General features: G+C 50.7%; 9 protein-coding genes across 14 annotated transcripts; 6 read left to right on the forward strand and 3 right to left on the reverse strand.

The window, feature by feature from the left end:
- Positions 1-1874: 1874 nt before the first annotated feature.
- UPK1A (uroplakin 1A) lies at positions 1875-11550 on the forward strand. Its single transcript, XM_049901379.1, has 7 exons — positions 1875-1955; positions 3517-3717; positions 6266-6340; positions 6454-6561; positions 8315-8494; positions 11318-11401; positions 11484-11550. The coding sequence occupies exons 1-7, from the start codon at positions 1875-1877 to the stop codon at positions 11526-11528; spliced, it is 774 nt and encodes a 257-aa protein (XP_049757336.1). The 3' UTR covers positions 11529-11550.
- Positions 11551-42602: 31052 nt separating this feature from the next.
- Positions 42603-44731, forward strand: ZBTB32 (zinc finger and BTB domain containing 32). The gene is made up of 4 exons (XM_049900586.1): positions 42603-43504; positions 43755-43828; positions 44144-44308; positions 44454-44731. Exons 1-4 carry the CDS (start codon positions 42603-42605, stop codon positions 44729-44731), a joined length of 1419 nt encoding a protein of 472 aa, XP_049756543.1.
- A 1241-nt stretch (positions 44732-45972) lies between these two features.
- KMT2B (lysine methyltransferase 2B) lies at positions 45973-66955 on the forward strand. 2 transcript variants are annotated; one of them, XM_049900583.1, is made up of 37 exons: positions 45973-46350; positions 47450-47522; positions 47767-49799; positions 50037-50150; positions 50260-50410; positions 50670-50949; positions 51123-51178; positions 51403-51681; positions 51997-52091; positions 52325-52423; positions 52546-52659; positions 52796-52942; positions 53047-53142; positions 53611-53728; positions 54235-54348; positions 54621-54805; positions 54882-54971; positions 55060-55164; positions 55280-55353; positions 55963-56078; positions 56175-56266; positions 56348-56485; positions 57195-57353; positions 57626-57746; positions 57824-57902; positions 58009-58169; positions 59200-59427; positions 59515-60817; positions 60903-60992; positions 61078-61187; positions 64813-64950; positions 65038-65112; positions 65193-65370; positions 65654-65761; positions 65884-65967; positions 66084-66213; positions 66300-66955. In XM_049900583.1, the coding sequence occupies exons 1-37, from the start codon at positions 45988-45990 to the stop codon at positions 66573-66575; spliced, it is 8172 nt and encodes a 2723-aa protein (XP_049756540.1). In that variant the 5' UTR covers positions 45973-45987; the 3' UTR covers positions 66576-66955. The 2 variants fall into 2 exon arrangements, with proteins under 2 accessions (XP_049756540.1, XP_049756542.1); XM_049900585.1 differs by lacking the exon at positions 60903-60992.
- Positions 66956-67216: 261 nt separating this feature from the next.
- IGFLR1 (IGF like family receptor 1) lies at positions 67217-69380 on the reverse strand. Its single transcript, XM_049900587.1, has 4 exons — positions 69035-69380; positions 68412-68596; positions 67685-68072; positions 67217-67597 (listed from the first exon to the last, which is right to left on the reverse strand). The coding sequence occupies exons 1-4, from the start codon at positions 69360-69362 to the stop codon at positions 67272-67274; spliced, it is 1227 nt and encodes a 408-aa protein (XP_049756544.1). The 5' UTR covers positions 69363-69380; the 3' UTR covers positions 67217-67271.
- Positions 69381-70128: 748 nt separating this feature from the next.
- Positions 70129-72601, reverse strand: U2AF1L4 (U2 small nuclear RNA auxiliary factor 1 like 4). Of its 2 annotated transcripts, none has more exons than XM_049900589.1 (8): positions 72528-72601; positions 72294-72381; positions 71377-71443; positions 71248-71297; positions 71076-71174; positions 70777-70898; positions 70564-70659; positions 70129-70213 (listed from the first exon to the last, which is right to left on the reverse strand). In XM_049900589.1, exons 1-8 carry the CDS (start codon positions 72569-72571, stop codon positions 70129-70131), a joined length of 651 nt encoding a protein of 216 aa, XP_049756546.1. In that variant the 5' UTR covers positions 72572-72601. The 2 variants fall into 2 exon arrangements, with proteins under 2 accessions (XP_049756546.1, XP_049756545.1); XM_049900588.1 differs by having other exon boundaries at positions 70765-70898.
- Positions 72602-72702: 101 nt separating this feature from the next.
- PSENEN (presenilin enhancer, gamma-secretase subunit) lies at positions 72703-74302 on the forward strand. Its single transcript, XM_049900590.1, has 4 exons — positions 72703-72883; positions 73005-73162; positions 73727-73831; positions 74013-74302. The coding sequence occupies exons 2-4, from the start codon at positions 73102-73104 to the stop codon at positions 74150-74152; spliced, it is 306 nt and encodes a 101-aa protein (XP_049756547.1). The 5' UTR covers positions 72703-72883; positions 73005-73101; the 3' UTR covers positions 74153-74302.
- A 1646-nt stretch (positions 74303-75948) lies between these two features.
- Positions 75949-104944, forward strand: LIN37 (lin-37 DREAM MuvB core complex component). 2 transcript variants are annotated; one of them, XM_049900768.1, is made up of 9 exons: positions 75952-76176; positions 101916-101991; positions 102162-102212; positions 103031-103060; positions 103149-103234; positions 103320-103486; positions 104407-104547; positions 104639-104712; positions 104798-104944. In XM_049900768.1, the coding sequence occupies exons 1-9, from the start codon at positions 76143-76145 to the stop codon at positions 104877-104879; spliced, it is 741 nt and encodes a 246-aa protein (XP_049756725.1). In that variant the 5' UTR covers positions 75952-76142; the 3' UTR covers positions 104880-104944. The 2 variants fall into 2 exon arrangements, with proteins under 2 accessions (XP_049756726.1, XP_049756725.1); XM_049900769.1 differs by lacking the exon at positions 103031-103060 and having other exon boundaries at positions 75949-76176.
- Positions 104945-104971: 27 nt separating this feature from the next.
- On the reverse strand, positions 104972-108114 carry HSPB6 (heat shock protein family B (small) member 6). Its single transcript, XM_049900771.1, has 3 exons — positions 107095-108114; positions 106008-106130; positions 104972-105905 (listed from the first exon to the last, which is right to left on the reverse strand). Exons 1-3 carry the CDS (start codon positions 107290-107292, stop codon positions 105738-105740), a joined length of 489 nt encoding a protein of 162 aa, XP_049756728.1. The 5' UTR covers positions 107293-108114; the 3' UTR covers positions 104972-105737.
- Positions 108115-108437: 323 nt separating this feature from the next.
- Positions 108438-117698, forward strand: PROSER3 (proline and serine rich 3). 3 transcript variants are annotated; one of them, XM_049901612.1, is made up of 11 exons: positions 108438-108525; positions 109926-110022; positions 110332-110548; positions 111319-111446; positions 111551-111654; positions 112312-112394; positions 112493-112629; positions 115918-116093; positions 116366-117194; positions 117277-117358; positions 117533-117698. In XM_049901612.1, the coding sequence occupies exons 3-11, from the start codon at positions 110493-110495 to the stop codon at positions 117660-117662; spliced, it is 1725 nt and encodes a 574-aa protein (XP_049757569.1). In that variant the 5' UTR covers positions 108438-108525; positions 109926-110022; positions 110332-110492; the 3' UTR covers positions 117663-117698. The 3 variants fall into 3 exon arrangements, with proteins under 3 accessions (XP_049757569.1, XP_049757567.1, XP_049757568.1); XM_049901610.1 differs by lacking the exon at positions 108438-108525 and adding an exon at positions 108535-108696; XM_049901611.1 differs by lacking the exon at positions 108438-108525 and adding an exon at positions 108535-108696 and having other exon boundaries at positions 111554-111654.
- The last annotated feature ends 19623 nt before the right edge of the window (positions 117699-137321 follow it).

Below are 137321 nucleotides of genomic sequence, written 5' to 3' on the forward strand. Positions count from 1 at the left end.
CAGGTTTCAGAGGCGCTTCTAGACTAATACTAGAAAGAAAGGTCTGGCAATCTATTTGCAAAAAATCAGCCAGTGTAAACCCTATGGACCCCAATGATCCAACCCTGTTGTGCATGGGGCCGCCACGAGTCAGGGGCCGACTGGATGGCAGCTAACAACAAGGACAGTTACCAGCTATTTGACAAAAATATTTCATATTATTAGCTTGACCCTCACGTTTTGCAAGTTATTTCAGCTGGGACTTATAAAATGTGGAGTCTTCTCGGTCAACATAAATGTGAATCAACAGAGAAAAACTATTTTAAATCTAAAATGCACTGACTAGAAGCCAAATCGACCGTTTTGACGGGAAAACATCCTTTTTGTCTCATCACGGCGCCACTGGCATCTGAAGTGCCTCTGCTTGTCCGTCTCACATACGCTGGGGGAGTCAGAGCTCAGACAGAAAACGCAATAAACGCCCTGGCCCTGGGAATTGAGACGTTCTGGGGAGGGACTGGGGGCCCCTAGCCACCTTTTCCGCCTGCGGAATCAGCCCGCGCCACCAGGAGCCACTGGAGGGGACTTAGGGCTCTCGGGGCGCAGCTGCGGAGCCGAGGCCACGGCCCACGCCGGGGGCTTTGCAGACACCCCCTCACTCAGTTCCCTCCGCTGCCCAGGAAGGCGGTCTGTGATGCCCATTCCGATGATGGGCAAAGACACATGTCAAGTCACGGCACAGAAGAGGCAGAGCTGGGATTTGAACCTACGTCTCTTCTCTGACTGCAGCCTGAAGACGTTTCCACCCATGGCTCCTCACTGTGCCTCTGCCTTGTCCGCGTACTTGCGCGTGCGTTTGTGGGTGGAAGGAGTGCTGTTTCTCCCACCAGGCCCATCCAGTACCCCCCTCCCTTTTTCTGGCACACCCCAGTCCCCACGTTGTACGCGTGTTGCCTTTAACTCCTCCAGGCACACATCTTAGGTGCAATTCTCCACCTTCTTCGCTTCAGAGTCCCCGTTGAAACCCCCCTGCTCACCCACCCCCCACAGTTCTGACCCAGCCCTACCCTCGCCTCCCTGCTTTGCCGTCTCCCTGGACTCCTGGCCTCAGAGAGGTGGCGCCACCCACCCAAGGTCACACAGCCAGAGGAGACAAAGATGGAATTCACACACGGGTCCAACTTGTATCTCTCTTGCTCTCTTCCTTGCTCCTTGGAAGGCCTTGTGTCCTAGGGAGAGAGGCAGTGGGAGGCTCCAGCAGGGCACTCACCAGTTCCCCCTCCACCATCACCACCGAAGCCTGGGAACAAGGGCCATGGGCAGGGAACACACTCATCACCCTGCCCAAGTGGCCAGACCGGAGCACAATCTGGAATTTCAGGCTCATAAATCACTTTGGAGGGGGGCTCATAAAAGCCACACCCCTACCCTGGTCTGCCTGCCTGGCCTTTTGCCCCCTCCTCTGGATACCTTCTCCTCCTTCCCCATTCCTGGTAGACTGGCCCAAGGGCCTGGGCATATATAGCTAGCCACTGTGGCCAGAGGGGCTTCAGGCAGAGAAGGTGAGGAGGGGGTCCGAAGGGCTGGATGCAGCAGGGGTGTGGAGGGCTGGTGAGGGAGGACCTGGGGCTCAGGGAGGGCACCTTTGCATTCCAGCCAGTGACTGCCCTGCTTGTGCCCTGGTTTCCTCTTCTGTACAATGGGTCTCCGCTCAGTGCTCACCACCAGGGTTGTGGGAGGCTGGGCACATTCAGTACCAGACTGGGTCCAGCAGAGAGTCGTGGGCCACCCTTGGCAGCTAGGGTGTGAGGTGAGGGAGGTGGGTTGGCTGGGTCCTCCCTCCCCTCCTGGCCTCTGCCCAGCCTCACCCCTGCTCACTTGTCCCAGGCAGGACCATGGCTTCTGCGGCGGCAGAGGTGAAGAAAGGATCTCCGGTTGTGGTGGGGCTGCTGGTCGTGGGCAACATCATTATTTTGGTGAGACACCCCCCAGTATTGGGGTACTTAAGTGGGTGTGTGGCAGGAAAGGGGGAATCTGGAGCCTGCAGTGGGGGCTGAGGGCTCAGGACCCCCTGGCAAGCTGACGCTGCAGACTGTCAGTCAAAGCAGCCTGGATTCGAACCCCAGCTCCACCTGTCCCTGTGTCTGGCCTTCAGCAAGTGACTTGACTTCTCTGTGTCCTTCTTCCCCGACTGTGTCCTCATTGTGTGGGTTGTTGTTTGTGTGGCTTAAATGCACTGATCCACATACGACCTGAGCGCTGAAAAAAGTGCACAACAAATGCTAGCTATCATCACCAACGTCATTATGGACGTAAAGTCACTGCTTAGCACATGGGAGGCCCAGAGTAACGGATAATCACAATCTATTTTACTTCATGTGGGTTTTTTTTTTTTTCAATGTGTGTGCCTGGGTTCAAATCCTGGCTCTGCCACTTTCTAGTTGTGAGACCTGGAGCCAACCATGTAACCTCCCTGGGCCTGTTTCCTCATCCATAAGATGCAGATAAGATAGAAATGCTGTGAGGATGAAATGAATTACTGGATTAATGAGTGTAGAACAGCGTTTGGCACCTGGTTACTATTCTCACTGGCCCCGCTGCCAATAGTAACTCTGCAGGTTATAACAGCAACGATTATCACACTGCAAGCACTTACTTGGACCCATGCCTGGCTCACAATAAGTGGTCTGCAAGCATTTTGTTTTATTGTTGCCAAAAGGTGTCCACTGAGACAGCCCCCTGCCTCCTTGCTCCCCATCCCTCACCCCTGTAGGTAACCGGATGTTTAATTTCTCCAATATTGCGGTAAGCAAATAGAAGCAATTATGCCCATTTCCTCCAGAATGTAGCTCATTTCACATCCCTTTCCACATGTGCCTTTTTCTCCTGGTAGTATAGCCTGTGGAGCCCCCGGTGGCACAGTGGTTAAGAGCTCGGTTGCTAACCAAAAGGTTGGCAACTGGAATCCACCAGCCACTCCTTGGAAACCCTATGAGGGCAGTTCTACTCTGTCCTTATAGGGTCGCTATGAGTCGGAATCGACTCGACAGCAGTGGGTTTGGGTTTTTTTTTTGGTATAGCCTGTGGCTCACCAATCCTCGTCAGTCCTTAGCCTCCTTGCCCTTTTTCACGACTGCACAGTACCCATTGCTTGCTGTCCTGGTCCCATTAGCCACAGTGCTGCAGGGAAGAACCTTATAGGTTTGTGATTTTCCTAGGTGAGCGGGTGTATCTATAGGATTGATTTCTTGGATGTAGAATTGCTGAGCCAAAGGGTCAATGTGTTTGTAATTTATAAATTTCCCCTCTTCAGGGAATAACAACATGATTCAGGGCAGGCAGGCTGACCCAGCATCTCTGTGCAGGCATGTGCTCCAGGTTTTGCCGTGGCATCTCCTTTGAGCTTCCAGCAACGTGGGAGGGCAATGTCTCTGCCCCTGTTCTTAGCTCAGAGTGAGGAAGGGAATTCCGCACAGCAACTCACAGGGTCGGGGCCCCTGGCCCTAGAAGGCCTTTCTAATGGGCTGCCCCATCCAGCTGTCAGGCCTGGCCCTGTTCGCGGAGACAGTGTGGGTGACAGCGGACCAGTATCGTGTGTACCCACTCATGGGCGTCTCGGGTAAGGACGATGTCTTCGCGGGCGCCTGGATTGCCATCTTCTGCGGCTTCTCCTTCTTCATGGTGGCCAGCTTTGGTGTGGGCGCCGCACTGTGCCGCCGCCGGTCCATGATCCTCACGGTGAGACCCCAAAAGCGGGGTGGGGATGGGTTGGCACAACAACTATCGTCACAGGGTTATAACAACAACCACTGCAGCACCAGTGTGTGTTCAGTGAGGCACCTCACTTGGGGCCTAACAGGCATCCCTTCCTTTCATTTTCCCATAGCCCTATAACCCAGGCTCTACTGCCACCCTTATTTTACAAAGAAGAAAACGGGGGGCCCAGGGAAGGAGGGAGGGTGCACGGGAGAACAGCTCTTCCTTTGGGCAGGGTGGCTAGGATATGAACTTCAGCCGAGATCCGTCTCCAGAGTCTGTGCTCGTGAATTCTCCCAGTAACAACGACAATGGTAATAACAGCTCAGCTACAGGGTCGCTGTAAATCCATGTCGACTCGACGGCAGCGGGTTTCAGTCTAACCAATTACTGAGTGCTCACTACCTGCTTTTCTAAATGCTTTCCGGGGTCAGCTCACTTATTCCTCACAGTCTGCCATGACGTAAGTGTTACTATTACTATTAATCGTGAGCCCATTTGGCAGAGATTGAAACTGAGGCTCCAGGAAGTCACTTATCCAGGGTCACACAGCCAACAAGTGGCGCAGCCAGCCTTTGAACCTGAGCAATTCAGGTCCTGAGCCTGTGCTCTTAACCTCTGCCAACAACGATGATAGTAGCATGACGACAGCCCACCCCCCCCCCCAAAGCTCTCCTGTGTCCCATACCAGGCTGAGTGATTTAGAGACACCAGCTCCCTCAGTCCTCTGAGGTGAGTGCTTTTCTACCCACTTACCAGATGAGGAAACTGCGACCCAATGAGGTCAACAGCCTAGGTGGTTGGGAGGGCAGGAACTTCGGTCCTAGCCTGTCTGACACTGTCCTTCCTCTACAGCTGAGAGTCTTCTAGACTCCCAGGACTAGCTACTTATTGAGTGAACAAACGCCTGCTGAGTAAGAACCATGGGCTAACCTTGTGCTGAGCACTACAGATCAAAGCTCTGGCCCTGGGCACCAGTGGCCTGTGGGGGAGCCAATGAACAGGGAAGGGAGATCCCGAGCTGGCTGGCGAAGGGGAAGGGAAAGCCTAACAGCCGGAGAGCAAAGACCTGAAGGAGGTGCAGGAGTTAGTCAAGGCCGTATCTGGGGAAGATTGCTCCAGGCAGAAAACAGGGGTAAAGGCTCTGAGGTCAGAGGGGCTCAGGAGGCAGTGTGGCAAGAGCTGAGGGGCGGGAGGGTAAGAGGAGAGGAGGGCATGGAGGTGGGGGAGAGAAGGGAGGGGCTGAGGAAGGGGTGGGTGGGCTGATCAGGTGGGCCTTGGGGAAGACTTTGGCTTTGCCCTGGGTGAGATGGAGCCTGGGGTGGGGGGTTTGTTCTTTCTTTAAAACAAATCCCTTATTTTATCCTCTGGCATAACAATTTAACCAAAATGCTAAAAGTTCACCCAACTACTTAAAAAAAAAAAAAAGTCTGAGTCCGTATCTGTCTCCCCTGTCAGTTTGCCATTACCTCAGACATTGGATTTTTTAAAAGCTTTTGCCATGGGAAATTTCAAGCAGACTGGAGTGACAGCACGGTGAACCCTGTGAGCCCAAGACCTGGTTCCAACAATATCCACGGTGGACGAGGTTGACTTGGCCTCCTCCACTTTGCCCTCTGCTTGCCCATATCCCCCCACTCCACCCCTACCCAGGGTATTTTGAAGCAGATCCCAGATACCGAGTCCTTTCACCTGTCAATACTTGGGTGTACATTTCTCTGGGTGATAAGGACATTGTTTTAAGGCAGTCAGGCTTGTTACACAATATCATCCTCTCTCCCAGTGTGGGGTTGGCACTTCCACACCCAAATCCCCCTCCTCCCAACCCTGTCGCTTTAAGGGTGAGGGCGAGGGCGAGGGTGAGGACAGCTAAGGATTTGGGTGAGGGGTGAAAACAGGAAAATAATTTGCACTAAGCACCGACTATAGAGCTTTTTTTTTTAGCACAACCACCATGACTTTGGCACACCCTGCAAAATTTCACCCTAGTTTTTTGATATCTTCCATTACCTAGTTTCTGCTCTAATCGAATCGTCTGGAGAATATTTTTTTCTTTTTTTTTTACAGTAGACATTTATTCTACTGATTCCAAGTCAATAGTTAACTTTGGAGATTATTTTATATATTTAAAGTACTTTGTTGTTGATTTCATTTTATGCAACATTTTAGTATAAAAAGGAGCCCTGGTGGTGCGGTGGTTAGGAGCTACAACGGTTAACCAAAAGGTCGGCATTTGGGATCCACCAGCCTCTCCCTGGAATCCCTGTGGGGCAGTTGCACTCTGTCCTATAGGGTCGCTATGAGTCGGAATTGACTCAACGGCAATGGATTTTTTTAGTATAGAGAAAGCTCAAGCATACAGAAAAGTTGAAACGATTGTACAGCAAACACCTGTGTACCCACTGTGTAGATGCTATCATTCACATTGCCCTACACTGTCCAGAAAACCACCTTTCTACCCGCTGATCCATGCTTCGGGGGGGCTGTGACTTCATGGCTTCTCCCTGACTGACGCCCCCCTGTCCCCCAGTACCTGGTGCTCATGCTGACCGTCTACGTCTTTGAGTGCGCTTCCTGCATCACGTCCTATACCCATCGAGACTTCGTGAGCCACAAACCGGGCAGAGGCGGGGCGGGGTGTGATGAGGCTCCCGGGGATGGGGACCACCTCCCTTCCACCCAGTCCTGCTGGACCCTATTCCTCCCGGCCCTCCGCAGATGGTGTCCACCCCCTCCCTGATTACCAAGCAGATGCTGACCTTCTACGGTGCAGACACGGACCAGGGCCAGGAGCTGACCCGCCTCTGGGACCGCATCATGATTGAGGTGGGCCAGCGTGGGCAGTGGGTGTCCAATGGCAGCTTTCTCACCTTCCACGTGGGAGCCCCAGGCTCGATTCCCAGCTAGTGCACCTCATACGAAGCCACTACCCATCTATCAGTGGAGGCTTGCGTGTTGCCGTGATGTGGAACAGGTTTCGGCAGAGCTCCAGGTTAAGGCAGATAGGAAGAAAGGTTTGGCTATCTTCTTCTAAAAACCAGCCAGTGAGAAGCCGGCGGGCCACAACGGTCTGATCCACAGCAGATCGCAAGGGTGTGGCAGCACCAGGCAGTGTGTAGTTGTGTTGTGCGTGGGGCCGCCCTGAGTTGGGCTGACTCCACGCAGGGCAGGTGACAACGATAGGGAGGGCACACAGGGAGGGCCTGGGGCTCAGTCCACAGAGGTAGATAAGTGCGGGCTTCACAGGTGTCCACTCAGTGATCTCTGTGAGAAAGGGGGTCTGTTTGTCACCATCTTCCAGATGAGAAACAGGCTCAGAAAGGGAAGTCACTTGCCCAGGGTCACACGAGTGGCAGAGTTGGGATTCGAACCTGGCATTACACTATGTTGTTGTTGTTGTTGTTAGGTGCTGTTGAGTCGGTTCCGACTCAAAGCAATCCTGTGCACAACAGAACATAACACTGCCCGGTCCTGCACCATCCCCACAATCGCTGTTATGCTTGAGTCCCTTGTTGCAGCCACTGCGTCAATCCGTCTCATTGGGGGTCTTCCTCTTTTTCACTGACCCTCTGCTTTACTAGGCGTGATGTCCTTCTCCAGGGACTGAGCCCTCTGACAACACGTCTAAAGTATATGAGACGCAGTCTCGCCATCCTTGCTTCTAAGGAGATTCTGGCTGTACTTCTTCCAAGACAGATTTGTTCGTTCCTTTGGCAGTCCATGGTACATTCAATATTCTTTGCCAACACCACAATATTACACTTTACTGCCTCAATCATCATAATAATAGTAACAATAATAGTGATAGCAGACAGTTTATCAAGTACTAATTTTATTTGGAAACCCAGGTGGTGTAGTGGTTAAGTGCTACGGCTGCTAACCAAAAGTTTGGCAGTTTGAATCCACCAGGTGCTCCTTGGAAACTCTATGAGGCAGTTCTACTCTGTCCTGCAGGGCCGCTATGAGTTGGAATCAACTCGACGGCACTGGGTTTTAACATTTATTTAGCACTGTTCCAAGCACATTGAAAGCTTACTTAGTCCTCACAACCACCACGTGAGGGAGGTGTCATAAGCAGCTTTTTACAGATGAGGAAGCCAGGGCCAGGAGAAGGAAGTGAGTTGCCCGACAGCACAGAGCCAGAAGGATTCAAACCTAGGCCACCAAGTCCCAGAAGCCATATTCTTCATTAAAGTCAAGAAGGGGAAATTGAGGTCCTTTTTGGTCCAACTGACACAGCTGTCCAGGATTTGAACTCATGTTTGGAGGATGCCTGAGCCCATTTTCGTCATTCAGGGGCCAAATTCAAACACCCACAGGGGCCAGGAAAAGTCAGGCATCTGCCTCTTCATGTCGTTTACTGCAGTTTTTATCAACATTTTTTTTTTTTAAGTGAAACACAAGAACGGGCGGCATCTAAATCCCTCCATCAGCCTTACACACAGACCCCCCACTTTGAGGCCCAGGGCATGCGGGAGCTGTGGCACAGGTCCAGTTTGTCTGTCCTCACTGTGTGGCCTCAGGTGAGCAGCTGCCCTTTCTGAGCCCAAGCCCGCCTGACCCGCATCTCTCTCTCCAGCAAGAGTGCTGCGGTAACTCTGGGCCCATGGACTGGGTGAACTTCACATCCACCTTCCGGAAGGCCACTCCGGAGGTGGTGTTCCCCTGGCCCCCACTGCGCTGCCGCCGGAATGGCAACTTCATCCCCCTTAGTGAGGAAGGCTGCCGCGTGGGCCACGTGGACTACCTGTTCACCAAGGTGTGCTGTCTCCCGCCCCTCCTGGCCTCCTGTCCGCCTGCCTGTCCCTTTCTGGTCCTTGCTCTCTCTTGCTTCCTCTCTGGCTTTCCTGTCTCTCTCCCTCCCACTGTCTGCCCATCTCCCTCCCTCCGTTCCTCCCCTCTCTGGCTTTCTCTCCCTCTCCCTTCTCTGTGGCTCTCCCAGCTCTCTCCACCTGGCCTTCCCTTCTTCTGTCTGTCTCTTTCTGAGTCCTTGTCTCCCCTTTGTCTCTGAGTCTCTCTCCCTCTTTGTCTCTCTCTTTCTTGACCTTTCTTTTTCTTTCCACTTCCTCCCTCTATCTATCTCCTTCTATCTTCTCCCCCTCCCATCACTCTGCTCCCCATTCAGTCTGATTTTCTCCCTCCCCCTTCCTTCTCTCTCATTCCTGTCCCTTCCCCATCTGTTTCCCTCTCTCTCACCCTCCCTCACTTGGCCTGTCCCTTCTCTGTCCCCCACTCCTTCTGTTTCTTTCTAAGGTGATACAGTCTCCCCCTCTCCTGTTTCCCCACATGTCGGCTCTGATGTCAGCCCACACCAGACCCTTCCACCTTGCTCTCCTGATTCTCCCTACCAGCCCAGGTAGGAGGTCCTGAGCTGCTAGTCCACAGGTAAGGTGACTGACATCTTGTAGACAGGAGGTTCTCAGATGGTGCTGTGCATCACAGTCACCTGGAGGACTTGTGAAAGCACCTCCGATTTCAGTGGTTGAGAGCTACAGCTGCAAACCAAAAGGTCGACAGTTCGAATCCACCAACCGCTCCTTGGAAACCCTATGGGGCAGGTCTACTCTGTCCTATAGGGTTGCTGTGAGTCATAATCAACTGGACAGCAATGGTTTGGTGCGTTTGGGGTGGGGCCCAAGAATTTGCATTTCTAACTGTCCCTGGCAGCACAGTGGCTAAAGAGTTCGGCTGCTAACCAAAAGGTCAGTAGTTCGAATCCACCAGCTGCTCCTTGGAAACCCTGTAGGGTAGTTCTACTCTGTCCTACAGGGTCGCTATGAGTCGGAATCAACTAGATGGCAATGAATATTTTTTTTTTTAACAAGTCCTCAGATGATGCCGACCCTGCTGGCCATTCTGTAAGCACCACCGCCTTAGGGGAGGGGGCTTGCCTGAGGCCACAAGCAAGTCAGCAGGATACATGCAGGGGCTGTTCCATCCAGAACTGGCATCTTCAGCTTTTCCGAGGTTGTCGGGGCCAAGACAGAGAATAGGAGCAACAACAAGAGCAACACAAAGCCAGTAATGACTAACGTCTATTGTACCAGGCCGTCTTCTAAAAGTTTTACGTTTTTATCATATTCGATCCTTATCACGACCTTACAGGGTAACGATTATAAACCAGTGCCTGTCCAGTTCGTTCTGAGTCTTGGTGACCCCAGGTGTGTCAGAGTAGAACTGGGCTCCAGAGGGTTTTCGGTGGCTGATTTTTTAGAAGTAGATCCCTGGGCCTTTCTTCTGAGGTGTTCCTGGGTGGACTCCAATATCCAACCTTTCAGTTAGCAGCCAAGCACGCAACACCCGGGGACTCCAAAGATTATAATAAAACCCCTTGCCGTGGAGTTGATTCCGACTCATAGCAACCCTATAGGACAGAGTAGAACAGCCCCATAGGGTTTCCAAGGAGCGATCGGTGGATTCAAGCTGCCAACTTTTTTGTTAGCAGCCAAATGCTTAGCCACTGTGCCGCCAGGGCTCCAGTATTACACCCAATTTATAGTTAATGGAACTGAGAGGTCACCTTAGTGGAGGATGTGGCCGGGATTCCGTTTGAGGCAGTCAGTCCTCCAGCAGGGGCTTTAAGCACAGCAAAGCCAGCGTAGAGCCAGGGAGAGAAACCAGGAGGTTAGACTAAAAGGAGAACCGACCCCAGTGGTCCTTCTGCTGCTTTTGGCTGCTTGGGGGCCCTTCAGCCTCACGTCTTAGATCAGGCATCATGGAGAGGGCCAAACCAAAAAACCAAACCCATTGCTGTTGAGTCGATTCCCACTCATAGCGACCCTATAGGACAGAGTAGAACTACCTCATAGTGTTTCCAAGGAGTGGCTGGTGGATTTGAACTGCTGACATTTTGGTTAACAACAATAGCTCACTGTAGCTCTTAACCACTGCACCACCAGGACTCCATGGAAAGGGCAGCCTGTGTGAAAACTGTAAGCACGATAAGACAGCACAGCCATCTCTTGAGCCTGACTCTGCCAAGGCTTTCACACATCATCCCCTGGAATCCCTGCAGCTGCCCTCAGAATGCAGTGCTATCAAGATGGCCACCTCAAAGATGGGAAGACTGAGGCTTAGAGGCTCAGAGTCATATCTAGGACCCACAGCCAACAAATAGCAGAGCTGGTCCCCAGTTTGGACTCCAGGGCATGCATCCTGAACCTCTGTTCTCAGCTGTCCCCGAGCCGGGGCAGAAGTCTGCATGAGGGTGACTCTGGCCTCATTCAATCTCATCTCTGAATAAAGAGGTATCAGAACTGGGCTGATCCTACAGGTATATTTCAAGCCCTTAGAACTTGTGGAGAGCATGAAACCAGCTCTAAAAATAACTGTCCTTGGACCATCATAGCCATGGCCATCATCAGCATGGCGCCTACTTGTGCAGGGCCTGAATGCAATGTCACCACTCTGGCTCCCCGAAACCACCCCGAGAGGTAGATATTTCCACCATCCTAACTGCACAGCAAGGGGAATCAGGGCTTGGAGAAGGAAGTGGCTTTCCCAACGGGGCACGGCGACTCTTGCCCACAGCTGCCAGCCTCCCTGGACATCTTCTCAGACCCTCATTTGCCCCCATATGCAGGGCTGCTTCGAGCACATTGGCCACGCCATCAACAGCTACACGTGGGGCATCTCATGGTTCGGGTTTGCCATCCTGATGTGGACGGTGAGAGGCAGGGAGCTTATGGGTCAGGTGGGATGTGGGCATGGGGCTGGGGTGTCCCTCAGCTGACTGCCTTCTTGTCCAGCTCCCTGTGATGCTGATAGCCATGTATTTCTACACCACATTGTGAGGAACAAGAAGGGCAGACCAAGTGCACACCTCAGCATCCTCCTCCTCCTGCTTCTACTTCCTCGGGCTGGAGCCTGGATGGTTGCTCCACCTTCTCACCTCCCTCACACTTCTCGCCTTCTGCTCCCAAGGTCTCTGTCATGGATCTAATTGTGTCCCCTAAAAATGTGTGTCATCTTGGCTGGGCCATGGTTCCCAGTATTGTGTGGTTGTCCGCCATTTTGTGATCTGATGTGATTTTCTTATGTGTTGTAAATCCTACCTCTATGATGTTAATTAGGCAGGATTAAGGGCAGTTCTGTTAATGAGGGAGGACTCAATCTACAAGATTAGGTTGTATTTTGAGATATAAAAGAGAGAAACAAGCAGAGAGGTGGGGGACCTCACACCACTAAGAAAACATGATGGGAGCAGATCATGTCCTTTGGATGCACAGAGAAGCTCCTAGACCAGGGGAAGATTGATGACAAGGACCTTCCACCAGAGCTGACAGAGAAAGAAAGCCTTCCCCTGGAGCTGGGGCCCTGAATTTGGACTTCTAGCCTCCTAGACTGTGAGAGAGTAAATTTCTGTTTGCTAAAGCCATGCGCTTGTCGTGTTTCTGTTATAGCAGCACTAGATGACTAAGATACTCTCTTTCAAGGTTTCTGAGCCCTGATGGGCCTTGGCGGGGGGCCTGACACCCCTGGACATGTGTGCATGGAACTTTTGCCCTTGACCTCATTTCACTTGGCTGATGCCTGCCCATCCTTTGGGTCTCGACTTGAAAGCCTCATCCTCAGGGGGTCCCTGATCCCACCACCCCATTCACAGATGCCTGTCTCATAGCTCCCTGAGCTTTTCCTTCAGTGTCTCAGGTGTCAACACTGGTACAGAATAGTTTGCATGTGATTGTCTGCTTAAGCTCTAGTAGACTGGGTTCAACACGAGGGGAGAGACCAGTTCTGTCTGCCATGATCACATTATTGACCCCAGCATCACCCATCACAGGGCTGAACGTGGACTAAATAAATACTAGTTGAATGAATGAAGTTGCTGTTTTCTGGGGCAAGGGTCAATGAAGGGGAACTCTTTCCGTGGAAGTAGCAGAAACCACACCCATTGGCTCTGGCTGAAGCATAAAATGGAATTTACTGGCTCATGTAACTGAGTCAGTAGGGCTCGTTTCAGGCACATCTGGATCCAGGTGTTCAATCTAGGTTTCCAGAAAACCTGCTTAATTCTCAGACAGGATTTCCTTGGCAACCCCAGACTTGCATCTTTATAACTAAGCAACACAGCTGCGAGAAAAGTCCTCTCTCCCAATAGCTTTAGCCAATGTCCACGAATTGAATCACACTGTCTTGGTTTGGAGCCCTGGTGGTGCAGAGATTAAGAGCTACAACTGCTAACCAAAAGGTCAGCAGTTCAAATCCACCAGCTGCTCCTTGGGAACTCTATGGGGCAGTTCTACTCTGTCCTATAGGGTTGCTATGAGTCGGAATCAACTCAAGGGCAACAGGTTTGGTTTTCCGTTTGGTCTTGGCTTGGGTTTTAGGCCCATTCTTTGGCTGGGGAGGACAGGACACCTTAATTAGTTATGCCAAGGATGTATTCAGACGTGGTGTTGGGGAAGGTGGTGGTTTATCAAAGAAAAAGCAGAGTGCAGTGTTGTTGGGCAGGTACAGGTGCCGACACCCTCCTCCGAAAAGCTATAGCTTCTAGAAAGTTCTCTACGGGGTCCATGACAGCAAACAGTTTAGGAATCTCATTACCCCTCTTTTGTCCTCCCTGAAGCAACCCCATCGTATGGCCGTTATGCAGTGACTGGACCTTGCCGGGAGGGCCGAGCTTCCTTCCCCATCGAAAGAGGTTTCTCTGGGTCCTTATTCATTCCGCTGGTGTGCAGATGGTCTTCAAATGTTGAATCCAGCTTTCAGTTTTTAAAAATATACTTTAAAAAAATCTGTAATGTCGAAGAGGTCATTATTTGCGAGGGCGAAAAATGGGGAAGAACCTAGCATAGGTCAGCAGCGGATGGGCTGTGTGACTCGTGGAATGTCCTTGGACTGGATTCTCTGTGGCGGTTAGGAAGATAGATCTAGGTGAGCTGATTTAAAAAGATGTCTTAGATGGAGCCCTGGTGGCGCAGTGGTTAAGAGCTGGGCTGCTAACCAAAAATGTCAGCAGTTTGAATCCACCAGCTGCTCCTAGGAAACGCTATGGGGCAGTTCTACTCTGTCCTATAGGGTCTCTGTGAGTCAGAATCAAATCGAAGGTGGTGGGTTTGGTTTGGCTTTTTTGGTATGGTATAAATAATTGGACATTATATGTAGGGATATTCTCTATAGTAACCTAAATGGCCATCAGTAGGGGACTGGCTAAATTAGCTGCGTATGTCTATTTTCTAGAATAGCACCCGGTAGTAAAAAAAATAATGATGTAGAGCTCTAGGCTCTAACATGGAAAAAGCTCCAAGAAATACAAAGTAGGCAAAATTGCAGAGCACGTAACAGTATTTTGTCCCCACAGATACATACACATCGGAAGTAACGGTGAACGCACCTGGAGGGATTTTAGCCTTCTCGTCAATGGGTTAATGTTTTTAAATAAGGTTTAAAAGAATGCCAAAAATACTTTATAAGAAGGCAAAAAGCATTTGTAATCTTTCCATTTAAAAGATTATAAAAATGTTTTTGGCTTTTTTAAATTTTATATCAAAAACAAACAAACCAACCAACCCGTTGTTGTGGAGTTGATTCTGACTCATAGCGACCTTAGAGGACAGAGTAGAGCTGCCCCATAGGGTTTCCAAGGAGCAGCTGGTGGATTCCAACTGCCAACCTTTTGGTTAGCAGCCAAATGCTTAACCCTGCGCCACCAGGGCTCCAAAAGCTAGTACAGATACATCTATGCATTCTTATACAGGCACACACACGTGTAATGGAATCACGCTTTAACTACGGCTTTGCTACTTGCTTTCTTCGTTTAACCACATATCGCGGTCATCTTGCCATGTCAGCATATATAAATTCATCTCAGTTTTTTTGTCTTGTTTTGTTTTCTTACAGTTATGATATATTCCAGAATATAGATGCATCATACATCATCATGATCTGTTGTTAAGTGAAAAAGACAAGGAGCGGAACTTTATGCATAAATTATTCCATTTTTATAAAAACTGTATTTCACACAGAGGACTCCGCAGAGGAAGGAAGTGAATTTTATAAAGATTATACATTACTTTTCAGAAACAAAATGCTAATAAAGGGGTTCCTTAAATACTGAACAATATACAGCTTTACTTTTCAAACTGGAATTTTAAAAGCACTGTTTAGATGTGATACACACCATATTTTAACTCACAGGAGCCTCTCCAGGTTAACCAGCTGAACTGGCTTTTCTGCAGGCCCTAGAATGAGACATGCCCCCCGTCCCTCAGCACATACGTGACCTGCTTGTAAATGTGTCAAGGAAAGGGGGCATTCCATCTTAATCTGCTTTTACCTTCAGGCACGTCCTCCCGAGCTAGTTCATGGTAACTTAGCCTGTGACTGGCAATCTCTGAGACAGGCCAAGAGCCAGCACTGGGTTCTCCCCAGCTCCATCACACTCAGGCAGATGACTTCCGGCTCTGAGCCTTGATGTGCCCCTCTGTATAATGGGGGTTGTGAGAGTCCCTACTTCATGGGATGCATTCAAAGAGCTCAGGAAAAGGCAGGCCTTTTTATTATGGGTAAACCCTGGTGGCATAGTGGTTAAGAGTTACAGCTGTTAACTGAAAGGTCGGCAGTTCGAATCCACCAGGAGCTCCTTAGAAACCGTATGGGGCAGTTCTGCTCTGTCCTTTAGGGTTGCTATGAGTTGGAATCGATTCGACGGCAATGGGTTTGGTTTGGTTTTTTGGTTTTATTATGGATCAGGGATTTCCCCAACGCTGTGTAATCAGCACCAAATGCAGGAACAAGCTGCCTGCTGAGGCTGCAGTTGTCTCTTGTGAGCCCCAATTTCAAGTGTTTGGAACTCCAGCCTTCCTTGATGTACAGACACTAATTCGCTCAGGTGACTCACATATTTGTACTTAAAAGAGTAAAGTGATGCTTGAAAACTCTTGGTGCCTTCACTAAGAGATGGCCAACCTACGGCTCAGCACATATTAGAGTTAATGTCTAAGTTTTTGGGGAGCCTTTAAAGATCGTTTGTGGATTCAGAGGAGATTGCTACATGTAAAATCGGCTTTTTCCCCTAAAAATCACACTGCAAAAGAATCTTTAAGGGCACAGGAAGTAATCAGGAAGTTGTTAAGCAGGTTACAGCATAATGGGCCCGATATGATCCCCTTTCTGATGAAAACATAGACGTGTGTGTTTACGTTAATGTTTTATTAAAGCCCTCCCAAATGTTAACATCGGTTATTGAAGAAAAGGAGGCACTTACAGGGGAATTTTATTTTGTTCCTTTGGCATTTAGGTATTTTCCAAATTTTTAGGGTGGTTATTACTTTTGTTCTTCAAAAAATCAGGAAATAAATGTTAATAAAAATGCCACTGACGAACATGAGATGTGCATCGATAGACTCATTCTGCCTTCAAACATTTTCAGACTTTACCTAAGCAGCTGAGACTGGTCAGGCCTTGAGCTCTCAAAGCTGGCCTCTGGGCCATCAGGCAGGCAGGCCCACACTCTGTCCCACAGCCCCCATTACCGTCTCTGGCTCCTGCCCAACCACATACCTGCGAGTGCAGCTCAGCCAACCTGGCAGCAGTGTGGCCTGGCCAAGGTCAAGGCCAGCTTCTGCCAGCAGGACAGGTCTGGACCCTCCACTCAGAGGCCTGCTCCTGTGGGTGAGAGGCAAGCAAAGAGGTGAGGGCCAGGTCAGGGCTGGGAACCCCGAGGTAAAGGAAGCCACTTGATGGCTGTTCCTACCACACTCCTACAACATCCCCCCTTGGCCTCTTCCCTCCATGGTTCCCCAGTATCTTTAGCCCAAAGTCCAGCTCCTCAGCCTGGTGCTGAGAGCCTGGTGCAGCCTGGACCCTTGCCACCTCCCTAAGCTTCTCTCTTTCTCTCCTGCTCCTCTGAGCAAACTCTTCTCTCACTGTCTGCGGTTATAGATATGGAATGAATAAACCATAACGTTATACAGCAGCCGAGTAGGGCACACATCTCTAACTACATCCACTGCGGCTCACAACGCTTCCATGAGAGCAAGTTGGCTTATCCACTCAAATGCAAAACTCACAGCCAGCGGATTCCTCCCCTGAATCTACCCTCCCTGTGAATTCACACACGCGTCAGAAGACCTATGTACGAGAGTAACGGAGGAGCAGCCTAAATCACGCCAGAAGAGAACTAGTTAAATAATTCATTTCTCTCACACCAAACGATGCTATGCAGCTAAGTTCAAGGGGAGCCCCAATGCAAACTGGCTTCCTAGATTGGGTCCTGGAAGAGAGAAAGACATCAGTGACAAGGTGCCGACAATCTGAATAAAGTCTGGAGTTTAGTTAATTGTACTTGCTGGACTGGTGTTACTTTCTTAGTTTTGACAAACATACCATGGTCATGTGAGATGTTTTTCTTTGGGAGAAACTGGGTGAAGGGTAAGCTGTCAGTCTTCTGACACCAAGTGCAAATCCAGTTCTTCTGGCCTTGACCACCTGGAGTTAGGTCAGATCTTACTCTAGGGAGCACAGTCCTCCAGACTTCTAAGTCTGCACAAGACTTCAGACACCAGCCACAACTTGAGAGGCCCCAAAGACACCTGCACTTCTGACCAACTGGCTGCAAATTTGGAGGTTCCCACTTCCCATTCAGAACACCAACCACAAGCTCAGGGGTCCCCAGGACACCTGAGCTTCTAACCTAAAAAAAAAAAAAAAGAAAAAAAAAAACCTACTGGCTACAAATTCAGGGATTCCCACTACCCCTCAGTTTAATAATTCACAGAACTCAGCAAAGCACTATACTTCTGATTAGTTTTTTTTTAATTGTGCTTTAAGCGAAAGTTTACAAACCAAGTCAGTCTCTCATACAAAAACTTACATACACCTTGCTATATACTCCCAGCTGCTCTCCCCCTAATGAGACAGCACACTCCTTCCCTCCAATCTCTATTTTCGTGTCCATTCAGCCAGCTTCTGGCCCCCTCTGCCCTCTCATCTCCCCTCCAAACAGGAGCTACCCACATAGTCTCCTGTGTCTACTCGGTCCAAGAAGCTCACTTCTCACCAGTATCATTTTCTATCTCATGGTCCAGTCCAATCCTGGTCTGAAGGGTTGGGTTTGGGAATGGTTCCTGTCTTGGGCTAACAGAAGGTCTGGGGACCATGACCTCCGGGGTCCTTCTAGTCTCAGTCAGACCATTAAGTCTGGTCTTTTTATGAGAATTTGAGGTCTGCATCCCACTGCTCTCCTGTTCCCTCAGAGGTTCTCTGTTCTGTTTCCTGTCAGGGCAGTCATTGGTTGTAGCTGGGCACCATCTAGTTCTTCTGGTCTTAGGCTGATGGAGTCTCTGATTTATGTGGCCCTTTCTGTCTCTTGGGCTCATAATTACCTTCTGTCTTTGGCATTCTTCATTCTCCTTTGCTCCAGGTGGGTTGAGACCAATTGATGCATCTTAGCTGGCCACTTTGATTACAGTATTATAAAGAACACAAATCAGGACCAGCATAAAGGAGAGATGCATAGGGAAAGGTTTGGGAGGTCTCTGTGTTCCAAAGGATGTACAATCATGCGCCATATAACATCCATTTGGGCAACGTCCTCGACCGCATATACGTTCGTAGTCCCATAATTTTAGAAATAGTGATTAGAGAATAGGATCTAGCAGATGTAATTGAACAGCCCACAGCATATGTGTCTTTGTCCCTTGCATACAAAGCGATTGTGTTGCCGGGCATATAATGGTACAGCACATTTAAAAAAATTAAAGAAACACCTATTTAAAGAAACATAGATACACTAAAATATCTTTAATATAATAATGTTGGTAGGTGCAGTTGAGTTGCTTCCAACCCGTAGCAGCCCTATGTACCACAAAACAAAACATTACCCAGTCCTGCACCATCCTCACAACTGTTATGCTTGAGCCCTTTGCTGCAGCCACGATGTCATTGAGGGTCTTCTCTTCCATGACCCTCTACTTTGCCAAGCATGCTGTTCTTCTCCAGAGACTGGTCCCTCCTGATAACATGTTCAAAGTATGTGAGACGAAGTCTTGCCATCCTTGCTTCTAAGGAATATTCTGGCTGTATTAACATAATCAACCCAGTGCTGTTGAGTCGATTCCGATAACATAATAATACAGTAATAATAATAATATTTTGATGTACCTCTCAATGTAGTGCCCGTTTGTTATTATGAACCATTGTATGTACTTTGAATTTTTAATAGAATCTATGGGGATTTGTTCATAACTATGGGTTGTAAATAAGTCAGACTTTTGTTACCCAGGACTGCCTGCATACAGTTTCGTGTTTGCATATCGTTCAAATCTCGTAACATCCTATTTCACAGAAACCATATGGACGTAAGCAACTGTCTTAGTCATCTAGTGCTGCTGTAACAAATACCACAAGAGGACGACTTTAACAAACAGAAGTTTATTCTCTCACAGTCCAGTAGGCTACAAGTCCAAATTCAGGGCTTCAACTCCAGGGGAAGGCTTTCTCTATCGGCTCTGGAGGAAGGTCCTTGTCATCAATCTTCCCCTGGACTAGGAGCTTCTCCATACAGGAACTCTGGGTCCAAAGTACGTGCTGTGCTCCTGGCCCTGCTTTCTTGGTGGTATGAGGTCCCCAACTCTCTGCTTGCTTCTCTCTTTTATGTCTCAAAGAGATTGACTCAAGACACAACCCAATCTTGTAGATTGAGTCCTGCCTCATTAACTAAAGTAACTGACAGCTATCCCACCTCATTAACGTCATAGAGGTAGGCTTTACAGCACATGGGACAATCACATCAGATCACAAAATGGTGAACAATCACACAATACTGGGAATCATGGCCTAGCCAAATTGATACACGTATTTTGGGGGACACAATTCAATCCATGACAGCAATGCATGACTGTGTTACCCTTTCGTGTATCAATGTCTACCACCAACCAGGAAGCTCACCCAAGCTTCAGTATCCAGATTTTTTATTTGGTTTTCATTAGGTAGCATGATTGATTGAATCATTGGTCACATGGTTGAACTCAATCTCCAGCCCTGCTCCTCTTGCTGGAGGTCAGGCTGATATCATGTGGTGGATCTTTCTGGCATAGCCCCCACCCAAGAGTCATCTCATTAGCATAACCTGTCAGGTGTAGTCTGGAGTCTTCATGAATAACAAAGACACTCTAATCACTCAGGAAATTCCAAAAGTTTAGAGGTTATCTCCCAGGGACTAAGAACAAAGACCAAATACTTGGGTAAATTCATTCTTCACTCCACAAAGGTATGCAGGAACTCTCTATACTATCTTTGCAAATGAAATTCATCCAAAATAAAAAGTTTATTTGAAAAAACTGAATATATGGTTCTATTTTTGTAAAACTCTAGAAAAGAGAAAAATACATAAAAGTATATGTATGCACGTATGTCTTTTCTCATAAATTTGCTTCATTTTCGTAATTATTGTTGTCAGCTTCTGGCAAGTCAGCCCTTGACTCATGACAACCCCGTGCACAACAGGATTGGACCGTTGTGATCCACAGGGTTTTGATTGGCTGATTTTCAGAAGTAAAACACCAGGCCTTTCTTTCTAGTCTGTCTTAGTCGGGAAGTTCTACTAAAACGTGTTCAGCATCATAAAACCTGCTGGTGTCGAGTTGGTTCTGACTTATGGTCACCCCGTATGTTACAGAGTAGAGCTGCTCTGTTAAAGAAAATGCCCTCCCCTGCTCTCTGCCCCTCTGTTTAAACTTAACTCGACCCTTCACAGAAACTAAAAACTTGTGATAAAGAGAGTTCTGGGAAAAGTTTAAATAATTACCTGTTACCCGTTGCCGTCAAGTTGATTCTGACTCAGAGTGACACTATAGGACACAGTAGAACTGCCCCATAGGCTTTCTAAAGAGCGCCTGGTGGATTCGAACTGCCAGCCTTTTGGTTGGCAGCTGTAGCTTTTAACCACTATGCCATCAGTATGCCAGAATCAACCTATGAATCCCCTACTGGTTAGCAGTCATAGCTCTTAGCCACTACACCACCAAGGTTTCCTTTAAATAATTACATAAGCCGTAACTAGCATATAGAATGCAGACACGAAAACTTAATAAACCAATCCAAACCGCCTCCTGTTGATTAAGTGAATGACAACCAATCATTTTATATTTTCATTTTGGGAAATTCCTAATAGTTTGTAATGTATATAAGCTAATCAAAATTATAATGTGATCAGCTCATGTCTTCAGAGGGGTGCTCCCTATCTGAGAACAGTTTTTTCCACTCAGTAAAACCTTATTAACTCTAGTTGACTTATTGATCAGATTTTTTTCTTTCAACAGTTTTGGTGTCAGAAGTGAGATCCAAAGAAGACCTCTTCCCCTCCCTACCAACCCCGTGACTGTTGGGTGAACAAGTACCAGCCCACACAAGGACTCTTTGTGTCCACTGTTTCCTTCACCAATCTGACGGAGTCCCTACCAGATTTGAGCTCCACTTTGTGTTTCGAGCTCCCAGTTTTATTGGGGACTCAGGCTACGCCTGACTCAAGTTTGAAGTCCTGACTTCATCCTGGTAAGTAACCCTTTTATTCTATCTATTTGGAATGAGAAGCATAAATCTCTGTGCCTTTAGACAGATGTTTGATGGCAACCTCAGTTTAGATGTAGTCATTTTAGGGATTTAGGCACTCTAAGCATGGGCTCCTTCTGTTCTCACTCTGGAGCTGCATGGTTCTTGGAAGTGAGTCGACGATACCAAAGGTGACTTGAATTTTGAATGACCGCTTTGGAGAACTGGGTTCTCGTTTGCTTTGTTTTGTGTTGTGCTGTCTAAAATTGTTGTCAAAAAAAGGAAAACCATAAGGTAAAACAAAAACAGGCATGTATGCCATATAAAGAAGAAACCCTGGTGAGGTAGTGGTTAAGTGCTATAAGCCTTTTGTTTGAGCTGTCCCCAGAGACTGATGAGTTTGTGGCTCTTCTGTCCCAAGAGCTTTGGCTTTCATCTATAGAAAGCATTCTGAGTTTTTTTCACCTGTGTCAGGTACCGTGGTCGAGACTGACTTTCCAAGTTTCGTGGGTTAGTTTTAATCACAGTTTTTTGTTTGTTTTGTTTTTTCTCTTCCAAGAAAAACTGCTTCTTTCTCTTACGATTTGGGCCTTCAGTAGCTACTTCGAAAAACTCTTTGACATAAATTGGTTCATTTGAAAAATGCACCAATTGTTTATTTTTATTGGTTTAATGAGGCCTCTAAAAAACAAAAATTGTTCTAAATTGCTGTTTTAAAAGATTCTTTACACCACTCAGAAGGTTGTTGTTGTTCAGTGTCAAGTCAGTTCTGACTCAGCAATCCTACATACAACAGAACAAAACACTGCCCCAGTCCTGCACCATCCTCATAATCGTTGTTATGTTTGAGCCCATTGTTGCAGCTACTGTGTCAATCCATCTCATTGAGGGTCTTCCTCTTTTTTGCTGATCCTCTACTTTATCAAGCATGTTGGGACTGGTCCCATCAGAGACTGGTCCCTCCTGATAACATGTCCAATGTAGGTAAGAACAAGTCTCTTCATCCTTGCTTCTAAGGAGCACTCTGGCTGTACTTCTTCCAAGACAGATTTGTTCATTCTTCTGGCAGTCCGTGATATATTCAATATTCCTCTCTAACACCATAATTCAAAGGCATCAATTCTTCTTTGGTCTTCATTGTTCATTGTCAAGTTTTCACACAAGTATGAGGCAACTGAACATGGCTTGGATCAGGCACACCTTAGTCCTCAAAGTGACATCTTTGCTTTTGAACACTTTTAAGAGCTCTTTTGCAGCAGATTTGTCCAATGCAATATGTCATTTGATTTCTTGACTGCTGCTTCCATGGGCAGAAGATAGGGTTATGAAAACGGAATATTCTCCTATCTCCAGATGGCATTATCAATTTGGATTATAATATTTTTTCAAAGAGCTTTATTCCGATTGATTTAGAGATATGTAAATTATTACGTATTTATATAATTTATATTATGTATTTATAAACACATATATAAATTGAATAATCCTAATATTCCCAGGAATTAATGAAAGTGAATTTGTTCTTACAAAGTTTTTTATGTTTTCTTGTATGTTGACTTTTAAAGACAGTATCCAGAATCTTTCAAAGTAACTTAGGGTAGATTGAGTATGTGGGCTGTGTTTTGTTAATGGAAAAAGGGGTAATTTTGTCCTAATATAAAGGGATAGGTTGTTCCAGAATGAGAAAAAGGGAACCATAAGTCAAAACCTAGATGGAAAAAAAAAAAATCATAAGGTTAAAAAGGTTAGGTAGGCTAGCTAAGATTTGGTGGGTTTATCTACAAGATGTTAAAGAAAAGGTTATGTTAAAGAAGGAAGGCTAAACTGATTACCAAGAGAATTAAAAAAAAAAAAAGAGTCAAAAGACTCCTTTCCACAGTGTAGATGTTTTGAACATGGACCTCTAATGATATCACTGGACTGAATCAAGATTTCCAGAACTCTTGGGGTTCACAAACTGCTGATCCGGGATTGACTGGTACAGAAATTAATGACATAGAACTGAGTGGATTAAAAGATTATTATGAGTTTTATGTGTGGCATATTGCTGATGTTTTGTTCTATTTTCTGGAAATAAGAAGCATCTCTCATTTCTCCTAAACTATAGAGTTTGTTTTGTCAACAAAAAAAGTGAAACATTTATCTTTTCTCTATCCCCGATGCCTCCAAAATTAGAAAATTCTTAGTGAGTATTCTTATTTTATAGCAATATACTTATTTGCAGTTGTTTGGACAGAACAAAGGGATACTGATTGGTTTAAATTCAGGAAAGAGGTGTGTCAAAATTGTATCCTTTCACCATACCTATTCAATCTATGTGCTAAGCAAATAATCCAAGAAGCTGGGCTATATGAAGAAGAACGGGGCATCAAGATTGGAGGAAGACTCATTAACAACCTGCATTATGCAGATGACACAACCTTGCTTGCTGAAAGGGAAGAGGACTTGAAGCACTTACTAAGATCAAAGACCACAGCCTTCAGTATGGGTTACACCTCAACATAAAGAAAGCAAAAATCCTCACAACTGGACCAATGAGCAACATCATGATAAATGGAGAAAAGATTGAAGTTGTGAAGGATTTCATTTTACTTGGATCCATAATCAACACCCATGGAAGCAGTAGTCAAGAAATCAAAAGATGCATTGCAGTGGGTAAATCTGCTGCAAAGGACCTCTTTAAAGTGTTAAGAGCAAAGATGTCACCTTGAAGACTAAGGTGCGCCTGACCCAAGCCATGGTATTTTCAATTGCATCATATGCATGTGAAAGCTGGACAATGAATAAGGAAGACTGAAGAAGAATTGATGCCTTTGAATTGTGGTGTTGGCAAAGAATATTGAATATACCATGGACTGCCAAAAGAAAGAAAAATCTGTCTTGGAAGAAGTACAACCATAATGCTCCTTAGAAGCAAGGATGGTGAGACTGCGTCTTACATACTTTGGACATGTTTTGAGGAAGGATCATTCCCTGGAGAAGGAATCGTGCTTGGTAAAGTACAGGGTCAGTAGAAAAGAGGAAGACCCTCAACAACATGCACTCACACAGTGGCTGCAACAATGGGCTCAAGCATAACAACGACTGTGAGCATGGCACAGGACTGGGCAGTGTTTCGTTCTGTGGTACATAGGGGTCGCTATGAGTTGGAATCGACTCGACGGCACCTAAAGATAATAGAAACATATGGAAATTAGCAGGCGAGTTTCAGCGTCTGCATCCTGAATGGATGTGTGAGCTTCCTTCTAGTACTGGCTGTGGTGCTCTCCCCTGATTGTTTCCTGTTGTCCTGGTTAGATGTTGTGCTGCCTGTCAACATGTGTGGGGGGCTGGATGCTCTGATTGATCATTCCTGGGGCACTGTTATGGATTGAATTGTGTCCCCAAAAAATATGTGTCAACTTGGCTTTGCCTTGATTCTCAGTAATGTGTGATTGTCCACCATTTTGTCACCTGCTGTGATTTTCCCGTGTGTTGTAAATACTACCTCTATGATGTTAATGAGGCAGGATTAGAGGCAGTTATGCTAATGAGCCAGGACCAATCTACATAATTAGGTCCTATCTTGAGTCAATCTTTTTCGAAATGTAAAAGAGAGAAGACCTCCTACCACCAAGAAAGCAGAGTGGGGAGTGGAACAGGTCCTTTGGACCTGGGATCCCTGGGCTAAGAAGCTCCTAGACCAGGGGAAGATTGATGACAAGAACCTTCTCCCAGAAGCAACAGAGAGAAAAAGCCTTCCCCTGGAGCTGGCACCCTGAATTTGGACTTCTAGCCTCTTAGACTATGAGAGAATAAATTTCTGTTTGTTAAAGCCATCCCCTTGAGGTATTTGTTATAGCAGCACTAAATGTTTAAGACAGGCTTTTTTTTTCATAACTGCCCTTGGAGCAGGGATGAAATCAGCTCCATCCCAAGGGCGCAGCCTAGGAGCAGGGAGTGATTTGTTATCCCGAAGTGGCGTAGGGCCTGATCCAAGTGAAGGATGAACAGACCCTGGGGGCAGAAATGGCCACTGTCCTCCTCCCCATCAACCTTCCTCCCAACGACTAGATGATAAATGACACAAAAGCACTCAGAATTCAATGTTATCCATTACCATCACTGTCATTTTTATTAACATCAGAGGTCCCTATAACTCACCTTGTGCCAGTTACCAGCTTATTACCTCGCAGTTCCAACGTTTATCAGCTGGCACAAGGTTAGACCTTGTCAATAGAGGGCACTGGAGGGACACTGCAGGGGGAGGGGTCTTCATGATTCCAGGGCTTTCTTCTTGTTGCTACCAGGCTATGATCAGCAGGTGGCTATTATTCTTCACTACATTGTAGTCCCCCCCCCCAAAAAAAAACCAAACCCACTGCCGTTGAGTTGATTCCAACTCATAGCGACCCTACAGGACAGAGTAGAACTGCCCTGTAGCTTTTCCAAGGAGCGCGTGGCGGATTTGAACTGCAGACTTTATGGTTAGCAGTCGTAGCGCTTAACCCAGCAGCCTCTAATGTCTTCTCGAGCCCAGCTAGGTTTACGCTGCTTAATCCAAGTAGAAATAAAATCACTATTTCTCACTGAATTGACTGTCTTCTCGGATGCTCTGCAAATGGAAATACCCATTGCAGTCGAGCGGGTTCCAACCCATAACGACCCTATAGGACAGAGTAGAACTACCCCATAGGGTTTCCAAGGAGTGGTTGGTGGATTCAAACTGCCGGCCTTTTGGTTAGCAGCCATATCACTTAACCACTGAGCACCAGGGCTCCTTGCAAATGGAAATAGAAAGATACAAACCAGAAATGTCAAAAAAAATTTTTAAAAAGGGACAAGAAAATGTCTTTTGGAGAGCCACTTCCAGTGCTGCTGGAAAAATGATTAAAGGAAGACTCCTGGTATTCAAGTTCCTTTCATAAAAATTCATTCAGAAGATTAAGCAAGACCAGTAACAGGAAAATTTTCAGCTTTCAACATTGACACCCAGAATAAAGGCAGGTAATAAAGCATAGAAACTACCCTGGTCCAGGGTATATCCATGAGTTTTTGTTAACCACCTCAAAACACAGTAGCTTAAAATAATGTTAATTTTTTAAGCTCCTTATTCTGTGGGACCATTTGGGCTTAGCCCAGCTGGGTAGTTCTTCTGTTGGTCTCACCTGGGTCACTCATGCTGCAGTCAGCTAGTACGGGGACTGGGGGCTGACTGGTCTGGGGAAGCCTCACATATATGGCAGTTGGTGCTGGCTGACAGTTGATGTAGGGGGCTGGGAGGATGGCTCTGACTGGGCCATATGCCTACAGCAGACTGTTTTGTTGTTAGGTGCCATCGAGTCGGTTGTGACTCAAAGCAACCCTATGTACAAAAGAATGAAACATTGCCCGGTCCTGCGCTATCCTCACAACGTTGCTGCGCTTGAGCCCACTGTTGCAGCCACTGCGTCGGTGCATGTTGTTGAGGGTCTTCCTCTTTTTGCTGACCCTCTACTTCACCACCAGTAGGCTAGTCCAGGCTTACTCACATGGCCGTGCTCGCAGGGTCCCAAGAACAATAAGAGGAGACACATCTCCAAAGTGCACAAGCACTTTTAAAGTCTACTTTTGTCACATGTGTACTGTCCCATCGGTCAAGCCAAGTCACCTGGCTAAGTCCAGAGTTAGTGTGGAAGGTGACAGACTACCCAGGAAAGTGCAGACAGGAGAGAATTATGGAGGCCAGTTTTTACAATCTATCACACAGGGGGCCCAGGATGCTGAAGAGATGCCACCAGTTCCCAGCAAAAGCAGCCAAATGCCTCCATTGGAGAGGGTTCCACAGCTGTGATTTCCTCAGATGGAGTGCAGTTCACTGGAAGAAGCCAGATAAGAAAAAGTGCCAACAGCAGCCTGGACCTCAAGCCATTCCTCCAGCAACCAGAGAGCTGTCCTAGGAATTGGTGTCTTTTTCAGCATTTCGGGTATCACACAAGATTAAGGAGACGATGTTTCCACTAAATTCATGTTTTAAACCCAAGTAAGATGCTCAGCTAGCAAGACAGATGAAGTCTTGATACATACCACGATATGGGTGGAGCTGAAGTCAATCACAAAATGACAAATATCATACGACCTCACTTGTATAAACAGACAAGGCCAGGCAAATGTATAGAGACCGAAGTTTATTGGTGGTGACCAGGGGCTAAAGGGCAGGGGCGGGGGGGAAGAGAGGGTTATTGCTTATGGGGTACTGAGTTTCGGTTTATGGTGATGGAAAAATTGCATCGATTAAGGGTAGAGTTGCATAGCTGATTAATGTAATTGTCAGTAAGTTGTATACCTGTAAAAAGTTGAATTGGCAAAAGTTATGTGATAGATATATTACCAAAAGATCAAAAAAAAAAAAGAGTAGTTGCTGAGGCTGCTTATGTATAGCCAAAAACCTCATGAGATTTGGTTCCTTGGTTTGCAGGTTTAGGGTCATAGTTTCCTGGGACATCCCAGTTCATTGGCCTAATAACGTGTTTAATGCTTCTGTTCTACTTCCTAGTTCATTGCATAGTGCCTGGGGACATAAAAGCTTGCAAATGGCCGTCCAAGGCATAACTGGTCTCTATTTGCCTGGAGGAACAGAGGACAAAGGAGAGTCAGGGATAAATAACAGTAGGAAATGAAATGTGTGGTTAATTGCCTTCATGAAAAACTGCCTCCTTTGCCATGAGACTAGAGAACTGGATGGTGCCCAGTTACCATTACTGAACATTTTGACCAAGGATTCTATAGAGGAATCCTGATCAAAAGAGAAATGCAGAACAGAATTTCAAATTCTCATGGAATCCAGACTTTCTGGAGCTATGAAGGCTGGATGAACCCCTGAAACTATTGCCCTGAAATAATCTTTAAACTTTACAACAAAAATATCCCCTGAAGTCTTCTTAAAACCCAACAATAGATTAGCTTAACTAGTGAAAAATGTCTGCCTTGAGCAGTTTGCTCTTTTAAGAGCTACCTTTACGGGATCCAATCGACAACGGAAACTTGAAAGATTAGACAGGAAACTTAGGGGGCAGAGAGTTTATGTTGAGGGCGAAAGGAACTCAGAAAAGGAGGATGAGAATGGTTGCACAATTGAAAGAAAGCAATCAATGTCACTGAATTGTACATGCAGAAATTGTTGGATCGGTGTATGTTCTCTTGTATGTATTCTCAATAACAACAACAGACATAAAATAAACTATATTTTTTAAAACAGATAACACACACAAAAGAGATTTTTTGAACACATGGTGACTCTCTTAAATGCCTTCTCATGACCTGGGCAATAAAAAGTAAAAGGTTGGGAAAATGGTATTTTTAGAGAGCCACTTCTAGTCCTGTTGGAAAAATGGTGGTCAAGTTCCTCTTGCCATACAAAAAGAACACCTAAAATCAAATTGAAAGGACAGGTGTCGCATCTGTTGATCACATCGCTGCCTGATGCCAAGTGGGATACCACCAAGAGTTGCAGATGATGGGTCTAGAAATAATCTGTACAGTCATTGACACCTTTTGGAAGTTGACAATCATGAGGCACAAATGCTGCTCCCTGCTAGGCTTCCCTGACCTTCCTCAAGACAGTGATGACCAACCAAAACCAAAGCCAGAATGAATTTCTGGTACATTTTCCTGCCATGACACCAAATCTTTTCCTCAGTAATGGCAAATTTTCTGATCAGGAAGGAATGCTGTTAATGGCCACTGTGACTCATGTCATACACCTTTTGCTTAAATAGCAAAGTATTTTGTGAACAAGCATCTTTGTTATATAAGCCTGTCTCATTAACATAACAGAGACAGCTCACTCCCAAATGGGGTTATAACCACAAGCACTGAGGTTAGGATTTACAACACATATTTGGGGGGCACAAAGTTCAACCCATAACATTCCACCCTTTGGCCTTCCAAAATTCATGTCCTTGCCACGTGCAAAACACATTTACTCCACCACATCACCCCGAAAGTCTTAAATCAAATCCAAGTCCAAAATCTCATCTTCTGAATCATCTCAAGTATGAGTGAGACTTAGGTGTATTCCATTCTGGGGCAAAATTCCTCTTCCTCTATTAACCTGTTGTCTTAGGCTGGGTTTTCTATTGTTGTTAGGTGCCGTTGAATCGGTTCTGACTCATAGTGACCCTGTGTACAACAGAACAAAACACTTCCAGGTCCTGCGCCATCCTCACAATCATTGTTATGCTTGAGCCCGTTGTTGCAGCCACTGTGTCAATCCACCTCATTGAGGGTCTTCCTCTTTGTCACTGACCCTCTACTTTACCACGTATGATGTTCTTCTCCAAGGACTGGTCCCTCCTGATAACACGTTCAAAGTTTGTGAAACAAAGTCTCACTGTTCTTGCTTCTAAGGAGCATTCTGGCTGAATTTCTTCCAAGGCAGATTTGTTCATTCTTTTGGCAGTCCATGGCATATTCATTGTTCTTTGCCAACACCATAATTCAAAGGTATCAATTCTTCTTTGGTCTTCCTTAATCATTGTCCAGCTTTCGAATGCATATGAGGTGACTGAAAACACCACGGCTTGAGTCAGGCACACCATAGTCCTCACAGTGACATCTTTGCTTTTCAACACTTTAAAGAGGTCTTTTGCAGCAGGTTTGCCCAATGCAATGCGTTGTTTGATTTCTTGACTGCTGCTTCCACGTGTGTGCACCATGGATCCAAGTAAAATGAAATTCTTTACAACTTCAATCTTTTCTCCATTTATCATGATATTGCTTATTGGTCCAGTTGTGAGGATTTTTGTTTTCTTTATGTTGAGGTGCAGTCCATACTGAATGCTGTAGTCTTTGATCTTCATCAGTAAGCACTTCAAGTCCTCTCACTTTTGCTAACCAGGTTGTGACATCTGCATATCTTCAGTTGTTATTGAGTCTCCCTCCAATCCTGATGGCGAGTTCTCCTTCATACAGTCCAGCTTCTAGGATTATTTGCTCAGCATACAGATTGAATAAGTATGGTGAAAGGATACAACCCTGATGCACACCTTTCCTGACTTTAATCCATGCAGTATCCCCCTGTTCTGTTCAAACAGCTGCCTCTTGATCTATGTAAAGGTTCCTCATGAGCACAATTAAGTGTTCTAGAATTCCCATTCTTTGCAATATTATCCATAATTTGTTATGATCCACACAGTTGAATGCTTTTGCATAGTCAAAAAAAACACAGGTAAACATCTTTCTGGTAGTCTCTGCTTTCAGCCAGGTTCCATCTGACATCAGCAATGATAACCCTGGTTCCACGTCCTCTTCTGAATCTGACTGTTCCCTCTAGATATACTGCTGCAGCCACTTTTGAATGATCTTCAGCAAAATCTTACTTTGTGTGATATTAATGATAAAAAAAATATTGTTCAATAATTTCCACATTCTGTTGGATCACCTTTCTTTGGAATAGGCATAAATATGGATCTCTTCCAGTCGGTTGGCCAGGTAGCTCCTAATTTCTTGACTGGGATGAGTGAGCACTTCCAGTACTACATCCATTCGTTGAAACGTATCAGCTGGTATTCCATGAATTCCTGGGAGCTTGTTTCTCACCAATGTCTTCACTGCAGCTTGGACTTCTTCCTTCCGTATCATTGGTTCTTAATCATAGCCTTTCTAGAGAAGCAAAACCAGTGAAGCATCTACATATATATATACACAGAGAGAGAGAGATTTATAGCAAGGAAACGGCTCATATGATTGTAGAGGCTGGAAAGTCCCAAGTCAGTGGGTCAGGCTTTTCCTGACTCGTGTAGCTCCAAGGCCTGGCTAACCCAAGATCAGCAGGTCAGACAACAGACCTCTGGCTCGTAGGCTGCAGAGGTGGATAAATCCCAAGATCAGTAAGTAAGCTAGTAGGCTGCTGTCTTACAGACTCAGAGGCTGATAAATTCCAAGATCAGCAGGTTAGCAGTTAGCTCAAATCCCAAGAACCAGAGGTCAGACAAAAAAGAAACAGCTGTAGGAGCAAAAGCCTGTAAGCTTATACATATAGGTAAGTACATCTATATTGATGCAGGCCACACCCCCAAGGAAATTCCCTTTCAGCTGATTGGCTACTCACAGCAGATCCCATCAGGGAGGTGATCACATTATATCAGATCTCCTCAGAAGTGATGACATCATTATACAACTGCCAAGCTACATCATAAGCGCCAAACCACTGAGAATCATGACCCAGCTAAATTGACACACAGCCTTAACAATCACAGTCTACCCCTTGTCAACCTGGCATCTGTACACATCTCCTTAAACCATACATAATCTCTGAATAAAGACAATTATAAAGTCATACTTGTGCCTAACATTATACAATTAAACATGTGTACAACTGAAAACACACTAGCCCTGCTGACATATATTGAAAGTGAAGAAAATAAAAGTATTTGATCCACACATAAAAGGAAGAAATACTCATAATAATTATAGTCCTTGTTTCTTCAACAGGTCACGTGGTCATAACTGGTATTTAGAACTACCTTCTTCCACCACCCATTCCATATTCCCTTTACCTCAGCAAGCACCGCAGCTGGTCATGGTTCTTTGCCTGGTGGGGTGACCCAAACCTTCATTCCTGAAGGGTCTGGATCATTAGTAGTCATGTTGGCATTGGGTTGCTGTAGTTTTCCATTTACCTTAACCACACAGTGTGGTTTTACTAACAGATGCCCTAAGGGATCTCCTGCATTCCAGACATCCTCTTCTTTACCTCCATTATGTAATATCAATCTGATTTCCTCTTGGTGATCAGGTAATCATGCCAGCCAATATGGTAACTCCCTTCTTTGTTGATCCAGAGGCATAAGGAGCCCAAAGTGGCCGGGTGGGATTCTTAGCTTTCAGTTCAATGTAATCAGTAATGTGTCTCCAAGTGGGAGCATCGTTCCTCCCTTTGGAACTAAGACCTCTAGACCTGCAGAGCATAGAGTGGTGGGAACAGGAAGCAAAAATCTTGCAAGTGGGTCACTAGGGGTAATAGTGCATGATGCCACTCTCATTTCCACCCCTTAATTCCTGAAACCATGAATCCTGGCTATGGGAGGAATAGCACCATATACTGGACGCTGATTTAGAGCCCCAACCCTGCAAGGTATTGCCACCTAGCTGGCACTGTATTGTGTCTTTAGAAGGCCATTCCATCGTTCTATCAAGCCAGCTGCTTCTTACCATGGTGAACATGATGTTGTTTGTTAGGTGCCGTTGAGTCGGTTCCGACTCATAGCGACCCTATGCACAACAGAACGAAACACTGCCCGGTCCTGCGCCATCCTTACAATCGTTGTTATGCTTGAGCTCATTGTTGCAGCCACTGTGTCAGTCCATCTTGTGGAGGGTCTTCCTCCTTTTCGATGATCCTCTACCTTACTAAGCATGTCCTTCTTCAGGGAATGGTCCCTCCTGATAACATATCCAAAGTGCGTGGGACAAGTTTCACCAACCTTGCTTCTAAGGAGCACTCTGGCTGTACTTCTTCCAAGACAGGCTTGTTTATTCTTCTCGTAGCCCGTGGTATATTCAATATTCTTCACCAACACCATAATTCAAAGACATCAATTCCTTATCGGTTTTCCTTATTCATTGTCCAGCTTTCACATGCATATGAGGTGATTGAAAATACCGTGGCTTGGGTCAGGCGCACCTTAGTCCTTAAAGTGACATCTTCGCTTTTAAACACTGTAAAGGGGCCTTTGGCAGCAGATTTGCCCAATGCAATGCGTTTGATTACACCCTTGGAAACCCTACGGGCCAGTTCTCTCCTGCCCTGTAAGGTCGATGTGAGTCGGAATCGACTCCATGGCAAGGGGTGTTTTTGGTTTTAGTTGTTGTCGTTCCCGTGCTTTTTGAGAGCTTTGCTCCCGCTAGGCCGGAGCCCGCCCCAGGCTGTCTCGGTAAGGCCGTCCCAGGCCCCTGCGCGTCGTGTCCTCCGCAGAAGGACCCCGCGCCCCTTCTCCCACCCCAGCTCCTCAGCCGGTGGCAGGAAGGAGGCTCCAGACAACTCGTGGCGGAGCCGGGAGCCGAGCTCAAGCAGAGGCCGGGAACCCTAACGCCCTCCTGAAACCGTCGGGCGGCGCTCCGGTCCCCACCCTGCCGTCAATCAAGGGCGAAGGCGCAGGCCTCGGGACCAATCAGAAGCGGCAGCGGCGGAGCACGCGCGCCTCCCGGGAACGCCCTCGCACCTTATTGGCTGTGTCCCAGCGCGCACTATTTAAGCACAGGGGTGCCAGCCAATCAACGGCGCTTCCGCAGCGGGGCTGGTGGGGAGAAGGCGTGCGTGCGCGAGCCCCAGGGCTAGCGGCGGAGGCGTCTCCCACCGTCTGTGCACCCACCCAGCGCGTGCCTAGGTGGGGCTTGGTGCGAGCTCGCAGCCTGTCAGCGCCCAACCCCTCCAGGCGGAAAGCCGGCTGGCCGGGCTCCGGCCTGCGGGCCAATGAAAGGCGGGGTCAGCGGAACGGGTCATTCTCTAAAGTGTGGTGGAGAGCCCGTGGGTCAGATCCGCAGTTAATGCTGGCCCCGCACAGTCAGGGTGTCAGTAAGAATTTGCAGCGCGAGCCTCCAGGCCAATCTCATAATTTCTGCGTTGGAGTGAGCTCTGCAGCCAATCAGCGGTGGGGCAGGGCAAGAGGCGGGAAAGGGAGCTGTCCACAGGCACCTGAAAGCCTGGCTGGCCCTTGAGAGCCTCCCAGCCAAAATCAGGTGACCCAGGGCCGAAATACCCAATAAGCAGGTGCGCAGGGCTCAGTAGTGCCTTCCCACCAGTCTGCAGTGTGCAATTTCACCTGTTCCCCTACCCTATCAAAAATGTGGTGAAACCCGTGTAAAATTGCTCACCACAAATTAGCAAGTAAATACAATTAAGCCTATGTGCACCTTGCTCAGTGCAAACCGGTGCATACCTTGCTTACTGGTTAATCCACCCCTGGGTGTGGCGGCAGAGTCCTGGTGGTGCAGTGGTTAAGTGTTTGGCTGCCAAACGAATCCACAGCCGCCCCTTGGAAACCCTATGGGGCGGTTCTACTCTTTCCTATAGGGTAGCTATGAGTCGGAATCGACTGATGGCAATGAGTTTGGCGGTTTGGTTTGGGTGTGGCAGCAGTCTGTCGTTTTGTGTACCATTCAGTGGATTCTGAATTTCTCTACAGATTGTGAAGGGTTGAGAGGAAGGTGAAAGGATTTGCAGCTCCAGTTATTCAGGGTGGTGAGACAGAGGTAAGAAAGGTGATGGACTCAGGAGTGGGTTAACCGGTAAGCACGGTATGCACCAGTTTACATTGAGAAGGTACACACAGGCTTAATTGTATTTACTTGCTAATCTGTGGTGAGCAGCTTCACACCGGTTTCCCCACATCTTTGATGTGGTGGGGGACAGGTGAAATTGTGAACTGCAGATTGGTGGGAAAGCACAATTCGGCCCGTGTGTACCTTGCTTATTGAATAATGAGGCCCTGGCCATGGTACCCCTGAGGATTTGCAAAGGAAGTCTCCAGGGCTAATCAGGCGGAAAAAAAAAAAAAAAAAAAAAGCAAAGATGTCACCTTGAAGACTAAGGTGCGCCTCATCCAAGCCATGGTGTTTTCAGTCACCTCACATGCATGTGAAAGCTGGACGATGAATAAGGAAGACCAGAGAAGAATTGATGCCTTTGAATTATGGTGTTGGCAAAGAATATTGACTATACTATGGACCGCCAAAAGAATGAACAAATTTGTTCATTTTGGGAGAAGCACAACCAGAGTGCTTCTTAGAAGCAAGGATGGCGAGATTACATCTCACATACTTCGAACATGTTATCAGGATGGACCAGTCTCTGGAGAAAGACATCATGCTTGGTAGAGGGCCAGCCGTTGAGAGGAAGGCCCTCAACAAGATGGACTGACACAGTGGCTGCAACAATGGGCTCACACATGACAACTGTGAGGATGGCACAGGATCGGGCAGTGTTTCCTTCTGTTGTACATGGGGTCGCTATGAGTCAGAACCTACTGCACGGGCACCTGACAACAACAATCAGGCAAAGGAGATTCAGAACCCAGTCTTTTCACAGAAAGGTCAGGAAACGGCAAATTTCACAGCCAGTCAGCTTTGGGGGCCGACTGGAAGAGGGATGAGATCTCAGTGTTAGAGGCCTGAAGCCTAAGCCTGCCAGGCAAGCCGACTTAAGGCCCTGCCTGTCCACAGCGCCAGCGCAGCGGGAGGCAAAGGGGCGGCCCTGGCGCTGTCCTAGGTGCAGAGGCTCCTGAGCGTGCTCAGTGGGCCTGGCCCTGGAGAGGGTAGGCGGTGCCAGAGCCAATCAGCGTCCTCCTCGTGGTCCGCGCGCTGTGCACGCGCTGGGCCTCGAGCCCCGGCCTCCCCACCCGCCCCACTTAGTAACGGCCACTCGCCACTCGGGGTTGCCTTGCGGTGAGTGTATGAGTCCGAGAGGGGAGGAGAAACAGGGGCTGAGCCGGTGAGTGCTGTGGTTTTTCTCACTCTTCTTTGGACTTGGCTCAGCCAGAGCTGATGTATGGGGGCTTGAGTGGCCGCCGTGGGGCTCAGGAAGTGAGGGCTGAAGGCTTCCCTCTGCCCTGGAGACGCTGAAAGTGGGGGCCCTGGGAACCCTGGGCCCAGGCTGTGTGGCCACCAGATCAGCGTGTTCTCTGAGTTGGCTCATGGTCTCTGGGGCCAGCCTGCATTGGCAGTATGTGCTCTTAGAGCACTGTGCTGGGTCACTGGCCAAGAGGCATGGCTTCTGGACTATAAGAGGTTGTCTGGGACCTCCGGACGGACTGGATGCGGCGACTAGGAGGGCAGGACTGTGGCTGTCAGGAGGTTATAAGGAGTTACTGGCCAACAGATGATACTAATGCTCACTTTGGACCCAGCCTGGGCTGGGAGTGAGTGTTCGTGAGGTCAAATGGGACATTGTCAAGGGTCATTGCATCTAGGCTGTGCTGGAAACATGTAGCTGCAAGGTCTCGGGTGTCTCTGAACTCCAGGTTGAAATGGTCTTTGCAGATTTTCCAGTATTGGGTCCAGGTTGGATGGTGTGGCCAAGAGGTTACATCAGCAGTGCTCCAGAGGCTCTGGGGAAGGAATCTCTGAGGAGAGGATCTCTGAGGAGGGGACCTCTGAAGGCTGTAATTGTTCCCCCCTCCCCCCGACCCCCAGGAAGTCTGCTGAGCATGGAGTATTGCCTCCTGGTGGCTCAAGACAGAAGTGGGATTGGGTTGCGTCTGAGACTTTTCAGTCCCTGTGGCCACCTCTTCCCCAGGTCCCCTCTGGTTATTCCCAGAAGATACCAGGCTGTAAGCAGGGGCAGGTGCGTGGAGCAGATGGATGTTGTGCTGGGGTACAAGAGACATGTGAGATGTCCCAGGTTGTCTTTACTGGAGACCTTTTTGTACTCATGGGGTAGGGTGTGGATAGCTAACTCCACTTAGTTGTTCAAGCTCTATGTGGTATTAAAGCTTACAGAGTGTTCTCATGTACACCCAGAGTTCTTAAACTGTTGGTGTGGGGATGGGTTAGGGGGAGGTGGTGGTCTGTGAATAGACTTCAAGGATCTGTGAGCTCACAAGAAAAATTGTATACATGTGTGCATTTTAGGGACACAAAAGGGGCCACAAGGATAAGAGAGGAGTATTTAACCTGAAGATAGACTTCATACCAGTCTGTGACTACCTTGTCATTCGAACACAAAATGGAATGGGCAGCAACAATTTTCTGAGGTAAACATTGGTTCCATGGCTTTCATTCGCAAAGATTTGATGACCCCCAAAGAGGTTAAGAACCACTGGAATACAGCAGACTCCTGTCTTATTTATGGAGCCTGGGCAAGACTACAAATGGAGATTTTTTTTTTTTTGAGACATCTCACGTACTAGCCTGCATGTCCAAGCTCAGTCTACACCCTCCCCTCCCACATGCAGGCCCTAAGGTGGCACGGCAGTTGCATGGTCTACTCTCAGGAGTATAGACCTGGGTTTGAGGCCTGTGCAGGCCCTAGAAGTGTGGCTTGGAGCCATTTGGGCTGGCTGGTCCAGGGTTGTGGATTCCCAGAGCATGTTCTAGAAGTGGGGAGCACAGGCTCCAGGTGGGCACTTCTTAGAGGCCTTTGGACTCCTCAGTCAGCAGGCAGAGACACAGCCAGAGGCAGCCAGGTTGGGGTCCTCTGCCCAAGTTTAAGGCAATATAGCCCTTCCGAGGAAACTGGGGGTCTCATAGCAACCATATAGAGAAGAGTAGAATTGCCCCAGTTTCCAGGGAGTGCCTGGTGAATTCAAACTGCTGACCTTTTGGTTAGCAGCTGTAGCTCTTAACCACTGCACCACTAGGATTTCCAGACCCGTATTAAAGCTGGAGAAAAAGGCCATCTACTGTGCGGATGCAGTGGAGCCTAAGTTTTCTGACTTTTAGTCTAGTTCATTTTCCATTTGTTCCACAAAAGGTGTGCTAGTCCACAAATATCGCTCACCTGGCTATGACTATATCTGGTTGGGGGCCACGTACAGCATAGATTCAAGGGTATGTGTTAGATGTACTTAACTAGGAAGAATGAACATCTTTAAAGTTCGTGTAAGATTTGGATAATTGGTCTTTGTATATTAGATACTGGAAACCCTGGAGGCGTAGTGGTTAAGTGCTATGGCTGCTAACCAAGAGGTGGGCAGTTCGAATCCACCAGGTGCTCTTTGGAAATTCTATGGTGCAGTCCTACTCTGTCCTATAGGGTCGCTATGAGTTGGAATTGACTCAAGGGCAGTGGGTTTATATTAGATACTCTATACTATATAAAATGCTGGGAAGAGTTTAACCACCTTAATTTGCCTAAAAAGATTTTTTTTGGGGGGGGGGCAGTGGCAAGCTATCAATTTTTCTCAATTGAATCTAGATTAGCTTAGCTTAGGGGCTCAATATTTAAAATAAGTGAGATAAACAGAGGACACTTTTTGTAAAATAATCATCCCTCTAATTGACCTCATGGTTTGATTTCAGTTACAGTGTTGTGAAGAGAATCCATACTTGTGTTGTTATGTTGACATTTTTACATCATGCTGCATTGTGCCTGAAGGGTGTCTTGGTTTCCTAGTGCTACTGTAACAGAAATACCATAAAGGGGTGGCTTCAAACAACAGAAATTTATTTTCTCACAGTTCTGGAGGCTAAAAGTCCAAATTAGGGTCTCTCCTGTGTCGATTCCTTCCTTCGTGGTAGCCCTGGACATTCCTTGGTTCCTTGGCTTGTAGACAGACCTCACATGGCATCTGTCTTCCCTGGTGTGTGTTCCTGTCCAATCAGCTTTTCATAACTCAGGAGTGATTAGGTTTAGGGCACACACTTAAACTGGTATGGCTTCACTAACGTAACAGAGAAAACCCTATTTTCAAACAGGATTAAATTCAAAGGTATAGAGGTTAGGATTCCAACGCATATTTTTGGGTGGGTGGGAGGAGGACACAATTCAACCCATAACAGACTTATGACGCAAGGATCTCTAGAAAGCTCTATTTTTGTAGCTGAGGTGTGCACTGAACCCCTGATGATTTCCCCCTGACTGTCCCCTTGGTCAAGCCTACCAGTAAAAATGAAAAATATCAGATTTTAAACTTAGTAGTATGAGTATGAATCTAGGCGACAATGGGCTCAAGCATAACAACGATTGTGAACATGGCGCAGGACTGGGCAGTATTTCGTCCTGTGGTACATAGGGTCGCTGTGAGTCGGAATCGACTCAACAGTACCTAACAACAACATGAGTATTAGGAAGGACCGAGAGGCAGAAATCAGACCTCCTTTTCCCACATAATCTTCTTCCTACCTAATCCTTCCTACCCCCTCCCTCTCCCAGGGTGCAGGCTTGTGTCTTTATAACCTGTGGTTTCCTGGCTCCATCCCAGGAGGACGTCTACAGGTGATTCCCTACTGAGTCTGTCTGGGAATTGGGAGGTGGGGAGGTGTCTGAGGCTGGAGAGGAAAGACTTTCAAGAGCAGCAAACCATCAGCAGTGTTCCTGTCCTTCCAAGTCAAGGTGGCATTTGCTTCTGCTGTCACTGCTCGGTGCAGGATGCTTTGGGTTGCTCTGTGGGAATGTGGTGAGAGGGCGGAGAAAGGCCTAGAGCGTCACTTGCATAAGGGTTGAGGTGCAGAGGGCCTTGGGGATACCTCTGAGGAGGCTGTCTCTAAGGAGATACCCTTAGGTGGGTTAGACACCAAGTGGGAGGCAAGATGGGGTTTCCCATTCTTGGGGGCTTTTGTTCACTGAAGGGGAAGTCCCCTTGCCCCTTCTCCTCCCTTTTAGACTTCCCTAAAGCCCCCTGACACTCCGTGTCATCTACATTTGGCTGACAGAGGATGGTGCCCTTTGAGCAGAATCTCCAAGTCTCTCGATCATCATTGGGCAGACCACACTGGTGATGGGAGCTGAGTCATGGGCTGGTGACGTATGGCTGGGTGATGAGGGAACCATACTCCACTGGGACCACCTTCCTTACCTCTGCTTTGTTACCCCTCCTAGGCTCGGGGCTTCTCCCTGATGGCCTTCTCCACTTAGTCTGTATCTTTGAGGACTGTGAGTTTCTATTTGGGAGGGAGGCTACATGTCAGGGACTGATGCTTTATGTGTCCAGACTAAGTGTCTTTTATGTGGGTATCTGATGTGCCCCTGGGTGTGGTGGTGTGAGGAGTCAGAAAGCTCAGAAGTGGAAAATATTTAATGTTCAGAGGGGTAGCAGGTGAATTAGCTTGCCCATTTGCATTTTCCTTTTCACTCTGACTCATCTTCCCCTCTCCCCACCCCATTGCCCCTCCGGCAGCCCCACCCATTGGCACACCCTGTCTTATCTAGGAAGGGTTAACACCTGCTCACACCCAAACTAGAATGAGAGGTACAGAGAAGACATGTTAGGCATAGAGGGAGACAGTGAAGTTTGGTCTGAACATTTTGGTGTCTTGGAGCCAAAGGGAGAAAGAGGCGCTTAGAGACCTAGAATTTGAGTCTAGGAGGGACGCATAAAGCATCACTCCCTGACATGTAGCTGGAGGGTAAACCAGGGGGGCACCAGGCTATCTTTTTTGTTACCAGAACAGCTCCCAGTGCCTGATATCTTATTTATCTTCCAGTTACTTATTGGGCATATATGATATGCCAGACACGTATCGTAACTGTTGTATCATATCAGCATTTATTGAATGAATGTAGAATGTGGTACAGGAGCAGGGATAATAGAATAATAAGAAACAGAAAAAGAAACTTGAGTCTCTCAGACCTCCTCCCTTCCCCAGATTAAACAGTGCTAGAACTAAGAGGGGAAATCTCCAGGGGCTTTGACCTTCTGGGCAGGAAGTGAAAGAAACCTAAGTCCTGATTTCAGAGAAATGTCATTTGTCATCAACCCAAGAAAAGGAGTTTCTCTCTTTGAAGACCACCGCAGGCCCTTCCTGGGGTTGCCCCCTCCAGAGTTTGATGGGAGGATCCGAGTTACTCACATTCAATACCCCACTGCGACCCAGATGTCAGGGGTCATTCCTACAGAGCAAGCAAGGCTTCCCAGCTCCAACAGTCAGGGAGAAGGAGGAATGCCTGTGGCCCTCCCTCCTGCTCTCTTTGGAATCCAGTTGTTTCCATCCTTTTTACTTCTGAGGTAGGAGTAGAAACAGCTTTCAGCTACCGCAGCTCTATTGTCACCTCTAAGAACCAGAACTAATACTATTTGGATGATGCTATGCACTTACAAACCACTTTCGCATTCATCATGTCATATCATCTTCACCCCCACCGCCAAGTGGCATAAGCAGAAATTATCCCCATTTCATGGATGAGGTAACTGAGGCTCAGGGAGGTAACTTGTCCAAGATGACTCAGCTAGTAAATGGCAGAGATGAGACTGAAATGCGAGTCTGACTGCTCCAAAGTCCTTGTCGCCTCAGGTACACTTCTTGGACTCTAGTTCACTAATGAGGTCAGGAGACAGGAGGTAAGGAGGCAGAACGTCTGGAAGTAGAGGCCGGCCTCTCCTGGAGGGGTGAAGCAGAGCTAGAGGTATAAAACCACACCCCCCGGGGGACTGTAGCAGACTGAAACTTGGGACATCCAATGGAGGACGGTGAGGTCAGGGGTGGGGCTAGCTTCAGGGGAGGGGGTGGGGGGCAGGAGCCCGACCAGCAGTTCAGAGCATGCGGTGTCCAGTGAGGATGCTACAACTGGTGAGTGCTTGCGTCTCTCCAGCTGAGGCTTTTCTCCCCACACTCCACCCTTTCTGTTCACTCCCTGCCAACGTGCTGCCCTCTCCCGGAGGTGTCCAAGTAGTAACCTTCCCTCCCACAAGGGTCCTTGCTCATGGTGAGCCTGCCCCCAGGAATATGGCTGTTGGGTGTGGAGACACTTTGGTTCTGTTTCTCTGTGTGTCTGGGCTCCGAGTTCTCTTCTTGAAAGCCAGTGTGGTAGTTTTCACTTGTGAGAAACTCCTGCCTTGCTGGGTTCTGTCTTTCTATTCGCTTTTTGGCTTATGAAAACAGAATTAAACCATCTTCCTATCCTAATCTTGAGAGCAAAGAGTCTTCCCCTATACAGTTCCCATTTCCCTTTCTCTCACTTCCTCAGGGGTCAAAGCCTTCTCCAAAGCCTCTCTCCATCCTTGGATCAGCTTTCTCTCCTGTGGCTTCTGAGCCTGCTTTCTCAACTCACTGGATGGGAGTTTTTGTTCTTATCCAGTTCCTGCTCTGAGGATGCATTCTAGAAGCTTCAGCCTAAGGGGGATGATTGATTGATGGATGGCTTATAGCCTGCTCTCCTGCAGCCATGACCCTTATCTTGGCTTCTCAGAAGCCTCAGCAACCACTTGCTGGGCCCGTGGAGGGCGGACACACCAGCTTTCCAAGCTCTGCCTGTGAAGCTCAGTCCTGCTCCTCCCTAAATGCCTGGGCTGACTGGCTGGGTTTTGTGGTGATCCCTTTGTCTGGAATGAGGAAAGCCTGGCCTGCTTAGAAGTCTTTCCTTGCAGAGGGACCTGAAGCAGCAGAAATATCAATGTCTGCTATCCATTAAGCCAGATTGTCAATTGGCAGACCCCACATACACTCGAGCCTTAAATCAGCTACTTGGTATTTTTGTTGACTGCCTGATCCTTGCTCTTTAAGTCTAAATTTGGCCTAATTTCCATTTCTTCACTCCCCACCCCTGTTACGATTCTGGATAAGTTCAGCTTTTCTCTAGGGCTGGTTTATTTGCTCCATTTGAGGACAAAGAGCTCTGATCCAGGACCAGCAACTCATTCTTTCTCCCCTCACCTCCACAGGCTTGAGAATATGCCGTTCCTCCCTCCCTTTTCCACCATGGAGCCCATACTGTGGCCTTCCTCTCAGAACCACTGAGATCGGTACCCAGACAAGGCACAATGTCCCTACCCCCCATGAGACTGCCCAGCCCCTACGCCTCTGATCGGCTGGTACGGCTGGCAGCCAGGCTCCGGCCGGCACTATGTGATACCCTGATCACTGTGGGAAGCCAAGAGTTTCCAGCCCACAGCCTGGTGCTAGCAGGTGTGAGCCAGCAGCTGGGTCACAGGGGCTGGTGGGCTTTGGCAGAAGGCATCAGCCCTTCCACTTTTGCCCAGCTTCTGCAGTTTGTTTACGGGGAGAGTGTGGAGCTGCACCCTGGGGAGCTGGGAGCCCTTGAGGAGGCGGCCAGAGCCCTGGGGGTCCAGGCCCTGGAAGAAGCATGCAGAAGGGCTCGAAGGGACAGGACTAATGAGGAGCAGGAACCAGGGCCGAAGAAACATCAGGAGGAGCCAGAAAAACCCCTAAGGGATTCTGAGAGGGAACTGGGGGGCCCTGGAGAGAAGCAGAGGCCAGAGTTTTTCAGAGCTGGTGGGAGAGAACAGGAACCACGGCACAAGCACTGGCCACCAGGAGAGAGCCATGAGGTGACAGGGGCAAAGCGAGAGGGTCATGGGAAACAAATGAGATCAAAGGAGAAACTCAGCCAATCCTCTGTTGGCCACGGGGAAGAAGATGGGAAGCCAGGAGCTGTCGTGTGGTTGAGGGAGAGTCCAGGGAGCTCTGAGGAAAGTCTGTGGGAGTCCCCTAGCCCCCTTCCCCAACCAGGTTCCCTCCAAGCCAGCATCGTCCCCAGGCCCTGGTGGGCTGAGGCCCCCTGGTTGGGGGAGGGCCAGCCTGCCCTGCAGAGCATCCTGCTGTTGCCGCCCAGATATGGCACTCCCTTCTCCCCCAGCACCCCCATCACCCCCATCACCCCCATCACTGGATCCCGGCAGGAGGTCTGGCCTCAGGACCAGAGGTGAGTGAAGGGCTTAGTGGAGGTCTCAGGAGCCGGGAGGGAGTGGCTTAGGAGAGGCAGAGGTGATGGGTGGAAGGGCACCACACCTCTTATATCTTCTATACATTTCCTGAGCAGGGGATGAGACAGGAAGCTCAGAGCTCCGCCCCTGAGAAAGTCCTAGGACACCTCTCTCCCCAGGAAGAGACCAGGGATGGCGAGGCTCTCGGGTTTTGCCAGGGCTGTAACTCTTCCCCCACACCCCTCCTAGGATCCCACTGCCCCTGAACCTCCAGAAAGGGCTCTGGAGCCAGAACCTATTGGCCTCCTCCAGCCCCACTCCAGGTAAGCCCCTCACTGCACTGCACACATGCTATAACGTGGTTTCTCCTCGGGCAGGGCAGAGGCTCTAAGAGTCCAGTCTCAGCAGGGCCCCCACCTCACTCTGCTCCTTCCAGATTCCCTCCCCCAGGACCCCCCCCCCCCACACACACGGCTAAGCCCTGGGGAGATGGAAGCATCTGATCAGGACCACACTGGTGAACAGGGTGGGGATGCTTTGGCTTAAGCTCCGCTGTAGCCCCTGATGTTTTACCTGGGTGTTCCTGTGACCCAGCCTGGGTGCCCTGCCTCACCCTCCTTTGACTCCTGTCCCCGCAGGCTCGACTGCAACCTCTGTGGGTCATAATGGCAAAGCGGGCCGCATATCTCACCAACATCCTCCCCCGCCCCCTCCTGCTCGCGTTCGGCCCTATTCTTGCTCTGTCTGTGGAAAGAGGTTTTCACTCAAGCATCAGATGGAGACACACTACCGAGTCCACACAGGTAGGGGCATCCAGCCCTGCATGAGTTGCCTGCTTCCTTCCCAACTTCAGTTTGCTGGCTCCCTCATCCGCTTCTGCATGGCGTAGCTTGACCAGCCTTCATCCGTCTTCCCTTCTCCACTGGGCTCCCCCTCTGTCCGTCCTAGGTGAGAAACCATTCTCCTGTAGCCTCTGCCCTCAGCGCTCCCGGGACTTCTCTGCCATGACCAAGCATCTTCGGACCCATGGGGCTGCGCCCTACCGCTGCCCTCTGTGTCTGGCCGGCTGCCCCAGCCTGGCCTCCATGCAGGCTCACATGCGCGGCCACTCGCCCAGCCAGCTCCCACCAGGATGGACCATTCGCTCCACCTTCCTCTATTCCTCCTCTTCCAGGCCATCCCGGGCCTCGCCCTCTCCCTGCAGTCCCCCTTCCTCCACTACCTGATGGGGTGTCTGCAGCTCTTGGGCCTCAGTCTAGAATCTAATGAAAGAACGATAGGTGGGCCAGCAGACCAGCCTGGCTCCTGACTGGGCACCGCGGCGGCGGTCTAGCGAATTTGGCTGCAGAAGCGCTGCAGGAAGGGCGCCTAGAGCCCTCTCCTGGACGACCGCGGGCCGCAGGAGCCTGGGCCAGAAAGCCGGAGTTGGGTGAGGGCCGGAAAGTCTGCACGAGTAAAGGCCAACTCTGCTGGGTCCACAATAAAGACTTTCCTGTGCCCTCCTCTCAGGACAAGAAAACCGAGTCCAGACTCAAGTGTGTGCGCGCCGGGTGGGGTGGCGGGCGACTTTGCCCCCTGTCCTGTAGCGGCCCCTGGTGGCCGTGCGTCCGCTGTCCAACGCGACGGCCACCTTCTCCATCTCCCGGGGCGTCCCAGTCCCGTTCTCTCCCGGAGGCAGTGGGCTGCGAGGGCTCAGCGTCCAGGCAGACTTCGCAGCAGGCCCTGGGCGGCTGTGACAGCCCCTTTCACAGCAAGCAACGGCCCACGGGCACGTCTGGCCCAAGGCTCCAGAGGGACGCGTGCTCCGCCCTGCTTTCGGCCACCGCCTCCTCTTCCTGCGCACAAGGCCCCCCAGGCGCTGTCTCTCCCGGAATCTCCCTACATGTCGTGCCGACCGGCCGCCAGGCAGCGTCTGGAGCTGAGTCCATCCCTTGGCCGCCGCCTCTTCCCCGGCCCACGCCTCCTGCAGTCGCGAACTCCATTTCCCAGCGTCTCCAGGGCTCCCAGCACGAGGCCTGCTGCACTCTGGGAGTGGTAGTCCGTGCGGGCCACTTGCCTCGGCAAGAGCAGTAGGAGGAGTCCGGGCGATGACCACAGCTTCCGGCGGCCCCGGCTCTGGCTTTCCAGGCCCTGCTCGGGACTCCATGGTCCTGGCTTTCGCCCCCTCGTCCCGGCGGAAGGAGCGAGGCCGCTGGACTACATTTCCCGGAGGCCCCTGCGCCTCGCTCCTCGCCCCAGCTGGCCGCGACGCGCGGTCTGCACTTCTCTGCGCGGGCTGAGTGACGGTCGGCCGGCCGGCCGCGGACTCCCGCTCCCGTGGTGCCCCGCGCGTGGCCCGCCCAGCCTCCGGCTCCGCGGCCCCGGGGCGGCGCTGGTTGTTGTAGTAGCCGCGGCCGCCCCGCCCTCCGCTCCCTCCCCTCCCCCCGGCCTGCGCACGGGCCGCCCCTCCCCCCGCCTCCCCGGCCCCTCTCACGGTGCCAAGATGGCGGCGGCGGCGGGCGGCGGCGGTTGCCCCGGGCCTGGCTCCGCGCGGGGCCGCTTCCCAGGCCGGCCGCGGGGCTGCGGCGGGGGCGGGGGCCGCGGCGGACGGGGCAGCGGGGCGGAGAGAGTGCGGGTAGCCCTGCGGCGCGGCGGCGGCACGGCGGGGCCGGGCGGAGCCGAGCCCGGGGAGGACACGGCCCTGCTCCGTTTGCTGGGGCTCCGCCGGGGCCTGCGCCGGCTCCGCCGCCTGTGGGCCGGCCCGCGCCTTCAGCGGGGCCGGGGCCGGGGCCGGGGCCGGGGCTGGGGCCCGAGCCGGGGCTGGGTGCCGGAGGAGGAGAGCAGTGACGGGGAGTCCGACGTTGAGGTGAGGCGGTCGGAGGTGTCCCCGGCGCCGGGCGGGGCGGAGGCCAGGGGCTCCGGGGCTCGGGGTGGTCCCGTGCGGCGTTGTGGGAGGTGGGGTGCTCAGGGCCCCTGCGGGGAGACGCGGTCCTTGGAACGGGCAGGGCAGGAGGTCGGCTGCACGGAGCTCTTGGTGGCAGGGGCCTGTGGAAGTGGAGAGAAGCCCTGGCTGCAGCCGGTCACTTGGGCCGGAGGCGGGTCCTGCGGAAGGGTCCTGGGCTGGTCCTTCTGGCGGGTCGGCAGAGCTAGGGCAGCGAAGGCTTGGGCCGGGAGGCAGGGGGGTTGCACGCCTGAGCTCTGGGGGTTGACAGCAGCAGCGTGGACCCAGCCCAGGGTCGCCTGCGCCCTGACCTGGAGGCTGCCAGCCCGGCCTCGTCGCCTCTGACATAACTCTGGTTTTACCAGCGTCGCAATTCCCCTCCTGACTGGGTGGAGAGACAGTAGAGTGGCGGGGGGCTTCCTCCCGGCGTGTGGGTTAAAGGGGCACTCACAGCCGTGGGCTGGCGTGAAGGCTGAGACGGACGCCCTGGTTCAGCTCAGGACCGAACCCCCAGCCTCTTAGTTAAAGCAGGAAGGTGTGGATTGTGGTACTTAGGGCCAACTGTTAGGAACCACCTGAAGGCTCTGAGGAGCACCTGATCCAGTAAATCATTTGATGCTTCTCATCTCGCCCCCACCCCCTCCCACTCTGATTACTAGCCATTTCCATCTTTGCTCCAGAAGAAACTCTGACCTGAGACTGCATAAACAGGGGTCCCAGCTTTCTCTGAGTTAGAATATGAGTGTGGTGCCCACTGCCTGGCCCGAGGAGACTGTTGTCCCCATCCTGGGCCAGTGAACCGCTGACAGCTGTGCTGCGGTGGTCTGGCACCGTGGTGGGGGGTTTCGCAGTACCCTGTGCCTCTACTCCCTCTGATTTTTCAGTCTTTTAACTCCTTTGTAAATAGGCAAAGGTTTGTTGAGGGGGAAACTGGAAATATTCCTTGATACCTGAGTCCCAGCTGGAACGAGGGCTTTGGCACTGACTGCTGTTTCTCCCCTCCACCCCTGGTCCCCTAAATCAGGAGTTTCAGGGTTTTCATTCAGATGAAGATGTGGCCCCCAGTTCCCTGCGCTCTGCGCTCCGATCCCAGCGAGGTGAGTGATGGGGAAACTCTACCTCTATAGCTTTACAGGAACGTCATTCTTGCTCTTAGTGTCAGCTCTCCCCTGTGGCACTAGAGCCTCCATCGGTCCCCCACTGCATTCTGTGTTCAGAGCCCGAGCTAGGTTGGGCTGTGGGGAAAACAGACAAGTAAGACTTAGTCCCTGCCATCCTGGAGCACCTTCCTCAGTCGCAGGGCCAGCTTGACCCATCTCCCCACACCTATTCTCCTTTTAGGTCGAGCCCCCCGAGGCCGGGGCCGCAAGCATAAGACGACCCCCGTTCTGCCTGCTCGCCTAGCAGATGTGGCTCCCACCCCCCCAAAGACCCCTGCCCGGAAGCGGGGTGAGGAGGGCACGGAACGAATGGTGCAGGCACTGACTGAACTTCTCCGGCGGGCACAGGCACCTCCAGTCCCCCGGAACCGGGCATGCGAGCCCTCCACCCCCCGTCGTTCTCGGGGACGGCCCCCAGGAAGGCCAGCAGGCCCCTGCAGGAAGAAGCCACCAGCAGTAGTGGTGGCAGAAGCAGCTGTGACAATCCCCAAACCTGAGCCCCCACCTCCTGTGGTTCCAGTAAAATACCGGACTGGCAGCTGGAAGTGCAAGGAGGGACCAGGCCCAGGTCCTGGGACCCCCAAGCGTGGAGGACAGTCTGGGCGAGGAGGCCGTGGAGGCAGGGGCCGGGGCCGAGGTGGGCTCCCCCTTGTGATCAAGTTTGTTTCAAAAGCCAAAAAAGTGAAGATGGGACAGTTATCCTTGGGCTCTGAATCAGGTCAGGATCAAGATCAACAGAGAGAAAGCTGGCAGGAACCCCCTGAAGGAGGAGTTGGATCTGGACAGGAAGGGGACCCCTGCTGGAAAAAGGAGCAGAGACTGAAGGAAGAAGAGGAGGAGGAAGAGAAAGGAGAGAAAGACAAGGAGGAGGAGGAGGAGAAGGAAGACAGAGCTGTGGTTGAGGAAGAGATGGTCCTAGCCCAGGAAAAGGAGGAGGCAAAGCTGCTGTCACCACCGCTGACCCCACCAGCCCCTCCACCCCTCCCGCCCCCCTCAGCATCTCCTCCACCCCCACTTTGCCCACCGCCATCCCCACTGTCCCCCCCATCCCTACTACTCCCTCCTCCGTCTCCTGCCCTTGAGGAACGGGAAGAATCCCCATCTCCTGTGGTCCCAGCTACCTGCTCCAGGAAGAGGGGCCGTCCTCCCCTGACTCCCAGTCAGCGGGCAGAGCGGGAAGCTGCTCGGGCAGGGCCAGAGGGTACCTCCCTTCCTACTCCAACCCCCAGCACCACCCCAGGAGGCCCTCCGGAAGACAGTCCCACTGTGGCCCCCAAAAGTACCACCTTCCTGAAGAACATCCGGCAGTTTATCATGCCTGTGGTGAGTGCCCGCTCTTCCCGTGTGATCAAGACACCCCGGCGATTTATGGATGAAGACCCCCCCAGACCCCCAAAGGTGGAGGTCTCACCTAGTCCGCGACCTCCCGTTGCCGTCTCCCCACCGGCCCCTCAGGAACCAGCACCAGCCCCATCTCCACCACGGGCCCCAACTCCCCCATCCGCCCCAGTCCCACTCCCTGAGAAGAGACGGTCGATCCTAAGGGAACCCACATTTCGCTGGACCTCGCTGACCAGGGAGCTGCCACCGCCGCCTCCGGCCCCTCCCCCGGCCCCTCCCCCTCCCCCAGCCACCATAACCCCATCCCGAAGGCCCCTGCTCCTTCGCGCCCCTCAGTTTACCCCAAGCGAGGCCCACCGGAAAATCTATGAATCGGTGCTCGCTGCTCCTCCTCTTGGGACTCCTGAAGCCCCTGAGCCAGAGCCGCCTCCTGCTGATGACTCTCCAGCCGAGCCCGAGCCACGGGCGGTGGGCCGCACCAACCACCTCAGCCTGCCTCGCTTTGCCCCTGTGGTCGCCACTCCTCTTAAGGCCGACGGGCCCCCTCCTGGGGCTCCAGCTCTGAGCAATGGGCAGCCACCTCAGGCTCAGCTACAGCAGCCCCCGCAGGCCTTGCAAGCTCAGCTGCTGCCCCAGGCACCACCGCCACAGCAGCCACAGCAGCTGCCACCGTTACCGCCACAGCAGCCACAGCAGCTGCCACCGTTACCGCCACAGCTGCCGCCACCACTGGAAAAGGCTCGGATCCCGGGCCTGGGCTCCTTACCGCTGTCTGGGGTGGAGGAGAAGATGTTCAGCCTCCTCAAGAGAGCCAAGGTGCAGCTCTTCAAGATCGACCAGCAGCAGCAGCAGAAGGTGGCGTCATCGATGCCGGTGAGCATGGTGCTTTTGGCCGGGCTCCTGCATCTAGTCCACCCAGCGCTGGCTGTCTGCAAGCCTGTGACCTCCCGCCCGGCTAGGTACCCTCCGACACTGCAGGGTGCCCTCAGAGCCAGTCCTGCCCCACCCCCAGCCTCCTGTGCTCCCTCCCTCACCCCATCCCTTCCCGCCTACTTTTTGCCTCCCCCCATCTTCCCAGCCCCTGACCCTGTTTATTGCCCCCTTCCCCAGCCAAGCCCTGGAGGGCAGATGGAGGAGGTCGTGGGGCCTGTCAAGCAGATCCCAGACAGAGGTTCTGTCAGGTCTGAAGATGAATCGATGGAAGCTAAGAGAGAGAGACTATCGGTATGAAGTGGGAGGAGAGCCCCCCTAAAAAGAAGCCTGGTTGGAGGAACAGGGCTGAGGAGCACAAGCAGCAGCCCCCTACATGTGTTCCTGGTTTCTCCTCCCCCAGGGCCCCGAGTCCCCCGTGCAAGGTCCCCGCATCAAACACGTGTGCCGTCATGCTGCTGTGGCTCTGGGTCAGGCCCGGGCCATGGTCCCCGAAGACGTCCCCCGTCTCAGTGCCCTCCCTCTCCGGGATCGGCAGGACCTCGCCACAGAGGGTAGGGGGCATGTTGTGGGGAGTCCTGGCAGCTGGGTCAGGTTTGGGGGTGAGCAGCAGGTGTGAACGCCTAAGAGAGAGGGAGTCAAATCAGGTACTGGGGGTTAGGTGACGAGTGGATCGGAGTGCAAGATCTTAAAATGGGTTTATTTAGGGGCACTTGGGACCTGACCAGTGTGGGAAAGTGGGAGCCAGAGGGCTGATTGAATGGGATCGGTGCCTTTGTAGCTCTATGCCTTGCTCTCTGTCTGCTGCAACAGATACGTCATCAGCCTCTGAGACTGAGAGTGTCCCATCACGGTCCCGGCGGGGAAAGGTGGAGTCAGCAGGGCCTGGGGGGGACTCAGAGCCTGTGGGGTCTGGAGGGACCCTGGCCCATACACCCCGGCGCCCGCTGCCCTCCCACCACGGCAAGAAGATGCGGATGGCGCGGTGTGGGCACTGCCGGGGCTGCCTGCGCGTGCAGGACTGTGGGGCCTGTGTCAACTGCCTGGACAAGCCCAAGTTTGGGGGCCCCAACACCAAGAAACAGTGCTGCGTGTGAGTAACTGGGGCACAGCCTCTGCTCCCACCGAGGTTGTCAGCACCCAAGACTCCCCCCGCGGCCCTTGTGCCCAGTCAGAGCAGTGGGACTGGCATTCTTGTGGAGAGCTCCCTCTTTCCCCCCAGACCACCAGTCCCCTACCCTGGTGACGTGCCTCTCCCCTCCCCAGATACCGGAAGTGTGACAAGATAGAGGCTCGGAAGATGGAGCGGCTGGCGAAGAAAGGTAACCTAGCTTAGATGCGTGGTGCGAGGAAACCCCCTTTGCTTCCCTCTGCTCCCGTATCTGCAGCTTACTGCTGTTGTCCTTTTTTCTTCCCTGTGATGTGTTTTTGTGCCTCTCCCGTGGTTGTTTGCTTTTGCGCCACTTTTTTCCTGGCTTTTCTCCACCCCTACTTTGCTTCTGTCCTTGACTGAGCTCGAATCCCACTAAGTCCCCTGTTCCCACAGGCCGGACGATAGTGAAGACGCTGTTGCCCTGGGATTCCGATGAATCTCCTGAGGCCTCCCCTGGTCCTCCAGGCCTACGCCGGGGGGCGGGATCTGGGGGGCCCCGGGAGGAGGTGGTGGCCCCCCCAGGGCCCGAGGAGCAGGACTCCCTCCTACTGCAGCGCAAGTCAGCCCGGCGCTGCGTCAAACAGCGACCCTCCTATGATATCTTCGAGGACTCGGACGACTCGGAGCCCGGGGGTCCCCCTGCTCCCCGGCGTCGGACCCCCCGAGAGAATGGTGCGAGTTGCTTATTGCTTCCACTACTAAGAAGTCAGTCGCATGTCTGTGGAAGGGTTGGGGCTGCCAGACCTCGGCTGGTCAGTCTGATAGAGAAGGTGGCTGGCGGCAGAAGAGGAGTGGGCTTTGGGGTGAGCAGAGAATAGGTGTGAGGCTTTCAGGGACTTTACTGGCCAAGGTCTAAGACTCGTTCTAGTGGGTCTTTGTTAGTTAGAAAGGTTTGGGAGTCTGAGTGATACTCGAACGGGGTAGCAGAAGAAGAGGTGGACGGGGCAGGGCAGGTAAGGGCCCTCACTGCTGATGGGTCCTGCCTAGAGCTGCCAGTGCCAGAGCCTGAGGAGCAGAGCCGCCCTCGCAAACCCACCCTGCAGCCTGTCGTACAGCTCAAGGCCCGAAGGCGCCTGGACAAGGTCAGCATGGCCCCGCACTACGAACCCCCAGGTCCTGTGTAAGGCAAGGCCCCCGTCTTCCAGGAGCTACCTGGCAAGTCAGGGCATCGGGTACACCTGAGTGCCATGGCCTGTCCACGCCAGAGTTGAGGCCCTGAGGGGTACGGCCGGCCTGCGTTGTGGGGAGAAGGCAGCGGGGAACCTACAGAAGGTGGGCTTGCAGCCTTCCGACCACCACTTCCATCCTCCTGTAGGATGCTTTGGCTCCTGGTCCCTTTGCTTCTTTTCCCAATGGCTGGACTGGAAAACAGAAGTCCCCTGACGGCGTGCATCGAGTCCGTGTGGATTTTAAGGTATGACGTGGAGGACTGTGGTCAGAGGAGACTGATGGACTGCGTCAGAGGAGCCAGGGCTTTGAGGACGGGTCCAGCTTGTGTCCCTGGCTGCGCTTTCGTCCTATGTCCTCTTTCCACAGGAGGATTGTGACCTGGAGAACGTGTGGCTGATGGGTGGCCTGAGCGTGCTCACCTCCGTGCCAGGGGGACCGCCGATGGTGTGCTTGCTCTGTGCCAGCAAAGGCCTGCATGAGGTGAAATCTCTGCCTGTTTTCACAAACTCCCAAGTCCCCATTGGCCCTTGCCACCTGATTTCTTGCCCTCAGAGGGTCCCATCCCCTGGCCTTCTGATGTCACACCGTGCCCACCATTTCCTCCCCCCGCCCCCAGCTGGTGTTCTGCCAAGTCTGCTGTGACCCTTTCCATCCGTTCTGCCTGGACGAGGCCGAGCGGCCCCTGCCTCAGCACCATGATACCTGGTGCTGCCGCCGCTGCAAGTTCTGCCACGTCTGTGGGCGCAAAGGCCGAGGCACCAAGGTTTGGGCGCAGGGGCCAGCCTGGGGTGGGTGGAGGCGTGGAGGGGAGGGGCATCCCTGTGCCGATACGGTTTCCCATTGCCATTTTTCTCTGTCACCCAACAGCACCTCTTGGAGTGTGAGCGCTGCCGCCACGCTTACCACCCGGCCTGCCTGGGGCCCAGCTACCCAACCCGGGCCACCCGCAAACGGCGCCACTGGGTAAGAGACGGGGCCCACACCCTTGCACTGGGGCTCTGAGTAATGCCACCCCCATCCCTGGACTTGCTCTAGGCCAAGGCTTTCGTGACGGAGGCGGTTTGGGAGTCCCTTTGAAAATTTGATAAAACGTAATATTTCCTCCTCAAAATCTTACACGGAACTCGTACGAAGGAGTTGTTTGCCACGGTTTCACAGTCCTTGGCTAGGACCCCTGCTCCAGCCTCATCTCCACTCTTCCCCACTCCTTCTTGCAAGCCCCTTGCCCCAGTCCTCCAGCCTCCTGTTTTTCTCATCTCCTCCTTTTCGTTTTCCTCACGTGTCCTCACACTTTTACAAGTCTCTCCCCTTTTTGCTTGTCCTTCCTCATCTGGGTCCTGTCGGCTGCCACCCCTCCTCCTGGCCCACCTACCCCCTCATATCCCTCCAGCCTAGCGTCTGGCTCTCTCCTAACGTCACCTTGCTCCCCAGATCTGCTCAGCCTGTGTGCGTTGTAAGAGCTGTGGGGCGACTCCAGGCAAGAACTGGGACGTCGAGTGGTCTGGAGACTACAGCCTCTGCCCCAGGTGCACCCAGCTCTATGAGAAAGGTGGGGACCTGACAGGGGGACTGGACCTCGGGGCCATGGTGGAGGGGGATAGGTTCCCAGACAGGCAGTTAGAAGAGATAATTTTCTAACGACTTCCCACCCCCTAGTCACAGAACCTTTTCTTCCTTTCCAAGGTCCTTTTGCACAGAAACCCACCTACCTGTAAAACAGGCGCAGAGCTACCCCAAGGACAGTGGGAATGGAGGCGCAGGGCCCCATCCTCTTGGTGGTCCCTGAGGCACCTCCTGGGACTTAACTCTCTACTGAGTGGTTTAAAAACCCAGGTTTTTCTCACTCATCGTGGCAGCACACTTAGGCCCCGTTCTCCATGAGGCACTGGGGGCTGCAGAGCTGGAGAAGAGGCACTGCCCTCCCCCATCTTCTGGGGAATGCTGAGGATCCAAGATGAGGGCATCCTGGAGGCCGTCCTCGAAGCAGTCGAGGGCCTCTCAGGGGCAGGTGGTAACCGCAGCCCCTTGGGCTCTGCCTTCTGCCTTTTTGTCCAGGAAACTACTGCCCGATTTGCACGCGCTGCTACGAGGACAATGACTACGAGAGCAAGATGATGCAGTGTGCACAGTGTGACCACTGGGTGCACGCCAAATGCGAGGGGCTCTCAGGTTGGTGGGTGGTTCCGCCTGTGCAGGTCCCTGCCCGCCCCCCAGAGTAGCACCACCCCACTGCCGCTGAGCCAATGCTAACTTAAAGCAACCCTGAAGGACAGAGTAGAACTGCTCTGGTTCCCAAGGCTATAATCTTTACAGAAGCAGGCTGCCCTGTCCTTCTCCTGCTCTTAGAGAACAGGTGGCCGGGGGTCCTTGGTAGTCCAAGGGCAGTTAGAAGTCCTCGTACCGCCTTAGCCGCCTTCTCCTCTCCCTCTCTGCTCTCCCAGATGAGGACTATGAGATCCTGTCAGGGCTGCCGGATTCAGTGCTGTACACCTGCGGACCGTGTGCTGGGGCCACACACCCCCGGTGGCGGGAGGCTCTGCACGGGGCCCTACGGGGGGGCCTGCGCCAAGTGCTCCAGGGCCTGCTGAGCTCCAAGGTGGCAGGCCCCCTGCTACTGTGCACCCAGGTCTGAAGAGCTCCGGAGGCAGGGGCGGGTGGGGCTGGGTCCAGCACTAGCCCTACTGATTCCCCCGCCATTGCAGTGTGGGCAGGATGGGAAGCAACGGCACCCAGGGCCCTGTGGTCTGCAAGCCGTGAGTCAGCGCTTTGAGGAAGGTCACTACAAGTCCGTGGTGAGTGGGCCCCAGGGAGGAGCAGGTGGGTACCAGGAGGAGGGGGCAGGGAGTGGGAGGCTCAGGCCCTGACAAAACCCCCTTACAGCACAGCTTCATGGAGGACATGGTGGGCATCCTGATGAGACACTCGGAAGAAGGAGAGACCCCAGAGCGCAGGGCTGGCAGCCAGATGAAGGGGCTTCTGCTGAAAGTGAGCTCTTTGGGGGCGCCTACAGAGTGGTTTGGGCGGTGTGTTGGGGGGATTTTGCCCTTGCCAATTTTTCCGAGGAAGTCAATTCTTCTCGTTCTGTTAACCCACTCCTCAGCTGCTAGAGTCTGCGTTTGGCTGGTTCGACGCCCACGACCCAAAGTACTGGCGACGGAGTACCCGGCTGCCAAAGTGAGCAAGGCTGAGTAGCAGGAGGGGAACCAGGGAACCAGGGCAAAGGCAAGGATGTCCGGGAATCCAGCAAGTAAGCTGGGCCGAGAACAGAGAAGGAGGAGTTAGGGCCTAAAGGCTGGACAGGAGGGTGGCGGAACCAGGGTGAGACTCCCAGAATTCGAGGTTCGCAGGCTGTTAACGCTCGCTGTGTTTCTGCTTTGTGCAAGGCAGTGTTGGGGACATGGTAGTGAGCAAGTCGGGGTGGGCTCTGTGCTTGAAGAGCTCACGTTTGGGGGGCTGGGCAGGCACTGGTGACCCGCACGCATGGTCAGGGTGATGATGGGGAAGCCCAAGGGGAGACACCTGCCTGAGCCTGAAGCCAGGGAAGTCTTCTCTGGAAGAGGCGACATCCAAGCTGAGATGCGGAGGAAGAGTATCCTGGCATGAGAAGCGGCGTTTCACGTGTCATAGGTGGTATGAGAGGGCTTGGCTTGCTTGGGGGACTGAAGAAATTCCACATGCCGACAGGCCAGAGGTGTCCTGGCACACTCAGGCTGGTACTGTGGGCAGGACCAAGCCCAGCCTCCCCGGTTAGGTGTGACAGATGCCGACTCTTACTGTTCACAGCGGGGTCCTTCCCAATGCGGTGTTGCCCCCGTCCCTGGACCACGTCTATGCGCAGTGGAGGCAGCAGGAACCAGAGACCCCAGAATCGGGGCAGCCTCCAGGGGGCCCCTCAGCAGGTATTGGGGAGTGGGGACTGAGGGCCAGGGCCCCTCAGTCCGTGGGCCAGGCTCCAGGTTCTGATCCTCATACTTCCCTTCCCGTGTCTTTTCCAGCGTTCCAGGGCAAGGATGCGGCTGCTTTCTCACACCTGGAGGACCCCCGTCAGTGTGCACTCTGCCTCAAGTTCGGGGACGCAGACTCTAAGGTGAGGGCCGTTCCAGCAAGTCCCAGGGGCGGGGCCTAGCTCCGGAGCCTCCCGTTCACACCACCCTCCTGCTACCCCTAGGAGGCGGGGCGGCTTCTGTATATCGGGCAGAACGAGTGGACACACGTCAACTGTGCCATTTGGTCAGCTGAAGTGTTTGAGGAGAACGACGGCTCCCTCAAGAATGTGCACGCCGCTGTGGCCCGAGGGAGGCAGATGGTGAGGGCATGCACCTGAGAGGTGGGCAGCCCTCAGTCTTGGGCCAGCGGGCCCTCCGCCATGGAGACGGCTCTCATTTCACATTCTCTGCTGGGGCCCATCCTTTCACTGCTGGTTGTCGCAGAATGCTGGCACTGCAGTGATGGCGGCTTTTTTCCTATTTGTGCCCTGTGGCCATAAGCTGGGCCTGAAGCCTGGGAGACTAAAAGTTGGAAGATTTCCTGTCGATTGACCCTGTGCCGGGTGCTTTCCGTACAGTATGGCCTCTAGTTCTTACTGCGTCCCCGTGAGGTGAGACGTTGCCTGGGTTGGAATTCCCCCACCCAACGGTATGGGGCCTGGGCCAGGCACGGTAGAGTGCCTCAAGCTCTCCGTCTGTACGTGGGGTGATGGAGGTGCCTACCATGTGGGACAGTCCCGAGGATTAAATGAAATAATACAGGTTCCGCGTTAGGACAGCGTGAGAGATGGTAAATTCGAATGACTCAGTAAGTTTCTTGTTACTACGGTACTCGTGGTTCAGAAAATCTGAGATAGCTGTGATACGCGCCTGGCGTTTGGGGAAGAGGCTAGGTTTGGTGAGTGCCTTCACTGTGCGAGGTGCTGGGCTAGACGGGGCCCGAGCAGCGCGTCAGGGCCAGCGATGGTGAGCGTCAGACCCTGGCCCCGGTCATTGGCTTCTCCCCTCAGCAGCCCCTTCCACCCGCAGCGCTGTGAGCTCTGCCTGAAGCCTGGAGCCACGGTGGGCTGCTGTCTGTCCTCCTGCCTCAGCAACTTCCACTTCATGTGTGCCCGGGCCAGCGACTGCATCTTCCAGGATGACAAGAAAGTTTTCTGCCAGAAGCACACAGACCTGCTCGATGGCAAGGTGGGCCAGAACCGTGGGGGGACAGCTCCCCGTTGCCTACTCTTTTCCCCTTCGGTGCCCCGATCTCCTGGGGATGCTCACCTGCCCTCAGGGCCCCCCATGCTCCCTCAGGCCTGGCCCTGCTGCTCCTCAGTGCTTTCCTCCACCCGTGTCTTCCCAGAGTCTTCTAGGCCACGTCCCTGACTGTTCAGTCCCTGCCTACAGAGCCTTTCCCTTGCCTCCCCTTCGTTCCCCACCAATCCAGCAACCCCCATTCGCCACTAACCTCCCAGGAGATCGTGACCCCTGATGGTTTTGACGTTCTCCGCCGAGTCTACGTGGATTTTGAGGGCATCAACTTCAAGCGAAAGTTTTTGACGGGGCTTGAACCTGATGCCATCAACGTGCTCATCGGTAAGCCACCTGCTCTCTGCTGTGATCTTCCTGAGCCGCCTGGCCCCAGCCCTGCTGACCTATTCTCTGCACCACAGGCTCCATCCGAATCGACTCCCTGGGAACTCTTTCTGACCTCTCAGACTGTGAGGGACGGCTCTTCCCCATTGGCTACCAGTGAGCAGTCCAGGGGTACTCGACGGGGTTGGGGGGCTCCAGGGCCGGATCCCATCTTCCAGGTGGTGACCCTCCTGCTCCACCACGTGTCCCCCACCCCCACCAGGTGCTCCCGGCTGTACTGGAGCACAGTGGATGCTCGGCGGCGCTGCTGGTATCGGTGCCGAATTCTGGAGTACCGGCCGTGGGGGCCGCAGGAAGAGCCGGTGCACCTGGAGGCAGCAGAGGAGAACCAGACCATTGTGCACAGCCCCACCCCTTCCTCAGGTGCAGCCTTGGTCCCTTCTTTTTTCCCCAAATGCCACTCTCCCCACTTACCCTTCTCTCCTAAACTAACTCCAGCTTGCCCGCCAGCATTTCACTTGTTGTAGTGGCAATAACAGATAGCTTGTTGGCTGCTAGTTACATGCTAAGGGCTGTGCTCAGCATCTCAGAGGAAGTGAGGAGGGGACAGCGCCATGGGACCTGCTTTTAGGGGTGGTGACGTGAACATGTGTGACTGCCTGACTTGGGGCTCCATATACATGTAACGTACTTCTCAGCCCTCTGAAGAAGGTACAAGCTACACTTCAGTATGACAAACATAGTGGAGCCAGGTAACATAGTGGTGGCGCCAAGATTTGAACCTGCATCTGCTTGGTTCCCAGCTGGTGTCCTTACAACGTGTAGCTGAGAACTGGGTGTTGTAGAGGAAAGTTAGGCTTGGAGATTAGTGAAGAGAGAGGCGAGGTCATCGTGAGCCACACAGCAGAAGGTTGGGACTGTGTTTGCGGGGAAGGGCGATTCCAGGTTGGGGCATGACACAAGGTGCAGAGGGAAGAGGCTGTACCTGCCCTGACTAGAAACAAGGGAGCGTGAGAGGAGGCTACGTTTACCTTGCAGAGGCTGGGTGGAACCAGCAGATGGGGAGCCTGAAACACCACAATGGGGCGGGCGTGCTGGATGTGGCAGGGCTGCGCAGAGCAAGTCAGAAGTGGTCGGACTGGCCGTGCTGGAGTGGGCAATGCGCTGTGTGAGGCTGAGCCAGTGAGAGAGCGACAGCAGCCCTGACAGCCGGCCAGGAAGGGGAGGTGACAGGACGGCTGAGGTGGGGTTGTCGCAGGGCATCCTGGCCCCAGGCTGGTGCAGGTTTCGTAGATGCCCTGGAGGGGCAGGGCGTGGAGCCTGGGTGATGACTGACGATGTGTGCGTGAACCAGGTCAGGATCAGTGGCAGAGAAGGCTCATTTGGCCTCATGTGACAAGAGGCTTCGATGGAAGAATCTGTTGCCTCTGATGCAGTTCTCTTGCCTCTTTAGAGCCCCAAGATCATGAGACCCCCCCGGCAGATACAGATACCCTGACTCCTGGGGCTCCTGACCATCACTCGCTTGTTCAGAACCTGGACCCCCCGCTTCGCTCAGATCCAAGCAGCGCCCTTCCTCTGGCCCCCCGCTCTTTCTCGGGGGCGCGAATCAAAGTGCCCAACTACTCACCATCCCGGAGGCCCTTAGGGGGTGTCTCCTTTGGACCTCTGCCCTCTCCTGGTGAGCACCTGGGAGCGCCCAGGGGAGGGAGGGGTGGGTGAGGCAGCAGCTCCTGGCTGACACTGACCCTGACCCTTGGATCCACAGGAAGTCCATCTTCTCTGACCCACCACATCCCTACAGTGGGAGACCCAGACTTCCCAGCTCCTCCCAGACGCTCCCGTCGACCCAGTCCCCTGACCCCGAGGCTGCCACCATCTCGGCGGGCCTCTTCTCCCCTCAGAATTTCCCCTCAGCTCAGGGTGCCCCCTCCTACCTCAGTCATTACAGCCCTCACACCTACCTCAGGGGAGCTGGCTCCCCCTGGCCCAGCCACATCTCCTCCGCCACCCACCGAAGACCTGGGCCCAGACTTTGAGGACATGGAGGTGGTGTCAGGACTGAGTGCTGCTGACCTGGACTTTGCAGCCAGCCTGCTGGGGACTGAGCCCTTCCAGGAAGAGATTGTGGCTGCAGGGGCAGTGGGGGGCAGTCACGGGGGGCTGGGGGACAGCTCAGAGGAGGAGGCTGGCCCTAACACCCACTACGTCCACTTCCCTGTAACTGTGGTGTCTGGCCCAGCCCTGGCCCCTGGTGCCCTCCCTGGAACCCCCCGCATCGACCAGCTGGATGGAGTGGACGACGGCACAGACAGCGAGGCTGAGGCAGTGCAGCAGCCTCGGGGCCAGGGGCCTCCCCCTTCGGGGCCAGGAGTGGGCCGGGCTGGGGTCATCAGGGCTGCAGGGGACAGGGCCCGACCTCCTGAGGACTTGCCATCAGAAATCGTGGATTTCGTATTGAAGAATCTAGGAGGACCTGGGGAAGGGGGCGCTGGCCCCAGAGAGGAGCCACTTCCCCCACCACCTCCCCTGGCCAATGGCAGCCAGCCCCCCCAGGGCCTGCCCCCCAGCCCAGCTGACCCCACCCGGACGTTTGCCTGGCTCCCTGGAGCCCCAGGGGTCCGAGTGTTGAGCCTCGGCCCTGCCCCTGAGCCCCCCAAACCGGCCACATCCAAAATCATCCTTGTCAACAAGCTGGGGCAAGTGTTTGTGAAGATGGCCGGGGAGGGCGAACCTGTTCCGTCCCCGGTGAAACAGCCACCCCTGCCCCCTCCCATTCCCTCCACACCCCCCACCTCTTGGACTCTGCCCCCTGGCCCCCTGCTGAGTGTGCTGCCCGTGGTCGGGGTAGGGGTGGTTCGCCCTGCTCCCCCTCCCCCTCCCCCTCCCCTGACGCTGGTGTTGAGCAGCGGACCCCCTAGCCCACCCCGCCAGGCCATCCGTATCAAGAGAGTGTCCACTTTCTCTGGCCGTTCCCCGTCAGCACCACCCCCAAGCAAGACTCCCCGACTGGACGATGGCGGAGAGTCCTTGGAGAGTACCCCCCAGCTTCCAGGGCTTAGTAGCAGCGGGTAAGTGAGTGTGCTGAGCCTGGGGAGGCAGCCAAGGGTGGTGGGAAGAAGGGAAGAGGTAGTTCAACCTCATGGTTCCCCATAGATTTAGCCGGGTGAGAATGAAAACCCCTACAGTTCGTGGTGTTTTTGACCTGGATGACCCTGGGGAGCCCACTGGAGAGGAAAGCCCTGGGTGAGTGGCCAGTTCCCATCTCTGAAGGCCCCGGGACCTCTGTCCCTTCTTGCCTTTCCTCTTGCTGATGGGTCTGTCCTCACAGGCCCCTCCAGGAGCGGCCCTCTCTACTGCCACCTCCAGACAGCGGTCCCCCTCGGGTCCCTGACGGCCCCCCCGACTTGCTGCTTGACTCTCAGTGGCACCACTACTCAGGTAGGAGCCAGCCCACCCTTGCTGCCCCCTTCCCTGTGCTGGATTCAGCTAGCTGTTTGGCAGCTACAGGATCGATCCATTTCAAAGAGCTTTGCGCAGACTGGGTGCGAACCCCCCTGAGGCTGGGGGCTGTTTAAACAGCTGCCCTCGGGGAACTTCAACCTTGTGGCAGACACAGGAGTAGGTGGAATCTCAGCTCAGTGGGAGAGGGCCTCTGTAGGTGTTTTATGCAGGGTGCCCAAGAACCCAGGGAGGCCAAGGTCAGAGGGACGTCGTAAAACCGAGGGTGAAGTTCTGGGGAGCAGCCAGAGAGGATGGAGTCCACACAGGAGCCAGAGGAGGGGCAGGAACTGTGGGAAAACAAGTTAGAAGACAGTAGCGTCCCAGAGAAAGAGTGCATTCATCAGTCCTGACTGCCACTGAAAGGGGCCTGGCAGGTGGGATCCAGGATCGGGACCTGGTGTGGGCAGGGGTGCAGGAAGGAGAGAGTGTTGTTGCCAGAGTCCAGAACTGAAGACAGAGCGGTGAAGTCAGAACAAGACATGCACAGGAGCCTCGCCGAAAAGCCGAGCACAGAAAGGGGGGAGGAGAGGGAACAGCAGCCTGGAGGGTCTGGTGAGGGCTGAGGCCGCAAAGCCGGTGGGCGGGGGCTGTGGATGGACAGGGAGGTGGAGGAGCGTGGTGGGCAACAGACCCCCAAGACGGAGGGAAGGAAGCAAGGTAAGTGTGTTAGCAATGACATCAGTACGCAGGGTGGGGGCATTCGGTGTGACTTTGACGGGATCGGTGACACTGAAGCGAAGTTCTGTGCTGACGGGAGGGTTCTGTTCAGGTTGTGGGTGCTGAGGGTGGCAGGAGGGGGGGTCGACTGCAGCCAAGTGAGCTGGTCGTGGGGCAGCCAGAGGCTGGATCTTATGGTATGGAGCTCAGCTGCTGAGCATGGAAGTGGAGCATGGTGGTGTGAGGATATGGTGGTGACCATGATGGACAAGTTCCTGCCCCTAGGGATCATACCACTAGGTGCACTAGGAAGTTCACCGCAGGCCGGAATGAGTGCTATGAGAAAGTGCCTGGGGAAGGTCCCTTGTCAGTCCTCTGTCTGCTCAGGGAGCAGGACGGAGGTGAGGGAGAGGCTGAGAGGAGGTCGAAGAAGTTGTTAGGGGTCAACTCTGCAGCACCGAGACCTGGAGACTAGGGTCACACAGCAAGAGCCAGATTTGCAGTTTCTACTAGGGGTGGGGGATGTGTGGGCAGGTGGGCCCAGAAGTGTGGGGTGTGTGACCGCATGAGTCCCGGCTCTCCCAGAGTGTGCTCAGAACACCACCATCCCCTGTGTTCTGCCACCAGTGGTTCCCAGAGCAAGGCGTTTAGGAAACTTCCATCTAAGCTTATGTTCCTCCCACTCCACCCAAACTGCTCAAGTCCCTAATGGCCTTTATATGACCAAATACAAAGGTCAGGCCGTGCTTGAGCCAGCAGCCGCATTTGGTGCAACTGAGCCCTCCCTCTGAGAAGCATTTCCTTGCCGGCCTCCAGGACCCCACACTCTCCTTTCCCCTCTGGTGGCCCCTCCTCAGTGCCTGGGGACCCTGGCCTTGGCTCTCAGCCCTCACTCACTCCCCAGGTATTCTCTTCTAGCTACATGGCTCTAAACCCCATCTCTGTTCTGATAGTCCCCAGATGTCTGTCTCCAGCCTAGACCTGTCCTGAGCTCCAGGCTCCCACCTCCTGCTGCCTGCTTGACATCTCTACCAGTGGCACATGGAGGGGGGTTCTAAGAGCATCACAAACTCAGGGTGTCGTAAACTGGGCTCCTGGACCTTCCTCCTAAACGTGTTCCTCCCCTACCCTCATCTCCTAGTTGCTCAGGCCCCACACTTCAGAGATGTCTGTGGTCTCCTTCCTTCTTTTCCTTATGCCCACATCTGCTACATCGGCAAGTCCTGTTTGCCCTGTCTTAAATCTCTTCAGAATCTGGCCACTCCTTCATCGCCTACTGCACCCTCTCCCTCCTGGGTTCCATCGCAGCCTCCTCCCTGGTCTCCCTGCTCCTCCTCTGCCCTCATGCTCTGTTCCCACAGGAAGCCGGTGGGGTCCTGTTAACACCTGAGTCAGATCAGGACCCTCCTCAGCTCTGAGCCTTTCGCTGGTTCCCCCTGCACTCTCACACCCCTCACCACAGCCCACAGGGTCCTTCGTGATCACTGCCCCCCACGTCCTGTTATCTCACTGTCCTCTTCTGCTCCTGGTTCATCTCATTCCATCCACTATGGCCTTTCTGCATTTCTTGAATCCACTAGACTGCTCTTGCCCCAGGGCCTTCGCACTGGCCATTCCCTGTGCCGTGAGCAGTCTTCCCAAGGCGTTTGGCTAACTTCCCCAAGGCGTTTGGCTAACTTCCTCTCACTTCTCGGCCTTGGCTCTCTAGGGTCCGCCTTCCAGCAAGGCCCCCCAGCACCTTGAGCATGCACGTGCACACGCTTCACTCTTTTAACTTTGGTGTGTTTGGACAGCCCCTCCGGTTTTCTAAAATTATAAATAACGCTGTGATAGACAACTTTGGAAATGGCAAAAAAAACTTTTCTTTCTCCTTCAATTTAAATTACCAGTACCAGTTGCCAGTCAGGTCGACTGTGCCTCACAGCGACGCCACGTGCGTCAGAACGGAACCGCGCCACAGGGTTTTCAGTGGGTGATTTTTCAGAAGTAGATCTCCAGGCCTTCCTTCCAAGGCGCCTCTGAGTGGACTCGAACCTCCAACCTTTTGGTTAGCAGTCAAGTGTGTTAACCATTTGCATTACCCAGGGGCTCCTCGCTTTCTTCTAGCTCTAGATAATGGAGACCCATTTCCACTGTCACCCACAAGTAACCACAGGCAGCCAGCAGGACTCGCCACCCACCCACTTACATACCTGCATGCCAGTGACTCTGCCGTCTCATTCACTTCTTGGCTTTTCTGCCACACACGTCGCTCTTCCCAGCTTCTTTTGTCCCCTGCGTTTTCCACCTTCATCTGACTCTATGTATTTGTTTATTGTTTTTTCCCCCAACTAGAATGTAAACTCCACAAGGGCAGGGACTTGGGTCAGAAAACATTTGTTGGACATGCAAATGAATGAATCCAAAGCCCGTGAACAAAACAAAATGCCTACCTAGTCAGAATTAACCCTTGAGAAGTGCCTTAAATGGCTCGTAACGTACAGCATGTGTGATTCTGTAACACGTACCTATAGAACAATATATTCGTAGCACTTACAGAAATGTACTATGTATTAAATACGTGTGCAAGTATAATCCTTTAGTACTTTTTCTTTTGTGTGAGAGCTAGAAGGACGGGGTGGCTGGGCGTTTACGGCAAACTGGGTCTGAGTGAGCCATGGCAGAGCCACAGCACTCCAGGCCCCCTGGAGCTGCTCAGCTGACCCCTTAGGAAAGTAATGTCTGTTCTGCAGGGTTCAGTGGCAAATGGAGCAGGAGGAGGGCCGTCAGACCCCAGTGTCTATGCTTGTGCCTGGAGAGGAAGGGAGAGTGTTGTCCACTGGGAGGGCAGTGGGGGCCTGGGGAGAGAGGCTTTGAGTCCAGGAAGGGTGATCCCCACCTCCTCTGACATGCTCCCTGGGACCAGGTGAGGCTTCAAGCTCTGAGGAGGAGCCTCCATCCCCAGAGGACAAAGAAAACCAGGCCCCGAAACGGGCCGGCCCGCACCTGCGCTTCGAGATCAGCAGCGAGGACGGGTTCAGCGTGGAGGCAGAGAGCTTAGAGGGTGAGTCTGCGGCCATGGCGACGGCGGTGGCATGGACGGGGAGGGCCGGTGTCGCAGCATCCTGACTCCGCTCCACCTTCTCCGCAGGGGCGTGGAGAACTCTGATTGAGAAAGTGCAGGAGGCCCGAGGGCATGCCCGGCTCAGACATCTCTCTTTCAGTGGTAAGTGGGGGGTCTGGGCCGATTCCGCCAGGGCCGGGGGGTCCCCACGGAACGGCGTCCTTACCTTGGGCTCCCCCCAGGAATGAGCGGGGCCAGGCTGCTGGGCATCCACCACGACGCCGTCATCTTCCTGGCGGAGCAGCTGCCCGGGGCCCAGCGCTGCCAGCACTACAAGTTCCGCTACCACCAGCAGGGAGAGGGCCAGGAGGAGCCGCCCCTCAACCCCCACGGGGCTGCCCGGGCTGAGGTCTATCTTCGGTGAGCGCTGGGGCTGCTGTGGGGTCCGGGGGCCTGGGGGCCCGGGGGAGCTCTCGAGGGTGCAGTCGTTCCATATGTTTTGGACACTGAAGCCCTGGGAGACGACACCAGACCGCTCCGGACTCGAGAGGCATGAACAGCCGTTTCTCCTTTTGCTGTGTCTTCAACAGCAGCCATGTTCCTCCCTTGCTGCCAGCAGGAAGGCCAAGGGCGGAGAATGGGGAGCCAGCACCTCTCTGAAAGAATAGCTGTGAACCTCCTGTCCTTTCTCTTCCCCCTGCAGGAAGTGCACCTTTGACATGTTCAACTTCCTGGCTTCTCAGCACCGAGTGCTCCCTGAGGGGGCTACCTGTGATGAGGAAGAGGACGAGGTGCAGCTCAGGTCCACCAGGTACGGAGGGTAGGCTGGGACGCTGGCGGTGGCCCGGGAGAGTCCTGGAGACGGAGGCCAGGAGCAAGAGAGCAGTCATTCCTGGGTGTCAGCCTGTGTGACACTGCCATTCCCTGCCCCAGACGTGCCACCAGCCTGGAGCTACCCATGGCCATGCGCTTTCGCCACCTCAAGAAAACGTCAAAGGAGGCCGTGGGGGTCTACAGGTGAGTGGGGTTGGGGGGGAGATGCCCCTTGGGTGGATGGATAGGCACCCTGGTGTGGGGCTGCCTGGGTTCCATCCCCCGGCCCCCTGAGTTCCCCCTGGCACCCTCCCCTGCAGGTCGGCCATCCACGGGCGGGGCCTGTTTTGTAAGCGCAACATCGATGCTGGGGAGATGGTCATCGAGTACTCGGGCATCGTTATCCGCTCTGTGCTGACTGACAAGCGGGAGAAGTTCTACGACGGGAAGGTGGGCTCCCCTGGGCCCCGGGAGTGAGGTGGGTGCAGCACGGGGCCCATGGGGAGGAGCCCTGACTTCCCTGCCCATCCCCGTAGGGCATCGGGTGCTACATGTTCCGCATGGATGACTTCGACGTGGTGGACGCCACGATGCACGGTAACGCCGCCCGCTTCATCAACCACTCCTGTGAGCCCAACTGCTTCTCTCGGGTCATCCACGTGGAGGGCCAGAAGCACATCGTCATCTTCGCCCTGCGCCGCATCCTGCGTGGTGAGGAGCTGACCTACGACTACAAGTTCCCCATCGAGGACGCCAGCAACAAGCTGCCCTGTAACTGCGGCGCCAAGCGCTGCCGGCGCTTCCTTAACTGAAGCGCGGGTCTCTGCCTCCTGCTCTTCAGCCTGGGGTCGGGAGGCTCCTTAGTCCCGCCTAGAGCATCTCACCCCTACCCCCGTGTTCAGGGTGGATGTGGGCCCACAGGTGACGGGCCCTGCCTTCACCCTGTAGCCCACCTAGCTGTTGCCCCCTTCCTGTCCTGGGGGCCCCGGATGTAGATACTGTACAAAGGTTTCTAAACCCCTTCTTTTTCTATGCACTTTTTTATTTAAGGGGGGGTCCCAGGTGGGAATCCCCCATAATAAAGTCCGTCAATGTTTGGAGACATGGTCTTCTCATTTATATGGTGCTGGGGGCACCCACCTCCATCCATATCCATCCTGAGCCCAGGAAGCCTGTCGGCCTCAACAGTTAGGCGAGGCCATCGCCCGGAACTGGGAGTGAACTGTGAGGTCAGTTACACTCTTCTACATCTGCTCCATGGGTGCTCTTTCTGGGTCGGAGCTCTCCGCCGGGGTAGCAGGGCTGTTACAGAGGGCCCTGGTTGCCCATGGGCACCTGGGGCGGGCTCTCCCACCTTTGTACAGGGGAATTGGAGCAATGGAGTCTTCTCACAAGGAAAAGGAGAATCCTTGGGCCAATTAAGGTTATACCCCAAAAGGCCCAGAGTCAGCAGTAGGCACGTATTTCAAGGGAAACTTTATTGAGTACCAGGCTAGGTACAGTCCAGGTCAGCTGAGCTTGGACAACACCTGCAGTGCGTCTGCCCGCCCGAGCCGGGCCAGGTGCGTGGCAAGCTGGCCCAGACAGGCGGTGGGCTCCCTTGCTACAACCACCTCGAGCAGGGCCCGCAGCGGCGAGCAACTGGGCCGCAGCGAGTAGGCAAAGGTGGACCAGGCGGCGGGCAGCCCGTACTGCGCGGCCAGGTGCCGAGTCGTGCCGCAGGCCACGCTCCCACCCGGCCCAGGCTCGGGGTCCAGCAGCACAATCAGCTCCTCGAGCACCTCCAGCTCGTCCAGGAGGCGAGACAGCGGCTGCGTCGCCAGGGTGGGCGGCCCTGGGGGAGGAGGGAGGAGTAAGGGGGAGCGAGGGAGGACTTCCAGTCCACCTGCACCGCCCCGCCCCGCCCCGCAGCCTGACTCACCGAGGGCCTGGACTGGAAGCAGAGAGCCCACCCTCTGTGCGTTCCCCAGCTCTGGCGCCTTCAGTGACCCCGGGGAAGACGTGTGCAAGGGGAAGAGGGTGTCCAAGCCGCTGCAAACCAAGCCTGTATAGGGGAGGGGGGTGGCGTTCTGGCGGCGACAGCAGCGCCTTCCCACGGCGAGCAGGAGGATCAGGAAAAAGGTGGCGAGTGAGACCACCACCACGGGCAGGGCAAAGCTCTGCAAGGCCCGCAGAGAGACATCGCCTGCGGGCGTGTGTCCGCGCTCAGGACTCCACGACGCGCTGGAAACCGCCGGTGGGCTGGGTTCCTGGGCGCCGAGGACGCTCGGGGTGGGCAGGCGGCAGGGCTTCCTGGAAGGGACCCGCCTCTGGGAACGGAGGTGGGCGTAAAGCGGAGGCCACGCCCCCTGCCCCCTCAGCCCGAACCTCCCATCCTCAGTCCTTCAACCGGGCCACGTCCAGCCCTGGACCCACCGCCGACCCTTTCGGACACGCCGTGTACCCCAACGCAGTCCTTCGGCGGGGCTACACCCTCCCCCGGGCCCAGGCCCCGCCCCCCGGTGCCGCCCCTCCGCAGGTGGCACCCTGGCCCCGGCCCTCGGGAGCCCGGCCCTCGGGAGCCCGGCCCTCGGGAGCCCGGCCCTCGGGAGCCCGGCCCTCGGGAGCCCGGCCCTCGGGAGCCCGGCCCTCGGGAGCCCGGCCCGCACCTTTCTGCAGCTCCTCCGCCTCCCACCGCTGCTCCTCGCGGGGGCCGGGGCCGCCGCCTCGCCGCCGCAGGGCCTGCACAGCTCCGCGCCGTCGGGGTTGCACCGCCCGGGAGCGCACTCTTGGAAGGGGTGTGCCAGGTGATCGCCGTAGTCGCTGAGCCCGCAGTTCTCCGTGAACTCGTGGTCTAAAGGGCGACCGGGCGACGCCAGGCTGCCGAGCCGCCGCCTCCGCGCTGGGGACGCCCCCTCCCGCGGCTCCGGCCGGCCCCGCCCCCTCCGTGCTCTCACCTGGCCTGTCGGCGCACGTGCCCGCCCCGGCCACCCAGCCCCACGGGCCCTGCCTTCTGGAGACCTGTCCCGCAAGGCCCCGCCCAGGCCGGTCAGGCCCCGCCCACCGGGTGCCGGCCAGGCCCCGCCTCCCGCAGGCTCCACCCCTTCCCGGCCCCGCTCTCCCCTTCGGCACAGGCTCCGCCCCTACCTGTCTTACCGGCGTCAGGCCCAGCGCCCGCCCCCCTAAGTACACGTCCCCGGCCGTACCCCCCCCGCGGCCTGGGCTCCTCTCCCGCCCCCGCGCCCGCTCGCCCCGCCTGGGTCTAGGCAGACGGCCAGTCCCTGCCGCTCACCCGGGCAGGAGGGCGGCCCGAAGCGCTGCAGGCAGCTGCCGCAGCACCTGTTGTCCGGGTTCCAGTACTCCAGGCGGCCGCAGAACAGGGAGGCCCTCGGCGGCTTCGCCCGGCCCAGGAGCAGCGCGGCGATCAGGAGGAGGTGTCGAGGACCCATGGGCGGGGCCTGCAGCCTGGGGGCCGTGACCACACGACTTCCGGCCCCAGCGCCGCTGCCGCACTTTCCTGGAGACCCGACTGGAGGAAGGAAGCAGTGTGTGTGGGAGCCTGAGACCCCCCCAAGCCCGACCAGTCTGGAAGCTAGGAATCTGCCTCCTCCTCCCCCCATCCCAACTCCCCGCCCTTCATCAGAGGGACCCGTAAGGCCTCAAGGTGGCTAGGAGCTATGACTCCGGAGCCAGAGTTCTGGATTCTGCCTTCCCGCTCTCCCTTGTCCCATCCGTATAATGGGATAATAGTAGTACCTGTCCCATAGGGTTACTGTGGAAAATTCAAACCGTTACTAGATGTATAGTGCTTAGAACAACCCTGCCATACAATAAGCTCAACTTCAGGGTTAGATATGATCAACCCCCATTTCCGGGCGGTGGGCACTGAGCACCCAGCCCTAATCCTCCGAAGACTCCCTCTGCTCCACTCCCAGCCACTCCACTTTCGCTACTAGCCCCGATCTCCTCTGGGCTGAGAGTCCTCCAACCTGCCACAACCCGACTCCCTCTTTGACCAGCCTTGAGTGCAAGTGCTGCGGTTTCCCAGATGAAGGGGTTCCCACCCCACCAGTCCCATCTAGGGGCCTCCAGGGCCCCGGCCCGCGCCTGCTGCTTCCCCACCTGTTAAATGCGAAGTTGCTCTGTGGCTGAGGTTCTGACCGGAACCCAGCCTCACTTCCCCTTCTGTCAGGAGACACGGGGGTGGAGAAGAAACTCCAGGCAACAAGCTAACAAATACATACTTTATTAGGTCCCTGCGTCCAACGGATTTCACTGCGGAGTTCCGGAGCCTGGGGAAGATGAGGGTGGGGCGGGAAGGGCTTTGAGGAGGGGTCAGACCAGGAACTGTGCCTGTCAAGGGGAGAGGGCAAGGGGGCCAAGGTTTCAAAAGCGGCCATGCCGGTGGTCTGGCGAACGCCGTCGGTTCCTCTCTCGGGGACGGTGGCCAGTATGAGACCTCGGGGGCGACCTGGGAGCAGGTGTGAAGAGGGTTAGAGCCATGGGGTGGGGGGCGGGGGCGGGGAGTGGGTAGATCCCGCAGGCCTGCCTCCTTGCTCTGGGGTGGGGCAAGGTTCCAGGAGGTAGTCCTGGACTAGGGACTCAGGGGGCTGGTCTCGGAAATTCACACTGGTCTTGGGTGGGGATTCAGGCAGGTTTTGGGGTCAGGATTTAGGTGCGGATCTGAGGATGTAGCTTGGGCTAGCCTTAGGGTACAGAGGGCTTGGGGCACTACCACTAGGAGATAGGATTAGGTTCATTTCAGGCTATAGAGGCTGCCACTGGGGTATGAGGAGTCCTGGGAGGCTAGTCCTGAGGCACCTGCGCCGAGGTCCCCGCCCATACAGCTGCCGCCGGAGGTTCCGGGAGATGGGCCGCAGGTGCATAAAGTTGCAGAAGCCACCACGGGTACACTCCCTGGGCAGAAGCCAGACAGAAGGAGACTGCTTGACGACCCCTGCCCTCCCACACACTCAGGCGTCTGGGACCCTAGCTGCCCGTCCCATCCCTTTACCACCATACCCCATCTCGTACTGTCGGCAGCACGACTCCCGGAAGTCGGTGACAGGAGACAGCTCGGCGTGCACAGCCTGCCCGTTGAACCAGCGGTTGTTAAGTTCAGTCACTGCTCGCTCTGCATCCTCCTCCCGCCGGAACTAAGGGGAGAATGGGCCGGGGTTGGCAATCAAACTCTGAAATCTTCAGGGGACTGGTCAGCAGCTCTGGGAGGAGACTGGATTTAGAGGTGGACCTCAAGCTAGGAGGTATCAGTGGTGCCCATCGGGCACGGCAGTGCCTCCACTTCTGGGCTCTAATGAGGGGCCAGCAGACACCTTGACATAGACGTTCCCCACAAGATGGTCTCCCAGGTTGTCGCACACATTCATCTCTTCTATCTCCCCGTATTTCTCCTGCAGTTCCGTGAACACCTCCTGAGAAGACCCGGAGGAAGGCTGGTGAGCCCCTGGCCCACGGGACACCCAACCCGTCCCTGCCAACCCTCACCTCAAAGAAGTTATCATAGTGTTCCTGCACTTCCACGTCGCTGACGTGACCTGGGGGGGCAGGGGGGGGTCAGGGGGATGGCCTGCTGGGAGCTGTCCGCCCGGCCCCCAAGCCTAGCCCCTCACTCACAGTGCGATCCGTCTGCGGTCTGGGCCGTGTTCTGTGGATTCCGGTACAGGTTGAGCAGCACTATGGTCTGAACAGAATTAAAAGGAGCGGGGTCTGAGTACACAGGGCAGAGACCCATGCCAAGGTCCTGTGAAGGCTGGGAACAGAGACTGCCTTTTCACGCTCGGCGGTACCCAGGGCGACCATGAACTTTTTCAGCCTCGGGACTACTGGGAAGCCGCTGTGTTACTGAGAGTGCATGCTGCTCCAGGGCAGGAGCCTTATGATTGTTTGAAACTGAAGAAACGAGCGTGTGGCAAAAATTACTGTTTTTACACGGTGTTGTATGAGGTATCTGAATTTTTGGTAGGAAACACAGAAGTTTAGGAATTTTCTGTTACATATACGTACCGACAGACCCTGGTGGGGAATCTGCCGTGTAATTAGCGGTACTTCACATGTACCACTAAACACTTAGTGTAGGCTTGTGGGAGGGGGCAAGGAAAAAAAATCCATACTATCCACCATAAATTCAGACCTACTCAATGATCCCGCGTGCTTCCACTAATGAAAACACATAGTAACAACAAAAAAATCAAAGCAGAAAATAACTGGGTCACCAAAGGGTTAAAGGCTACACGTGGGTGGCACCTGGCACCAGAGGCGGAGCCTAAGCGCTGTGACCGCATCGGCGAAGCCTGGGCCTAAGGCAGCCAAAAAGGGAGTACCCAGCAGTGATGGGCAGCCCAAGGGTGGCCATGTCCCCGGGGACAGCGCCCGAAGGCTGGGCAAGGAGCCCGCAGAGAGCGCCACCGAGAAAGACTCCGAGCGCCCAAGGGGCCTCAGGAACCCGGAAGAGGCGGGACCTCAGGATGATGGACGGCAGAAGGGGACGGGCCAAGGGGCGTTAACCCCCGAAGCTCCGTGCTGCGCCTCACCTGGCTGAACGTCGGTTTGTTGTGAAGCCGGGAGCACCGGTCCCCGTGCCGGCAGGCCCCGATCTTAAAGTAAAAAGAGCAGTTAACCCTGGAAGAGGTGCAAAGACAGAGGTGAACCGAGGGCCGGGGAGGCCGGACACCCCAGAAACACCGCCCCAAGCCGCCCAGCCATCAGGGACCCAAGTACCCCGTCCCCGGCACCCCCGAGGGGCCACTCCCTACGCCCGTTCTCACTTGTCCTTCTCAGTCCCGAATATCGAAGCTAAATATTCGGCCATTTTTACCCGAACCCTCCGACTCGGGCTGCTCCGACGTCACTTCCGTTGCTTGGAGCCTTGGGAAGTGTAGTTCGTCGCCGCCTCGGGGCGCTTCCCCGGCGCTCAAACTCTCCGGTGCGCTTGGCGTGGGAAGCCCGCTCCTTCCGCACAGCTACCGACGGGAGCGCCCAGGAGCGCATGCGTACAACGTTGCCTCGCCAAAAAAAACGCCAGACTACAAGCTCCGGAGAGACCTGCGACATCTCCCGCTGGCGTCTGCGGTTGAAAGTAGCAAGAGCATCAAGCCAGAGAAAGTAGGGTTCCACTCCGCTGGTGAGTTGGGGGTCGTTTCGCGCACCCCAGTAAGCATAAAGAGCGTCTCAGCCAGCTGAGACGGGGATGCTCTTCTTTCAGCAAAGCCACCCCTAAGTTTGTCTCCGATTTGTCGTGATAGGGGCGTGGTTGCTCGCGATCCTCGCCTCCGTCATTTAGGGCTCGAGACTTGGGGCTTGCCCCGCAGACCCTTGGGACGACTCGGCCCCTGAGCAACTATGAACTTGGAGCGGGTGTCCAACGAAGAGAAGTTAAACCTGTGCCGGAAATACTACCTGGGTAAGGGCCGGTCGCCTAGGGTCCCAGGAGAAGAGAGAGCTGAGGGACTGGGCTAGTACGCCTGAGGGAGGAGGGCCTGAGGGCCTGAATTCGTCGGTCTAAGATAGGAAGTGGCTAGAGACGGGGACTCCTGGATCTGAGGGAAGGGAGGACATGGATTCTGAGGAAGGAGGAAGGAGGAGAGTGACGCTCTCAACTCCTGGCTGGGGGCAGGACTCCCAGGTCTGATGGAAGAGGGGTTTGGGGACCTGTGTTCCTGGAGGAGAGAAATCTCAAGGAGTAAACTCCTGGGTCATGGGGGAGGAGGTGTCTAGCGGACTGAACTCCTGGGACCCAGGGAGGAGGGTGCTGGAGTCTGAACTCCTGGATCCTGAGAAGGGAGTGGCTGAGGAATCAGATTTCTGGATCCCAAGGAGGAACCAGGATTCCTGAGCCCTTGACAGCAGAGATATCCATTTGAACTTGAATGCGGGAGAGGACCCTGCAACCAGATCTGGTCAGAGCTGGAGGGTGATGGGGAAGAGCATAATTACCTTATGCCCCAGCGGGTCTTTCTCTCATTAGGTGGGTTTGCTTTCCTGCCTTTCCTCTGGTTGGTCAACATCTTCTGGTTCTTCCGAGAGGCCTTCCTTGCCCCAGCTTACACGGAGCAGAGCCAAATCAAGGGCTGTGAGTCTGGAACACAGAGAAAGGGAGGCCAGCAGATGGAGGGAGGGGGAAGCTGAGCTTCGGTGGGTTGGGATGATCGAGGCTCCAGAATCCTGGGACTCTTAAAGAGAGAAAAGGGCTGCCCTTGGGGAACCAGAGAGCAGCTGGGGACCAGCCACCCTCACTCCCGTTCCTCCTACAGATGTCTGGCGCTCAGCTGTGGGCTTCCTCTTCTGGGTAATTGTGCTCACCACTTGGATCACCATCTTCCAAATCTACCGGCCCCGTTGGGGTGCCCTCGGGGACTACCTCTCCTTCACCATACCTCTGGGAACTCCCTAACACCTTCTCCTGCGCAGGCCTGGGGATCTGCTCATTCTCCCAGGATGGGCTCCTTCCTCTGCTCTAGGCTCACTCTCGAGCCCATTAAGACTTATTCCCATCTCCCATAGCCTCTGCTGATATCCTCCAATAAAGGACCCTGATTCTCAATATTGACTTCCTGGCATTTTTTGGAGTTAGAAACATAATATGATTATTCATATTAAGAAACATTGAGTATTTGTACCAGGCATACTGTTTTGTACATTGTATGCTTGTGTTCACTGAGTACTACTCATAATCCTCTGAAATGGGAACTTTCCTAGTCAGGAACTCTATTTTGCAGATGAAAGGCCAAGAAAGGAATCATGCTTCCATTTCTAGGGGCTGCCATCCTGTACTGATAGTGTGTGAATTTGAAAACATGACTTTATCACTTTTGGTATTCTCATCAGAAGTGTGGATCCCAATGCAAACCACCTAGGATTCATCTGGGCCAAGACATATGTGGCTAATGGGAGTTTCTCATTTTCTGAAGGAGGCATTGTCTGGCGCAATAGAAATATCCAACAACTGTTTTCAGAAAAGCTTTTTCTTGACCATCCTATTTGAAATTCCAACTCCCTCATTGACACTTCCCATGTCTCTTCCAGGCTTTATTCTTCCTATCAATTTCACTGAAAACATTGTACTTATTTGTGTATTGTCTATCGTTTATCCTCTAAACGATAAGCTCTGTAGTTGTTGTTAGGTGCCGTGGAGTCAGTTTCAAGTCACAGTGACCCTATGCACAACAGAATGAAACACTGCCTGGTCCTGTGCCATCCTCACAATCGTTGTTACGCTTGAGCTCATTGTTGCAGCCACTGTGTCAATTCACCTCATTGAGGGTCTTCCTCTCCCGCTGACCCTGCACTTTGCCAAGCATGATGTCCTTCTCCAGGGACTCATCCCTCCTGACAGCATGTCCAAAGTATGTAAGACGCAGTCTTGCCATCCTTGCCTACCTCCAAGGAGCATTCTGGTTGTACTTCTTCCAAGACAGATTTGTTCATTCTTTTGGCAGTCCATGGTGTATTCAATATTCTTCGCCAACACCACAATTCCAAGGCGTCAGTTCTTCTTCGGTCTTCCTTATTCATTGTCCAGCTTTCACATGCATATGATGCAATTGAAAATATCATGGCTTGGGTCAGGTGCACCTTAGTCTTCAAGGTGACATCTTTGCTTTTCAACACTTTAAAGAGGTCCTTTGCAGCAGATTCACCCAATGCAATGCATCGTCTGATTTCTTAACTGCTGCTTCCATGAATGTTGATTCTGAATCCAAGTAAAATGAAATGAAACCCTGGCATACAGTAAACATTTGCTAAATGAATGAGGTCGTGCTTAGAAACAGATTAACAGGTAGCTGGGACATAGCGAGTGCTCAATAAGAGGGATGTCCTGCTCGGGAACCGTACTCCGGACTTCCTCTGAGGGACAAGAAGCACTACCTCATTTAATTACATCCTGTCAGTAACTAAATCGGTGGTGCACCGAGGTTCTAGTACTACAAGTCCCAAGAAGCACCGCGAAGCCGGAGCCTACGTCTCCCACCGTGCCCCGCGCTGCGCAGGCGTTGTTGCTCTCGTGGAGTCGCTGGAGCTAGAACTACACCTCCTAGCAAGCGCCCGTGGCTGACGTTGCTTTGTTTCCGGAAACGAGCCCGCAGGAAGGTGGGACTTAGAGCGAGGGGGCTATGACGGCAACTGTCAATTGGTCAGGGTACGAGATCGACGTGTGCGCGGACTAATGGAAACAAGAAACTGTGGAAGGGGCCCGCCCACTGAGGGGAAGGCAGGCAGGCGGCCCCGGCGCTGTGGTCGCAGCCGGACGGCGCGGAGGGCGGAGGGCTGTCTGCACGCTGGGTTTACGTTTGACGTCCACTCGCCGGCCCCCGGCTTTGACTTGTGACCCCACGCGCCTCGGGACCCATCTGACCCAGGAAGGCAGATCCCGAGCTCAAACCATGTTCCCGGTGAAGGTAAAAGTGGAGAGATCAGGTGAGGACCCCGAGGTCGGGGGCCTGTGTGGGAGTACCAGGCTGATGAGGGTCTGGGAGTTCCGACAGACATGGTTATGGTGATCGGACCGACTAGGCGACTTCTCCCTACGGTCCATTAGACTGTCGCCATACCGGGCATCGAGCGATTCCTGCCACCTTCCTACCCTCCGGGTTCTATGCTCAAAAAACCCCACTGCCGTCGAGTCGATTCCGACTCATAGCGACCCTATAGGACAGGGTAGAACGGCCCCCGTTGAGTTCCAGGGAGCGCCTGGCGGATATGAACTGCCGACCTCTTGGCTAGCAGCTCTGTAGCACTTAACCACTATGCCACCAGCATTTCTTCTATGCTCAAAGTAGCCGTGAAATTCAGTGCTCGTGGCTCGGGCATGGTGGTGCAGTTAGACTGAGGAGCCCGAGCGTGTGACTTGGAGAAGGGCCCTTTTCTTGGCTTTGCCTCAGTTTCCCCATGCTAAGCAGTGGTCGGGAGTCAAGCGTTGTGCTGTGTACCTAAAGTACAGTTATGCTTTTAATGCTCACAATCACCCTACCCCAATAATTCCTAGGGAGTAGGAAGTGTGGCGAAAGGAGAAACGGAAACTCAAAGAGGGAAAGTCATTTTGGGTTGGAGCAGAGCTGATGGGAAACCCAAGAATGGCTTGCTAAGGGTGGTGGGAAAGACACTGAATCCAGACCAAAAAATGTAGTAAAGTAATGTTGGATGTTAGAAGGAATAAAACCAAAAAACCAAACTTGTTGCCGTCAAGTCGCTTCCAACTCATAGCAATCCTATAGGACAGAGTATAATTGCTCCATAGGGTTTCCAAGGAGCAGCTGGTGAATTCGAACTGCCGAAATTTTGTTTAGCAGCCGAGTTCTTAACCACTGTGCCACCAGGGCTCCTTAGAAGGGATAAGAGTTATTTAATTTTAAAGCAGAAAGAAAAGGTGAGGAGATCAGGAATGGGGCAAAATGAGGGAGAAGAGCCATGAGAATATGTGAGGGAACAGCAAATCAGACAAAGGGAACAGCTTTGAAAAAGCACTGAGGTTCAGGCCTGGTCTGGTCTGTTCAGGGAACAGCAGGGAGTGTGGTATGGCTGGAGCAGAGGGAGTTGGGGGGTGAGTGTGAGGAGATGGAGGCAGAGGGTGATGGGGAAGGGGAACAGATCTTGTGGGTCACAGTGAGGGCTTTGGCTCTTGCTCTGTGGGAAATGAGCCAAGAGAGGGTTTTAAACCGAGGTGTTGGTTAATAAAGATGTCCCCTCAAATGCCAGAAAATTGTGAGTGAAAAGTGAAGGCGACTTGACTGTACACAGAGCGAGGAGAGCAGTAGACAGGATTGTGCAAAGCTTGTGCAAATTAGGCTGGAAGCGTGGCAGAGCCACAGGGGATTCTAAGCAGGGGAGGATCAGAGTCAGGTTTGGTTTAGGAAGATTGCCCTGGCTATCTTGCGGAGAGTGGATCAGAAGGGGAGACGGAGGCTGGATGCCCAGGGGGAGGATGGGACAGGACCAGGGTGAGTGCGCTGGGGAAGGAATGGGTCGGGGAGATACTCAGAAGGCCAGTTTGAAAGGTCAGGGGGCTGGTGGGCTGGGATGGGAGAGGGAGGGAGAGAGGCATCCATGGTGAGGCCCAGAAAGGCACTGGGGGACAGTGGGGTCACCCCTGAGATGGGAACCCAGGAAGATGGGTAAGTTTAGAGAGCACCGAGGCCAGCGTGGGACCCAGTGGGTGGGAGGAGCCTGGGACATGTCCAAGGAGTTGTCCAGGAATCCACAGACTCCCCGAGGTCTGGGTTTCAGGAGAGAGGCTGGGGCTGGGGTCAGAGATGTGGGCATGATCCATACCCTTGGCTCCTGCCTGAAGCTCTTTGCCCTAATCTCATCTATCCTCAGCCTCTCACCCTCACCCCATCTCTCCTGAGCAAAGTTGGGATTCCTCTCTCCAGGTCTCTTCAGGAGTCCCAGGGCTAGTGAGGCAGTCCCTCCAGGCTCTGAGCACTGGCCTAGAGCTCCTACCACTTGGAAGTGGAGAGTGAACACCCCACAAGGCTGAGAGGAGAATAATCATAACCTCATCACCTCCTTAAATTCTATAAAGAAGAGAGGCAATCATATAGGCCAGCAGCGCCAGGTAGTGACTACAGCTGAGTGAAGTGAGCCAGGTCAGGTCTGTGGCATGCAGGCAGGTGGACCCAGATCTCCTTATTTCTTCAGAAAAGCCAAAAATGGGTATTTAGGTGAGATCTCCCAGCTTTTAAGTGTTGACAGCTCACTCAGATTTAAAATAACACCATTACCTCAGCCAGACAAAACACATCTAGGGACCAGATCCTGACCTTCAGGTTCTCAATTTGAGCACCTGCCTTATAACTTCAGCTGTGGAGTCATATGGCCAGGCTTTTCCATTTTCTAGCTGAGGCTAGGAGCCTAAGGGGAGGATGGAGCAGGACCAGGGAGAGTGACTTTGGACAAGTGCCCTAACATCTTTATGCCTCAGTTTCCTTATCTGTAAAAACAGGGATTGTAAGAATGGCGGGGCAGTGGCCTCTGACCTCCTTTTTTAACTTCACAAGAGGGGTGGAGAATCATTGACATCAGCCCAAGGCTGACTGCTACGAGGCAGAGGTCAGACATACCTCCTCTCTCCAGCCTTTTCCCAATTCTGACGCCAGCCGTCCTTCCCATGGCAGTCTCTGCTTCTGTGCTGGGTGTAATAACTAAGTGCAGTGGCCACACAGGACTCGCAGACCGTACTCACAGTTACAGGGTTTATTAGAGAAGTAACAGGTTACAATTCAGGATCAGAAACGACTCAGGCTACAGTTCTTCAGTCAGGACAGCTTCTCAGCCATGCCCGCAAGCAGGCCTCTCTTGGCCCTTGGCCTCTTGGGCCAGCGTGGCCCCTGCCCTGCTCAGGCAAGTGTTACAGAGCTCTTTTAACTCTGCCAATAAGTATCCAGAGGCACCCCACTCGCCAGTAAGCCTTGCCTGAAGGCGCCCAGCTGTCTTGCTAAGTGAGTCGGCAAGCCCAGCTCCACTATCAAGTGCCTGCCAGTAAGCCTTCCCTGAAGGCGCTCATCAGTGAGCCTGCAAGCCTGGCTCCACCAATGCCCAGAAACACTGCACTCTGCCAGCAAGCTTCCTGCCTGAAGGTGCTCAGCTTTCTTGCTCTGTTGGCTGGGAAGCCCACACTGCTGTCTCTGCAGGTCTCCTGGTTCTCCTGCCTCTGCCGCTGCCATTTCTCTGGTGCTGCTTCTCACTGTCTCTTGCTGTCTCTGAAGTTACAGCGCGCTTTCTCTCTCTCTGTCTAGGAGGATCTCAGTGCAGGGACCCTGGGTCCAAAGGATGCGCTCCAGTCCCAGCTCTTCTTTCTTGGTGGTAGGAGGTCCCCCCTCTGCTGTGGGATTGGCTCTCTTTTAAATGTAGTGAAATGGCAAAATTGACCAGTCCCTTCATTAGGGTCCCGTACACCTTATTTACATGGTCCCACCCACAAAAAGATGCCATGCACGTTATTTGCGTTATTAGCAGGCTATCCAATCCCTTTGGTAGGACACAGGCACCTCATTTGTATAGTCCCACCACATCATTTGGTGGGCGTTACAACACCATGGTAAGAAAGGCCATTTAAAAGTGATCCGTTGTGCCACAGGGATAAAAATCCTACATACCTCTGTTGTGTAGGATTTTATCTTAGAAAATTAATAGAGACACTCAGGCTTCTCATGCATAAACTAGTTCAATTTATTGCAAGGTAGTTATTGCAAGACACCCAAGTAAGACCCCACAACATTCATTCAGAATTGGAGAATCAGAGTTAACAATTGCAATTATAGTGTTAGTTCAGTGGTTAGAGTTCAAATCTTTACACTCCAGGCTTTTATCTTGAAGGTCTCGGGAGGAAGATTTGATCATGCTTCGAACTCAGCGGAGGTCCCTCATAGCTAGGGTACAAAGTTGGCCGCGGTTCTTGGTCTTCAGAGAGAACAAAAGACTGGAGAAAGTGCCTATTGCCTCTGTGTCCTCTCAGTGAGCGGGAATTCAGGGTTAATGTGTGACATTCTCACGCTGGCCTCACACAGTAAAGACCAGCATGATGTCAGAGACTAGTGCGTGGTATCTTTTCTCTAGGGTTAGAGATAGCTGAATGTCATGTGTTTTTTTCTTCAAGGTTAGAGATTAGGGAGCTCCTTTAAACTTATGTCTCAAGGATAGTTTACAAAGAGTAACTGTTATGTTGTCTTTTATCACAGCAGGCTGGGTCAAAGTCAACTTAAAGGTTGTTTACCACATTCCTCAGATACTTCACATGCCTCTCTGTGTTTTCAGAAGTTTTATAAATAGTTTTCTAATGGATACAAGTTTCTAATGATTTATAGTTCATGTCAGAGAATCTCACAAAGGCAAACATTTCTAAGGCCATATTATGAGTGATGACACATACGTATTTTGAAAGCACAATACCAGTAGTGATTTACACTTTATGGGATTTGAGATCATTATAGACATCATGGAGCCCTGGTGGCACAGTGGTTAAGGACTCAGCTGCTAACCAAAGAGGTCAGCAGTTCAAATCCACCAGCCTCTCCTTGGAAACCCTATGGAGAAGTTCTGTTCTGTCATATAGGGTTGCTATAGTCAGAATTGACTCAAAAGCAACGGTTTTATAGCCATCATACATGAAGAAAGGAAAAAGGAAAGAAAGAAAAGACCAAGCTGAAAGAACTGAAGAAAAAATTCAAGCCTCAAGTTGCAATATTGAAGGATTCTATGGGCAAAATATTGAATGATGCAGGAAGCATCAAAAGAAGATGGAAGGAATACATAGTCACTATACCAAAAAGAATTCTTCGACATCCAGCCATTTCAGGAGGTAGCATATGATCAAGGACCAGTGGTACCAAAGGAAGAAGTCCAAGCTACACTGAAGGCATTGGCAAAAAACGAGGCACCAGGAATCGATGGAATACCAACTGAGGTGTTTCAGCAAATGGATGCGAAGCTGGAAGCACTCACTTGTCAGTGCCGAGAAATTTGGAAGACACCTACCTGGCCAGCTGACTGGAAAGATCCATGTTTATGCCCATCAAAGAAAGATGATCGGGCAGAATGCGGAAATTACTGAACAGTATCATTAACATCACAATCAAGTAAAATTTTGCTGAAGGTAATTGAAAAATAGTTGTAGCAGTACACAGACAGGGAGCCGCAAAAAATTCAAGCCGGATTCAGAAGAGGATGTGGAACAAGGGATATCATTGCTGATATCAGATGGATCTTGGCTGAAAGCAGAGAATATCAGAAAGATGTTTACCTGTGTTTTATTGACTATGCAAAGCATTCAACTATGTGGATCATAACAAGTTATGGATAACATTGTGACGAATGAGAATTCCAGAACACTTAAATGTGCTCATGAGGAACCTGTAGATAGACCAGAATAAGGGGATACTGCTTGGTTTAAAATCAGGAAAGGTATGTGTCAAGGTTGTATCCTTTCACTGTACTTATTCACTCTGTATGCTGAGCAAATAATCTGAGAAGCTGGACTATATGAAGAAGAACATGGCATTAGGATTGGAGGAAGACTCATTAACAACCTGTGTTATGCAGATGACACAACCTTCCTTGCTGAAAGTGAAGAGGACTTGAAGCACTTACTGATGGAGATCAAAGACTGCAGCTGTCAGTATGGACTGCACCTCAACATGAAGAAAGCAGAAATACTCAAAACTAGACCAATAAGCAACATCATGATAAATGGAAAAAATTGAAGTTGTCAAGGATTTCATTTTACTTGGATCCACAATCAATGTGCGTGGAAACGGAAGTCAAGAAATTGGATGGTGTATGGCATTGGGCAAATCTGCTGCAAAAGACTTCTTTAAAGTGTTAAAAAGCAAACATGTTACTGTAAGGACTAAGGTGCACCTAACCCAAGCCCTGGTGTTTTCAGTTGCCTCATACGCAGTGAATAAGGAAGACCGAAGAAGAATTGACTGGTAAAGAATGTTGAATATACCATGGACTGGCAGAAGAATGAACAAATCTGTCTTGGAAGAAGTACAGCCAGAGTGCTTCTTAGAGGCAAGGATGGCAAGATTTCATCTCATATACTTTGGGCATGTTATTAGGAGGGACTAATCCCTGATGAAAGACATCTTGCTTTCTAAAGTAGACAATCAGTGAAAAAGAAGAAGACCATCGATGAGATGGATTGACACAGTGGCTGCAACAGTGGGTTCAAACACAGGAATGATTGTGAGGATGGTGCAGGACCGGGCAGTGTTCCGTTGTTCTGTTGCACACAGGGTTGTTATGAGGCAGAAGCAACTTGACAGCACTTAACAACAATAGAAACATACAGAACAGTCTACCTCTTGATCCAAACCACATTTTTAGATTTCAGATTTTTAGCACACACCTTTTTAAAGCAAGTTTAAAAAAAAAATTTATTGTGTGTTAAGTGAAAGTTTATAAATCAAGTCTGTCTCTCATACAAAAATTTATATACACCTTGGTATGTACTCCTAGTTGCTCTCCTCCTAATGAGACAGCACACTCCTTCTCTCCACCCTGTATTGCTCGTGTCTGCTTAGCCAGATTTCAGCCTCCTCTGCCTTCTCATGTCCCCTCCAGACAGGAGCTGCCCGCATAGTCTCATGTGTCTACTTGAGCCAAGAAGCTTACTCCTCACCAGTATCATTTTCTATCTTGTAGTCCAGTCCAATCCCTGTCTAAGGAGTTGGTTTTGGGAGTGGTTCCAGTCTTAGGCTAACAGAAGGCCTGGGGACCATGACCTCCGGGGTCCTTCTAGTCTCAGTCAGACCATTAAGTCTGGCCTTTTTTATGAGAATTTGAGGCCTGCATCCCGCTGCTGTCTTGCTGTGTCAGGGGTTCTCTGTTGTGTTCCCTGTCAGGGCAGCCATCGGTTGTAGCCGGGCATCATCTAGTTCTGGTCTCACGCTGATGTAGTCTCTGGTTTATGTGGCGCCCCGCGTAGTGGCTAAGTGCTACGGCTGCTAACCAAAGGGTTGGCAGTTTGAATCCACCAGGCGCTCCTTGGAAACTCTATGGGGCAGTTCTACTCCGATTCCTATAGGTTCGCTATGAGTCGGAATCGACTCAAGGGCACTGGGTTTTTTTTTTCTGTCTCTTGGGCTCATAATTAACCTTGTGTCTTTGGTGTTCATTCTCCTTTGCTCCAGGTGGGTTGAGACCAGTTGATGCATCTTAGATGCCACTTGCTAGTGTTAAAGCAAGTTTTAACAGAAATATCCCCAATACAATTGGTGTGGTAAAAACAAAAGCTTCTTTTACATGGGTTAAAATCTAATTCCCCAAATTCCAGAAGCTTAGCTTATTCAACCATGCAGATACACTTCCCTGATAATTCTTTGTCTAGTTAAACATCGTTACATGAAACTTACGAGGTATAAGCATTGATAGCGTGTTGTAAGGCATGGGCAGACACCATAAATGCTGTATGTATAGCAGTCATTACTTTTGGAAATTTGTTCTTCTCTTCTTTATTTGCCTTTTGGATCATGGATTGTATATGCTTCGTTTTCTGCTTCAGATGGTTGCTCACCTGGTCATATGTATCCAAGGTTGATTTTACTTCAATCAGAAATATATTTGGTTTGATTATATGATAAATTTCAATAGTAGTTTTTATTATTCTTTTGTACGTACTGGGAATAGTGTATTTTTTCCAGTAGTAAAGGTCGGTATTAATTAATATAGCCTTGAAGGGGAAATTCTGCATTATTGCCATCTGTTCAGTAAGTTTGAACATGGATTGTATATGTAAGAGCCCTGGTCGCTCAGTGGTTAAAGTATTCGACTACTAACCAGAAGGCCGGTGGTTCAAAACCACCAGCTGCTCCCTGGGGGAAGGATGTGGCAGTCTCCTTCTGTAAAGATCTTGGAAACCCAGTGGGGCAGTTTTGCTCTGTCCTACAGGGTCACTGTGAGTCAAAATTGACTTGACGGCAGTGTTGTTTTTTGTTTTTTTTTTTTGGTTCAGTAAGTTAGATTTATCAAAATTTTGGAGCATGTTCTAAAGGTCCAGTTTCCCAAATTATAGACAACTGGTTGTTTAGGCTTTATGGCCATAGTCATAGGAACTCAGACATCTGAAACACTGATGTAGTCAGGGGTTATCCAGGTATCATGAATCCATTCTAATAGCTGACCAGGTGAGACATACATGCCTTCTTTGTACAGAGGCGCTTATTCAGCTCTCAGCAGCCAGTCTTCCTTTTGAAATTGGGGTAGCACCTCTGTCTTTCAGAGCTAAGGTTTTAATTTGTTATGCTCCTGTGAAGGTTATATCAATTTAGATTTAATGGGATTGCCTGTTATAGTAGGGGTCCAATATCTACTTGTTATTATGGTAGATATGTAAGGCAGGTTGTCTTAAAGTATTACACATTGCAGTTCATTTGGATCATAGCCTACCTCATTGTGTCTTGATCTATAGATTTTCAAGTTGTTGTTTAATCCTCTTATTTATGTATCTGCTGCCATTCAGTGGCTTTGCTTCAGATGCTCTTAGCATGATTTGTTCCAGCATTATGTTCATTAATGTTATCAATTGAGACATATCTCACTCGTGAGCCTAAGTGTGACAAAGCTGTCATAGCATGAGAATTAAAATTCTTGTATTGTTTTTGAAGATCTTTTAGATTGTCTGTCAGGTCAGTAGTCTGAAATGCTGACTGTAAAGTTTTTATCAGGTGCCCTACGAGACTGCCTAAAATTGTAGGGGCTTCCTCAGCTTTAAGGAGTTTCTTGACGTAGCATCTGAAGACCTATCATAAGGCCCAAGAGGATGCTCAGAGTGAGCGGGTGCCCTTCTGTTTGCCGAGAGGTGGGACTGATTCAGAGCTAAGGAATAAAAGACAACTTAAAAAAAAAAACAAAAACCATTGCCGTTGAGTAGATTCCGGTGCACAGCGACCCTGCAGTACAGAGTAGAACTGCCTGTCACGGATTGAATTGTCTCCCCCGCAAAATAGCTGTCAACTAGGCTGGGTCATGATTCCCAGTATGGTATGATTGTCTACCATTTTGTCATCTGATGTGATTTCCCTTTGTGTTGTGACTCTTACCACTCTGATGTAATGGGATGGATGAGCAGCAGTTATATCGATGAGATTTACAAGGTTAGGTAGTGTCTTAAGCCAATCTCTTTTGAGATACAAAAGAGAGAAGTGAGCAGAGAGACATGGTGACCCTATACCACCAAGAAGGCAGCAGAGTATATCCTTTGGATCCGAGGTTCCTGCACAGAGAAGCTCCTAGAGCATGGGAAGATTGATGACAAGGACCTTCCTCCAGAGTTGACAGAGAGAGAAAGCTTTCCCTGAATTTGGACTTCTAGCCTACTAGACTGTGAGAGGCTAAACATCTCTTTGTTAAAGCCATCCATTTGTGGTTATAGATCTTAATCTGTTATAGCAGGACTAGATGACCAAGACACTGCCCCACAGGGTTTCCAAGGAGCGGCTGGTGGATTTGAACTGCCAACCTTTTGGTAGGCAGCCAAGCTCTTTACCACTACCCTATGAGGCAGTTCTAACCTGTCCTACAGGGTCACTATAAGTTGGAATCACTCGTCAGCAACAGGAAGATACAACAGTAAGGTTAATTATAACAGAATGGTCTAGAATTAAGCATGTGTTCCCATATGGCTGGGTAGGTAACAGTAGTCAACAGTTACAGTGGAGGTTGAGGGCTCAGTTGAGGTGAATGGCGTTGGTGATTCAGTGCCAGACAGTGCACACAGCAGAATTGTTGATACCTGAAGGAAGCTGAGAAATCCATGCCATTGGTTTGGGACCCACTGCAGTAAGTTAGCCTGCTAAGACAAAACTCCTGAGAGCCGTACATGTAAGCAATAGGGTTCCAAGAAGGCAGCGTAGCTTTGGGCGACACATTTAAAAATGATTAAATAAGAATTAGAGAAGTGTCTTTAATATGTAGGGTTTTAGATTTCCTATAGTCACCTACTATGTCTTTCTAGTGGCTGGGGCAATAATTTTTCCTTTGCTAAATGAATCGTTATTAGATTTTTTAAGGACTGTACCAGAAACATTACTGTGCTATTATTTATGGCAGTAATGAACTTAATATCAGTAGGGGCGGTAAGCATCATGTCTGTGGGGCTGGGGATGGTAATACCTTCCTTGTGGTTAAGAGATTTAGTTGCTGTCTGTAATTGTTTAGACCATCTTTGAAGTTCCTGATCATTGGTAAGGAGTTGTAATTTCTGTTTAAATAAACCATTATATCTTTTAAAACTACAAGATGCTGTAGAGTTACAAGGTAAATAAATGTGCCACGATATTCCTCTATCTTCAGCCCGTTTCTGCACTTGCTGTCTAGGGAAATGTGTGCCTTGATTTGATTCTGTAATATGAGGTATGCTCAAGCAAGATACGGAGCCCTGGTGGGAAAGTTGTTAAAAGCTACAGCTGCTAACCAAAAGGTCAGCAGTTTGAACCCTCCAGCTGCTCCTTGGAAACCCTATGGGGCAGTTCTACTCTGTCCTATAGGGTTGCTATGAGTTGCAATCAACTCGACGGCAAAAGGTTTGGAAAGCAAGATACCTGTATCTCTAATGCTTTTGTGGAGGAGAGCTGGTTACAGGTTTGACAAGGACGTGGTAATCCAAAACCAAACCATGTGTCCTCTACACTGCATGAATATTTCTTATTTTTTAACGTATGCAAAGGATAATGTAGTCTTATTTGAGTAACTTGAAAAGGCCTTGTAAAACAGCCTGAGTAGGAGTGATAGTAAAACCTGTCTAACTTTGGGGCGGGGGGAGGGTAATACAAATAAAGATCGGCCCAAGGCTGAGCCCTGGGAGGTGGAGGTCAGACATACCTCCTCTCTCCAACCTTTTTATCAATTCTGACACCAGCCGTCCCTCCCACGGCACTCTCTACTTCTCTTCTGGATTTAGTAAGCTGTTGCAATGGCCACACAGAACTCATAGGCCATATTTATGGGTAAGTGACTTATCAAGGAAGAGCGTACAACTTGGGATCAGGATCAACAGACTACAGCATTAGGATCGGAAAGCATGCAGCCAGAGTCTCCCTTCTTCAGTGCAGGGCAGCTCTCTCAGCTCCTCTAGGCCGTGCAGGTCTCTCAGGACAGGCCTCTCCATAGCCCCCTGAGGACACACTCCTCTTGGCTCTGCCCCTGGGCCCCTTCCAGGCCTCTCACTGTCTTCAGTGTTACAGCCCTTGACTGGTGTTACTGCTTTTTTAGGAGATTCCTTGCCTCCTCTCTCTGCTTGTTCTTTCTGCTTTCTTTCTTTTGCTTCTTCCTGCTGCTTCTCTTCTTGCTCTTTCAGTCTGCCAAACCTCTATGCCGCTGGCTGCTTGTATGTATAAACTCCTCATCAATTTCAAGGCATGGCCCTCCCACCAAGGCCACAAACTGAGGTGACCAGTCCCCTCTCAGTAGGCCACAGACACATCATTGCATAGTAGACGAGGCTGTGCTACAACTCACCTCATTTGCATAATCTATTGACCAGTCCCTGCAAGGTGTTTACCAATCACAGGGTCGGCTGCAGCTCAGGGCCAGGCAGAAAGTATCAAACCAAGTCATTCACAGCTTACCCAGAAAATGTCAGTCAACCTGGGCAAAAATAACAAACCCTGCGGGGTAGAAAACTAGGGCAAAGGTATCACCTCAGGGTTTAGGGGGAAAATCTCTCAAGCTGTTTTTCCGAAGAACCCAGGCAAAAGGCCACATAAAGGAACTCATTTCACCACAGGCCTGTGAGGCTTTATCTTGTCAGAGTATTTGTTAGGCTGTCTCCATGCCTTAAATGTCCCACAAGGCTCACGGTGTGTAACCCCATATTGTAAAGTTTTCTGTGATATGGGGAGATTTTGTCTAAGTGCCCAGTTTTTAGCAGCATGAAACCCTGCCTGCCCACATGGTTCCTGTGCCCACTTAATGTATCTTCTGAAGGTGGTGGTAGAGAGCTGTCTCTCTGCCAGCTAGCATTAAAATCCCTATTTAGCGTGATCGTAGATATTTCTTGCGAAATTCCCCGTGTGTCCTGGCCGTTAGTGAGCATTCCTTTGGTGGATGCACTGACCTTCGCTGGCTTATCTCCTGCATGATTGTGTTGTGTTACGTTACTACCGTGCAGAACTGTGTGCGGTGTTGGTGTTTGTAATGTCTGCCAGATGTCCTTTCTCCGGATCTCACGGTTGCCGCTTTTCCAGTCATTTCATTGTCAAGTGCTAGACTGTATGGCGAAGCCATTAGCAACAAGCCACAAATTTATACACAAATATAGATAACTTTCTGTCCTTGTATTAGGGTTTGTCTGATCACTAAGTTCACAGCCATCAATTTTGCACTAAAAAACCCACTGCCATCAGGTCGATTCCAGCTAATCGCAACCCTATAGGACAGAGTAGAACTGTCCCGTTGAGTTTCCACGGACCAGCTGGTAGAATCGAACAGCCAACCTTTGGGTTAGCAGCCAAGCCCTTAACCACTGCTCCACCAGGACTCCCAATTCTGCACACTGAGCTGATTGACCTACACTTGCCTTTGGTTAAAGGAGCCCTGGTGGTGCAGTAGTTAAAGAGCTCGGCTGCTAACTGAAAGGTCAGCAGTTCGAACCCACCAGCTGCCCGGTGGGAGAAAGATTTGACAGTCTACCCTATGAGGCAGTTCTGCTCTGTCCTATAGGGTCGCTATGAGTCCGGATTGACCCCACAGCAGTGGGGTTAGGATCATACCATCTAAAGTTCTTGAGACCTTAGCCTTACAATATACTCCTGATGGGGTCATGGTGACTGAAACATCTGTAAACCCTGAATTGGTAAGTGCTAAGGACCAGGGTGGTTCCGATTGCCCAGCTGCTTAGACTTGGATTGGCCCACCCTGAGAAATTCTGGCAAGCCCACTGTTGGCAATGTTGAGGTTTCCTCAGTTAATGCAGAGGGGCGGCAATCCCTCTGTATGTCCTACTCAGAAATATACCATTTCCGATTGAGAACTTTCTGGTCAGATGTTACACCTTTTTGTTTGTCAGGCATCCGGTGGACCCATGCTAGGATTGGTCGAGGTATGTGAAGCTAAATACTCCTTTTTTTCAGTTAGTGGCTCTGTGCATTGTATCACTTCATGCAGAGCCCACGTAAGTTTTCCCATAGGAGAATATTTGTGTTCCGCCCAAGAAAATTTTTAGAACAAAAGCCGGTCGAGTTAAATTTACAGTCTGTAAGATTTTTAATCCGTTTGTGACGAAACCTTGTGAAAACCAACATTCTACTCTGTGCTTTGATTCAGAACGCCGAGGTGCAGGAGCCTGAGACGTTTGCACTGCTCCTTTCAAAAGTGTTCGAAAACGTCCCCGTGTCGGCCCCCAAGTGAATGTCTTGTTGTTTCATAAAATTTGTCTTCAGTCCTGTATATATTGCTCCAGTATGCAAATAAGCCAGTAAATTTCTGTGCCACTTCTTTGGTGCTGGGGATAATACCTGTAACAGCTTATTGATAACAGAATGCCTCATAGGGCAGACTGTCAAATCAAATGAGAAATTGGAAGCCAAGAGAGAAGGTCCCAAGGCACCTTATACTCAGTGAGAATTGCCTCAGTTGCTTCCCTAGCTTGAACCTCGGCCGTGGCCACTCTTCGAGCAACTTCAATTTCCATGTCATGGATACACACGCAATATTGATTACCACCTAAGGCACAGTTACCACCCTGAGAGACTAATATATAATCTAAAGCTAACCTGTTTTGTAAAATTATTTCATATAAATTTTGCAGTTCTCAGATGGTCATTATAGCAGATCCTAACTGTTGTATTAAGTCCTGTAATTCTAAACCAATTCTTTAAAAAACATTTGGAGCCTGTCTTAGTTATCGAATGCTGCTATAACAGAAATAACACAAGTGGATGGCTTTAACAAATAGAAATTTATTCTCTCACAGTTTAGGAGGCTAGAAGTCCAAATTCAGGGAGCCAGTTCCAGGGGAAGGCTCTCTCTGTCGGCTCTGGGGGAAGGTCCTTGTCATCAGTCTTCTCCTGGTCTAGGAGTTTCTCAGCGCCAGGACCCCAGGTCCAAAGGACACTCTCCGCTCCCAGCTCTCTCTTGGTGTAGGAGGTCCTTCTTTTCTCTGCTTGATTCTCTTTTATATCTCAAAAGAGAGTGACTCAAGATACAACCTAATCCTGTAGATCCTGTCCTGCCTCATTAACATAACTGCCTCTAATCCCGCATCGTTAACATCATATTAACATCATAGAGGTTAGGATTTACAACACATAGGATAATTACATCAGACCGCAAAATGGAGGCAACCCACACAATACTGGGAATCATGGCCTAGCCAAATGGACACACATTTTGGGGGGGACACAGTTCAATCTAGAATAGAGCCCAATGACAATCCTTTAAATGCGTGACATACTAATAGCAGATAAAAAGGAAGTGGATCCTACCTACAGTTGGTCATCTAAGTAGGGTCTTGTTTGGTTATACCCTTCAATACTAAGGGCCAGAGTTACAGACAAGATAATATCCTTTTAAAGAAAAGGAAAGCTTAATGCTAGAGTCTGTAGTAGGAAAATTAGCCTGATAGCACAATTCAGAGTATATTCCAGGTGGGTCTGTGTAGCCATCTACATTTTCGGATACTTTATCAATTTTAGTTTATTAGCCAGCAGTTACTTCTATGAGAGAAGATGGATTGAGGGGTTACTTGATCATTGTGCACTAAAAGTAGATAAGTTTTTCTAAGAGAAAATAAGCCTTAGCACAGTACTTGCATTATAAAAATAGTAACCATTTTTCCACATATTAATTAGACATTGACTACCCATTGCCTTCGATTTGATTCTGACTCATAGTGACCCTACAGGACAGAGCAGAACTGCCCCAGAGGGTTTCCAAGGGTATCATCTTTAGGGAAGCAGACTGCTACATCTTTGTTTCGCAGAGCAGCTGGTGGATTCAAACTGCTGACCTTTCAGTTAGCAGCCAACGTTGACCAGCCCCACTTTATACCCTGATGGTGAGTAAAACACCAGTGACCTTGAGTGGGTTTAGCTATGTCATGATCCGAATTGTTAGGTCTCCTGAGCTTCATAGAAGTATCATTCCAAAAAGGGGAAGCATAGGGCCCGTTCGAATGACTGTATTGTTTCATAATGGCCATTCCTTTTAATATCAAGGTAACACCTAACAAAGAAATTCAAGTTCAGGGACTAAGTGGAGTCTTAGCACATACCCAGCAATCACTTTAATTTGTTTGCTTAGCCAGATGATAAACTGAAGAAACAAAAGTACTCAGCTGTGAAGTAAAACAAGTGATACACACAAGAAAAACAGCAAAAATAACATTTCTGAACAATATTGTCTAGTTTTAGTCCCAATTTAGTTAGCCCCTGCAAAAGGGTCTTGAACTCTTGAAAGATATCTTCTTGTTTATGTCGTTAGAGATTTATAATCCTGAATCATGTCATGATGTCCAAAAGGGGAACTCCAAGAGGACAAATCAATGGTACAGGCCTTTCAGTGATAATTTCATAAGGAGTTAATTCATGGTTTCCAACTTGGATGGCCAGAAGGACAAGAAGTAACACCTTAAGCCATGGAAGTCCTATCCCTTCCTCCCTCTTTGATACTTTTAATTTAAAAATTTACTCTTTCTTTTTACCAGAAGATTGAGGTATAGGTGGCATAATGCCCTTAGGGTCAGGGTCGCTGTGAGCCAGAATTAACGTAACAACAACATAACGCCCTATACCTTTGGCTAAACAAACAAACAAACAAACCAAAACCATTGCATCCAGTCGATTCTGACTCAGAGTGACCCTATAGGACAGACCAGAACTGCCCCATAGGGTTTCCAAGGAGCCGTTGGTGGATTTGAACTGCTCACCTTTTGGTTAGCAGCCATAGTTCTTAACCACTAGGGCACCAGGGTTTTCATACCTTTGACTAGTTATTTTAATTGCTTGTTCAGTAAAGATGAGTACCTCGGTCATTCAATATATGAAGAGGAATTACCCAAATGGGAAAATATGTTTGAATACTCTTTTTTTACTATGATAGCATCAGACTTTTATCAAAGAGGCCAAATAATAAATATCACATAGGAAAATCTCACAGCTGGGGAAAGCTGAATAAATCCACCTAAAGGTGCTCAAACATCATTTGGTGACGGTTGTTGGCCAGTTTCAACAGGTCAGTTGATGAGGATTTAAATGAACACCTTGTATTTTTATTTTATGAGCTGCGCATACAACTAAATTCTAATTTAAAGCTGCTCCTGGGTTATTATAGCCACAGTTTGGGAAAGCACTTTATTCCCTTATGATATATTTTTAAGAGTTTCGCCATTTGGAATAAAAAAAAAAAAACCCTTTTGTATCTTCATAACATTCCAAAATTGTAGATACAGGCTGTTTGTGTAAATATTAGCACTTTTCCCAGAAGCTGTTTGATAAACCATAGTCAGAACATGCCTGCGTCAAGGCAGGAGTTTTTGTAAAAGTCTGGCGAGGTTTCAAACGCTGTGTCTTTTCAAAGTAATAGAAGAAGGTGGAGAAAGCAGTTATTAACTCCTGAGAGGTGAAATGGCTCGTAAAAAAGTGTTTTGTCTTTCGACCCAATAAAATTCTCAACGGCATGTGGGACGTGGAGGGTTAAAAAGGCTGGGTAACGTTTTATAATATTAACTGATTGTCATTATAAACCTGTTTATGACATATGGCTTTTACTCCTTATCCCATTTTCTTTTAAAAACTATGATCTAATTGCTGTTTTGACAGAAAGTATATCACCAGGGTAACATTCTATGGTAGAACATTCACTGGTCTCTTTCTTTTTCTGTTTTATAAATAAGTTACCCAAAATTGATCTAACATTTTCAGATTTTCAATATATTTTATATACTTTCTTCAAATTCGTTGCCTGCAGGTAAACCAAGTCAACTAAAGTCTCTTTTTTAAAAGAGTTATTATAAGAAGCCCCAAGTAGTGTACCTATAGAAAAGAGGTTTATAGTCAAAAGCAGTATATTATGGGGACCTGGTGGCACCGTGGTTAAGCGTTTGGCTGTTAACCAAAAGGTCGGCAGTTCGAATCCACCAGGCGCTCCTTGGAAACCCTGTGGGGCAGTTCTCCTCTGTCCTGTAGGGTCACTGTGAGTCACAATCAACTGGACAACAACGGGTTTGATTTTTTTTTTTTTAAATAGCCTTTCAAGGTTAATCGTCATAATAAATAAATGATCTGCTCGATCCTGTCCTGCTCACAAGAAATCAAGCAAAATATTAAATTAAAACAAACTTGACAAGAAATTGCAGTCAGCTCCTCTGTTTTTAACTGTTAAACTTTGAAAATCTTCATGCAGATTAACTATGTCCTAAAGAAAACACTGCTTTAAGAAACCCTGCAGTATTATAAGGCACTATGATTTAGTTTATTATTTATTTTTAGTGCTTTAAAACGACAGATCCTGATTTTACAGTTATTGTTTAAAAAGAGGTTCTTTAACTTGATTTAATGAAGACTTTTATTGTGTAGGTATTTTTTGGTTGGTAGAAACATGCACTTTTGTCAAAATAACTATTTCCATAGAAACTGTTGTGTGGTCAGTTAAGTGCATATTTGCTTTTAAGTTGGGAATTTAGAATTCACTTGAATGTCCAGTATCTCTGATACAAACGTTTGCCATGATAAGTTTCTTAGCTGACAATTGAGAGACAAACAGCTGTCCTCCGTTCTTCCTTTAAACTGTTTTTTTGTACCTTGAATATAAAATTGGGGAAAACCACAGTTTAACAGGAGTTAGCAAATAATCATAAAACTTTGGGAACTCTTTTGCCTTCCAGCCTGTCAGCTCTGGAGTTTTTAGACTCCTTTTTGGGTTTGTTTCTACCTTTCTTGACTTTGTTTTTATATTTTATTCACTAGGTAATCAAACAATCTTAAAATAGGCTCACATTTAAATTTGAATGCTTTTATTTGTGAACAAATACAACTTCTTTTATCATAACTTATTAGCTAAACCGTCTTGTCTCAGCCTTTGTTGTTGTTGTTGTTGTTGTTGTTGTTGTTGTTGTTAGGTGCCATTGAATCGGTTCCGACTCATAGTGACCGTACGCACAATAGAACGAAACACTGCCCGGTCCTGCGCCATCCTTACAATCGTTGCTATGCTGGAGCTCATTGTTGCAGCCGCTGTGCCCAACCATCTCGTTGAGGGTCTTCCTCTTTTCCACTGACCCTGTACTCTGCCAAGCATGATGTCCTTCTCCAGGGACTGATCCCTCCTGACAGCATGTCCAAAGTATGTAAGATGCAGTCTCGCCATTCTTGCTTCTAAGGAGCATTCTGGTTTTACTTCTTCTAAGACAGATTTGTTCGTTCTTTTGGCAGTCCATGGTATATTCAATATTCTTCCCCAACGCCACAATTCAAAGGCACCAATTCTCCTTCAGTCTCCCTTATTCATTGTCCAGCTTACAGGTGCATAAGATGCGATTGAAAATACCATGGCTTGGGTCAGGCGCACCTTAGTGTTCAGGGTGACATCTTTGCTCTTCAATACTTAGAAGAGGTCCTTTGCACCAGATTTACCCAGTGCAGTGCGTCTTTTGATATCTTGACTGCTGCTTCCATGGCTGTTGATTGTGGATCCAAGTAAAATTAAATCCTTGACAACCTCAGTCTTTTCTCCGTTTATCATGATGTTGCTCACTGGTCCAGTTGTGAGGATTTTTGTTTTCTTTATGTTGAGGTGTAATCCATACTGAAGGCTGTGGTCTTTGATCTTCATTAGTAAGTGCTTCAAGTCCTCTTCACTTTCAGCAAGAAAGATTGTGTCATCTGCATAACGCAGGTTGTTAATGAGTCTTCCTCCAATCCTGATGCCCTGTTCTTCTTCAGGTAGTCCAGCTTCTGGGATTATTTGCTCAGCATACAGATTGAATAGGTATGGTGAAAGAATACAACCCTGGCGCACACCTTTCCTGACTTTAAACCAATCAGCATCCCCTTGTTCTGTCCGAACAACTGCCTCTTGATCTATGTAAAGGTTCCTCATGAGCACAATTAAGTGTTCCGGAATTCCCATTCTTTGCAGTGTTATCCATAGTTTGTTATGATTCACATAGTCGAATGCCTTTGCATAGTCAATAAAACACAGGTAAACATCCTTCTGGTATTCTCTGCTTTCAGCCAGGATCCATCTGACATCAGCAATGATATCCGTGGTTCCACGTCCTCTTCTGAAACCAACCTGAATTTCTGGGAGTTCCCTGTCGATATACTGCTGCAGCCGTTTTTGAATGATCTTCAGCAAAATTTTGCTTGCGTGTGATATTAATGATATTGTTCTAGAATTTCCACATTCGGTTGGATCACCTTTCTTGGGACTAGGCATAAATATGGATCTCCTCCAGTCATTTGGCCAGGAAGCTGTCTTCCATATTTCTTGGCATCTGTTTGTTGAAACATCTCAATTGATATTCCATCAATTCCCAGAGCCTTGTTTTTTGCCAATGCCTTCAGAGCAGCTTGGACTCCTTCCTTCAGTACCATCAGTTCCTGATCATATGCCACCTCTTGAAATGGTTGAACATCGACTAATTCTTTTTGGTATAATGACTCTGTGTATTCCTTCCATCTTCTTTGGATGCTTCCTGCGTCGTTTAATATTTTCCCTGTGGAATCCTTCACTATTGCAACTCGAGGCTTGAATTTTTTCTTCAGTTCTTTCAACTTGAGAAACGCCGAGCGTGTTCTTCCCTTTTGGTTTTCCAGCTCCAGCTCTTTGCGTATGTCATTATAATACTTTGTCTTCTCGAGACGCCCTTTGAAATCATCAGTTCTTTTACTTCATCAATTCTTCCTTTTGCTTTATTAGCTGCTCAACGTTCGAGAGGAAGTTTCAGAGTCTCCTCTGACATCCATTTTGGTCTTTTTTTTCTTTCCTGTCTTTTCAATGACCTGTTGCTTTCTTCATGGATGATGTCCTTGATGTCATTCCACAACTCATCTGGTCTTCGGTCACTGGTGTTCAGTGCGTCAAATCTGTTCTTCAGATGGTCTCTAAAGTCAGGTGGGGTATACTCAAGGTCATATTTTGGCTCTGGTGGACTTGCTCTGATTTTCTTCAGTTTCAGCTTGAAATGAGCAATTGATGGTCTGTTCCACAGTTGGCCCCTGGCCTTGTTCTGACTGATGATATTGAGCTTTTCCATTGTCTCTTTCCACAGATGTAGTCAATTTGATTTCTGTGTGTTCCATCTGGTGAGGTCCATGTGTATAGTCACCGTTTATGTTGGTGAAAGAAGGTATTTGCAATGAAGAAGTTGTTGGTCTTGCAAAATTCTATCATTCGATCCCTGGCATTGTTTCTACCACCAAGGCCATATTTTCCAACTACTGATCCTTCTTCTTTGTTTCTAACTTTCACATTCCAATCGCCAATAATTATCAATGCATCTTGATTGCATGTTTGTTCAATTCCAGGCTACAGCAGCTGATAAAAGTGTTCTGTTTCTTCATCTTTGGCCCTAGTGGTTGGTGTGTAAATTTGAATAATAGTCATATTAACTGGTCTTCCTTGTAGGCATATGGATATTATCCTATCACGAACAACGTTGTATTTCAGGATAGATCTTGAAATGTTCTTTTTGACGATGAATGCAACACCATTCCTCTTCGAGATGTCATTCCCAGCATAGTAGACTATATGATTGTCCAATTCAAAATGGCCAATACCAGTCCATTTCAGCTCACTAATGCCTAGGATATGAATGTTTTTGCGTTCCATTCCATTTTTGACGATTTCCAATTTTCCTAGATTCATACTTCGTACATTCCATGCCCCGATTATTAATGGATGTTTGCAGCTGTTTCTTCTCATTTTGAGTCATGCCAAATCAGCAAATGAAGGTCCTGAAAGCTTTACTTCATCCACGTCATTAAGGTCGACTCTACTTTGAGGAGGCAGCTCTTCCCCAGTCTTCTTTTGAGTGCCTTCCAACCTGGGGGGCTCATCTTCCAGCACCATATCAGACAATGTTCCGTTGCTATTCATAAGGTTTTCACTGGCTAATGCTTTTCAGAAGTAGACTGCTGGGTCCTTCTTCCTAGTCTGTCTTAGTCTGGAAGCTCAGCTGAAACCTGTCCTCCAGGGGTGACCCTGCTGGTGTCCAAATACAGGTGGCATAGCTTCTCAGCCTTTACAGGGTTTTTTTCTTTGTTTGTTTCTTCTTTTAAAGACCACTCAAGATATTAACTAGCTCCCAATTTAAGTCTGAGCCTATTTATAAAATGAGGAGTTAGGACTCACTCAGCGCTGTGATTTACAATACCAAAAAAAAACTAAACCTCTTGCCAGTCAAGTTAGTTTCCACTTATAGCGACCCTATAGGACAGAGTAGAACTGCCCCATAGGATTTCCAAGGAGCGGCTGATAGATTTGAACTGCCAACCTTTTGGTTAGCAGCTGAGCTCTTAACCAATGCATAACCAGGGGTCCATGTGATTTACAGTGGAGAGCCCCAGATGCTCAAAAAAAACCTGCTGTAATCTTCACTTATAATTTAAAACAAATTCTTTTTTTTTTTGTTTGTTTACAAGATTGAATTTTTAGCTGTTAAATTTTAAGTTTTTCATTTGCTTTCTATAGAAAGTCTTTTAAGGAGGTTATTTTAAATTTATTAGATTTACTTGTGGCCTCAGAATACCAATGAAAATGAACAGTCTTGTCTAAAAGGATGAGTCCTAGTAAGGCTCCCAGAGTTCTAATTACCCAGAGGTTTACAAACCCCAAATCTGAAGACCAAAAGGACTGGTTAGGCGTCTGGTTTTGTAACGGGCAAAGCTGGTTTGTTGTACAGGGAGATGGTTGCAACATTTATTCCTTTGTCTAAGAGGTTTTAAATTTTATCCACAATGCCAAAGTTAATTTAGAATTTATGTCTAGAGGCCTAAAATGCCAATCAGTGCCTTTTATCTTTTACTATGTAAATTATTATAATTGTATTAATATAAGAATAATCATCAAATCAATTTAATACATTTTGGATTTCCATTTAAATCAGACTGTGAACTTTTGTTTTACTTTAATATCACGTGCATATATAAAATTTTCTCCCCTATATCCAGATTTATCTTTTGATTTATTTGTGGCTCAGTGGTTAAGAGCCATGGCTGCTAACCAAAAAGTCGGCAGTTGGAATTCACCAGCCGCTCCTTGGAAACCCTGTGGGGCAGTTCTACTCCGTCCTGTGGGGTCGCTATGCGTTGGAATCCACTGGCAGCAGTGGTTTTGGGTTTGGGGGTTTCCGGGGCAGCCTGTCTTCCTGCCATAGATCATTGTGCCCCAGCCTCATTTCATTAAGCTGTTAGCAGTTTCACGTGCACCTGTTCCGTCTGGGAGCGGCCCGTTTCCCACACCCAGTCAAACAGTGACCTTTCTATTTCAGCTTGACATGCTCCGCCCACGCCCCCAACCAGGATCTTAGTTCTTGGATTAATTTAGCATTATTGGTGTAATAGCTCATCACCTGTTACACTTAAATTTCTCCCCCTTTTTGACCAGAGTTTAAAAGCCATTGTTCTCTGGTGGAGGTGCCTACCGGTTAGAATTCTTGCCTGAGTGTAACCACCTCTCGCCTCATAAACGCGCTCTGTTCTGTAACTCTGGTCGGGCTCTCATTAGTATCATTTTCAGCGATTCTGGCAATTGTCAGGGCGCGTGGGTCGTCTGGATCATTTGTTAGTGAAGTAGATGAGTCAGGATCGACATAGGTCCTTTTGAAACTATCCTCCTGGCCAGTATTTGCCCTTAGTTTTTACCTTTATCTATGTTACTGAGTAGAGCCCTGGTGGCACAGCGGTTAAGAGCTCAGCTGCTAACCAGAAGGTCAGCAGTTTGAATCCACCAGCCGCTCCTTGGAAACCCTGTGGGGCAGTTCTCCTCTGTCCTATAGGTCCTGTGAGTTGGAATCAACTTGACGGCAATGGGTTTTTTACAGATCTTTTATATTACTGGGTGCTCCTAACAACAGGGTGGGTTATTCTTTTTAGCCCTTTAGGATATAAGGATATAACTCCTGTGGTCACGTGATGAGGCCCACATCAGGGTGTCTTTTAAGTTCATCCCTTCTTAAACCCCCTCTAAGCCTCCTGGGATTGTTGCTTGAGAGTACATGATCCTTTCTCCTGACCCTGGTGGAATATTTGCCTGAGCCTGTTCATTTTTTGGTAGTAATTTAAGTAAGAAACTTTAGCTTTGCTGATTCTCGGTGTTCCTCAGTATTAAAGTTCTTTTTATTTGAATACCATTTTGTATGCCCCTCGTTCATAATCCGTGTCGTATTGCAAATATTAATGCAAGTTACAGCCAAAGAAGGATATAAAGGTTGTGGTTTAGAGTGTCTTGGTGAGTCATATAATTTATTCCCTATGCCCTGTTTCTTTATGGGATATTATTGGGGTTTGGGTGTATTCTGTTTCCAGTCGATTTCGATGTTGCTTGTGTACTTCATGTGTTGGGTCCCTAATCTTATTCCAGCTAGCCACTAGGATACTGATTCGATCAGATGGGGTATCCCCTAGAGAGTGGAAAACAATGTGCCTTGCACAGGGTACTTGTTTATACTGGTGAGCACCCTAGTGGTATCTTTGCTTGACTTGTGACCAGAGGTCCCTCTCTCGAGAAGGCTTTTTTATATTGGCAGACACCCTAATGGCTTTTAACTGTCCAGCCCTTGCCTACTTCATTTCAGTTTGTAAATATGATTGACCAGTAGCTCTTTTCTGTACCAGATGAACCCAATTTTGTTCAAATTTAGTTAGTCTAGGTATTATTTAATTAATTTTAATGATTTTATAATCAGTAATTTATTGCTTATAATCAATAACCAATCCATAACCAATAGCCAGTAATCAATCATTGATAATTGCTGACTGCAGCACTCGTCTTAGAAAATCGTTGTTGTTAGGTGCTGTTGAGTCAGTTCCAACTCATAGCGACCCTACGTACAACAGAATATTCATAGAGAAATACTCAGGTTTGTCGGGTATACATTCATTTAGTCTACTGCCGGGTAGTCATGGCGAGGCACACAAGGAAGGCCTCGCAACATTCCTTCAGATCCGGAGAATCACAGTTAACAATGGCAGTTATAGTGTTAGTTCAGGAGTTGGTGCCCAAATCTTCAGACTTCAGGCTTTCACTTTTAAGGTGTCGGGGGAAGGCGTGACCACAGCTTGAACTTGGCAGCGGTCCCTCATAGCTAGGGTCCAAAGTTGGCTGCGACAGGCAGAGTCTCAGCAGGTTCTCAGTCTTCAGAGAGAACAAGAGACTAGACAAAGAGCCCTTTGCCTCTGCCTTCTCTCAGTGAGTGAGCAGGAGTTCAGGGTTTGTGTGTGACATTCTCACCTTAGCCACACACAATAAAGACCAGTGTGACGTCAGAGACTGGTGTGTGGTGTCTTTTCTCTAGGGTTAGAGACTGTCACATGTTTTTCCTTCAAGGTTAGAGATGAGGGAGGTTGCTTAGATTTATGTCTCAAGGATAGTTTACAAAGATTAGCTGTTGTGTCATCTTTTATCACAGCATGCTGGGTCAAAGACACCTTAACTTAGAGGTTGTTCACCACATTCTTTACACACTTCACATGCTTCTGTGTGTAAGTTCAGAAGTTTTATAAATAACTTTCTAATGATGTACAGGTTTCTAATGATTTATAGTTAATGTTAGCCTCGTTGAGGGTCGTCCTCTTTTCTGCTGACCTTGTACTTTACCAAGCATGATGTCCTCCAGGGACTGGTCCCTCTTGATAACATGTCCAAAGTCTGCGAGACCACATCTTGCCATCTCCCTTCTAAGGAGCATTCTGGCTGTACTTCTTCCAAGACAGCTTTGTTTGTTCTTCTGGCAGTTCATGGTATATTCAGTATTCTTGACCAGCACCGTAATTCAAGGGCATTAATTTTTCTTCAGTCTTACATATTCATTGTCCCTCTTCTGCATGTATATGAGGTGATTGAAAACACCATGGCTTGGGTCAGGTGCACCTCAGCCCTCAAGGTGACATCTTTGCTTTTTAACACTTTAAAGGGGTCTTTTGCAGCAGATTTGCCCAATGCAATGCATCTTTTGATTTCAAAGGTAGACGTTTCTAAGTTCATCATTATGGCTTATTATAAATATGTATTTTAAAAGCATAATACCAGTAGTGACTTACACCATATGGAATTTGAGATCATTATAGAAACATACAGAACAACCTCTAAAGGTTATTATCAGGATTCAGTCAGTGTGATGTGCTTGGCATATACCTGGCCCATAATAAGCACTCTGTACATGTTACTTATTATTTTCATTATTGCATCTTACTAAGAGTCATAACATCAGGCTACTTTAAACCTCGCAACAATCCTAGCAGGTAGGTATCCTCCAGAGACTCATTGCAAAATGAAGAAACATCTCAACGAGGTGAGGAGTCTTACCTCAGGGTACAGCAAGCCTGTGGCACAGCCTGAAGCCCAGAGCTCTTGTTAACCACTTGAGTAGTCTCTGTGTGCAGCTCCCTCTCAGCATGCCTGCCCATGGGATTGGCCAGGGTGGAAGATACAACTGCACTTCCCTGGCCTGCCTGCCTGCGCCAAGGAACTGACTCCTACTGGGTACCCTTTTCTCCCAGAGTTGGAGATGGCCAAGGCCCGGAACCAACTGGATGCTGTTCTGCAGTGTCTGCTGGAAAAGAGCCACATGGACAGGTGGGGACCCAGACCAGCATGTGGTCACAGGGGGCTGGGGAAACTGGCAGGTTGAACTCTCTGGCCCTGGGTGGATCTGGTTGGGACCCCCAGAGGCTGGCTTGGGGAGGAAGGTGCCTTCCCACTCTGGGCCTCGGAACCCTGAGCCAACAGTTCTCTTCTGCTACCAGGGAGCGTTTAGATGAGGAAGCTGGGAAGACACCCTCGGACACCCACAATAAGTAAGCTTTTTTGATGGGATCTGGAGCTGAGGGTTGGTGGTAGATAACTTCTTCACCATCACAGCCCTGACCCTAGCCCTAGGCCTCCCCCGTCACAGCCCTGACCCTCTGCCCTGTGCCTCCCCCGTCACAGCCCTGACCCTCTGCCCTGTGCCTCCCCCGTCACAGCCCTGACCCTCTGCCCTGTGCCTCCCCATCACAGCCCTGACCCTCTGCCCTGTGCTTCTCCATCACAGCCTTGACCCTCTGCCCTGTGCCTCCCCATCACAGCCCTGACCCTCTGCCCTGTGCTTCTCCATCACAGCCCTGACCCTCTGCCGTGTGCCTCCCCAATCACGACCCTGACCCTCTGCCCTGTGCCTCCCCATCACAGCCCTGACCCTCTGCCCTGTGCTCCCTTCATCACAGCCCTGACCACCTGCCCTGGGCTTCTCCCATCGTGGCCCTGTGTTTCTGCCACCACATCCCTAACCCTCTGCCCTGTTCCTCCCAGTCACAGCCCTGATCCTCTGCCCTGTGCCTCCTTCATCACAACCCTGACCATCTGCCCTGGGCTTCTCCCATCATGGCCCTGTGCCTCCCCATCACAGCCCTGACCCCTCTTTGTATACAAAGACCCTGTGGCAGAAGGAAGCTTAGCTCCTCTCATGGTTGGCACCAAAATCCCCAGGGACATTGGTGGAACACACAAAGGGTTGGTGGGGTTCATGTGAACATCTCAGGCTTGATCTCAGTATTCCCAGGGTGCCCACTGAAAGGTTTGAGCAGTGTTTGTTCCAGGTGGGGTCAGCCTGCTGACACCCTGTCTCTCCCCACAGGGACTGCTCCATCGCAGCCACTGGCAAACGGTAAGGTGGTGGGGGCCCCAGCCAACTGACAAGGGGTTCCCAGCCCCTGCCCAGATCTTGACACTCCTCCCCCCTCCCCCCTCCACAGGCCATCCGCCCGCTTCCCCCACCAGCGGCGGAAGAAGAGGAGGGAGATGGATGATGGGCCGGCCGAGGGAGGGCCTCAGCGATCCAGTGAGTGGGCGGTGCCTGAGAGGGCAGGCAGGGGCCAGGGGCTGGGTGAGGGTCTTCACACGCCTCCCACCCCCACCACCCCCAGACGCGTATGTGATCAAGCTATTTGACCGGAGTGTGGACTTGGCCCAGTTCAGTGAGAACACACCGCTGTACCCAATCTGCCGAGCCTGGATGCGCAACAGCCCGTCAGCACGAGAGCGGGAACGCTCACCCACCTCACCACTACCCCCACTACCTGAGGATGAGGAGGTGGGATGGGTGGTGGGCAGTGGGTGGACAGGCCCAAGGGGCTGACTTTGACTCCCAGCCCCAGGCTAGCGGAGCGGACGAGCACAGGTCCTTGTGTCCCTCAGATACGACTCCTGAATCAGATGAGGTACACCAATGTGAACCCCTAGGCTGGGGGTATGGATGGAGGCCCCTAGGACAGACAGACCTGGCCACCTGGCCCCGGGGGAAGGGAACTGGTTCCTCTGGGCAGATAGACACAACCTCCAAATTAGGGGTCTCCAAGAGCCCTGGTGGTGCAGTGGTTAAAGCACTCAGCTGCTAACCAAAAGGTTAATGGTGTGAACCCACCAGGTGCTCTGTGAGAGAAATATGCGTTAGTCTGCTTCCGTAAAGATTTACAGCCTTGGAAACCCTATGGGGCAGTTCTACTCTGTCAAAATCCACTTGACAGCACTGAGTTTTTAAGAGCTAGGTTAGATGGGAGTCCTCCTGGCAGACAGATGTGGTCATCTGGCCTAAGGGGGTCGACAGGGTTTCCCTAGGCAGAAAGGCATGCTCCCTGGAAGGGGTGGCCGGGGGTTGCCAGGATAGACAAATAGGACCCCTTGAGCTGGCAAGGGTGGAAAGGAATTCCCCAGGGCAGGCAGACATGGCTCCCTGGCCTGGAGAGTGGCAGAAGGAAGTTCCCAGGCAATACAGGTGTGCCACCTGGACAAGATTCCCCAAGGCAGGCAGACATGACCCCCTGAGCTCGCAAGAATAGACAGAGGTCGCTGGGACAGACGGATATGATCCCCAGGTAGGGTAGGATCCCTGCTGGTTAGACATGGCTCCTTGGATGCTCATGTTTCGTCACTGGGAAAGGCAGGAGGAACAGCGTACACTCCCAGCTCTGCCCTGACTCTTTGGGGCTGGGTGTGGGGCCCTTGTGTCCTCAGGGGCCAGAGGTTACCAACAGCAAGAGTCGTGATGTGTACAAGCTGCCTCCACCCACGGCCCCTGGGCCACCTGGAGACGCCTGCAGGTCCCGCATTCCATCCCCACTGCAGCCTGAGACCCAGGGTACCCCGGATGATGAGGTGGGTGTGCAAGGCTGGCCTGGGGCTGAGCGAGGCACACATTACGGGGCTGGGAGCATGGCCACCCAGCCTGGCCTCTCTGTCCACACAGCCTTCGGAGCTGGAGCCCTCACCCTCCACACTCATCTACCGCAACATGCAGCGCTGGAAACGCATTCGCCAGAGGTGAGCATCCCCTAACCTGCCTGCCCCCTGCGGCTCTGCCCCAACTGCTGAGCCCTCCCCTTACCCCACCCCCACCCCACGCCAGGTGGAAGGAGGCGTCTCATCGGAACCAGCTCCGTTACTCGGAAAGCATGAAGATCCTACGGGAGATGTACGAGCGACAGTGATGTGCCCTGTCTCCCCACCCCAATAAAAGTCCTGCTCTGCACTGGCCTCTGCTTCTTCCAGCCCCTCCCTGTGGCCCAGACCTAAGGCAGCTGGCAAAGCTCCAGCACGTTTATTGGAGTGGACTTAGGTAGGAGTGGTGGACAGGGACAGCAGGGACTTCCAGGAGGGAGAAAGGTGTGGGAGTGAAGGGGCGTCTGGTTCACTTGGAGGATGAGGGGGCAGAGTGTGAAGGTGTGTTGCCTAGGATATCTGGCTGGAGGCTGAGGGTCTGGGGCGACTGGGGGATGTCTGTACAATTTGAGGGTGGGGGTTCTGGTTGGCCTGGGATAAAGTGGATATGTCCAAGGGTGAGGGTGAGAAGAGGGGCTTAAGAGTCTGGGGGTGGCAGGCTGGGGTTTCAAGTCAGCAGATGTGTCTGTAGAGAGTGGAGTGTCCGGTTGCAGAAGGATCAGAGTTTTGGGAACCAGGCCTACACAGTGTGGGGGTGAGGTCTGCAGAGTCTGGGATGGTTGGGGAGTGTGTGGGTGGGGTTGTGCCGGACTAGTCTGAGGGCAGACCTAACATAATGTGGTTAGGAGTAGGGGGTTAGAGGTGTCTTTAGCCTAGAGTCTGAAGGGAGTAGAGAGTCTTGAGGGGGTAGTATCTGCCCAGGAAGTAGGGTCAGTGAGGATGGGAGGCTGGAGAGTGTGGGGAAGGGTCTGTATCACGGCTGGGTCTAGGGTGGAGGGTTCAGGGCGGGATCCCGGATGGGAGCTGTGTGGTCTAGGCGCGCTCGGGGCATCTGGCTGGGCGGAGTCAGGTCGGCTTTACAAGAGGGGGCCTGGAGCGGCTCCCGGCGTTCCGGCGATCTCGGAGCCCTACTTGGCGGCAGCTGGCGGCGGCGGCGAGGACTGGGCTGGCGCGGGTGCCGCCTGGACGGACAGAACACCCTCGGGGGACAGCGCGGACGTCACGGCGGCCGGGTCCACACCAGGGGGCAGACGGTAGCGGCGGTGAAACTCGCGCGCGATGTAGCCGTGCTCATCCTGGAGGGGAGAGTTGCGTGGGCCCTTTGTCCCGGGCTCGGGCCTGACCACCGCCCACCCACGGGAGCTCTGCCCCCGCCCCGTCCCCCTGCGCGAGCTCACCGGGCGCTCCTCGTGGCGCGCGTGCACCTCCACGTGCTCGCCCACCACCTTGACGGAGATTTCCTCAGGCGAGAAGTGCTTCACGTCCAGCAGCACCGAGAAGTGGCCGGGCTCCGTCGGTACCTGCGCAGGGCCCGCGCGGGAGGGCCGGGGGGTCTGTCATTGCACCGGTGGAGGCTCCCGGAACCCGGCAAGGCCTGGGCCCCGTCAGCTCCGTTGGCCGTGGCTTCGAGAACTGGAGAGTCCCCTCTACCTCTTCACCCAGAATACTGTAATCACTGGGGTTCTCCTCTCACTCACGGTGATGAGACACCCCTTCTCTGCAAGGTCAGGGACCTCCGCCCTCACCGGCTACCCTAGGCCTGGCTCCCCCAGTGTTGCTAATCCCATAGTCACCGTAATCTCTCCCACTTCCCTCTCCCCGGCACTAATGTTCCATTCTTCCCCTCGGGGTCACTGGGCCGTCATCCAGAAATCGCCAAGATGCCTCTTTCTCCAGTATCCTGAGTCCTCTTTCTATGTTCCCATTCGAGACAAGGACCTTTCGCGAGCACCCTCAGCAGTTGCTAGTACTCCTCCCCCACTTTTCAGAGTGGCCAGGGTCTCCTCCCTCAAGCCACGGGACCCCTGTCTCTCCAGGAAACATCGGGTCACCACACAGTCTGCAATCTTTCCTTCCCCCAGAGTAACATAACATTCCACCCCCTCGGGAGTCACTGGGCTCAGAATGACGGGGCTCCTCCCTCTTCTCAGATTCCCTGAGTCACTAGTCCTTTTCAGAGTCACCAAGACTCCCCTCAGTTACCACCAGCATCCTAACGGTGGTGAGTTCTTCCACCCCCACAACCCCCAGCTAATGGGACCCTTCTCAGAACCACAGGGACCTCGCCCCGTTCAGTAACCCGGCCCGCTCACTCCTTTCAGAGAGCTGGATTCCACCTTCAGGGGCCTCTGGAAGCCCCTGCGTGACCAGGACTCTCCACCCCACTCAGCGTCACCAGACACTCGCTCCTCCCCCCTCAGGGTTGACCCGGACCCCTCGCCTTCGGAACGACCCGATTAACTGTCCCTCCCCCAGGGATGGCACCTGGGCGGTGGGCAGCGCCACGCTGGGTGCGCGCAGGTAGTAAGGGGCGAACGCAGAGGGGCAAAGCGCAGCCAGCTCAGCCTCCAGCAGCCCCTCGCCGAATCGCTGGTCAAAAAGGCGGCCCGGCACTGAAAGCCCGGGCAGTGGGGCCGACGCGCGACGCAGCCAAGACGGCTGTACAGCCACTGGGATCTCCATCCTGCTCCTCCGCCGCCGCTCCCTGGGCGCCGCAGTGCCTCTGAGTGCGCGGTCGTCGCTTTATAGCTCGCCCCTGCGCCCGCCCTTCACGGCCGCCCAGGGACACCCGGACCGCGGCCAGATCTGGCCACTAATAGAGCCTTATTTAGAAACCCCAACAATTACTTGGCAATTTATTAAGCGCCTGCTGGATGCCTAGTAAAGGGTTCCAGGGAGGTGTCATTAAGATCCCCATTTTCCGGAAGGGGAAACTAAGGCCGGGGAGGGGAGCCTTGCCAGAGAGGGGAGTACGTGCGACGATTGGGACCCAGGGTCCAAAAACTCCACCGCAGAGCGAGCCACCAGGCCCTTTAATCCAGCCCCGACCCACAGACTTTGGGGATGACGTAGACGGCGGGCTGGAGGCGGATTCCAGGGTACGGGGAATGTGGTACTCGGGCCAGGCTGTCAGGAGGACACAGAGCAGACCCTACCCCCACCCTGAGCCGGGCCCTGGGCCCAGCCGCGCTGCAGGCCTGGCCTAAATCTGTGCCTCTGACTCAGCCTCCGGTGCGCAGGCCAGCGGGGTCTGCCAAGTGAGCAGCGGCCAGGGGGCGCGGGCACGAACAGTATAGGTTGGTCCCCCAGGGGCCCCGCGCCGGGTCCCGAAATAGCTGCTTTTGATCCTGCCACCCACCCACTTTGGCGAGGAGCCCAGGCCTGGCGCCTGGGGCAACCAGCTGTTTCTGCAGCAAGAGGGAGATGGTTAGATGACCGGCAGGACTGGCTGGCCGGCCCAACTGATGGAGGGATGGCGGTTAGAGAGGGGACGGGCTCCCTGACTGCGTCTGCAACTGGAAGAACGGTGATCAGACCGGAGTCGGCACGAGACTTCGGCTGCAAGACGGAGAGCGGTTACAGAGCGGGATTGCCGCGAGCCCAGCCTCAGGTCCTTGTCATTGGTGCACAGGCTTGCCAATTACTGCTGCCGACCAATATTGGCCAATCAAACATGCTATCTCTCGAGCAGACGCGCCTTAGAGCCAATCACGAGGCAGCTCTCTCTGGTCATTTTTTTCCTCCGATCTTATTTTCTATTGCTCATTGGTAGCCTTTGGAGGCCGCGCTTTTCCGCGCGGATACGCCCAGAAAGAGGTGGGGCCGATCGCTAAGCGACAAAGATTCTCGCGGGGGCTGCCGGGTGAAGGGGCTGAGCAGGCGGAAGGGCCGTGCTGGCGGCGGGGTGGGCCGCAGGTGAGGCCGATCCTTTCCCAGGAACCACAGGGGACCTGGGGAGGACCAAAGGGTGAGGGCGACACAGCCTAGCGGCAGGTTCGCTAGGGTCTCGAGTCTCTCGGGCTCAATCGCAGTAGAACTACAATTCCCAAGATGCCTCAGGGCCTGTGCCTCACTTCCGGGGATCCGGTAAGCATCGCAGGCTCTGCTCTCTAAGTGGCCCGGAGAGCCTTTCAGGGTTTGTTTTCCAAGGCCGTCAAGAAAGTTAAGTTCTTTCTTCTGAAACTTCCCCAGACACCTATTGAGTGATGGTGTCTTTGAACTTCCTCGCTTCAGCCAGAGTCCAGTGACTCTGGAGGATTGTCCAAAACCCGTTTCCCCAGTGATTCAGACTCATAGTGACCCTGCTTATAGGACAGAGTAGAACTATCCAATACAGTTTCCAAGACTGCAGATCTTTACGGAGACAGACCGCCACATCCTTCTTCCGCGGTGCAGCTGGTGGGTTTGGACCACAGACCTTTCCGTTAGCAGTTAACCGCTGTGCCATCAGGGCTTCTTATGAGGATTGTAATCAATGTTTTTCTCCTTCATGGTGCCCCAAGGACTTATGGAAAATGTAAGGGATATGGTCTAGCAGTGGTTCTCAACAGGGGCTGTACTTCAGAATTACCTGGGACGCGGCAAAAAAGATACGGATATCTAAAAAACTTACTTCAGAGATTCTGATTCTGTTGGTCTGGGGTGGAGACCGCACATCTGTGTTTTTAAAAGGTCCCTCCTAGACCAGATCTGGAAGGAGCCCTGGTCGTGCGGTGGTTAAGCGCTCGGCTGCTCTGACCTGGTGATCTGTTCCCGTAAAGATTCCAAAACCCAAACCCACTGCCATCTAGTTGATTCCAACTCATAGCGACCTTACAGAACAGACCAGAACTGCCCCATAGGGTTTCCAAGACTGTCATCTGTACAGATGCAGACTGTCACGTCTTTTTCCCGCAGAGCAGCTGGTGGGGTTGAACCATCCTCCTTTTGGTTAGCAGCCGAGTGCTTAACCACTGTGCCACCAGGGCACCTCTCCCTTAAAGATTACAGCCTAGGAAACCCAATGGGGCCGTTCTCCTCTCTCATATAGAGTCCCTATGAGTGGGAATCGACTACAGGGCATACAGCAAAAACAGACGAGATCCAGGGCTGAGAACAGGGCTAGCATTCAGGGGTCATGGGAATTATGCCTCCAGTATCTTTATCTTGAATGTATATCAGTGCCTTATGGGAATTATAGCCCATCCCTTCCAAGGATCCATGGGAATTGTAGTCTAATTCTATCCCTCCCCCCCCCCGCCCGCCACCTATGGCTGCAGTAACCATGGTCCCCTCCTTGGCAGGCCACCTCCCCAAACCCTCCCCTTTCCTTGCAGCCTGCCAGTTTCCTCCACTCAAGACAGCCTCTTTGTGTATGGTCTCCTGGATCAGAGCCACTACTGGCCATCCCAAAGCCAAACCTGGTGCCTTAAGGTAAGGACACCCCGCAGAAAGCGCCACGTGCCAGCCCAGTAGCAAGGGAGTAATGGTTAGGTGGAAGGAAGACATGAGATGAGAGATAGAGGTGAGAGGTTAAGAGGCAGTCCCTCTTCCCTACCCATGGCCCTGCCCTTGTCCAGCCCTCTGCTGCCCACGTCCCCCATGACAACCCCAGTCACTCTGGGTTGTTACCATTGCAGCATGTGTTTTTTCCCCTCTGAACTAAGACTTCATGTGTGTCTTCATTCCCTATAGGAATGATCCCTCAGACCTTACTTTTTCTTCTCTCTTCCACTATCTTAGGCCTTGAGTCCATCCTGGTCCCAGAGATCCAAGTTCTCAGCAGTTCCCAAGGCTCTAGCCACAGCTCCCAACTCCCCTGAGCTGTTCAAGGAGTCCTGGCCCTACAGCTCAGGCCCTCCAGCTCAGGTGAGGAGTTCCCACCCAGCACCTCTAAGGCACAGATGGGGGTTTCCCCACCACCTACCCCAGTTGACAGCGGAGACTCCGTGGTGGCAAAGTAAGTATTAGCAGCCCTGGGGGAAAATAAAAGTTTGGTTGAGAGGATGGCAGGCATCTCGTAAAAATCATCCCAGCAAGAGATGTTTTTGTAGCACTGTTCTAAGACCAGGCACCTCATGTGTCTTATTAAAGGCTTGGGCTCTGGAGCTAGACTGCCTGGGTTCACATTCTAGCTTTCTGCCCTCCTATCTGTATGATCTTGGCTTCAGTATCTTCATCTGTAGATTGGGGGATACTAGGAGCACCTATCTCCTAAGGCTATCTTGAGCTTTCAATGAATTATTGTGCATAAAGCATCTATAACAGCATCTGTCACGTGATGGGCACTTGGATCCATAGGATACAGGTTCTGCTCCTGCAACAAAGAGCCCCAGATTAACCATGCCTTAAACAAGGTAGAATTTATGTCTCCCTCACTTAAGCCCAGAAGCAATCAGGCTGATGCAGCAGCCCCTCAGTGAGGAGTCAGGGACACAGGCTCCTTCCGTCTTGTTGCTCTTGGACCCCTGGACTGTACTCCTTACTTTCATAGGCCAGAATGGCTTTCAGCCACACTCACTTTCTAGAATCACATCTCCTCACACCCTGTTCCCAGACCCTGACCACAAGGCTAAAGGGCACCTGGGAACTGTAGTCTATAGAAAACCGAGTATGTGCCCAGGGACAGCTCTCAGGTTTGGTCACGGGGCTGGATAAACTGTGGCTATTATGATCATTACTATTTAGGTCTCCCCACCCCACTCACCTCCCGTCCCCTGATGTTCTTAGGTACATAAACCGGTTCCGCCAGGCTCAGCCCACAAGCCGGGAGGAACGCCAGCCTGCAGGCCTAACCCTAAGTGACTTTTGGTGGCTGAGACCCGAGTCTCCAGGTCCCAGCAGTCAACTCACAGCAGGTACCTGCCTGGGTAACACCTACCCCGGTTCTAAAATCTTTCCTGATCAGCGCCCCTAGTAGCCACTCCTCCTGGGCCGCCCTAATTCAATAAGGGCTTCTCAGCAGGGGCCAGTAAGCAAGAAAGAAGACCCAGCACAACAGTCCCAACTCCAGCCAAGGTGACCAGCACATCCCAGGCTATGGAACTCCTTCAGGAAAGAAAGCAGGTGACATCTCCCTCCGCTACCTCCCCTGCCTGGCTGAACTGACATCGTCAGCCCAAGGGCAGAATTAGAGCCAATCCCCAACTCAAGGAAGCTTAAACAAGAAGGAGAAATGGTAGGCTGATGCAGATGAGAAATCCGGCTTGATCTAGGTGTTAGAACAATGTTGGCAGGAACCTGACTCTCTTAACAATGTGGTCTTCTTTCTTGGGCTCAGTTTTCAAGCTGGCTTTCCCCTCGTAGCAGCCAAGATGTCCCCCTTTGGCTCTGGACTTCCATGTCCTAACTCAGGTACTCCAGTGGAAAGAGGAGCCTTTTCCAGTAGCTCCATCCAAAGCCCCAGGGCTCACTCTCATTGGCTCATTCTTGAGGCTAGAGGGTACCAGAGGAACCAAAGAGTATTGTGATTGGCCAGGCCTAGTCAGGAAGGTGGGGTTAATGCTTCTGAAGCAGCAACGACTGCACATGGAGTGTGGATCCAGAGATGAAAACTTAGTCACTCCTCCCTCAGGGGGAGGAGCAGATACTAAGCTGACAGATCCACAGAGACCAGCCTGTGCAGGTACTGAGTGCAGGTCTGCACCCCAGGCCCCATCTAGAGGCCCTTTCCCAGCAGCCTCTGGAGTGAGGGCTGGCCTCTTGACTCCTCTCACCCCACAGAGCCTCAGCGCATGGGACTCACCCCTGCTGGACCTGGAGACGCTGAGCCTGCAGAGCAGAGCCGCCAGGCTGCTGGAGCGCAGGTGCCTCCTCAACCTCTCCCATCCTCCCCTGCTGCAGCTCCGGCCCAGCCCGTTGCCTCTGAGGCCTCTGTCGCCTCACTTGTACCTTCTGCCCGCAGCCAGGCCTCCATCTCCTCCTCCCTCAGCCCCAGTGATGCCAGCAACTCCTCACTCCCCGTCAGCTCTGACGGCCTCTCACCCTCCTCAGTGACCTTTACTCCTGACTCCAGCGAGGACTCAGGCCCCAGGATACCCGGTGAGTTCTGGGAGGCAAGGAATGGGGGAGGCATGGATGCAAATCCTGGCTCTGCCACTTACCAGCTGTGTGACTGTGGACCTCTCTGGGCCTCATTTCCTTGACTGTAAAATGGGGATAATATTTGTACTCCCCTCGGACGGGTGTTGTAAGGATGAAATGAGTTAGTAAATACACAGAAGCGTTTGGCAGAGTTCTGTTAACAGTGTCACGAGTATGACGGGTCTACCATCCTCCACCTGCTGTGCTGAACACAAAGCTTCAGAAGCAAAGCTTTTTGCAAATTTTTTCCCTATACCTGATTTGACAGCAAAATCTGACCTGAAGAACACGAGGCTGTTTATAATGTACATTTAGGGTGAGGGCTCGTACTTTGGATGTTATTTGGGTGTGGATATCACTATATTGCACCATATGAAGTGTTTGCTTTTGCAAGTCAGAAATGGTTGAATATTGGCAGTTTCTTATGGTTCACCCCAGAGCCAGTGTGTACTGGTCCAGACCCACATACATGCTGTACAGACCGTATGACTTGGCTAAAACTTGCGAACAGTTCAACTCTAGATTTCAGCCTCCAAGATTTCAGAGATGAGATTCAGGACCTGGGTTCCTGTTCCTGCTGTCCTCGTGACTGTTACTTCTGCCCAGGTGCTGGGGTACAGCAGTGCACAGGATGGATGCTGCCCGCGTCTCATAAGCCTCCCGGTCCAGTGAGGACAGGCAGGCACAGGTGAACACAGAGGCGTTCGCGCTGCCGTGTGATCCCGTCCAGACACCCACCTGTCATTCTTGGCTCCTTCGAAGCTGCACCACTTAGTCACCTCTCCCTCCTGATACTCATTCTTCTCATCTGTAAAATGGGGATAAAACCAATCCCCACTTCACGGTTGTTTTGCAGATTAAATTCATTCATTTATTCATTCAGTTAGAAAACATGGAACACCTACCGTGTATAAGGGCCTATGAGTGGCAGTGGGGATTCCACGGCAAACCAACCCCATGAGGTCCCACTTTGGGGTCCTCACAACATAGTGGGGGTGGGGCACAGAAAGTAGCCACATAACCCGGCAAACAAATGTGAAACATAAGCAGAAACAAGGGCCATTCAGGAGACGCTCATGGAACTGAGAAGTCAAAGAGGGCTTCCTGGAGGAGGTATTGTCTCAAGTGGAGACCTGAATGATGAAGGTGGGACCAGAGCCCTCCAGCATATACAAAGGACCTAAGGTGTTATGCTGAGTGAAATAAATCAATCAAAACTACAAATATTTCATGAGACCGCTATTACAAAAAAAAAGAAAAAGTTTACACACAGGAAAAAAAAAATGACTTAATGGTTACCAGGGATAGGAGGGAGAGGGAGAGAAAATTACTAAGTAGGTAGAAGACACGTGTTAATATTGGTGAAGGACTGGAGGAAGCCTTGAGACTATGGCCTAAGACACCCTTCTGACCTAGAACTGAAGCCATGCCCGGAGACCACCTTACAGCCAAACCATCGATGGGCCCATAAGATAAACAGGGGCACCCAAGAGGAATGTGTTGCTTAGAACAATCAATTATACGAGATCAAAAGAACATTTGCCAAAGAGCAAAGATGAGAAGGCAGGAAGGCGTAGAAAAACCAGAGGAAAGGAAACAGGGAACCCAGGGCAGAAATGGGGAGAGTGCCCACGTGTTGAGGGGAATGCAGCCAATGCCCTGGAGCCCTTTATGTACAAACTGATGAATGGGAAATGAATTTGCTCTGTTAACTTTCACCTAAAGCACAATAAAAAATAAAGAAGGACCTAAGGCGGGAGGGAGCATTTTGCCAACAATGGAGCACAAAAGGTGAGAGCCAGGGGTGAGAGTAGTGTGGATGAGGCAGGGGAGGGGAACAGGCCCTGTGGGCATGGCACGTTGTTCGGTTTTTTTCTTATTAGTACTGGGAACGACGGTTTTCAGTAGGGAAGGGACCGGATCTCTCCTGAGTGTTAATAGACTCCCCCTGGCTTCTCTGGACATTCAGGGGGAGATGCTTGTGGTTTGGCCGGAGCCTGAGGAGCAGAGCAGAGGGAAGTGGCCGTCTTTGGAGGTCAAATCACAGAATGCAGGGGGCTGAGGGGAGGGGAAGTCTGGGGTGATTCCCCTTATCTGTGCAGCATCAGGTGGTAGAACTCAGAGATAATGCCACGGCTGCTAACCAAAAGGTCGGCAGTTCGAATCTACCAGGTGCTCCTTGGAAACCATATGGGGCAGTTCTACTCTGTCCTGTAGGGTCGCTATGAGTCGGAATCGACTCGACAGCAATGGGTTTGTTTTTTTTTCTTTTACTGATCATGACTGATGAAGTGATGTTCTGGGAGACGGGACTCTGTCTGCCTCACTGGGCTGAGGACAGGCCCCGGGGGCTGTCTTAGTCACCACTGGGTCCCCAACTCAGGGCTGGGCGCTGGAATAGAGCGTGATAAACCGTTCATTTTGCATTCATGCTATAAGTAATGTTGACACTGGGCATATGGTAATGAACAAGACAGACAGAAATCCCTGCCTGTTTGAAGCTGGCATTGTGGAGGGAGAGGCAAACAATAAATAAAGAAGTAAGAAGTACACCGTTTTATTATGCTGGAACGGGATATGTGCTAAGGAGAAAAACCAGACGGGAAATGGATCAGAAGTGGTAGGGTTGGAGGTTGCGGGGATTCTGAGTGGGGTAGCCAGGAGAAGGGCTCGCTAAGAGGGTGACCTTTGGGTAAAGGTCTGAAGGGTGTGAAGGAGTGAACTGTGGACCCGTGGGGCAAGACCATTCCAGGCCAGGAAACCACGAGTGCAGAGGCCTTTCCCTGGAGTCATGTGCAGCCAGGCGAGGGCCCTGATCTGGCCCAGATGTTCATGGGCTCCCTTTGGCTGCATGTGGAGGACAGACAGGAGGGACAGGGAGAACAAGGAGACCGGGGAGGAGACTGCTGTCATGGTCCAGGTGGGCAGCAGGCTGGACCAGGGTGGGGGCGCTGGAGGACAGGTGAAGAGGGCAGGTTCTGCAGGATCTGTGTTGTTCACTGCTGTCACCCCAGTGTACAGAACCGAGCTGAGTACACAATTGTTGAATGAATGAGCGGTTGACAGGTGGAAAAGCCCATAGGTGCTCTCCTGACTGCCCCTCCCCCACATCCTTCCCCAGGGAGAAGTTGAAACATCTGAAGAGACTGTCTGAGTAACCCAGTCAAAGGGTGTGGAGGCTGTTGGGTTGCTCATCACCCCAGCCCTGCCCCTGCCTCAGCCCCCTCGCCTCTATGTCCCCCACAGCAACCGTGGCAACAGCCCCCACCCAGGCTTCAGCTCCGGTTTCCTCAAGGGCAGCCCTGCGGCCAGAGGATGACATTCTGTACCAGTGGCGACAGCGGAGGAAACTTGAACAGGCTCGAAGGGGCGAGGGTGATGGACCCTGGGTGCTGTCCAGGACCCCTGCCTTCACCACTCAGGTGAGATGGGGGCTGGAGGAGCCTGAGGGGCTGGGGGAGGGGCCTGAGGGGCTGGGGTGGGGCCTGAGCTGCGGGAGGAGCCTGAGGTGGGCTGAGGGAGGGGGCTGGGGGGCCTGAAGGGCCTGGGGGAGGAGCCTGAATGAGCTGGAAGAGGGCCCCCCCAGGGGCCTGGGGGAGGAGCCTGAAGGAGCTGAGGGAGGAGCCTGGGGGGCTGGGGAAAGGAACAGCCTAAAGGGGACTGAGGACCCTCCACCCTCCTCTCTCTCTCTCAGGTCCCTGTTCCTACCTCTGTACAGACCACTCCTGCCCCTGCGGAGACCCATGGGCTCCTGGGGAACCAGCCAAGCTGTGTCCCCGTGTGGGGCAGTGTGGCCCAGCCCAGTGCCCCGGAGGCCTTCTGCGTGGCGAGGCCTCCTATTCCTCCGGGGTCCTCTCCACACATCTTCTGGGGCCCCAGCCCCCACGGGTTCTTCTGGGTCCCGCAGCCTGGCCCCTGGGTATCTCTCGCAACAGTCCCTCCGGCGCCGCTGTCCTCCACCCCTGCCCCCCCTGCGGTCCCCCAAGGCCACCCCAGCCCTGCAGGCGGCAGCCCCGCCCAGCCCGAGAGGCAGGACCCCAAGCCTCGGAGGGGCAGAGCCTCGCGCCGGGAGCCTGCTGGGCCAGTCGCGGCAGCTAGCCCAGGACCTGGGCCGCAGCTCAGGGGCGCCCTGGGCCAGGTGGTGGCGGCTCGGCTGTTCCCCGACGGCTTGGAGGGCACGCCGCCTCGCCTGCAGGGCCCGCCTGCACCTGAGGCGGAATGTCCCAAAGTCAAGGCTCCACCCGCTGAAGCCGGGGTCCGGGCCCGTCAGTCGGAGGCCAGTGCCCCTCTGTCTGAGACACAGTTTCCGCAGTCGGAGACCTCGCCCGGCTGGTCGAAGCCCCAGCCTGAGAAGACCTGGGCCCCGCCCCGCCCCGTGGAGTCGGCCGGAGCTTGGGGTCCGCGCCCCGAGGCCCCGACACCCGTGCTCCAGGGGGAGCCTCCCGCGGCCCGGCCCGCCGCTGACCCCACGCCCTCGGAGGACATGCTGTCTCAGGCTGCGCGGCTCCTGGAGGCCGCCGAGGGTGAGCGGGGTGCGCGGCCGCCAGTGTCCAGGTCTGCCCCTGCTGCTGGGGCGACCCCCTAGAGTTCGTTCTTTCACCCCAGACTCAGACGGCAGCGAGTTCCAGGACGACCCCGTGCTGCAGGTGCTAAGGGCTCAGAAGGTGGAGCTGCGGCGGCAGAAGAGGTGACCCATCACCACGATCCGCGACACGGGGTCTCTGAATCCTCTGGGACCTTATTCGGGTGCCCCCCCCCCCGCCCCGCCCCGAGCCCTTTCCAGGCCCGAAAACCCCGTTCACAGCCCAGACCCCAATCCTGAGCACATTCTCAAGCCTCTGCTCCCTTGGGTTTCCTCCAGGGAAGTGGATGCCAGATTATCCTGCTTGCTGGGCCACATCCAGGACCCGGGGCCTTGGTCCCCTTCAGCCAGGTCCCCAAGGAGGCAGCAGCGAAGGGAAGGAGACTCACTCCAGGCTAGACGACTTTGAGTTGTACGAATTCTGTTTTTTTCAATAAACATTTTTTTCAGGTTACTGGCTGTCTGAGAAACAGGTGATTGTAGAAAGGTACAAGGGTCATGCTAATTTAGGGAGACCACCCCATGGCTCTGACCTGCTTCCCCACCCTCCTTCCTGACCACTGAAGCAGAATCTTCTTGGTGGCTTGGTAGTCCAGCCCAGTCTTCAGGCAAGACTGGGACCTACTTTTATCTGACTCAGTTTAGGAGCAGGTCTTCCTGTCGCAGATGGGACCACAGGAACTGCCCTCTGGGCATGAAGCTATTAGGGTCATTAGCGTGTTGGGCAATGGTCATGCCCAGTCCACATCCCGCTTGAGCTAGCAGCCACATTTGGTGCAGCTGAGCCCCCACTCTGAGAAGTATTTCCTTGCTGGCCTCCAGGACCCCACACTCTCCTCTCCCCTCTGGTGGTCCCTCCTCAGTGGCCCGGGGACCCTGGCGTCTCCAGCCTAGACCTGTCTTGAGCTCCAGGCTCCCACTTCCTGCTGTCTGCTTGACATCTCCACCAGTGGCACGTGGGGAGGGGGGTTCTAAGAGCATCACAAACTCAGCATGTCATAAACTGGGCTCCTTGACCTTCCCCCTAAACACATCCCTCCCCCGCTTTTCCCATCTGTGTCAATGGCAGCTCTGTCCTTCCAGCTGCTCACGCCAAAGTTCTCATAATCATCCCTGACTCTTTCTCACCCCTGCAGTCAGTCAACTAGCAAATCCTGTCATATTTCAATGCCTTTAAAATCAACCCAGAATTCAACCCCTTCTTGCCCTCTACTGCCCTCTTCCAAGTCTGGGTTACCATCTCCTGTCTGGGCTATTGAAAAGCCCATTTTTGTTACTATAAAAACATTTCTGCAATTCTCAGACATGTGGTAGAGTCTATACCCCTTCTTCCTGAGACCAGGTGGGCTTGTGACTGTCTCAACAAATGAAATGCAGTTAAGAAAACGCTGCTTAACTTTCAAAGCTGGGTTAGAAAGGTGATAGTTTCCACATAATTCTTCTTAGAGCCTTGTGCTGCCGTATAAAAAGTTCCTAGTTTGCCATGCTAGGGAGGGTTTTGGGTTCCACACACACACACAAACCAAATCTACTCCATCGAGTCGATTCCGACTCATAGTGACCCTATAGGACAGAGAGAGCTGCCTTACAGGGTTTCCAAAGAGCGGCTGGTGGATGCGAGCTGCTCCCCTTTTGGTTAACAGCCATAGCTCTTAACCACTGCACCACCAGGGCTCCACAGGTGTATATATTTGTCAAAACTTGGTGCAATCTGTGAATTGTATGTAAGTTTTTTACAATATGGAACTCTGTCTAGTTAAAGATACGCCTGCTGAGGTGGTTCAGTGGTGGGATTCTCCCCTTCCATGCGGGAGACCCAGGTTTGATTCTGAGCCAGCGCAGCCACCACTCACCTGTCAGTAGAGGCTTGCGTGTTGCTGTGATGCTGAACAGCAGAGCTTCCAGACTAAGACAGACCAGGAAGAAGAGCTGGTGATGTACGCCCAAAACCAGCCATGAAAACTTGATCCTGTAGTGCGCGGGGTTCCCACGAGTCAGGTGCTAACTCAGTGGCAGCCAGCAACAACATACGGATGTCTGTGTGACACAACTCAACTTGGCCTTTGTCCTTGGTCCCTCAGACGTAACTCTCGGAATTTCCTGAGTAACCAAAGTATCGTTATTATCCGAACCCTCCAGACAACAGTTGAGGGTTTGTGCAAATGAGTACAGCGCTGGCCAGACCACAAAGACCAACCGGTCAGCTAACCTGAGGAAGGGAGAAGGATGTGATTTAATGAAGCACGAATATTCAGTCCCAATCATGGTTATGTAATCAAGCCAATAAAAGCTCTGGACACAGAAGTTCCGAGAGCTTCCTGGCGGTGAGAGACACGGATACACACGGGAAGATAGCACACCCCTCTGAGACACAGCAGCTCTGCACTGGGGACTCTCCCGGACCTTGCCCCATGTGTTTCTTCTTTATGCCCATCCTGATTTGTATCCTTTTGCTATCATCTGTAACAATGAGTATAATACTTTCCGTGAGTTCTGGGAGACATTTGAGTGAATTATTGAACCCAAAGGGATAGAAGGAGCCAGGAGGTGAAAATAAGGATGTCGTGTGGACTTCAGCTTGTGGCCGGCATCTGCCTATTTGGCAGCCTGAAGGATGGTGTCCTTTTAACTTGCGAGATCTGACCTAGCTCCAGGTGGCTAAGGTCGGGGAGGAAAGTGCCACGTGGGCGACTGATGTCAGGGCTGATTGAGAAGTGGGAAAGTGGGGATTTGTAATATCCTCATAGTTGGGAACAGAATAGTGGGATTCTGAGATTTTTCACACGACACAGTTGGCATATGAAGACTGATTTATTAACCCCCTTGCTGCGTGCAATTTACTTTGAAATGTATCCAGAAATTAGATGGATTGGTGGATGAATACAGTAATGAACAGATGTGAGAGAAAGCACATTTAGCAAAATGTTAGTGGTGGAGTCTAAGTGGTGGATATGTGGGTGTCCACTAAACTTTTTCAACTTTGCTGTATATTAGAAACTTTACATATTAAAATGATGGCAAATATATGATCAGGGTTGCTTTGATTTCTGTATTTATAAAAAGAGAAGATGAATTTGCTGACCTCACTCCTGCCACAGGGATTCCCCACGTGATGTTCCCTCTGCCTTGTGTATTTCCCCCATTAACCCCTGTCATGGTTTTTAAACATAGCCACACATTCTATATTCCTTCCCCTTGAACCTGGGCAGGACTGTGCCTGCTTCAAACAACAGCGTGCCCCCCACCTCAGTCTGTTCCCCAGAGCAACCAGAGGGATCTAGTTAAAAATTCAGGTAAAATTCCATCCCTCTTCTGCTCAAAGCCTCCTGTGGCTCCCATGTATCTCAGAGTACAATTCAAAATCCTCACGTCTTAGTTGTCTAGTGCTGCTATAACAGAAATACCACAAGTGGATGGCTTTAACAAAGACAAATTTATTCTCTCACGGTCTAATAGGCTAGAAGTCCAAACTCAGGGCATCAGCTCTAGGGGAAGGCTTTCTCTCTCTGTCGGCTCTAGAGGAAGGTCCTTGTCACCAATCTTCCTTTGGTCTAGGAGCTTCTCTGTGAAGGAGCCCAGGTCCAAAGGATGTGCTCTGCTCCTGGCGCTGCTCTCTTAGTGGTATGAGGTCCCCCAGTCTCTTTGCTTGCTTCTCTCTTTTATAGCTCAAAAGAGATTAACTCAAGATATAACCTAATCATGTCGATTGAGTCCTTCCTCATTAACGTAACTGCCTCTAATCCGCCTTATTAACATGATAGAGGTAGAAGTTAAAATACGTAGGAAAATCACATCAGATGACAAAACGGTAGACAATCACACAGTACTGGGAATCATGGCCTGGCCAAGTTGACATACATTTTTGGTGGACACAATTCATTCCATAACACCTCATAATCTAAAATCCTACAAGGCCCGAAATAACCTGGCCCTTGTTGACTTTCTGACTGCGTTTTCTCCTCCCTGTTTCTACTCTGGCTACTTTGGTCTTCTTACTCTTCTTCAAACCCGCTGGGACACTCCTGCACAAGCTGCTTCCTCAGCATGCCCTGCTCTCCCCCTAGATAATCATATAGGTTGTTTCCTCACTCCCTTAAAGTCTTTGTTTCAAATGTCACTTCTTCATGATGCCTTCCCTGACCACTCAATTTAAAACTGTAAATCGACCCCTCCCTCAACATTCCCTTTCCCCAATCCTTGCTTGGTTTTTCTCTGTAGTGTTTATCTTCTCCTGGAAAAATCTGCTGGAAAAGACCTCTTTAAAATGTTAAAAAGCAAAGATACAACTTTGAGGACTAAAGTGGGCCTGACCTAAGCCATGGTGTTTTCAATCGCCTTGTATGCATGCGAAAGCTGGGCAATGAATAAAGACGACGGAAGAAGAATTGACACATTTGAATTCCAGTGTTGGTGAAGAATATTGGATATGCCATGGGACTGCCAGAAGAAGGAACAAGTCTGTCTTTGAAGAAGTACTCCTTGGAAGTGAGGATGGTGAGACTTTTTCTCATGTACTTTGGACATGTTATCGGGAGGGACCAAACCCTGGAGAAGGACACCATGCTTGGTGAGATAGAGGGTCAGTGAAAAAGAGGAAGACCCTCAACCAGTTGGATTGACACAGTGGCAACAACAATGGATTCAAGCATAACAACGACTGTGAGGATGGCCAGGACCAGGCAGTGTTTTGTTGTTTACATAAGGTCTCTATGAGTCAGAACTGACTTGCCAGCATGTAACAACAACAGCAGCCTGTATTTTTTAATGTTTATTTTGATCATTGTCTTGTCCCAAGACAATGAACTAACCAATACCCAACAATGGTTCCATGACCCTTATTTGCATGCTTTTGAGCTCCAAGTGGGCAGGGTATATTTTCCCCTGTTTTGTTTAGTGATGTATCTGTAAATTAAGTGATCGAAGTTTTTCAGTGAATGAATAAATGAGCCAAGGACATACTCTCTGAGGTGAGAACTCTGTTGGGAGCATGACTGCTATTATGGATTGAACTATGTCCCCCAAAATGTGTGTTAACTTGGCTAGGCCATGATTCCCAGTGTTGTGTGGTTGTCCACCATTTTGTCATCTATAATAAATTATATTTCTATGATGTTTGTTCAAGGTATTTACAATGAAGAAGTCATTGGTCTTGCAAAATTCTATCATTCAATCTCCGGCATTGTTTCTATCACCAAGGCCATATTTTCCAACTACTGATCCTTCTTCTTTATTTCCAACTTTCGCATTCCAATCACCGGTAATTATCAATGCATCTTGATTGCCTGTTTGATCAATTTCAGACTGCAGCAGCTGATAAAAATCTTCTATTTCTTCATCTTTGGCCCTGGTGGTTGGTGCATAAATTTGAATAATAATGATATTAACTGGTCTTCCTTACAGGGGTATGGATATTATCCTATCACTGACAGCGTTGTACTTCAGGATAGATCTTGAAACGTTCTTTTTGACGATGAATGCAACACCATTCCTCTTCGAGTTGTCATTCCCAGCATAGTAGATTATATGATTGTCTCATTCAAAATGGCCAATACCAGTCCATTTCAGCTCACTAATGCCTAGGATATCGATGTTTATACATTCCATTTCATTTTTGGCGATTTCCAATTTTCCTAGATACATACTTCGTACATTCCAGGTTCCAATTATTAATGGATGTTTGCAGCTGTTTCTTCTCATTTTGAGTCGTGCCACATTACCAACATAAACAGCGACTATGCACGTGGACCTCTCCAGATGGAACACACAGAAATCAAATTGACTACATCTGTGGAAAGAGACGATGGGAAAAGCTCAATATCATCAGTCAGAACACAGCCAGGGGCCGACTGTGGAACAGACCATCAATTGCTCATATGCAAGTTCAAGCTGAAACTGAAGAAAATCAGAGCAAGTCCACGAGAGCCAAAATATGACCTTGAGTATATCCCACCTGAATTTAGAGACCATCTCAAGAATAGATTTGATGCATTGAACACTAGTGACCACAGACCAGAGGAGTTGTGGAATGACATCAAGGACATCATCCATGAAGAAAGCAAGAGGTCACTGAAAAGACAGGAAAGAAAGAAAAGACCAAGATGGATGTCAGAGGAGACTCTGAAACTTGCTCTTGAGCATCCAGCAGCTAAGGCAAAGGAAGAATTGATGAAGTAAAAGAGCTGAAAAGAAGATTTCAAAGGGCCTCTCGAGATGACAAAGTAAAGTATTATAATGACCTGTGCAAAGAGCTGGAGATGGAAAACCAAAAGGGAAGAACACGCTCGGCGTTTCTCAAGCTGAAAGAACTGAAGAAAAAATTCAAGCCTTGAGTTGCAATAGCGAAGGATTCCATGAGGAAAATATTAAACGATGCAGGAAGCATCAAAAGAAGATGGAAGAGGCGGAGCCAAGATGATGGAACAGACGCTTCCCGTGAGCCCTCTTAACAACAAAGACCCGAATAAACAAGTGAAATGAGTATATTAGCGACAAGCTGGGAGCCCTGAGCATCAAAGGCAAGCTTAGACAATGAACTGAAGGGCAGGGGAAGGAAGAGACCGTTCAGAAGCGGAGAGGGGTTACTGGACCTGAATTGCGGGGAGCCCTCAGGCACCATTCCCGGAGCTGCAGTGGTGACAGCGGCGGGCTGGTCCTAGTGTTCGGCCGCAGTTTCCTCAGGGAGAAAGAACAGCCACACAGTCCACTCACACCTCCGGAACCTGAGCAGAAGGGCACTCTCAGCAAAAGCTAAGTACTTGCGTACATTTTACCGCGCCCCTCCCACTCCCAAGCCGGCTTCAGCGGCTGAATCCCTGGGCCTGAGACAGACCCTGATGAGCACCTGGAGCTGTCCTCCTGGCCTTGGGGAAGGAAAAAACTTGCAACTGGGCGGGGGGAAGAAATAATTTGCTAGCTCCATTAACTGGGGGAGCTCAGGACAGAAGCGGCTCCTGTCCAGGCATAAACCGTCTGTGGACCTTGAGCACCTTTCCCTTCTGCATGGACCTGTGTGGGCCTACTTCGGGAGAATAGGCCCTTGTTGGCAAACTCCAACAACCATTTCAGCGGTGCGGTGGAGAGGTGGGCATTTGACATTTGACATTCCTTTGCCTATGAAACAAGGTCCTCACCTACCCACAACAGGGACCTAAGGACTGGTGGTTCCACTTGGGTCACCCAGCCACCCGTAACAGGGGTCCAGGGATAACTGGTACCTCCCAGTCCTTACAACAAAAACTTTGGATGCCCATAGTCCCTCTGCAGAACCCACCCACCAGCATGCTCTATGGAAGAGAGACGCATTTTCCTCAGAGACACTTGGGGGTCGGTTCTCAGACCCCTGCCTTGTTCAGAGCGTGACCCCCTGGAGCAATCAGATATGGGTATATACGCCACCAACACCTGCCCCTCTAAGTCTGTAGGACAGAGCCTGTACCACACACTTGATGATCTGCTACCTGGAAACCTGAGCTGAATTCATACAAGAAAACTGAATGGACTCCTAGACTGATATACCTGATAACAGCTCTAGCCAGCTGGGGACAGGACACCAGAGCTCCAAAGGTGAAAATAATCAAGCTAGCTCAATCAAGCAACCCATAGGGGTATACCAAATCAAAACAAAGCAAGCAGCTATGACACAGTAAGCAAGCATAAACTAATACAATAACTTATAGATGGCTTGGAGACAACAGTCAATATCAAGTCACATAAAGAAACAACCCATGATGACCTCAACAGGCTCTCAAAACAAAGAATCCAGGGATCTTTTAGATGAAAGTGCATTCCTGGAATTACCAGATGCAGAATACAGAAGTTTAATATACAGAACCCTTCAAGACACAAGGAAGGAAATGAGGCAATACGCAGAACAAGCCAAGGAACACACAGATAAAGCAACTGAAGAAATCAGAAAGATTATTCAGGAACATAATGAAAAGTTTAATAAGCTGGAAAAATACATAGATAGCAATCAGAAATTCAGAAAGTTAACAATAAAATTACAGAATTAGATAACTCTATAGAAAGTCAGAGGAGCAGAATTAAGCAAAGAGAAGCTAGAATTTCTGAACTCGAAGGTAAATCACTTGGCACTAATATATTTGAAGAAAAATTAGATAAAAGAATGAAAAAAAAATGAAGAAACCTTAAGAATCATGTGGGACTCCATCAAAAGAAATAACCTACGAGTAATGGGAGTACCAGAACAGGGAGGGATAACAGAAAATACAGAGAAAATTGTTGAGGATTTGTTGGCAGACAACTTCCCTGATATTGTGAAAGATGAGAAGATATCTATCCAAGATGCTCATCAAACTCCACATAAGGTAGATCTTAAAAGAAAGTCACCAAGACACATTATAATCAACCTTGCCAAAACCAAAGATAAAGAGACAATTATAAGAGCAGCGAGGGATAAAAGAAAAGCTACCTACAAGGGACAGCCAATAAGAATAAGCTTGGACTACTTGGCAGAAACCATGCAGGCAAGAAGGCAATGGCATGATATATTTAAAAAATTGAAGGAAAAAAAATTACCTGCCAAGAATCATATATCCTTCAAAACTGTCTCTTAAATATGAAGGTGAAATTAAGACATTTCCAGATAAACACAAGTTGAGGGAATTCATAAAAACCAAACCAAAACTACAAGAAATACTAAAGGGAGTTCTTTGGTTAGAAAATCAATAATATCAGGTATCAACCCAAGACTAGAACACTGGACAGAGCAACCAGAAGTCAACCCAGACAGGGAAATCCAAAAAAAAAAAAAAAAAGCAAGATTGAAAAAAAAAAAAAAAAGCCCAACACAGGGTAACAGCGATGTTATTATATAAAAAGAAGACAACATTAAAATAATAAAGAGTGACTAAGAAATGTAATCATACACCTTCCATATGGAGAGGAAGATACGGTGATACAAAGAAATAAAAGTTAGTTTTAAATTTAGAAAAATAGGGATTAATAATAAGGTAACCACAAAGGAGACAAACTATCCTACTCATCAAAACAAAATACAAGGGAAAAATACAAACTCAGCAGAAAGAAAATAAACAACAACAATTTTGAGGAAAGAACAATATATAAAGAAAATCTACTCAGCACATAAAATCAAGTGGGAAAAAGAAACTGTCAACAACACACAAAAAAAGACGTAAAAATGATAGCACTAAATTCATACCTATCCATAATTACCCTGAATGTAAATGGACTAAATGCACCAATAAAGAGACAGAGAGTGGCAGAATGGATTACAAAACAAGATCCGTCTATATGCTGCCTACAAGAGACACACCTTAGACTTAGAGACACAAACAGACTAAAACTCAAAGTATGGAAAAAAATATATCAAGCAAACAACAATCAAAAAACAGCAGGAGTGGCAATATTAATTTCTGACAAAATAGACTTTAAAGTTAAATCCATCGTAAAGGATAAGGAAGGACACTATATAATGATTAAAGGGACAATACACCAAGAAGATATAACCATATTAAATATTTATGCACCCAATGAGAGGACTGCAAGATACATAAAACAAACTCTATCGGCATTGAAAAGTGAGATAGACAGCTCCACAATAATGGTAGGAGACTTCAACACACCACTTTCTGTGAAGGACAGGACATCCAGAAAGAAGCTCAATAAAGACACGGAAGATCGAAATGCCACAATCAACGACTTTGACCTCGTAGACACATACAGAACACTCCACCCAACAGCAACCAACTATACTTTCTTTTCTAGAGCACGTGGAACATTCTCTAGAACAGACCACATATTAGGTCATAAAGCAAGCCTTAGCAGAATTCAAAATACTGAAATATTACAAAGCATCTTCTCTGATCATAAGGCCATAAAAGTGGAAATCAATAACAGGAAAAGCAGGGAAAAGAAATCAGACACTTGGAAACTGAACAATACCCTGCTCAAAAAAAGACGATTATAGAAGACATTAAGGAAGGAATAAAGAAATTCATAGAACCCAGTGAGAACGAAAGCACTTCCTATCAGAACCTTTGGGACCCAGCAAAAGCGGTGCTCAGAGGCCAATTTATATCAATAAATGCACACATCCAAAAAGAAGAAAGGGCCAAAATCAAAGAACTATCCCTACAACTTGAACAAATGAAAGAGAGCAACAAAAGACACCCACAGGCACCAGAAGAAAACAAATAATAAAAATTAGAGCTGAACTAAATGAAATAGAAAACAGAAAAACAATTGAAAGAATCAACAAGACCAAAAGCTGATTTTTTGAAAAACTCAACCAAATTGCTAAACCACTGGCCAAAATGACAAAAGAAAAGCAGGAGAGGAAGCAAATAACCCAAATAAGAAATGAGATGGGCGATATTACAACAGACCCAAATGAAACTAAAAGAATCATATCAGATTACTATGAAAAACTGTACCCAAACAAATTTGAAAACCTAGAAGAAATGGATGAATTCCTAGAAAGACACTACCTACCTAAACTAACACAAACAGAGGTAGAACAACTAAATAGACCCACAACAAAGAAGAGACTGAAAAGGTAATCAAAAAACTCCCAACAAAAAAAAGCCCTGGTCCGAACGGCTTCACTGCAGAGTTCTACCAAACTTTCAGAGAAGAGTTAACAGCGCTACTACTAAAGGTATTTCAGAGCATAGAAAAGGATGGAATACTACCAAACTCATTCTATGAAGCCACCATAGCCCTGATACCAAAACCAGGTAAAGACACCACAAGAAAAGAAAATTACAGACCTACATCCCTCATGAACGTAGATGCAAAAATCCTCAACAAAATTCTAGCCAACAGAATTCAACAACATATCAAAAAAGTAATTCACCATGACCACGTGGGATTCATACCAGGTATGCAGGGATGGTTCAACATTAGAAAAACAACTAATGTAATCGACCACATAAATAAAACAAAAGACAAGAATCACATGATTGTATCAACTGATGCAGAAAAGGTATTTGACAAAGTTCAACATTCATTCCTGATAAAAACTCTCAGCAAAATAGGAATAGAAGGAAAATTCCTCAACATAATAAAGGGCATTTATACAAAGTGAACAGCCAACATCACCCTAAATGGACAGAGCCTGAAAACATTCCCATAGAGATCGGGAACCAGACAAGGATGCCTTTTATCACCACTCTTATTCAACATTGTGCTGGAAATCCTAGCCAGAGCAATTAGGCTCGATAAAGAAATAACGGGCATCCAGATTAGCGAAGAAGAAGTAAAAGTATCTCTATTTGCAGATGACATGATCTTATACACAGAAAACCCTAAGGAATCCTCCAGAAAACTACTGAAACTAATAGAAGAGTTCAGCAGAGTATCAGGATAAAAGATAAACATAAAAAATCATTTGGATTCCTTTACACCAACAAAAAGAACATCGAAGAGGAAATCACCAAATCAATGCCATTTACAGTAGTCCCAAAGAAGATAAAATACTTAGGAATAAATCTTACCAGAGATATAAAAGGCTTATACAAAGAAAACTACAGTACACTTCTGCAAGAAACCGAAAGAGACTTACATAAGTGGAAGAACATACCTTGTTCATGGATAGGAAGACTTAAAATTATAAAAATATCTGTTCTACCAAAAGGCATCTATACATTTAATGCAATTCCAATCCAAATCCCAACGACATTCTTTAATGAGCTGGAGAAACAAATCACCAACTTCATATGGAAGGGAAAGGGGCCCCGGATAAATAAGGCTTTACTGAAAAAGAAAAGCAAAGTGGGAGGCCTTACTTTACCTGATTTTAGAACCTGTTATACTGCCACAGTAGTCAAAACAGCCTGGTACTAGTACAACAACAGATACATGGACCAATGGAACAGAATTGAGAATCCAGACATAAATCCATCCACATATGAGCAGCTGATATTTGACAAAGGCCCCAAAACAGTTAAATGGGGAAAAGACAGTCTTTTTAACAAATGGTGCTGGCATAACTGGATATCCATCTGCAAAAAAAATGAAAAAAGACCCATACCTCACTCCATGCACAAAACTAACTCAAAATGGATCAAAGACCTAAATATAAAATCTAAAACAATAAAGATCATGGAAGAAAAAATAGGGACAACGATAGGAGCCCTAATACATGGCATAAACAGTGTAGAAAACATTATGAAGAACATAGAAGAAAAACTAGATAACTGGGAGCTCCTAAAAATCAAACACTTATGCTCATCCAAAGACTTCACCAAAAGAGCAAAAAGACTAGCTACGACTGGGAAAAAGTTTTTAGCTATGACTTTTCTGATCAGCACCTGATCTCTAAAATTTACATGATACTGCAAAAACTCAACTGCAAAAAGACAAATAACCCAATTAAAAAATGGGCAAAAGATATGAATAGACACTTCACTAAAGAAGACATTCAGGTAGCTAACTGATATATGAGGAAATGTTCACAATCATTAGCCATTGGAGAAATGCAGATCAAAACTACAATGAGATTTCATCTCACTCCAACAAGGCTGGCATTAATCCAAAAAACACAAAAGAATAAATGTTGGAGAGGCTGTGGAGAGATTGGAACTCTTCTACACTGCTGGTAGGAATGTCAAATGGTACAACCACTTTGGAAATCGGTTTGGCACTTCCTTAAAAAGTTAGAAATAGAACTACCATACGATCCAGGAATCCCACTCCTTGGAATATATCCTAGAGAAATAAGAGCCTTTACACAAACAGATATATGCACACCCATGTTTATTGCAGCACCGTTTACAATAGGAAAAACATGGAAGCAACCAAGGTGCCTATCAACGGATGAATGGATAAGTAAATTATGGTATATTCACACAATGGAATACTACGCATCGATAAAGAACAGTGAGGAACCTGTGAAACATTTCATAACATGGAGGAACCTGGAAGGCATTATGTTGAGTGAAACTTGTCAGTTGCAAAAGGACAAATATTGTATAAGACCACTATTATAAGAACTTGAGAAATAGTTTAAACTGAGAAGAAAACATTCTTTTGTGGTTATGAGTGGGGGGAGGGAGGGAGGCAGGGTGGGAGAGGGGTATTCACTAATTAGATAGTAGAAAAGAACTACTTTAGGTGAAGGGAAAGAGCACACAATACAGGGGAGGTCAGCACAATTGCACTAAACCAAAAGCAAAGAAGTTTCCTGAATAAACTGAATGCTTTGAAGGCCAGTGTAGCAGGAGCAGGGGTCTGGGAACTATGATTTCAGGGGACATCTAAGTCAACTGGCATAATAAAATTATTAAGAAAACATTCTGCATCCCACTTTGAAGAGTGGTGTCTGGAGTCTTAAACAGGAGCAAGCAGCCATGTGAGATGCATCAATTGGTCTCAACCCACCTGGATCAAAGGAGGATGAAGAACACCAAGGACACAAGCCCAAGAGACAGAAAGGGCCATGTGAACCAGCGACTACATCATCCTGAGACCAGAAGAACTAGATGGTGCCCGGCTACAACCGATGACTGCCCTGACAGGGAACACAACAGAGAACCCCTGAGGGAGCAGGAGAGCAGTGGGATGCAGACCCCAAATTCTCATAAGACCAGACTTAATGGTCTGACTGAGATTGGAAGGACCCCGGTGGTCACGGCCCCCAGACCTTCTGTTGCCCCAGGACAGGAACCATTCCGAAGCCAACTCTTCAGACATGGATTGGACTGGACAATGGGTTGGAGAGGGATGCTGATTAGGAGTGAGCTTCTTGGATCAGGTGGACACTTGAGACTATGTTGGCATCTCCTCCCTGGAGGGGAGATGAGAGGGTGGAGGGTGTTAGAAGCTGGTGAAAGGACATGAAAAGAGAGAGTGGAGGGAGAGAGCAGGCTGTCTCATTAGGGGGAAGAGTAATTGGGAGTGTGTAGCAAGCTGTATATGCGTTTTTGTGTGAGAGACTGACTTGATTTGTAAACTTTCACTTAAAGAACAATAAAAATTATTAAAAAAAAAAAAAGAAGAACATGGAAGGAATACACAGAGTCATTATACCAAAAAGAATTAGTCGATATTCAACCTTTTCAAGAGGTGGCATATGATCAGGAACCGATGGTACTGAAGGAAGAAGTCCAAGCTGCTCTGAAGGCATTGGCGAAAAACAAGGCTCCAGGAATTAATAGAGTATCAATTGAGATGTTTCAACAAACAAATGCAGTGCTGGAGGTGCTCACTCGTGTCTATGTCAAGAAATATGGAAGACAGCTTTCTGGCCAAATGACTGGAAGAGATCCATATTTATGCCTATTCCCAAGAAAGGTGATCCAACCGAATGTGGAAATTCTAGAACAATATCATTAATATCACACGTAAGCAAAATTTTGCTGAAGATCATTCAAAAATGGCTGCAGCAGTATATCGACAGGGAAATCCCAGAAATTCAGGCTGGTTTCAGAAGAGGACGTGGAACCAGGGATATCATTGCTGATGTCAGATGGATCCTGGCTGAAAGCAGAGAATACCAGAAGGATGTTTACCTGTGTGCAAAGGCATTCGACTGTGTGGATCATAACAAGCTATGTATAACACAGCGAAGAATGGGAATTCCAGATCACTTAATTGTGCTCATGAGGAACCTTTACATAGATCAAGAGGCAGTTGTTCGGACAGAACAAGGGGATACTGATTGGTTTAAAGTCAGGAAAGGTGTGTGTCAAGGTTGTATTCTTTCACCATACCCATTTAATCTGTATGCTGAACAAATAATACGAGAAGCTGGGGTATATGAAGAAGAACGGGGCATCAGGATTGGAGGAAGACTCCTTAACAACCTGCGTTATGCAGATGACACAACCTTGCTTGCTGAAAGTGAAGAGGACTTGAAGCACTTACTAATGAAGATCAAAGACCACAGCCTTCAGTGTGGATTGCACCTCAACACGAAGAAAAAAATCCTCACAACTGGACCAATGAGCAACATCATGATAAACGGAGAATATATTGAAGTTGTCAAGGATTTCATTTTACTTGGATCCACAATCAACAGCCATGGAAGCAGCAGTCAAGAATCAAAAGACACATTGCATTGGGTAAATCTGCCGCAAAGGAGCTCTTTAAAATGTTGAAGAGCAAAGCTGTCACCCTGAAGACTAAGGTGCGCCTGACCCAAGCCATGGTATTTTCAATCACATTATATGCATGTGAACGTTGGACAATGAATAAGGAAGACCGAAGAAGAGTTGACGCCTTTGAATTGTGGTGTTGGTGAAGAGTATTGAATATACCATGGACTGCCAAAGGAACAAATAAATCTGTCTTGGAAGAAGTGCGGCCAGAATGCTCCTTAGAGGCAAGGATGGTGAGACTGTGTCTTACATACTTTGGACATGCTGTCAGGAGGGATGAGTCCCTGGAGAAGGACATCATGCTTGGCAGAGTACAGGGTCAGCGGAAAAGAGGAAGACCCTCAACAAGGTGGATTGACACAGAGGCTGTGACAATGAGCTCAAGCATAACAATGATTGTAAGGATGGCACAGGACCGGGCAGTGTTTCGTTCTGTTGTGCATAGGGTCGCTTTGAGTCGGATTCTACTCGACGGCACCTAACAACAACAACAACATGATGTTTGTGTTTAGATACCATTGAGTCACTCCGACTCATAGTGACCCCATGTACAACAGAGTGATACACTGCCCATTCCTTCTATGATGTGAATGAGGGGGAATTAGCGGCAGTTATGTCAATGAGGGAGGACTTAATCTACAAGATTAAGTTGCATCTTAAATCAATCTCTTTTGAAATATAAAAAAGAGAAGCAAACAGAGAGACATGGGGACTTCATACCACCAAGAAACAAGAGCCAAGAGAATAGCATGTCTTTTGAACCCGTTGTCCCTGCGCTGAGACGCTGCTAGACCAGGGGAAGGTGGAGGACAAGGACCTTCCCCCAGAGCCAACAGAGAGAGAAATCCTTCCCCTGGAGCTGGCACCCTGAATTCGAACTTCTAGCCTCCTAGACTGTGAAAGCATAGATTTCTCTTTGTTAAAAGCATCCACTTGTATTTGTATTACAGCAGCATTAGATAACTAAGACAACTGTGGTGCAATGAATTGATTTTTTATGGCCTTTTTCTAGCCACAGCTTGTAACTTCCATTAAATGACTGGCTGGGACTATGCAAATAAGGTGCGTGGAACCCTTGCAAGGATTGGACAGTCTGCTAATGCAAATAAGGGTCATGGAGCCATTGTAGGGTATTGGTTAGTTCATTGTCTTGTTGTGGGGGTTAGCCTTCAAATTTATAAGGAGCTTGCTATATAACCAGCTTCTGTGACAGAGGTTTTAGAGAGAGACACGGAGAGAGAGAGGAGCTGTAACACTGAAAACAGAGACGTTGTAGCAGCAGTAAGAGTGATAGTGACGCTAGATGATAGGATTCAGGAGACAGGCTCGAGATGGCTGCGGTGGAGCTTTCTGACCTGACCCACAGCGCTGAGTTTTAACCAGGGTTTCGGACTGGTTTGAACCGGTTCAGTCATGGTCAATGAAGCAAAACCAGAACAGACCTGAATTTTTACAATTTGGGTGATCCAAATGATAACTGGAATGGGAAAAATTATGGGATGAAGCCCTGGAACGGGAGACTCGGAAGAGGCGTAGTAAGCCCTATCAGGAGCCTGATTCATGAGATTGGATTATTGGCAGGACTGTGGAGAGCGACATACAAAGTAGCTCAGTCCACAGCCATCTTTGAGCCGGGCACCACTGTTTCTTACTCTGCTGAAAATCTGATGGGCAAGAGATTTGGTTGCTATGCAACACGTATGCTGCCCTTGTTTTCTAAGAGGGTGATTAGGTTTCTAACAGGGCTTCCACTTATAATTTTTCCCATTCCTTTTCTTGTTCAGGTTCGCCTAAATTTAAAAAATTCGAGTCTGTCCCAGTTTCTCTCCCTTGGCCGTGGATGAACTGGGAAAAACCGGTTCAAAGCTCTGGTTGTAACACTTGCCTGAGCAAGGATCCATGGCAGCAAGGCCCTGAGCAGATCCCAGAGGTAGAGTCCTGCCTGCAGGCACAGCCAAGAAGAAACTGTCCTCATGGAAGAATTGTATCCTAAGTCATTCCTGTTACTTCCAAACTGATCCTGAATTGTAATCTGTTACTTCTGTAAGAAACCCCATAAATGTGAGTATGGTCTGTGAGTTCTGTGTGGCAATTGCAATAAATGGTCAACCCCAGCAGAGAAGTAGATGGTGCTGTTGGGAGAACAGCTGGTGTCAGAATTGGTAAAAGGTTAGAGAGTGGAGGTATGTCTGCACTCCACCTCATAGAACCAGCTTTGGGCCTTGGGCTGATCTTGATTATCTTCCCTCCCTCCCTCCCTCCCCACAAGTTAGAGGAGGTTTGATGCTGCTATCTTACAATGACCAATGGGAGAGTCCTGTTGGAAAGGGCTTTATCACAGACAGGGTGATTTAGGAAATAATATTGGAGTCATTATTCCCTGTCCGTGAGCATAGAGAATGTGACCTACCTGGAGGTGGACTTACAAGGACACACCAACTGAGCCCTGAGGTATAAAGACAACGGCTAGGACAATCTTAGAAAGCATCTTTTAGGGAAACTTTCACATAAGCCAATCAAATAGAACACAAAAGACTTTCAACTTTTACCTTTTTCTATTAGCATTTAGTGAACAGAAAATTTGTTGGACCAGTGAAGACCCTCTTGCCTGTTGTTACAGAAACCTGTACCAGTGATAGTTAATAAAGACAATTCAAAATGTAGGATCACAGTTTGTAGCCAGTCTGTGAAACGGTGAAGCTTCCAGTGGTTTGGCCCATCTTGTAATGTTACTATATAGTGGTCGTTCTGTAACGTTCCTTGGGCTGGGGCACACATGGCTGTGGCAGCATGGTTGTCCGTTTCCCACTTTCATTTGTTCTGTAATTCCCTTGGATTCGAGCTGACATGGCTCTAAGAAGCATGTTTGTTTGTTTCTTGCTTTTGCCTCTTTGAACATAAGCAAAATAAAACTTTCTTTTTGTTTTCCCAAACTTTGTGATTTTTTTTCCCCTCCAACAAGGGCCAGTGAGTGTTTTCTGGATTTGGCTCCGTTAGCGGAGACGGGAACTATTGGCTTTATGGCAGGTGCGTGGCCATGTTCTGGGTATTGGGGCTAAACCTGTTCTTAGGAAAAAGGATGCAAGGCTAGAGTCCCGCCTGTAATTAGCAGTAGGGGCAGAGGCAAGGAGATGCCCAGTGGGTAGGCGAGGCCAGTTTCAGAAAGTCTCGGGTTTTGTCCCAGGCAGGCGGGTGGTCTGGGCTGGTGAGGAACCGTCCGTGGGCGGAGCGCTCTCAGGATTCTGTGGGCGGAGTCAGCGTCTGGACTGACAAGGTGGAGCTAGAGGCTAGGACTATGAAAAGCCGCCCGGAAGCGGGCGAAGCCGGGACCGAGGCCCCAGGAGAACCCACTGTGAGTGTCCGGTCCCCCGCTGGGAGGTGGGAGTGTCGGAAGCCCCGCCTAGAGAACCGGGGGTGTGTCCCATGGGGGGATGAGAACCAATGAAAAGCGGTTGTGGGCGTGGCGCTGTCAAACTTCAGGGGGCGGGACCGGAGGGACCGGGCCAGAGAGCCGCCTGGCCGGAGCCAGTGAAAAGCCGGTAGGTGGGCGGGGCGCCGCCCGAGGCCAAGGGCGGAGCCAATAGGCGGTGCCGCGTCCCCGCTACTCCCGCCCCCGCGGGGCGCGCGCCGGGGCCTCGGGCAGCCGTTAGGGGCGGGGCCTGCAGCCGCCGGCGCGCGGCTCGCGACCACCCCTTTGTGTCGCTATGGCGGCGGCGGCGACGAGGACGGCGGGCGAGGGGTCGAGCGCAGCCGGGGCCTGAGGAGGCTACGCGACCATGGTGGTGAGGGGCCCACGCGGCCGGCCGTCCGTCCGTCGTCTGTCGGCGCGTCCGTCCGTCTGTCCGCGCGCGGCCCCGCCCCGCGCGCCCCGCCCCCGGCCCCGCCCGAGCCCGCGGCCCGCGCCGCCCCTCAGCCCCGGCCGCCGTCCCTCGGCTCCCCCGCCGGGCCTCGGACCTCGCCTCACCCCGCTCCGCCCGCGCCGCCCCTCAGCCCCGGCCGCCGTCCCTCGGCTCCCCGGCCGGGCCTCGGCCCTCGCCTCACCCCGCTCCGCCCGCGCCGCCCCTCAGCCCCGGCCGCCGTCCCTCGGCTCCCCGGCCGGGCCTCGGACCTCGCCTCACCCCGCTCCGCCCGCGCCGCCCCTCAGCCCCGGCCGCCGTCCCTCGGCTCCCCCGCCGGGCCTCGGACCTCGCCTCACCCCGCTCCGCCCGCGCCGCCCCTCAGCCCCGGCCGCCGTCCCTCGGCTCCCCGGCCGGGCCTCGGACCTCGCCTCACCCCGCTCCGCCCGCGCCGCCCCTCAGCCCCGGCCGCCGTCCCTCGGCTCCCCGGCCGGGCCTCGGACCTCGCCTCACCCCGCTCCGCCCGCGCCGCCCCTCAGCGCGCGTCGTCTCCGCGCTGCGGACCGGGGCTCGGAAACAGGGGGCTGGTCCCTCCAAGTGGCCCCCTGAGGGGCCTGCCGGCCCCCGGGTCCTTCTCACTACCCCCCAGCGCCACCCTCGCCCCGGCCCCGCCGCTCCCGCCTGGCCCCGCCGCCTGGAGCCGCCTCCTGCCACCAGCCCGTCTCCCCCCTAAGCACACCCCCACCCGCTCCATCCTCAGCCTGACCCTTTTCTTCTCTTTTTCCCTCCTTCCCACCCATTCCAGTCCCTTTCTGAACTACCCCCCTACAGCGTGCAGACCCAGTACCTCGGCCTCCTCAGCCCCTCCCCCCTCCTCACCCCACCCCAGCCCCAAGCCGGTACTGCACCTTCTGCCTGGTCCTTGATCCCTCTCCATCTCCTCCTGCTCATCTCCCCTCCTCTGCCGTCGCCCTCTCCCACCGTGCTGCTCCCGTTCCTTTATCCATTCATTCGCTCACTGAGATCTCTGTGCAGGGCAGGCCCCATGCTCCAGGCACAGAAAGACTTGGATCCCACCCATCCTACCCTGAGGGTGGCTTCATGGGCTGGAGGGGGCCAGACCTGAGGGTGAGACCCAAGGATGGACTTGGG

Source organism: Elephas maximus, chromosome 11 (assembly GCF_024166365.1).
Source record: "Elephas maximus indicus isolate mEleMax1 chromosome 11, mEleMax1 primary haplotype, whole genome shotgun sequence".
NCBI lineage: Eukaryota > Metazoa > Chordata > Mammalia > Proboscidea > Elephantidae > Elephas > Elephas maximus.

Coding starts and splice junctions, on each gene's coding strand:
- UPK1A (XM_049901379.1), top strand. CDS start 1,875: ATGGCTTCTGCGGCGGCAGAGGTGAAGAAAGGATCTCCGGTTGTGGTG. Junction 6,562..8,314: donor GGGACCGCATCATGATTGAG/GTGGGCCAGCGT, acceptor CTCTCTCTCCAG/CAAGAGTGCTGCGGTAACTC. Junction 8,495..11,317: donor TGGACTACCTGTTCACCAAG/GTGTGCTGTCTC, acceptor CCCCATATGCAG/GGCTGCTTCGAGCACATTGG.
- ZBTB32 (XM_049900586.1), top strand. CDS start 42,603: ATGTCCCTACCCCCCATGAGACTGCCCAGCCCCTACGCCTCTGATCGG. Junction 43,505..43,754: donor GTCTGGCCTCAGGACCAGAG/GTGAGTGAAGGG, acceptor CACCCCTCCTAG/GATCCCACTGCCCCTGAACC. Junction 44,309..44,453: donor ACACTACCGAGTCCACACAG/GTAGGGGCATCC, acceptor TGTCCGTCCTAG/GTGAGAAACCATTCTCCTGT.
- KMT2B (XM_049900583.1), top strand. CDS start 45,988: ATGGCGGCGGCGGCGGGCGGCGGCGGTTGCCCCGGGCCTGGCTCCGCG. Junction 65,371..65,653: donor CGGGCTGAGGTCTATCTTCG/GTGAGCGCTGGG, acceptor TTCCCCCTGCAG/GAAGTGCACCTTTGACATGT. Junction 65,762..65,883: donor GTGCAGCTCAGGTCCACCAG/GTACGGAGGGTA, acceptor TCCCTGCCCCAG/ACGTGCCACCAGCCTGGAGC.
- IGFLR1 (XM_049900587.1), bottom strand. CDS start 69,362: ATGGGGGGAGGAGGAGGCAGATTCCTAGCTTCCAGACTGGTCGGGCTT. Junction 68,597..69,034: donor CGGGCCGCCCTCCTGCCCGG/GTGAGCGGCAGG, acceptor GTCGCCCTTTAG/ACCACGAGTTCACGGAGAAC. Junction 68,073..68,411: donor GGCGGAGGAGCTGCAGAAAG/GTGCGGGCCGGG, acceptor CTCCGTTCCCAG/AGGCGGGTCCCTTCCAGGAA.
- U2AF1L4 (XM_049900588.1), bottom strand. CDS start 72,571: ATGGCCGAATATTTAGCTTCGATATTCGGGACTGAGAAGGACAA. Junction 70,899..71,075: donor TGGGGAACGTCTATGTCAAG/GTGTCTGCTGGC, acceptor TTCTCCCCTTAG/TTCCGGCGGGAGGAGGATGC. Junction 70,660..70,764: donor TGCCGACAGTACGAGATGGG/GTATGGTGGTAA, acceptor GCTTCTGCCCAG/GGAGTGTACCCGTGGTGGCT.
- PSENEN (XM_049900590.1), top strand. CDS start 73,102: ATGAACTTGGAGCGGGTGTCCAACGAAGAGAAGTTAAACCTGTGCCGG. Junction 73,163..73,726: donor GTGCCGGAAATACTACCTGG/GTAAGGGCCGGT, acceptor TTCTCTCATTAG/GTGGGTTTGCTTTCCTGCCT. Junction 73,832..74,012: donor GCAGAGCCAAATCAAGGGCT/GTGAGTCTGGAA, acceptor TTCCTCCTACAG/ATGTCTGGCGCTCAGCTGTG.
- LIN37 (XM_049900768.1), top strand. CDS start 76,143: ATGTTCCCGGTGAAGGTAAAAGTGGAGAGATCAG. Junction 103,487..104,406: donor CACTACCTGAGGATGAGGAG/GTGGGATGGGTG, acceptor TTGTGTCCTCAG/GGGCCAGAGGTTACCAACAG. Junction 104,713..104,797: donor TGGAAACGCATTCGCCAGAG/GTGAGCATCCCC, acceptor ACCCCACGCCAG/GTGGAAGGAGGCGTCTCATC.
- HSPB6 (XM_049900771.1), bottom strand. CDS start 107,292: ATGGAGATCCCAGTGGCTGTACAGCCGTCTTGGCTGCGTCGCGCGTCG. Junction 106,131..107,094: donor TGGCGCTGCCCACCGCCCAG/GTGCCATCCCTG, acceptor GGCCCTGCGCAG/GTACCGACGGAGCCCGGCCA. Junction 105,906..106,007: donor CGCGCCACGAGGAGCGCCCG/GTGAGCTCGCGC, acceptor TCTCCCCTCCAG/GATGAGCACGGCTACATCGC.
- PROSER3 (XM_049901612.1), top strand. CDS start 110,493: ATGGGGGTTTCCCCACCACCTACCCCAGTTGACAGCGGAGACTCCGTG. Junction 116,094..116,365: donor CCCCTGCCTTCACCACTCAG/GTGAGATGGGGG, acceptor TCTCTCTCTCAG/GTCCCTGTTCCTACCTCTGT. Junction 117,195..117,276: donor GCTCCTGGAGGCCGCCGAGG/GTGAGCGGGGTG, acceptor CTTTCACCCCAG/ACTCAGACGGCAGCGAGTTC.